Source organism: Dichotomopilus funicola (genome assembly GCF_033296635.1).
Source record: "Dichotomopilus funicola strain CBS 141.50 unplaced genomic scaffold C8A04scaffold_73, whole genome shotgun sequence".
In the NCBI taxonomy this organism is placed as follows: Eukaryota; Fungi; Ascomycota; class Sordariomycetes; order Sordariales; family Chaetomiaceae; genus Dichotomopilus; species Dichotomopilus funicola.
In genome coordinates, this window is record NW_026944094.1 from 7,164 (window position 1) to 142,260 (window position 135,097).

The 135,097-nt window shown below is 55.1% G+C and overlaps 32 protein-coding genes and 3 non-coding genes across 35 annotated transcripts in view; 17 read left to right on the forward strand and 18 right to left on the reverse strand.

The window, feature by feature from the left end:
* Positions 1 to 1,391: 1,391 nt before the first annotated feature.
* On the reverse strand, positions 1,392 to 5,207 carry C8A04DRAFT_14760 (uncharacterized protein; the record flags this gene model as incomplete). The annotated part of the gene is made up of 3 exons (XM_062778225.1): positions 1,392 to 1,444; positions 1,487 to 4,693; positions 4,775 to 5,207. 3 exons carry the CDS (start codon positions 5,205 to 5,207, stop codon positions 1,392 to 1,394), a joined length of 3,693 nt encoding a protein of 1,230 aa, XP_062633999.1.
* A 1,708-nt stretch (positions 5,208 to 6,915) lies between these two features.
* C8A04DRAFT_14759 (transcription initiation factor IID, 18kD subunit-domain-containing protein) lies at positions 6,916 to 7,891 on the forward strand (the record flags this gene model as incomplete). The annotated part of the gene is made up of 2 exons (XM_062778224.1): positions 6,916 to 7,005; positions 7,061 to 7,891. The coding sequence occupies 2 exons, from the start codon at positions 6,916 to 6,918 to the stop codon at positions 7,889 to 7,891; spliced, it is 921 nt and encodes a 306-aa protein (XP_062634000.1).
* Positions 7,892 to 14,175: 6,284 nt separating this feature from the next.
* On the forward strand, positions 14,176 to 15,406 carry C8A04DRAFT_39718 (uncharacterized protein; the record flags this gene model as incomplete). Its single annotated transcript, XM_062784689.1, has 3 exons — positions 14,176 to 14,357; positions 14,539 to 15,099; positions 15,166 to 15,406. 3 exons carry the CDS (start codon positions 14,176 to 14,178, stop codon positions 15,404 to 15,406), a joined length of 984 nt encoding a protein of 327 aa, XP_062634001.1.
* Positions 15,407 to 20,733: 5,327 nt separating this feature from the next.
* Positions 20,734 to 22,749, reverse strand: C8A04DRAFT_31804 (transcription-silencing protein Clr2-domain-containing protein; the record flags this gene model as incomplete). Its single annotated transcript, XM_062781884.1, has 2 exons — positions 20,734 to 22,496; positions 22,560 to 22,749. 2 exons carry the CDS (start codon positions 22,747 to 22,749, stop codon positions 20,734 to 20,736), a joined length of 1,953 nt encoding a protein of 650 aa, XP_062634002.1.
* Positions 22,750 to 23,727: 978 nt separating this feature from the next.
* Positions 23,728 to 23,837, forward strand: C8A04DRAFT_t125. Its single transcript has one exon. It is a non-coding gene; the product is annotated as a tRNA-Leu (tRNA).
* Positions 23,838 to 25,695: 1,858 nt separating this feature from the next.
* C8A04DRAFT_14756 (uncharacterized protein) lies at positions 25,696 to 27,357 on the forward strand (the record flags this gene model as incomplete). Its single annotated transcript, XM_062778221.1, has 3 exons — positions 25,696 to 26,112; positions 26,181 to 26,407; positions 26,526 to 27,357. 3 exons carry the CDS (start codon positions 25,696 to 25,698, stop codon positions 27,355 to 27,357), a joined length of 1,476 nt encoding a protein of 491 aa, XP_062634003.1.
* A 1,020-nt stretch (positions 27,358 to 28,377) lies between these two features.
* Positions 28,378 to 32,232, reverse strand: C8A04DRAFT_39721 (cop9 signalosome complex subunit 12; the record flags this gene model as incomplete). Its single annotated transcript, XM_062784690.1, has 7 exons — positions 28,378 to 28,442; positions 28,521 to 29,409; positions 29,471 to 29,786; positions 29,858 to 30,196; positions 30,834 to 31,021; positions 31,084 to 32,028; positions 32,086 to 32,232. 7 exons carry the CDS (start codon positions 32,230 to 32,232, stop codon positions 28,378 to 28,380), a joined length of 2,889 nt encoding a protein of 962 aa, XP_062634004.1.
* Positions 32,233 to 32,993: 761 nt separating this feature from the next.
* On the forward strand, positions 32,994 to 39,345 carry C8A04DRAFT_39723 (kinesin heavy chain; the record flags this gene model as incomplete). Its single annotated transcript, XM_062784691.1, has 8 exons — positions 32,994 to 33,035; positions 33,109 to 33,173; positions 33,279 to 33,503; positions 33,568 to 33,655; positions 34,813 to 34,816; positions 36,352 to 36,476; positions 36,568 to 39,005; positions 39,093 to 39,345. 8 exons carry the CDS (start codon positions 32,994 to 32,996, stop codon positions 39,343 to 39,345), a joined length of 3,240 nt encoding a protein of 1,079 aa, XP_062634005.1.
* C8A04DRAFT_t127 lies at positions 35,289 to 35,370 on the reverse strand. The gene has a single exon. It is a non-coding gene; the product is annotated as a tRNA-Met (tRNA).
* Positions 39,346 to 40,329: 984 nt separating the features above from the next.
* C8A04DRAFT_31810 (uncharacterized protein) lies at positions 40,330 to 41,442 on the reverse strand (the record flags this gene model as incomplete). Its single annotated transcript, XM_062781885.1, has 2 exons — positions 40,330 to 41,229; positions 41,305 to 41,442. 2 exons carry the CDS (start codon positions 41,440 to 41,442, stop codon positions 40,330 to 40,332), a joined length of 1,038 nt encoding a protein of 345 aa, XP_062634006.1.
* Positions 41,443 to 42,284: 842 nt separating this feature from the next.
* Positions 42,285 to 43,382, forward strand: C8A04DRAFT_39725 (S-adenosyl-L-methionine-dependent methyltransferase; the record flags this gene model as incomplete). The annotated part of the gene is made up of 1 exon (XM_062784692.1): positions 42,285 to 43,382. One exon carries the CDS (start codon positions 42,285 to 42,287, stop codon positions 43,380 to 43,382), a length of 1,098 nt encoding a protein of 365 aa, XP_062634007.1.
* Positions 43,383 to 43,964: 582 nt separating this feature from the next.
* C8A04DRAFT_39726 (regulator of Vps4 activity in the MVB pathway-domain-containing protein) lies at positions 43,965 to 45,110 on the forward strand (the record flags this gene model as incomplete). Its single annotated transcript, XM_062784693.1, has 2 exons — positions 43,965 to 43,988; positions 44,148 to 45,110. 2 exons carry the CDS (start codon positions 43,965 to 43,967, stop codon positions 45,108 to 45,110), a joined length of 987 nt encoding a protein of 328 aa, XP_062634008.1.
* Positions 45,111 to 46,602: 1,492 nt separating this feature from the next.
* C8A04DRAFT_31813 (uncharacterized protein) lies at positions 46,603 to 48,538 on the forward strand (the record flags this gene model as incomplete). The annotated part of the gene is made up of 2 exons (XM_062781886.1): positions 46,603 to 47,413; positions 47,472 to 48,538. 2 exons carry the CDS (start codon positions 46,603 to 46,605, stop codon positions 48,536 to 48,538), a joined length of 1,878 nt encoding a protein of 625 aa, XP_062634009.1.
* Positions 48,539 to 49,644: 1,106 nt separating this feature from the next.
* C8A04DRAFT_14773 (AP-2 complex subunit sigma) lies at positions 49,645 to 50,241 on the reverse strand (the record flags this gene model as incomplete). Its single annotated transcript, XM_062778230.1, has 3 exons — positions 49,645 to 49,974; positions 50,064 to 50,133; positions 50,210 to 50,241. 3 exons carry the CDS (start codon positions 50,239 to 50,241, stop codon positions 49,645 to 49,647), a joined length of 432 nt encoding a protein of 143 aa, XP_062634010.1.
* Positions 50,242 to 50,891: 650 nt separating this feature from the next.
* Positions 50,892 to 52,706, reverse strand: C8A04DRAFT_14758 (major facilitator superfamily domain-containing protein; the record flags this gene model as incomplete). The annotated part of the gene is made up of 3 exons (XM_062778223.1): positions 50,892 to 51,373; positions 51,435 to 51,568; positions 51,622 to 52,706. 3 exons carry the CDS (start codon positions 52,704 to 52,706, stop codon positions 50,892 to 50,894), a joined length of 1,701 nt encoding a protein of 566 aa, XP_062634011.1.
* A 1,090-nt stretch (positions 52,707 to 53,796) lies between these two features.
* On the forward strand, positions 53,797 to 55,394 carry C8A04DRAFT_14771 (serine incorporator/TMS membrane protein; the record flags this gene model as incomplete). The annotated part of the gene is made up of 3 exons (XM_062778229.1): positions 53,797 to 53,847; positions 53,901 to 53,980; positions 54,053 to 55,394. The coding sequence occupies 3 exons, from the start codon at positions 53,797 to 53,799 to the stop codon at positions 55,392 to 55,394; spliced, it is 1,473 nt and encodes a 490-aa protein (XP_062634012.1).
* Positions 55,395 to 61,166: 5,772 nt separating this feature from the next.
* On the reverse strand, positions 61,167 to 64,920 carry C8A04DRAFT_39730 (Cys/Met metabolism PLP-dependent enzyme-domain-containing protein; the record flags this gene model as incomplete). The annotated part of the gene is made up of 6 exons (XM_062784694.1): positions 61,167 to 61,238; positions 61,304 to 62,534; positions 63,608 to 63,657; positions 63,853 to 64,090; positions 64,147 to 64,721; positions 64,864 to 64,920. The coding sequence occupies 6 exons, from the start codon at positions 64,918 to 64,920 to the stop codon at positions 61,167 to 61,169; spliced, it is 2,223 nt and encodes a 740-aa protein (XP_062634013.1).
* A 512-nt stretch (positions 64,921 to 65,432) lies between these two features.
* On the forward strand, positions 65,433 to 67,058 carry C8A04DRAFT_14751 (chromosome segregation protein Csm1/Pcs1-domain-containing protein; the record flags this gene model as incomplete). Its single annotated transcript, XM_062778217.1, has 3 exons — positions 65,433 to 66,255; positions 66,313 to 66,759; positions 66,850 to 67,058. The coding sequence occupies 3 exons, from the start codon at positions 65,433 to 65,435 to the stop codon at positions 67,056 to 67,058; spliced, it is 1,479 nt and encodes a 492-aa protein (XP_062634014.1).
* Positions 67,059 to 68,482: 1,424 nt separating this feature from the next.
* On the reverse strand, positions 68,483 to 72,004 carry C8A04DRAFT_39732 (GPI inositol-deacylase; the record flags this gene model as incomplete). Its single annotated transcript, XM_062784695.1, has 2 exons — positions 68,483 to 71,323; positions 71,387 to 72,004. 2 exons carry the CDS (start codon positions 72,002 to 72,004, stop codon positions 68,483 to 68,485), a joined length of 3,459 nt encoding a protein of 1,152 aa, XP_062634015.1.
* A 2,076-nt stretch (positions 72,005 to 74,080) lies between these two features.
* Positions 74,081 to 77,487, forward strand: C8A04DRAFT_14746 (uncharacterized protein; the record flags this gene model as incomplete). The annotated part of the gene is made up of 4 exons (XM_062778216.1): positions 74,081 to 74,137; positions 74,183 to 74,279; positions 74,339 to 75,810; positions 75,862 to 77,487. 4 exons carry the CDS (start codon positions 74,081 to 74,083, stop codon positions 77,485 to 77,487), a joined length of 3,252 nt encoding a protein of 1,083 aa, XP_062634016.1.
* A 428-nt stretch (positions 77,488 to 77,915) lies between these two features.
* On the reverse strand, positions 77,916 to 80,019 carry C8A04DRAFT_39734 (uncharacterized protein; the record flags this gene model as incomplete). Its single annotated transcript, XM_062784696.1, has 3 exons — positions 77,916 to 79,517; positions 79,583 to 79,763; positions 79,856 to 80,019. 3 exons carry the CDS (start codon positions 80,017 to 80,019, stop codon positions 77,916 to 77,918), a joined length of 1,947 nt encoding a protein of 648 aa, XP_062634017.1.
* Positions 80,020 to 80,894: 875 nt separating this feature from the next.
* C8A04DRAFT_14738 (uncharacterized protein) lies at positions 80,895 to 82,689 on the forward strand (the record flags this gene model as incomplete). Its single annotated transcript, XM_062778215.1, has 3 exons — positions 80,895 to 81,215; positions 81,281 to 81,736; positions 81,796 to 82,689. The coding sequence occupies 3 exons, from the start codon at positions 80,895 to 80,897 to the stop codon at positions 82,687 to 82,689; spliced, it is 1,671 nt and encodes a 556-aa protein (XP_062634018.1).
* A 123-nt stretch (positions 82,690 to 82,812) lies between these two features.
* C8A04DRAFT_14752 (uncharacterized protein) lies at positions 82,813 to 83,862 on the reverse strand (the record flags this gene model as incomplete). The annotated part of the gene is made up of 1 exon (XM_062778218.1): positions 82,813 to 83,862. One exon carries the CDS (start codon positions 83,860 to 83,862, stop codon positions 82,813 to 82,815), a length of 1,050 nt encoding a protein of 349 aa, XP_062634019.1.
* Positions 83,863 to 84,479: 617 nt separating this feature from the next.
* On the forward strand, positions 84,480 to 86,677 carry C8A04DRAFT_14753 (SWI/SNF complex protein-like protein; the record flags this gene model as incomplete). The annotated part of the gene is made up of 3 exons (XM_062778219.1): positions 84,480 to 84,588; positions 84,662 to 85,182; positions 85,244 to 86,677. The coding sequence occupies 3 exons, from the start codon at positions 84,480 to 84,482 to the stop codon at positions 86,675 to 86,677; spliced, it is 2,064 nt and encodes a 687-aa protein (XP_062634020.1).
* Positions 86,678 to 87,318: 641 nt separating this feature from the next.
* On the reverse strand, positions 87,319 to 87,415 carry C8A04DRAFT_t126. The gene has a single exon. It is a non-coding gene; the product is annotated as a tRNA-Leu (tRNA).
* A 1,308-nt stretch (positions 87,416 to 88,723) lies between these two features.
* On the forward strand, positions 88,724 to 90,624 carry C8A04DRAFT_14762 (acyltransferase ChoActase/COT/CPT; the record flags this gene model as incomplete). Its single annotated transcript, XM_062778226.1, has 2 exons — positions 88,724 to 90,432; positions 90,498 to 90,624. The coding sequence occupies 2 exons, from the start codon at positions 88,724 to 88,726 to the stop codon at positions 90,622 to 90,624; spliced, it is 1,836 nt and encodes a 611-aa protein (XP_062634021.1).
* A 675-nt stretch (positions 90,625 to 91,299) lies between these two features.
* On the forward strand, positions 91,300 to 92,391 carry C8A04DRAFT_14757 (kinase-like domain-containing protein; the record flags this gene model as incomplete). Its single annotated transcript, XM_062778222.1, has 3 exons — positions 91,300 to 91,577; positions 91,764 to 92,017; positions 92,195 to 92,391. The coding sequence occupies 3 exons, from the start codon at positions 91,300 to 91,302 to the stop codon at positions 92,389 to 92,391; spliced, it is 729 nt and encodes a 242-aa protein (XP_062634022.1).
* Positions 92,392 to 92,726: 335 nt separating this feature from the next.
* C8A04DRAFT_39739 (adenylate cyclase associated N terminal-domain-containing protein) lies at positions 92,727 to 94,574 on the reverse strand (the record flags this gene model as incomplete). Its single annotated transcript, XM_062784697.1, has 4 exons — positions 92,727 to 93,176; positions 93,237 to 93,762; positions 93,819 to 94,436; positions 94,531 to 94,574. The coding sequence occupies 4 exons, from the start codon at positions 94,572 to 94,574 to the stop codon at positions 92,727 to 92,729; spliced, it is 1,638 nt and encodes a 545-aa protein (XP_062634023.1).
* Positions 94,575 to 95,771: 1,197 nt separating this feature from the next.
* On the forward strand, positions 95,772 to 97,337 carry C8A04DRAFT_31830 (uncharacterized protein; the record flags this gene model as incomplete). The annotated part of the gene is made up of 2 exons (XM_062781887.1): positions 95,772 to 95,880; positions 96,085 to 97,337. The coding sequence occupies 2 exons, from the start codon at positions 95,772 to 95,774 to the stop codon at positions 97,335 to 97,337; spliced, it is 1,362 nt and encodes a 453-aa protein (XP_062634024.1).
* A 515-nt stretch (positions 97,338 to 97,852) lies between these two features.
* On the reverse strand, positions 97,853 to 100,739 carry C8A04DRAFT_31831 (uncharacterized protein; the record flags this gene model as incomplete). Its single annotated transcript, XM_062781888.1, has 3 exons — positions 97,853 to 97,886; positions 97,972 to 100,582; positions 100,664 to 100,739. 3 exons carry the CDS (start codon positions 100,737 to 100,739, stop codon positions 97,853 to 97,855), a joined length of 2,721 nt encoding a protein of 906 aa, XP_062634025.1.
* A 4,946-nt stretch (positions 100,740 to 105,685) lies between these two features.
* On the forward strand, positions 105,686 to 109,655 carry C8A04DRAFT_39741 (exocyst complex protein exo70; the record flags this gene model as incomplete). The annotated part of the gene is made up of 6 exons (XM_062784698.1): positions 105,686 to 105,995; positions 106,058 to 106,404; positions 106,460 to 106,713; positions 106,782 to 107,202; positions 107,697 to 107,862; positions 107,938 to 109,655. 6 exons carry the CDS (start codon positions 105,686 to 105,688, stop codon positions 109,653 to 109,655), a joined length of 3,216 nt encoding a protein of 1,071 aa, XP_062634026.1.
* A 10,201-nt stretch (positions 109,656 to 119,856) lies between these two features.
* C8A04DRAFT_31835 (uncharacterized protein) lies at positions 119,857 to 121,037 on the reverse strand (the record flags this gene model as incomplete). Its single annotated transcript, XM_062781889.1, has 5 exons — positions 119,857 to 120,064; positions 120,152 to 120,505; positions 120,576 to 120,634; positions 120,710 to 120,948; positions 121,025 to 121,037. 5 exons carry the CDS (start codon positions 121,035 to 121,037, stop codon positions 119,857 to 119,859), a joined length of 873 nt encoding a protein of 290 aa, XP_062634027.1.
* A 1,216-nt stretch (positions 121,038 to 122,253) lies between these two features.
* Positions 122,254 to 125,401, reverse strand: C8A04DRAFT_31836 (BRO1-like domain-containing protein; the record flags this gene model as incomplete). The annotated part of the gene is made up of 3 exons (XM_062781890.1): positions 122,254 to 123,405; positions 123,462 to 125,037; positions 125,124 to 125,401. 3 exons carry the CDS (start codon positions 125,399 to 125,401, stop codon positions 122,254 to 122,256), a joined length of 3,006 nt encoding a protein of 1,001 aa, XP_062634028.1.
* A 2,546-nt stretch (positions 125,402 to 127,947) lies between these two features.
* On the reverse strand, positions 127,948 to 131,323 carry C8A04DRAFT_14767 (fungal-specific transcription factor domain-containing protein; the record flags this gene model as incomplete). Its single annotated transcript, XM_062778228.1, has 5 exons — positions 127,948 to 130,513; positions 130,615 to 130,745; positions 130,848 to 130,865; positions 131,054 to 131,078; positions 131,172 to 131,323. 5 exons carry the CDS (start codon positions 131,321 to 131,323, stop codon positions 127,948 to 127,950), a joined length of 2,892 nt encoding a protein of 963 aa, XP_062634029.1.
* Positions 131,324 to 134,017: 2,694 nt separating this feature from the next.
* C8A04DRAFT_14763 (Phosphatidylinositolglycan class N-domain-containing protein) overlaps positions 134,018 to 135,097 on the reverse strand; it is a gene marked incomplete at both ends in the record, with an annotated part of 3,224 nt that continues 2,144 nt past the window's right edge. The window contains 2 exons of the mRNA XM_062778227.1: positions 134,018 to 134,850; positions 134,906 to 135,097. The exon at positions 134,906 to 135,097 is cut by the window's right edge and continues 53 nt beyond it. Coding sequence (XP_062634030.1) covers positions 134,018 to 134,850; positions 134,906 to 135,097 — 1,025 coding nt within the window. The remainder of the gene's footprint in view (positions 134,851 to 134,905) is intronic.

Here is a 135,097-nt window from a genome sequence, read left to right on the forward strand (position 1 = left end):
TCTGGGTGACCTCTTATTTTGCTTTACTCTTTTTTGTTTCCTCTAGCGACGCAAAATGGAAACGACCGGCTTTGAATCAGAAGGGCGGATGGGTGGCTGTGCCGTTTTTTTTCCCCTCTTGTTTTGGTGTTTATGGAGGTGGCGTTGGATCTCTCGAGAAACATATTACGTCTTGGTGACGCATCGAGGGGGTGTGAGGGGATCTGGAGTTTTGAAGGATACCAACAGGGGGGGAAGGGAAGAGGCGAGTGGTGGTTGGTATTGTTTGTGACAATATGTTGTTGGGTGCGTGGAAGTGTTCCCCAAAGGGGGCGCTGGATGTACGGATAAAACAGATGAACATAGGTATAAATGGGCATTGTCCCAATCTGGGTGGGATGTAGTACAGGCAAATGAACAAATGGCTATCAGTCCAGCTTTCCTTTGGAAGTAATTGAATGATTGATTCTGGGGTTTATAAAGTTCACCCTCGCAGCATGACTTGATGGTATTCTGGTTCGCTCTCAGGGCTGCGCTAGCTAAGAGAGAGAGGGTGGAAGGGTGATATAGACTGGCAGTGTAACTGGCATAGAAGGTGAAATATCATCGGAAAATATGACGCGTCTGTCTACGTCCTGCAGTACCAGTAATGTTCAAACGAGAAAGTTCGCTGACTGAAGACGGGCGAGCCCACAGTCACATCAATACGGTAGATCAGTGCCGATTTGTTGATGGAACCTATAACTATCCGTTGTCTGTTAAATATGGGTGAAACCCCCTCTTTCTCCCTATGAACGGATGGGCAGAAAAATCCGCCGAAGCACTGAAGGACACAAGCAAAGTAGAAGGCGTTTGTTTCCTCAACTGCGGAAACGTCCAATATTTCTGATGCTCAAAGACCCCATTCCTTACGTGAGACTACATCCGTGCCCAGTAATATCAGAGTATGAATGGGCTCTTGTCCGAGTAAATTATCCGTCTAAGAATCCGCTGTATAGCCTCCAACGATCGAGACACGGTTGCGGTGGGGTTGTGGTATATCACAACCGTTCGACAGACCTACTACCATTAGGTTTAGCTTGATTAGCATAGAAATGATAACGTGATGAAGAAGAGGGTAAGCCAGGGTGCCTTGAAGATGAAATCACGTAATGACTAAGGCCCGGATCTGTCTTTGTGTATGTTCAAAAAGATTGCCTAGTTGCCTAAGCTAACTCGCGCCAAGTACAAGAATTACATCCACCCAAGTGCAGTCAAAAAAGGCTCAGGCCCATGGCAGATGGCAAAGCCATCCCTCCACAGGGCAAAATGAGCGAAGCGAAGCAAAGTACAAAAACGAGTGACAAACAGACAAGAGACCAAATGGAAAAACACATCGCGAAACTCTCCCTCGAACCATTCTCAACTTGGGCTTAAACCCACTTCCCTTTTCCCTTCCCCTTCCCCTCCAACGGCGGGTATTCCTCTCCAGCACCATTAGCAACTTCCCCTACATCCTGGTGGTCACGAAGATCACCATACCACCCCATATCCGCCCCCTGTCCATTCATCTTGCGCTGCCTGGCTTCTTCCTCCTGCATACTTAGCCGCAGCGCAAGCTCCAGGTCATCATCCGCATCGACTCCCACGTCTAGACCGGCGGGGTTGGAAGTAGCACCATAGCTGGTAGCCGATCCAGAGCCAGCAGCGCCAGAAGCAGTAGCAGCGGAAAAAATACCCGTGCTGGTGGCGGTACGAGGTGACGTAGTGTTGTTTACCGACTGGCCCTTCCCCTTGCTCTTGCCCTTACCTCTCCCCTTTCCGCTCTTGACCTGGAATTTGATCTCGTACTCACACGGGCTTGAATCGTCGGCTGTCCAAGACTGGGGTGGGGAAGGTGTCTGGGCCGGTGGTGAGGAGGACCGCTCCGAGCTTTCTAGCAGGGATAGCCGGATCGCGCGCTGGATTTGGGCCTCATAGTCATCTTCCTCACCACCAGTTCCACCATCATCATGGCCACCAGATACAATCCTGTCCGCTGCTTCCTCCGCCAACACAGGCAGGCCCGCCGTGCCGCTCGGTCCCGCCAGCCCGTTCAATCCTCCGTCTCTCCCCGACGAGGCCAAGCTGAACTCGCTCCCCGCCGAACTTGCCATGTCGGCTGCAGTGTCACTTGCGCTGGTGGTCCCCCGGCGCACCTCGTCCGCCGCAAAGCTCTCCTCCGAGATCATTTGGGCATACTGCAGCGCCTCCTCCTCCGTCAGCCCCGCTAGCCCGACGCCAAACCGCTTGCGTAACCGGGCGACCTCGCGAGACCGGTGCTCCTGCTCGTGTCGCAGCTCCGCCTCTTCGGCAGCAATGTAGCTGGAAACCGTGCTGTTGTTACGCCGGCTGGCCAGCCGTCCGTGTATGTCTGAGTGCTTCAGTCGGCGTTTGCGGCCGGGCCCCTGGGGCCTGGAGCTGTAGGACCATGAGCGGATGAACGTGCCGAACGCGAGTACGCCGCGGAGGATTGTGGCGTCCGGGTCGAGGGCGATGGCGCGGACGGCAAAGTAGTTAGAGTGTTGCAGGGCTGGGTTCGTTTGCAGAATGTGCCGCGGGATACGGCCGGACGATTTGGCATTGAGCGTGCGGATCGGCTCGAGCGATGATGCGAGAGGGTCCCAGGCTTGGACGAGGCTGTCACTGCCCCCGTGGAGGAGGTAGAGAGCCGATACGGCTAGCGCAGTGATTTCAGGCGAGTCGGTGTGGATAACCCGCACGGGGTTGACCGAGGTCGTAGCGTTGTCACGCAGGTTCCATACAACCACTGATCCGTTGTTAGTCCCGATCGCGAGTAAGCGCGCGCGCCGGCCGGGTATCTCGGTCGTGGCATGCTTGGAGGTGGGAGTAGCTGGTGGGTTTGACCCCGGGAGCCCAGACAGTAAAGGATCCTCAAAGACGGCCATCAGTGCGTTGTTTGACATGTCCAATGCGGTGGCGGTGATCTCTGTCGTCGGAGCGTGTTTGAACACAAGCTCGCTCACCCGCCATTCTTCCGTTTCCTCCTGAGCCGGGGCCGATCCCAGGCGAGGGGTGCTTTCTCCAGACAGCAACGGCGACGCGCCGTGGGCCATGACATCGGCACTCTGGCTGATTTCGGCCTCTACGATCGCGTTTTCCCCTCCGAAAATGGACGGTCGGGGCGCGGTCGACGGCGCGACTGGGGTGAGAACCCCAGACGGCGTTGACTTTGCCGCACTTTCGGTCCTGATATATCTGCGGACCGAGGAAGGCTGCCCCTCTTCGCTGCCCGAGGTGATCAGAACAATGATCGCTCCACCACCACCCTCTCCTCCGGCTGCAAAGTCAACTTCGAGCTTCCGCAGCATATCCCAGCCCTGACACACCCGCTTAAAATGTGCAGGTGTGTGGCGAAAATACTGCTCAATCTCCCTGGCCTCAGCAGTAACCTGCTCTCGGCTTAGGTTCATCGCATGGGATGAAGACCTCGGCGAGTATGTCCCCATCACTGCATTGTCGTTGAACTCGTCGGACTTTGCCGTGCGGCGCGTCATCTCAATCAACTCCCAGTGGGCAGTCCGGCCAGTGTGCCAAGCATCCGTGACGGCATCTTCGGCCTTGCCTTTACGGGTTGGAGGGCTAGGCGGTTCAGTGAGATAAAACACCTCACCGAGAGCATTGAGCGCAACAGCCCAAACGCGCCCAAGGGATTTACGCCGCAGAGAGTACTGCTCGTCAACCTTGAGGTCAATGATAGGCACTCCAGGACTGAGGGCCCAGCGAGCAGTCATATCACCATCGCTGAAACGAGGGCCAGTAGACTCGTGGCCGAGAGAATAGCTTGTCACTACGCCTAGCGTGGACCCGGCCATGATGCCCACCATAGACTGCGTCGTCGAGGTCACGCCCGACGATTTGGCAATCCACACACAACTAGTCGCGTCGACTAGTGCGAGGATTTTTGGTATCTCTGGCGGCGACGGGGCCGGGTTGAGGCCGTCTCCCGCATGATTCCCAATGTAGTGCCCGCGTAGCTGCCCAGTAGCCTTGTAGTACACACGGCCACCGGGGAAGCCCTCCCCGCCGACGACGCCAAATACCTGGCTCACGTCCATGACGTTCGGGACCGCGGCGGGGCCGTCGCCAGCCCCATAGAAGTCAAGGTTCGGAAAGACCTCGTCCAGCTGTTGGAAAAGGAACGGGTCGTCCAAGCCCCATTTCTCGATCTTGCCCGTGGTTGGGTCGCTCGCTGTGGCTACACCAAGATCGCGTGTCCCATGTATCACCCTCGGGCCCTTCTTCCCGCCGGTAAAGTCCGCGTGGACGTGGCTAATCATCCATGGAAGCTTGGAATTGAACGTCAATACGGCGGTAGCCTTCTTTCCGGATTGGCTGGGACGAGCCGCAGCCGATCCACGGCCACCCGGTTTCCCGCGCACAACGCTGCGCAACAAGCGTGTGCGGATCAGGTATTCGCTGCGCCACGAGGCTAGTGCGGTGAGACGGGTGAAGTAGCGGGCTTCGGAACGGATGGCGTCCGATGATTCAGCCTCCTTGGCCCGTTGGTCGTTCTTTGCGTGGCCCACAACGGAGTTCTCCCCCGTAAAGTAGCGCAGGAAAGCGGCCCGCCATGCGTACGGCGTGGTGACAAGGGCGTAGAAGCGTTTCGAGACGAGCGCTACGGCGCCGTGGGAGTCCGGATGGAGGTGGGACAAAATCTGAGTCAAGATTTCTGCATTGGTTTTTGAGTCAATAAATTATCCGCTGCGGGTTATGATGCGAGCAAAAATTAAGAATGCTCGGGCAAACAAACCATTCGGGAGATCGGTGAGGTAGACGCTGGAGAACTTCGGGTTGGGCGAGACTTTGAAGCCCGGGCCCGGGTGCGCATTGTTATTGCCGACAGGCGAGGAGATAGCGGCATTCTCGTAGTCAAAGATACGTTGTCCAGCGACCGTCGCTCGGGTCAGTGCCAAGAACTGGCCCTCGGTGACAACACTCAACCGGCCAAAGGAATGGTCGACCTGGCCAACATTGAAGTCATCATCGGGCGAGCCTGCTGCAGCAGAGATGGGGCTAAGACGCTGCTCATCCGCAGATGCTCCTGGAGCGGACAGCAAGGGACCAGCGCCTGGCGAGCCTGAGCGAAAGCGACCGGGGCCATGTTGAGCGGTAGTGGTTTGCGAAGACTGGTCGTCTGTTGTTGTTAAGTCGTGGGATGGAAGTTCGATCAGCCCTGATTGCATAAAGGTTCCTACGGAAACACCGGGTCGAGATTAATCGGCTGTGCAATTCGTTCTGCACAGTCGAGAAGAGCCGAGGCGAGTGGAGGGTAATCCGAGTCGAGATGCGATCGATCCGGATATCGGGGAGGAGGGGTCGACGACAAATGAGTCAGTCAAACAGAGATGTCGAGGAAGACTGGCGAGAGATTGTCGTCTGCGATGTTTTTTGGGGAAACAACGACTCCGTTAACTCGGTGCCAATTAACGTTCACGTGTGGCGGCAGTTTTCTTTCCAATCGTCCCTCGTGTGTGTGCGTGTCCCGGTTCTGAATTGCGCGCAGTGTTGGTGGAAGCGTTCCTCCTCTGGCAAAAGTGACGTGTTTCGGTCATGGTTTTTCGCGTCTCCCACAAATCGGCTGCTTCCTTGCACGTGGCCCAGGATTCAGTGGGCTTGGCGGGCTTCGAGCGCGAGTCAGTCGTCAGGCGCGCAACTCTTGGCAGGAGCCGTTCTCACATGGTCAAACCTTAAATCCATTCACTTTGATCAGCTCTTGATCCGCTTTCTCCTCCTCCCGCAAACGAGGCAACGACCGCCACCACCCCTCTATTGTCATTTTTAGTGTTATTTTCATCACTGCATCCACGGATTTACGAACGGCCTTCAACAGTATTATCGAATTCATTGTTATTACGATTCTTACACCCCGGTACTCAACTGTTCTACACACCAGAACTAAGAAACGTGAAAGAGCTGCGGCTCTCCCCGAGACGCCATGGCGGACAAGGACAAGGACAAGCAATACAAGTATCGCCAGGAGATACAACAGGTATGCCATATGATTCGTTTAGCTTATGAATGTAGCGTCACATTGTGAATTGCATTTTGTTCTCAATTCTGGTGTTTTTCAAGTTGGCAAGTGCTTGAGGCGGAGCGAACCTACTTAGTTGCCCCCTTCTAAATCTAATTCATGGCGGCGGGTCCACGATCCACGTCTTATGATTCACATTTTACGTGGGTATGCTTTCATACTACAAGCTTTTCTATTTCCACGACAAAATAGGTCTTTAAAAATGATGTTCTAGTGTCAACTTTCATAGAGAGCATCGTTGGACAAGACACGATGCCGAGTACCTGATCTTTCGCCCTGTTTAGTTAGATGGGGTGTTGGAACCACCCTATTACTAAAAGATGAACATACGGCTGCCACTCTCCGTGAAGATGACTTGTCAAGCCCGAAGTCTACTGAGGCCGGCCCCTCCTGGGTTGAATAGATCTCCGCCCCGTTCAGTGTTTTCTTGCCGCAACATCACAGATTTTGGCTTCCTTCAATGCCGACTCCCCTCTATTCGCTCCTTATTTGCTCCATTAAATTCACCCCAACATAGGGTAAGAGTTCGCGCTCAAACATTACTTCGGTCAAGTGACCGGTCTTTCTTTACAGCAATGTCTTCCCTCGGAGCCATCGACCCTGTGGCCGCCGCCATGTTTCAGGCGGCCTTCGACGAAGCCGTCAGTGTGGGCGATAGGGGAGAGACGGATGTTATTCAGAAGATGGTGTTACCCAAGTTGGGCTACCGTGGCCTCTCTTTCACTCACTTATGTTGGGCATTCGACGTCGCCCTTGCCATCGTGTACGCCCTCGTAGAAGCGAGGGCGGGGGTTGCTTTTGCCAAAGAGAGAGCTGTGAAAGAGCGCAGGCCTCGGGATGTCATTACTGACCATCTCAAGATGATGTATGTCTCTGGCGAATCGGGGGAACCATCGGTCGAAACCACAGGAATCATTGAGGACATTGTCCGCCAGCAAGTCATTGAGATTGTAAGTCCAAGGTCCGTAGCCGCTAGATGGAGCGTGGCTAACCCAGTCACCTCAGCTGAAGAACTGCACGGAACTCGCCGCGCGTCGCGGATCGCGTTCCATCACCATCAACGACCTCATTTTCCAGATCCGTGACGACGCTCCCAAGGTGTCTCGACTGCGCACCTTTCTCTCATGGAAAGACGTGCGGAAAAATGTCAAAGATTCAGACGACAAGGGCGGCGAAGCCGATCTGGGCGCTGGAGAGGACCCCGTCGGGGGTGTAGTAGCCGGCGGGCCGGTCGATGACACGGCCAAGAAGAACAAAAAGGCCAAGGTTGGTCTCCCCTGGGAACCTGCCTCTTTCTTCCCCGCCGAAGTCCCCGAGCGCGAAGACGAAGAAGACGAGGAGGAGGAGGAGATGAATCACATCACGTTGCAGCGGCTGCGCAAGGCCGACGAGCGCACCAAGGCCATGACCAAGGAGGAATACGTCACGTGGTCTGAATATCGCCAGGCGTCTTTCACCTACCGCAAGGGAAAACGCTTTCGCGAGTGGGCGGGTTTCGGCATCGTTACGGATAGCAAGCCATCTGACGACATCGTCGATATTCTCGGGTTTTTGACGTTCGAGATGGTGCAGACGCTGACGGAAGAGGCGCTCAAGATCAAAGAGAATGAGGATCAGCACCGTGAGCGTACGGGTGAGAATGCAGGCAAGAAGCGCAAGCTGCCCGGTGGGATCGGTGGGGGCGGTTTGTTTGATCCGCCGAGCGAAGGCCGCACGCCGGTTGAGCCCCGACATATTCAGGAAGCCTTCCGCCGACTGCAGCAGCGGCCGAAGAAGGCCAGAGCCATGCTCAACGGGACCAGGTTACAGCAGCGGACGACACTGAAGCTTATTTAGGACCCGTGGTACTGTATTTTCGTGGCTCGGAGGGTCTGGGGCTTTTGTTATTTGGGTCACCATAAGCGCCCTAAAATGTTCACCCTAAACGATAGGGGGGAATATGTTCCTCGCGGGTTTTGGTTCGGGGTCTCAAGCGGAATGGTTTCTTTTGGCGTTTTTAAGCGGTATCACACGACTCATGGCACGATTCATGGCGTTACCAAGATAGCCATGTTCAGGGTCCTGGGATGTACTGATTTAGAGTGCTTACTCCTGATATTCTCTGGTATGTACACTATTTGTGTTTTGCATGTTCGTGATATTGGTGCCTTTGGGAGCGGCGACGTCAGCGAGGGGCAATCCCCCCGGAAACATCCAAATCCTCCAAAACTATAACGTTAAACCTTATGATCTTGGTTTACGCATCAAACTCTTCAAACAAATATTGTCGATATTCCCATCGAATACTGCAGTTCTGTCGAGGCGTTGGACACAAGATTATCAAGTCGTGAATTTCCAGCGCCATAGGGCGCAACCTACACCTACCTCCCAACAAGCTGGCAGGTCCATCCTACCCTAGGGAACATTCCGACAAGCTTGGATGTTGTCTCCTAGTCATCCGGCCGAAAAGGCACTCTCGGCACGCAAACAAAGCGGCGAGCACAATACACGCAGTAGTGTGTACTCGGGGGTGAGACATAATACCTAGAAAATCACCAAACGGCAAGTTTTCCCTGTTGCCAACAAGATGGGGTCGCCTCGGACTACGAACCGAGCAGGGTAACGCATGGTGGATATTGTTTCGGGATATGCATTCGCCGCGCTAGCTCCTCCTGATGATGACTTCAAGAGCTTCCCTGTCCCTTGTCTCCCTGTCTCATCTTCCACATTCCTCTTTTTGTCTGACTGTTCAAGACGGTTGAGCGGACGGTTAGACAGGCCGCGCAGTGCGCTGGTCGTACATACCATGGACGAGAGGGGTGTTCCGGGATATGGATTTTGCCCGTGGTTACACAAGCAAAATGAAGTCGTGGCAGTTCTACATCGTACGAGGAGCGTGGTACTAGGGTGCCAAGTTCTCAACGCAGTGGTTGGTTACTCGACCACCACAGCAAGCCGTGGAACCGGAGCGCCGGATCGGTCGTACCTAGGTTGATTGATGCGCCTTGAGCAATCAGTGAGTTTGTTGAACGAAGAAGGGCCGTCGCCGTCGTTCCGCGATAGATTCCCGTTTGTACAATATTGTAAAAATCACAAGGGGGCTTATAGGTTGGCCGCCTATAGTCGTAATTTGATGATATTCGAAAAGACGACGAATACTGTGGGGGGAAAGAAAGCGAAACGGCCGGCCCAGCCGGAAGCTAAACAGCGGCCCGCTTCCTCCAACGATCCTTGCCCGTCGCTGACCCAACCCCGCTCACACTTCAAATTCTAGTGTGGGCGAGCAAAGACATTCTTCTAGAGGGACAAGAGTCAAACTGAAAAGCAATTCGTCTCAAGGGGTTTATAGCTATCGTTGGCGAAGATTGGGAGTGTGGACATACACTACCTTAGTTCATGGGGTTATCGAGAATGTAATAACAACTTGGTGGCAGAGATAGGTATCCGTAATATAACAATATTCCTCTTTTGTTCGCCGACATCATCCCAACCCCACTAACAGCATCTCTCATGGCTAGTAGAGGTAGTGCACCAACCCTAACATACCCTCTCCTGGATTCAAGGCTTCGGAGACGAGGAAGGAAGCGGGCACTGCCGAATACACCCTACACAAAGGAAAAGGATGTCGAACTTCTTGAGGACTCGCTTTACGAGAGTGGTTTGTGGCTGAACGCATGAAGCTAAAGCCAGTGGCGCAGGACTGTGACACAGGTGTGCAAGCCGGCAAGGCAAGCCACAACAATCAAGCACCCTTGGGCAAGGAACATGAGAAGGGACAAGACGACTTTGACCAGGCGACATGACACGCGCACTCAAACGCCATCGCTCAAGCTGGTCTTCGTGCCATTTACTAACCGCATTTGTCTGAAGGAAACGTGCAGGGGCCTCGGGGGAGAGTGATCCGGCGGCGTGCTGCGGGCAAGCCTCTCCGATTGGGTATCCATGGTCGCACCGTTTCACTGTTTGCAGGACTGCCGGTCGACACCTTAATGTCGTCCCGAGGCTCGAATATGCCGAGTCGGTGGCAGCATGATACAGGTTGAAATTGCAGAGCCATGAGGCAATTAAACCACACTCTTCTTCGTGGAAGTATCGCGGATGTTTTTAAGGTGGTGGCTTTCCGGCTGGCGGGACGGGAATGTGAAGGGGTCATCCATGTACACATGGACATTTCCCCGTTTGAAAAAGCAAAATCGGGCGCCTCCCGTTCAACGTTATCGGATGATGTGCGTTTTCGGATCAACGCATGGCCAGTGCGTCCCGCTGCTAGCGCCGGGTCGGAGTGGAGAAAAGAACCGACGAGAGCTCCCCCAAGGAACAAAAGCCCGACTTCAAAAATTGCTGCCCAGCCCGAGACCCAAGGGTGCTTCTGGCCATCGTTCTTGTCTTTCGAAGATTGCGAGGGGGTATTGCTGGTTCGGGGATGGACAGATGAGACCAGACCGGCTGTTTCTCTCAGCGTGGCGACCCGGCGACCCAGTCTCGTGCGTCCGAATATGCACGAAGGTCGCAGCAGAAGCCTTTTGCCCCAAAGCGCATGCATTGGCGGGGACCGGTCGGTGGGCATCCGGAAGGTCCCTTGGGGCATCAAATCAAGTTAATGGGTCCTGGCGGTCGGTAACATGCGTGATCTAAGGGGGTGAAATCCACCGCGTGCTCCCTGATGAGATATTGCCAGCGGGGCTCACTAGTTACTACGTAGTGGTTGTAGCAGCGCAGACATTCAGCGGTGATATCCATCGTCAAGGTGGCCAACCCGCCAATCCCATGCAGCGTCTAGCAGGAGACCGTCGATTCCTGTTAATGCCGGTTGATTTGAGTTTGTGATTTGAGAAAGGTTGAGCAGGGGCATGCGGGAGAGAAGGGGGGGGGGGCAGCCTCTTGTTAGATTGAATCAAAAGACACCCCCTCTTTACAGAGTACTGTGTTCGATGTGATTATTGTGCGGCGAGAGAGTTGGCTGAACAGAATTTTCACGTGGTCCCAACAGTCTGGGACCAAGGGCAGCCAGCCGGATGGCTTAACCGGCTGTTGAGACGTTGGCCGCAAGTTTGCTTGACCGTTGAGCGGTTTGGCCGTCTTGGGGACCTTACGGCCTTCTAATTTCCAGATGAGCTTCGACAGCAAGACAATGGCCCGCGTGAAGACAAGCATCTGCGCCAATGTTTACATTTTTTTTTAGTGGGCAGCGGCAGCTACTCCCGAGTATCCAGATCCGGGTTGCCGAGACCAGGTTGGACAAGACAGCACGGGGAGCTCATTCACTGAACTGAACCCTAGCAAGAGAGCCCTGTTATCATTTCTTTGGCCGAGAGCGGCGGAATCAACGATGGAGTCCCACCCAACACGCATTGCTGAGTTCCTTGGAATGAAATGAACCGTCAAGAGGGAGCAATCGGATCCTCCCCGGCAACGCAAGCGACATCCCCTTCCGCGGGTCGAGTGGAACCGAGGCGGACCGAACATGCATGACCCTCGAACCGTCTGGCAAGTTGTCGACGAGCACGTCACCATAACACGCGCGTTCCCGCGTGGCTGGTATCAGTGCGGGCGGGAGCGGCGCTGGAGAAGGGCCGGGGCCAACGGCCCTGTTGTGGAAGAAAAGACTCGAGATCCGGGGTTTCTTGCGCGGAGATGGCGCATCTCGCCCGATGGATAGGCTGTAACTTGCCGGTCACCAACAACTAGTTGCATTTTGCAACCTCCCCGCTGTCCGCAGCTTCGAGACCGGGCTTTTCGAGCGGCACCACCCCCCATAAATCGCGCAGAGAGAGGACAAACGCATACCACAGCCAAGATGATCACGGTTTACCCGGCGCAAGACCAAACAGGCTGGCGACGGGGCTTGATGGATGCAGCATCCTGCCGTTTCGTGCGGCCTTTCGATCGGCATTTTCCGACGTGACGGATTGTCCAGAGCGAGCGTGAAACTGGGTGGGAAAGTTCGCGTGCTTGGAAGGGCCGAGCTCCATCATGGGACGTCTGCTAGCTGCATTGTGGAAGTTACTCTGCAGCGCGGCCACTACCAAAGTACAGGATTCCTGCATCAACGGTTGCGTGGTCTGGCCGTGGGCGGGGCCTCCGCAACTTTCTGCAAGCCGGTGTATTGTTGTCGCAGAAAGAGCTCAACGTTCACTCTCGGGTTTGTTTGCCCCCCTTTCCCCGTTTTTGAATGCCATGCCGCCCGTCACGCTGTCGTCGCGCGCTCTGCTGACTCGTCATCGGCTGCGGCCAACCAGACAACTCTGCGAACAACCACGCGCTTGGCTGACTGGTAGGTGGGCAACACAGTCCCCGTCGATCGGTACGTGGTGTGCGTTGCGTGGTTCGATGCGGTCCACGGCCAAGGTAAACACCGTGCTCGCAGCACAACGGGCTTGCCAAAAGGAAAACGAAAGCAATCGCCGAAGTCTGTAAAAAGATCCCAGAATTGAGATATCAAAATCTCAAAGCGCGACAAAACGGGCAACTTTACTCATTGTTCATTAGTTCGTCGGGGAGGCACTACAACACTGGGTTGCCAAGCTTGGCTTGGTTAATCGACGGTGCGAAGACAACACCAAGACCTGTGTTCTTTTGCAAGGCTAGGATACTGGGAGCTTGCTTGTCATTGGTGGGACTCTTCTCCAGTAGCTTTTATTGGCCAGTCAAGATCAGATACCCCACTCCGAAAATTCTGGAGACCGTTCCTAGATGATTTTCCCTCTTTTGTCCTTTCATTGGGCAAGCGGCTGCTCCACCGGGACTTCCGTCCCAAGGGAAAGGCAAGCGAAGCGACCAGTTCCTTGGCTGCCAGTTCACAGAACCGGTGGAGTCGCACGCTCCCGTCGCTCCAAGCGGCCGGGATGAAGAAACGTGAAACTCAGCTTCCACCGTTTTCCCAGCACCCCGGCATGCGCTGGGTTTTCGCTTTTTCGGTAGTGGTGCCACGGCGCCGGGACCATGCTGGTTGCTCCGTGCTCTGCCCCGATGATCCGGTAACGTGGCAGGTTCATGCCGTTTCCGGTCTCCGTTTCAGGAGGAAAAGATCATTCCCATTTCACGAAGAGGAAGGTCAAAATTGTAGCCGATGCTCCCACTGGCCCCCCTCTCCGTCCCACGTCCCCAGCGACCCAGCGTTCCCGTCGTTCCCACCGCCCCGGGACCAGCAGTGGCAAAGTCGTTTTCAAGCTTCCATGCTGCAGAACTCGTCACCAGCGAGCCGGGTCACGAAGTCAGGTTCTTGTGTTCTTGTGTGTGTGTGCAAGCGTGCTTACACGGCATCGCCCTCAAACTCGACCCAATTCAGGGCCCGAAATACAACGACAAATCTCATGGTGCTCCCACGTCGTCGCTAGCGCTAACTATTGGAATGAAAAGCGGCGGCTCGCCTGGGCTCACGTTAACAAACGATCGTTTCCATACGGCGGCGTGACGCTTTGCTGGTGGCCCGCTTGACCGACCGAAGAGCGCCTTCAACGTGCTTGGCGAGGTGTCTGCTGCAACTTTGCTGGCGTCCCCCGTTCCCACACTTGGCGTGGACCATTCCACATCCTGTCGACACCACCGCTAGCGCGCTGCACCCACCCTCGTTTCCGCCCGTAGGCCCGCGAGAAGGCAGGAAAACCCCCCAACCCACCCTTGCTAGCCTCTTGTACCGCACCACACCGGATCTGTCGACCTTCTCCGCTCTCTTCTCCCCCCCCCTTCCCGCTCTCACAACGGCCGTTGCCTCTGAACCTGACGTCTCTTTTCTCTCTTCGCCCCCCGAACATTCCACGACCCCGAACCCGACGACAATTCACATCGCCATCAAAACGGCCTCGACCACCGCCATAGTCAACGCCAATCCGACAAGCTGCCTGGTCCTCTCAGGTCTGTCCGTAATTTACGGCAAAGCTCGACTGCTCAACAAGGGACAAAAAGCCGTCGTGTGCACGGCCGCGGGTCCGAATTGACGTTTGTGTGTGTTGGATAATCCGGGCCTGCTCCAACGAGACTGCGATATCACGACTGGTTGCCGGTCGGATTGGGGAGGATTGCTTTGTGGAACGATTGGGTCGCGCCCGACTACTAATCCCCCGACCGGTCCAATCCTACCACGGGCTTCAATGCTCCCTTGAGCTCATCCAACAGCACACACATACACTCGCACATTAGCCATGAGTTCACCAGCACAAGCAGGGCCATCGGCCTCGAAAGACAAGGAAAAGGAGAAGAAGGGGTTTGGGAAGGTCTTTTCGAGGATGAAGACTGTGATCAAAAGGGCCACTGATTCATCCCGTCGAATGTCCACCGGCCCCAAGGTCGGCCTAGTGAGCATTCCTCCTGTGGCTCCCGTAAGGTATGCGAATTGCGCCCTTCTCTTTTTTTCCTGCAATATATCTTGGACTGCTGTTGTGATGGCAACCTCTCCTGCATCTACCCTTTCCCTTTCCCCCGTCCCTGGCCTTGCTTTACCTCATATTCACTTGCACCCCATCTGCATTGCATCTGCGGACTTCTCATCTGACATCACCCTGCAGCCAACCTGTCACAACTACACCAGCTCCTGCCGCCATTGAGGCCACGAAGGTCCCAAGGTCGCAAATTTTCGCTGAGCGAGCGAAGAAGCTCGGTGAACTGTACGGCCTAGAGATTCAGCCCAGCGAATGGCACAAGACCGAGGGCCACGCGCTCCGCGTGGAGAAGCCCATCAGGATGCGTGTGCACAGGAAGTGCCACCTTTGCAGCGCCTCGTTCGGGGTCGGAAGAGAATGCCCGCAATGCAGGCATTTGCGCTGCAAGCTGTGCCCGCGTCTGCCGCCCAAGCGTACCGAGGCGGAACGGGAAGAGAGCCGCAAGAAACGGGCCGCTATGATCAAGGAACGGGCCGAGAATGCGCCCATCATCCCCGACTGGGACCCCACGCCGAAGAAGGTCGTCCTCAAACGACCGGCCAAAACAGGCGGCCAAGATCGGTACTACAGAAAGCCTCGTCAACGTATTAGGAGGACATGCTGCGAGTGTGAGAAGATTTTCGTCGGGACGACCAAGACCTGCGAAAGCTGTCAACATATCCGTTGCACGGATTGCCCTCGGGACCCGTAAGTTACATTTTTCAAGATTCCACTCCGGGTCCACCCCGTATATGTTTTAACACATTGATACAGGCCGAAGAAGGACAAATACCCATACGGTTATCCTGGTGATGCCCCAAGCGCTAGAATTGGGCACTATCAGTGCGCAAGCTGCACGCACATCTTCTCTATTCCCCCGATAAACGACCCCCCTTGCGCAAAATGCTCGCACGACAAATGCGAGAGGTTAACACCTAAGAAGGTGGAACCAGAACCGGATCCCAACGTCCTAAAGAGCGTGCAGGAAAAACTCGATAGCTTGAAGCTGAAGTGATGACGGTCAAAGGGCGGGGGCCGTACATCTCGAATGATAAAAAACCAGGCGGGCGAGCGAGTTGTTTTACCCGGCCGTATTCTCCAGGACGCCATCTCTTCTCAACCAGCATGGACCTCAATAGTCATAGACGCATTCACCTGGCGCTCGATTTCGTCTTCGCCAAGTAGTTTCAGGAGACGTTTCCCCCCAACGGCTTACCGCCTGACGAAACATTTACGTTGGCCGATCCGGTCTCAAACGATGCGCGCCCACTCACGATCCAAACGATAACATGAAACATTACTCACACATCCCGACGACAGAGAGTCCAGTTTCATACCTCTCTCTATAAAGGCGAATGGAACAGCCGCGACGATGATCCCGAATGCATCTAGGAGGGAGCGGCTTTTGCATGTCTCCTCGTCACGCCAACCGAGTTGAAGGCGAAACATGATCGCGTCTGTTCAGTCGCGATGGCAAGAAGTTCCAGAATGAAAGCGAAAGAAGTGCTGCCAGGAGACGCCCGGTCAAACTCTCCGACACCACCTCCAGGGAAGGTTTTTCTGGGCAAAAGAGAGGCAGCCCCGGCCATGGAGTAGTTAAAGCTTATAGGAAAGGGAATTGGGCGAGGGAAAATCACGGAGGAAGAAAACGAGGCTGGGCGTAGAGGAAGAAAGCGGGAGACCTTTGGTTTTGATGTTCATCCGAATTTCTTTCATATCATTCTATTCACTTTTCTCCTTATACTTGTTGGTTGGGTTGGTCATGACACCCCTTCTTGATTTTCATGAGACGTCGCAGGCTTTTTTTTAAACCCCATCCTCCCTTTAACTGTCGAGATTCCCCCAGCGTCGTACAAAAAGGCCGACCATTTCAATTCACATGAAGAGAGCGAGTAAAACACGGCAAATCGGAAATACAAGACTTGCTTTCCAAGCAGCCGGCGGGGACACGATGCGACAATGCTGTGTGCTGTGTGTGGTTGCTAACCTTCCAAGTTACCTAAAGTGGATGCCCCAATCTGCCGAACCGAACCGATACATTACGCCGAGTCTTGAGTATCCGGGATTATCCCTCTGCAATGGATGATGGTCTCCAAAAAGATCCGATGAACGGACTGGATGGGATCAAATGGGACGAACGACTTCGGGATGGGACGAGCCTGAACGGGACGGTGCCTACGAGATGGGACGAGCAGGGTCGAGACGAGTACGAGACGATATGGCCATGATGACAACAGCAATAACAATAGCAAGAATAATGGCAGCATAAAAGCAACCAGGACGAATCAAGGACCGAAGCAGTTGCAGCCTTGCCCTCCCAAAATCGAACCGAGGCCAAAAAAAAAGCCCAGAGTGCCTAGACAGAAGAGAACGGTCCTCACCGGTGAAGTTCGGGGTCTCCACATCCCGGACCCGCCGACGTGGGCGTGGATGTCGACGTGGGTATGGAGATGCTTTATTGTTTGTTTGTTCGTTCGACATGAACCCACTGGCTCGTCAAGTTTGTTGATTCGGTAACTGTTTGGGTACACCCCTGGGCTGGGCCCTGGAGAACTGGCGTCGTGGGGGTGGACCGCGAAGTTTACGTAGGAGCGTAGGTACAGATTAGTGATGGTGGTTGGCTGTTGGGAGCGGCTCTTGTTTTTTGAGGTCCGTGTGCCAGCGGAGAGAAAAACCGACAGGCTGGATGAGATGTGTGGGGGGCGAGGGCCAGGTGGATGGGGACCTGCAGGCTGTGTGTGGTGTTTGTTTTTGCTGAGAGCTACCTGACCCGCCGCGCTGGGTCCGGGTCTGGCTTTTTTCTTCCTACGATCCATGTACTACTGTCACTTTCCTTGGACTTTTATTAGCGTCTTTTTCTTTTCCCTCCCTGCCTTCGCTTCAGACCACGCAACCAACGAACATCGCCGGGGGAACCCTGTTGGTTCGTTTCGTTGAGCCGAACAGCTACGGCTCTTATGGAAAACGAATGGGTTGGGATGCACTGGCTCCACGCGAAGCAGGCCAACACACCCGCACACATCCACCGACACCCACACTCTTGAACCAGAGAGCCGGGACGGGGCAATCTGCCGGCCCAACCGCCAAAACCACTCCGCCGGAACTGCCCGTTTCACTTTTTTTGCCTTTTCCTCCTTCCTGGTCCCGGCTATCTGGTTGCACTGTACGGGAAGGTGTCATAACATAGAACGCGGGCAGCTCGGGCTGGCTAAAATCCGATGGTTCAACTCCTCCTTTGTGTCTCACTTGCATGCTGACCGAGAAATTTGTGGGAGAACTGAAGCCCCGTTGACGTGGTGATTTTTTGACATCTCCATCCGCAGCCTGATAAGCTTCCCCTCGATTTAGTGTATTTTCGCTTTGCCGCCCGGTCCCGGTAATCATGCACCGGGCGGGCTCTTTCCCTTGAGTCCGAACTGACGGACTGGCATCGTGGCCTTGGATCTCCATTTTCCCGTTCCCCACACTATTCAGCCGGACCCAACCGTGAGGAACCATGGGACACAACCCAGCGTTCAGCCAACCAGCTGGGCTCGCTGGGTTTAACGACTCGCATTTTCAACTTGGCGAAACTGCCTTGGAAGGTCGGACATGCAGATTCGGGCCTTCCTCTTTTCAGCCCGCACAGTGCCACTGAGTGCCTTGAGTGCATAGAAATGAAATTGCATGATACACTGCATAGCACATACAGATGCGACAGAGCGAACTCGGTCCTCGAGAGGAGCCAGCTCAACCTGCAGGTGCTCGGGGCCGTCCAACGGGGTTACACAGACCCGGGGATATGGAACGAACCCGGCAGGTGGTGGGAAAGGAAGACGGGACTGGGCCGTGCTTGGGCTCAGCAACCAAGGATCGGCCCGGAGCGTGTCGCCCGGTTCCAAGGTGACGGAGGGTGGCGTCGGGAGAGAAGAAAAAAAATTGTCTCTGGTGGCGTGGCTTGTCCATGTCGGGTGGGATGTCAGGTGGGATGTCAGCTGGGATTCTTCCGTGGCAAGCGTGGGTTCTTTCCATCTGGCTGGATCCAACCCGTGCACTTTGCCGTGGAAGCAATGGACACGCTCGCACGTTGGCAAGCCACGAAATACCTCACTGGTTTTGGCTGCTTCGAGTCGGCTGATGCATTGAGGGGCGTCCCTGCTGCGACATTTCTGTTTTCCTTCCGGCCACGGACCGGCAGACCGGTTAGGGTATGGTCCCAAGCGGTTGGGTTCTGGCTGTGTCTGCTCGTGACATCAATATCCATCTCTTCGATCACCCCATCTCAAACCGTAACTACATTCCGCTTTGAGCGAACTCCGATGTTCCGCGATTTAGTGTACACTACACTGCAATGTCTCTCCCGGCCAGACGAGTGAACCACTTCTTTCTCTTAGACAACCTTCGTCCCTGTGTTCACTGTGTTAGTAATTGGCATTGCATCGAGACCGTGCCCAATTGGTACATAACGGGATGGCACCCACTCCGGAAGAACAACTGAAGGAAGGGGTGGTCGTCCAACTTCCCGAAAAGCCACATCGCTTTTCCCAGAAGTACGATCTTGAGACGCAAGACAGAAGTCCCGCCCGATCCCACTCATCGTCATCGGGTCCTCCACTCTGTCTCTCAAATATACTGTAACTAGTGTGTAAATGCGGTAAAACATCTTCCGAGACCGACTCCAATCCTGGATCAACGAGGCTGTGATTTCTCACTCCTCTGCCAATCCTTTCTAAAAGGTGGGGACAAGATGACGATTTCCTTCCGTCTTCCGAGCGACCCTAACAAACTACCAGCAAGCCAGTCAAGAACACAGCGCAAACTAATAATTAAATTCGGAATTGCTCTATTTTCCCCCTAAGTGTTCCACCAAGCTGGGTCCGTGTGAGTTTCCGCCAGAGGCCGGGCGTGCAGCCCTGCACGGCCCACGCGGACTGAGTGAAAACTGGCTTGACTGGGTATCGCCGTGTCTGACCGAGCTTGTGCTAGGCCAGGGGAAATAACTAATTAATGTTCAACGTTGATTAACTATGGATTATGCTGGTGCTGTGGTGCTGCTCCAAGCATTGCGTTTCGCGTCTTGTTTTTCCTCCAGCCGACCTCGCTTCCTTGAAGAAGGCCCAAAAAGGAAATGCACACATCCTCTCGGTATCCACCCCGAAAACCAGCGGGGCGGGTCCTGTTGCCTTAATGGGGTTAGAAAACGGATGGTCAGCAAAGGAAACGGTGGCTAGCATGGCCAGGGACTTGGTGGGGGGGTATTTTTTACGTTGTTTTCCCCCCACTCGGGTGGAATGCCCAGCCTGATGGTCGCAACTCGGGTCTGGGACTTCAATTTCGAGGGCGAACATCTCTGTCACTCTAAGTGGAAGTTGAAAGCGCATCAACCATCGTGATAGTCAAAACCAGGTGCCGTCACATTCTTGATAAGGGCTGGATTTGACGCTAACTACGAGATGATATTCATAATGGCCAGCACGAGAGATGCCCAACAATTTCAAGGGTTGGATTAGTGGAGGTCGAATAAAGTAATGTGCAGGTTTGTTCGAAGTGTTCAAAGTTAAGCCAGAAATTGAGGATATTAACAACCTGGAATTGAAGTTACGTTGTGACAACAACACTTCGTCAAAGTCAACCCTACCATGCCAGAGGGCTAGATTCAAGGAACCCTCACATCCTAAATAATCTGTTATGATAAAACAAGATGTTCTTGCTAAGCAACTCTTGATATTGTTGTATCATCGGGACGATTAAGGTCATCCTTCGAGTTTGGAGGATACAACTAACTTCACGGTGTGCAAAATTAACGTTTGAACTTTAACGTGTTTCGTAAGTATACCAAAAATTGTGTTTTCGAGACGAGAGCTGTCAATTAGGAAAGTAATGTCCAGCAAATCAACGCATTAACCGAGCAATAACACCATTAAAGCTCACTGATATTGAAATGGCTGTGGTGATGTGAGGTTGAACAGTATGGGTCGAAGCATTTGACATTACTGATTTAACTCTGACTATCTTCACTTGTCTTGACGAGGGACATAAGATCACGGGAAAAGCCATGTCAACACATTACCGAGTCTGTATTTCCATTATCTTTGCGAAATCACAACGTTCATTGTTGAAATAAAAAAACGGGAGAGGTAACCCACCGACCTGCAGGCACGAGAAGGAAGATTTCAGGCCAGGTCCGTGAGCCTAACCGTCCACCCTCCGTCGTGCCTGCGCACGCACTCTCACCACCGTCAGGAGGAAACCCAAGGAACAAACAAAATAAACAAAGCATAGAGACCTTTCTGGCCGCCGCACGGCCACCTCCCAGTCCCCCTTTGTCCACACCTCCTTTTCTCCAGGTGTGTCCCCCCCCCTTTAGTTCTCCACCACCCCCTCTGGCGCGTGGAAGTCCACGGCCACGGCTTGGCCCAGAGTAGCTTTCCTAGAGGGCTTGCGGTTGCCAACCACCGTGGCCTGGTGTCCCGATGCACCACCCGCACTGCCAGCGGCACCCGAACCAGTCCCACCATCACCCACGGCACCGCTGTGCCCACGATTGTTGAGATAGGCAGGAGCCTCCTCCAACAGTCCCCGCTCCGTCCACGATTGCAGCAGCGCCGCGTTGATGGCTCCCATCAACCGCTCGGTGACGTAGAACCGGCCGTGAACGTCCGGTTCGGCCCGATGCACCATGGCTGATGGGCGCACATCTGGCGCGCCCGACGCTGCTGTCGTGTCCATTGCCTCCGCGGTCTTGGGCAGCAACTGCACCCAGCTCCAGCGCGCGGAACCATCCCGCTCGATGGCGTTGCGCGTGGCCATCTCCTCGACAAAGGCGGCTGGGAGACCACCAGCGGCCGGGTCTATGGCGTGTGCTGGGTGTGAGATGCCTGGCCCTGTCGGGTGTCGCACTGCATGGTAGAGCGTGCCCTGGAAGTACAGGGCCGCACGGGACGACGCCGCGGAACCTTCAACCGCGGCGGAACTGGCGGTCACGACCTGGATGTCGGCCACCACCATCACCACGTTGGCGTCAGCTTCACCTGTGTCGTTGGCGCCTGGACCGGAGGATGGAGTCGAAGCGACGCGAATCGGGTCACCGACGCGGACCAACTCGGCACCGAGGTAGATCCCCCCATAAGACTGGATCACCCGCGAGCCGTCGGGAGTGGCGCGTTGGCCCCGGAGGTCGAGCGTAGAGAAGGCGTCGTTGATGGCTCGGGCGCCCATCTTAGAGGCCTCGAGGCCTAGCTGCTGGCGGCGGCTCTCCCGGTTGGCGGCGTTGGGGGCGCGGGAGAGGTGGGCGGCGATCAGGGCCTGCCAGTTGACCTGGTCGAAGGTCTTGTCTTTGAAGTCGTCGCCGTTGACGCCGGGGACGGAGAAGGTGAGGAAAGGCCGCATTGACTGGCAGTTCTTGACCACGTTGGGCTGCTCTCCCAGCAGAGCGTGGCCGAGGGGGCCAAGCGTGAACTGGTACTCCGCGTCTGGCATCCCGGGGTGGGTGTCGGCCGTGGGGGTAATAGCGAGGACTACGCCCAGTCGCCAAGCGGTGTGGTTGTACCAGACGAGCTCGCCGACGCGGAACACATTTGTCCAGCCAGTAGTGCCCGCGGGGAAGAGCTGTGTCTGCTGCGGCTGCTGTGACTGGTATATCTGCTGCTGCTGCTGCTGCTGCTGTTGCTGCTGTTGTTGTTGCTGCTGTTGTTGTTGCTGCTGTTGTTGCTGTTGCTGCTGCTGCTTCTGCTGCTGCTGTTGATATTGAGAGGAGCGGGTTTGGGTAGGCGTCTGGGCTGGTGTTTGGGAGGGCGCAGGAGATTTCGACGCGGTGGGGGCTGGACGAGAGGTGGGCGCCGGGCCACGGGGTTGTGAATTTTGCTGCGGGGGAGCCAGCTGGACCTTTGACCTCTCCTGCTTGACCTTCTCCTTGTACTTGGGACAAAGCTCGCAGAAGCAGTCCGAGTTGTCCCGGGACGCGCTCATCAACCACAGGGCATGTGGAGCGAACTCGCCTGGGGTGCGGTAATGGGCCTTGGCCCCCGCTGGGTGACCGTAGAGGTAGTAGTCCCTCTGTGTGCTGTTTCTTGGAGCACACCGGAGCTCGTACCCGTGGGGGAATTCGGAGAGAATGAATTGTCTCTCTGGTCCGGTCAGCGCCCAAATCGAGTATCGAGGGGAAGGCTAATGCGGCGGGTATTACATACTGTCTTGTCTAGGTCCTATCTGGTGCTGGAGATGCCCAGCAACGATGACAAGCCAGCGCTCGGACTGCGCCGAGTCGGAGACGAGGTTGGGGTCGAGGGGGAAGTGGTCGAGGTTAGCATACCCCTGGCCGTCGCTCCGGGCTATGGTAAACGGCCAGTAATCATCGGGGTTGCCTTGCTGAAAGGCCATCTTGGACAGCAGACTATTTCCAGTTTCGTTAGCGATATTTGACTTGCTGTTGTCGACCTTCTAGTCGGCCGTTCTGTCGGCTTGGAAGTTGGCGACGTTGCTTACCAGGTGGTCGATCTCTTGGTCAGCTGGGAGTGTGATCTTGTGTTTGATCTTGTAGTTGGCCTTCTTGTCAATTCAAAAATCAGCGCTGTTACCGACCTGATTGTTAATCTATCTGTTAGCTAGCTTGGAAAGGTTCTCAATCTTGAATCTGATCTCACTTTTAACTTGGTGGTCTGGTTTTAAAATCGCAGGGCAGGCGGCCCGCAACGATGCACAGGCTTGTAGAATAATAGCTGCGACATTCGCATCGACGACTAAGCAGGCGGGTTCAGGCTCCGAACCTATTACACGCTCCGCGGGGTCCGTGGTACACACCCGCCACTAGTTAGAGGATCTGTTCCTCTCCGTTGGCTGCGGAGCTGATTCTCCCAGTGAGGGCGGTTGATTGTGTGCTAAAGTCGCAGCTCAAAAGACTAGTTCCCAAACCAAACACTGGGGGTGATGCTGGTGTTAAACGCTACGACAAGGCGTGATGTTGTGTTTAGGAGCAATGACACGAGTGACAAGCTGTCGGTCGATAGGACGGGACTGGCAAATGAGACAGTTCCTTTCAACTGCACACACACAGACTGAAACACAACAAGCGTGAGCCGTCACACAAGAGCAGTTAGGTTCAGCGCAACTCTCGCCAAAGGAGCCGGTGAGTGCCAGATGCCGAACGGGGACTCAATGGTATGAGATAGACGTTTAGATGTTGGTTGGACCGAGAATGGAAGTGTCGTTTCTCTGCAACCATGACAGTGGAGATTTAGTTAGCGACTGAGCTTTTCCCCACAAAACCTCCACGAAAACTTGCCCCACCACAACCTGTGATGCATCTGCTGCCCCACAGAAAAACTCTGCGTCTGACTCGAACATCAACAACCACCAAAAGGCAAGGTGGCCGAGCGGTCTAAGGCGCCACGTTAAGGTTTACCCTTAATCCTCTTCTCCCTGAGAATCCGTGGTCCGAAAGGGCGTGAGTTCGAATCTCACCCTTGTCATCATCTTTTGCATCTTTTACCAGTGGTTAAAGACGGCGTGGGAGGAATTTCTTTTGTGCCCAACCCTAACCGGGGTTATTCTGTTTTTTTTTTCCCTTTTGCCCGTTGTACCATAGATGGTCGCCGTTGGCTTAACTACAAGCCGTAGACAATGCTAAGCACCAAGTCCCTTGATTAAACTTTTCTGAGATCCCTTCTCTCGAACCCCAAACCCCCTATAACTGCCGTACTCGCTCGTTCCGCGCAGCGGCTTCCATTTTCCTTCGGATAACTAACTAACGGGCGGCGGTTGTCGTCTCAAACCGGACCCGGGGACGGAGGCATCGGAGGCAGTGAAGCGTGGCTGACGGTAAACTCATTACTTCATATCGGCACTCATGCGCTATAACACATCTCGGTATGGACCAGCAACACCGCCGAGCCGTCTGCCAAGCACCAAAGAAACCGGAAACGGGGGCGGCGCGATATTGATATCTCGCGGTTTCCGGTGATAGCATGACTTATTTTAGCCGGACAGAAAGCCTATTGCCTAGATGACTTCCTGATACCTAAAATAGGACAACTATGGCAGAGACCAAGGCAACAGCAGGACCCGACCATAAATCAACGTCATTGTATGGATAAAAGTTGGACACAGCGCATGATGGCGCCGTTCTACCCTGTTGAGACCAACATTGAGAAATACTAGGAGTCGTCGGGTGTCGAGGAAGGGTGGCAACATCGCTCCTGGAGGTGCCTCTCGAAGGGAACGGATTTCTTGGAGGTCGGACGACAAGAACAATTCCCATAGTGTAGGGCCGACCGGGACCTTGCGAGTGGTTGATGAGAGAAACAAGAGGCGCTTTTCCCAAGCTGAGGTTTCGAGACAAAGAAATCAGAAAGCCACACCCACCAGGGGGTCTCTTTGGCATGCGGGCACGTCATACATGGGATTGGGGTGGGCGCCTCAATTTCTTGCGTCGAAAAACATGGTTGGACATCCCAATCAACAGGCAAAAAGAAGAAATAATTCCTTCATCACCGAAATCGAACCACAAAGTACGAATGTTTTCCGATTGAGGCACGAAGAGCTAAAATCCCGCTTTCGGCCAAAATCACACCCAGAAGGCCCACTGGGGGCCTGGGCCCTGAAAGCCCCGGTCTTGGAGCTTCATTTCACCAGACCGTTAGCAGCGCAATCAAAAACTGCAGGTGCGATTGGCCCACGCCGGCCGTTCCTGGCAGGACCCTGCCGATGCGAGCCCACTGCCGAGATGAGATGCCAGGAAAAGGCTGCTGTATCGCCGCCGTGATTGGGTGGAACCCCTGAATGTCAATCGGGGCAGGTTCAGACGGTCCAGGGGACGGGAGAACATGGAAGTGGGACCAGTGCCACACAGGCTGTTTCTTCCCATGTTGTTGGCTCCGGCCGCCTTCCCCGGGGTTGTCCCCCAGAGACATCATGGGGCGCCAGCCCGCCAGGGCAGGGCTTTCACAAGCTGACTGGCCTCCTTTTGCACTCACTCCCTGAAATCATTGTTTTTCTCCTTCACCGTCGTTCTAGGATCTCAGAACGTTCTCTCTTTTCCCAACTCTTACCTGACCTCGCAATACTCTCGTTTTGACAACAGCAGCATCTGACGGCGGGGGACCGACGACTACGACACCCGTTTTTACGCCAACGACGCGGCAGTGTGCAATTTCGCACCCATCAACGCGCGATCGCTCGCTCTCCCCCTTGTTCTGGTCCTATGGTGGTCCTTTGAGAGGCAGTCGGAGAGTTTGTCAAGTGGTTCCCGTCGACGATCATCCAAGGAAGTGAAATTCAGGATCACCTCACGGAACGTTCAGCACACGATCACACCTCCCAAACGAAACAATGCGCATTTCCACGCTTCAGGCGGCCGTAGGCTCGGCCGGACTGCTCTTGGCCGCTCACCCAGCATCTGCCAATCCCAACCAACACCGTCACGCACATGTAGACTACGCCAGGCGGCATGGCCACAACCACGACCACATCCACGGGAGTCACAGTCATCAAGTAGAGGACCTCGTCGCGCCAGCAGTGGACGCGGTGAAGACGGATGATGTATCCAAGATTGTGGCCCGGAAACCGCGGTGTACGCTGCCCGACGACCCGGACTTGGTCTACGTGCCAGGCAAGGACAATAACGGATTCGCTATGAGCCCGGATCAACCGTGCGAGGACGGCTCGTGGTGCCCGCTAGCGTGCGTCCCGGGCAAGATGATGGCACAGTGGAAGCCGCACACGACGTACAATTATCCAGATTCGATGGTAGGTCGGCGATACGTTTGAGATGCGCCAACGGTGTGTGGGCTGGCCTGACTAACACTCGCTCAAAGTACGGCGGCATCTTCTGCAAAGGCGGAGAGATCGAGAAGTCGTTCGACGGGCCGTACTGTATGGACGGCACGGGTGCTGTCAACGCTGTCAACGAAGCGGGCAAGATCGTCTCGTTCTGCCAAACGGTTCTTCCCGGCAACGAGGCCATGCTCATCCCGACCGATGTGACCGATACTGCGACCCTGGCCGTCCCAGGACCGAGCTACTGGGCCAACACCTCTGCGCAGTGAGTCCTCTTCTCTTCTTCTTTACATTTCTCCCTCCACCCTGCAGTGTACCGTCAATGTCAAAAGTATGCAGATCGTGACGTGACAACGTGACCACGTGCTGATGACCCCTGCCAGTTATTACATCAACCCACCTGGGGTGGACTCGAAGTTGGGTTGCATATGGGGCGTGATCACTGAGGCGATCGGCAACTGGGCCGCATTTGTTGCGGGGGCTAACACCATGTCCACTGGTGAAACCTTTGTCAAGATTGCGTGGAACCCAGAATACCTCAAAACGCCGCTCACTAAGAAAGTGCCAACCTACGGCCTCCGAATCGAGTGCCCAGGAGGCGGCTGCAATGGCATGCCGTGTGTCATCGACCCGTCCAAGGGTGGGGTCAACGGTCTCGACAGCCCTTCTGAGGCCAGCGGCGTCGGCGACGCCAACTTTTGTGTTGTGACTGTTCCCAAGGGCGGTACAGCGAACATTGTCGTCTTCAACACTGACGGTTCCGGTGGTGACGACTCTGGCGACGACGACAACGACAATGACAATGAGCCCAAGCCAGACCCCTCGCCTTCCTCCGAGGCGCCCAAGCCGCCCAAACCCACCAAGACCCCCCCGAAACCCACCAGCCACCCACCAACTACCACCGCTTCGCCCACTTCTTCCGACGAAAACGATGACGAGGGCGGCATAACCATCTCCTTGGGCTTGCCGGGCGGTGTCTTCCAGGAGAAGAGCGCGCACGGGGACACGACATTTGCCACGTCTGGCACCGCCCACCCAACTGGCGCTCTGCGACCTGCGACCACGGCCGGGCCGGACAGCGCTGCCTCGACGATTGCGCCCGTGGCTGCACCTTCGACGTCAAGTAACGAGGGCGGGGCGGCAGTGAGCGCCGAGGGGGGTTCGGCGATTGCCGGGTTGGTTGTCGCGTTGGTTGCGGCTGCGGCGTTGTTTTAAAGGGGGCGAGGGTTTGCTTGGAAAGAAGAGAACAGCGATATCGACACCGACATTGATGATAACGATACGCCCCGTTTATTCGCCGCATGCCAACATACCACGCCGAACCACCCACCTTTCTTCTTCCGGGACAGGGTCAGCGATGGCCCTTGATTGTGTTTTTCTTCTACCCGATACCAGAACATCGGCCCAGATTTATAGACGAGACGCTTCCCCGTTTTCATCCGGTCACCAAGCTACAACACAACACAACACAACCTTCTTACCTGCCAGGAGGGATTTTACCCATCAACCGCCGTCTGGTACTATACTCCTTTTATTATTAGCTAATTTCTTCCGACGCCTTCCGGTGGCGGTCCCGCGCCCTCCATACCTTTCTGGTGGATTCGGAACCTTTTGGCTCCTGTTCTTCATTATTTTCATGGCGGTAATCCCACCCTTGCTGGAGGACGCCTTATTTGGTTTTATTCGGTTCAATCGGCTAGTTGCTACGGCTTCGCGACATATACCCCTTTTTGGATTTTTTATTTCTTGACATTTCTGCGCCGTCCCCTGTTCCATCAAGAATAGGGGTCATGGTGGCTTATTTTGGAAACTTGCTTCACTAGATTTCTATTTTGATGTCTGTTCTGAAGAGAGATGCATGGCTGGAATGAGGATGAAGGTGGTCGGATGGGGTTCTTGGTATTATTTTTTTTGGAAAAAGTTTTGGAAAATGCGAGACAAGGGAAATAAATACCTGTGTCCGGCTGGTCTTGGAGAAGAGCCGAGGTTGGAGGATGATCGCAGACAGAGTTAGTCAATGAAGCAAAACGATTGACGATTGCGATATTGCAGTTCACAATTGCTGCTACAACCCGGATGATGATTTGATCTACGCCACATAATCTGTATTCGTATCATGAAGCTATCCATAACCCGACGACAGATCCTCAGATGATACTATCTCACAACCCCACAATCCCGGAGCCGTCAACTACTACGTATTTATTCGGCGCTCTCTTCAGGTTAATCCACACCCTACGACTGATCCCTCACCCACCCTGGCACATCGTCCATCTCCCCCGGCGGCTCTGCTCCTTCCCCTGCGTCACACGCATCTAGTGCATCCTGATACGCCTCGTGCGCGCGCTCGACTAGACTCTCATACACCCCCGGCCAACCAGCGGCCACGGCATTACCGCCCATCCTTTTCGCGCCCTCTACGGCAAACCGCTTCTGCTGCCGCGCGATAAACCCGTTCAGGAGCCCCGCGTAGACCAGTCCGGCCACGACAGACTCGATGTTTTCGAGATCGGGTGGTTTGTTTCCGAAGAGGAGGCCGTCTGCGGGCATGAGGCGGCGCGGCCCACCGGGGGGTGGGATGAGGGTAGAGGAGGAGATGTTGGCGTTGTGGGTGACGGCTTGGAGGAAGAGCGGGTTGGTGCTGTTGCTGGATGAACGGGGTCGGTTGTTTGGCTGCTGCGCGGAGTGGGCGGGGACATAGCCCTCGAGGAGTTTCTGGACGTAACCAGCTGCAACGACTAAGTCGTCAAAGGCGAGCGAGGGTGCGCGGTTACCGCCCTCGGCCCCTTGCCAAGTGAAGAGAAAGACTTTGCGGGTGAAGGAGCGCCAGACTAGCGGCTTGAGGCGGTAGAGAAAGGTGAGGTAGAAACCCTTGGCCCAAAGCCAGTCGCGGTTTAGACGCAGGGCTTGGTGGAATGTGACGAAGTTGCCCGAGCGGATGGCGCTGCAGAGGGGTACAAAGATGTCAGCGAAGCCGGCGGCCTCGGGCCGTTGGAGGAGGGCCAACGAAGGGAAGCGGCCGAGAAGGAGGTTGGCGGCGATCCAATGGGTGAGGATCTGCCGGCGGTGGTTTTGGAATTGCGGGAGGCACTGGTGATAGGCTTCGGCCAGGCACATCTCGGCGCGCATATAGTGGCTGTGATCGAAGTGGAAACGGCCGAGGTAGTAGAGGAAGGTGACACGCTGGGAGGCTGGGTAGAGCGAGAGTGCTGGGCCGCTAGTCGATAAATTGGTAAACATTTGCACAGCCAGTCGAGATTTGTCACACTGGAACCCGTCAGTAAAAAAAAAGGCCGTAGGAAAAACACATTGCGGGGGTTCAGCTCACAGCAAAGAGCAGCCTCAGGGTGAGGTTTGCGAAAAGGTAGACGGCGACCTTCTTCCCCTTGGGCTCTGACCAACGCGTGCTCGAGCGGTCGGTTAGACATGATGTGAATATCTTTTGGATGATGTCGGCGGCCAGCTCAACGATAGATTTCTTCTCGCCCGCCTCCTCTCCGGTGGTGTCACCGTGGATCTGGGCAAGCAACTCGGGCTGCCGAGTCAGGTTCATAACCAGCTTGGACAACGCCTCGGAGAGCGCCATGCTTGTCTGCAGCAACATGGTGCCGTACGTGGGGTTCGCAAGGGCATTCGCGCAGGAGCTAAGTTGTACTCATGTCAGTAGAGTAAAGCAAGATAGGGGTGGAGATGATGCTACAGGATGAGCACATACTTGAGAAGATCGCTCAACCGAGAATGCAGCCTCACGACATCCCCAAAATTGACATCACGCCAATACTCCAAATACTCCCTGATGAACGAGTTGAAGCCGGGCCAGGGTGATCCTTTACCCTCGGGTACGGTGTCCTCCTGCGGCAAGCATTTGTCGACGGTGTTCTCGAGCGAGGTTGAGCTAGGCGGGAAGCTCCTCCGGAGCTCGGCGCTCATGTCAAAATAATTGCTGCCCACATCGTTCTCAACCAACAGCCAGTTTCGCAGCTCATCACCATTCTGATCGCGCACAAAACCCCGGATGCTGGTAAGAAATTGGATGACGAGGCTCATCGTGGCGCTGGTGTGGTGGTGAGGAAGGGAAGGAGTAGTTGGGTTGGGACTATCGTGAAATGGCTGATGATCGGTGTTGATATTATGTTGGTTAATGGACTCGAACGCGGCTTGGACCTCGCGACGACGGGAAGGGCTATGGCAGCATTGTGCTCTTTGGAGAGTAAGAAAATAACACAGGAAACTAGAAATAGTTGATAAATGAAGCGATGATTCACTGTGACGCGCGAAGCTAAAAATTGGTTGATAATGAACCGTGAATGTTGTAATTGCTGTGATTGATGAAAGTTGCAGTTGGAGAAAAAGAATGCTGAGGCATCCTAGTCAAGCTTAGACCAGCATTATCTCGCCTTGACCAAACGTTGAACCTTCCTCCAGCAATACCGTTTGTCCTTACTTTCCCAGCAGATCTTGCACCACCTTCAAGCCAGTGTGAATGATCGGCACCATGAAGGAAATTACTGTCGAATTGAGGGCGTGTGAAATGTGGGAGCAGAACGTCAAGAACGTGGACAACCCTAACCCTATCATTACACAGAGTTTTGGTGATTGCCTGAATCGCTGCGACCTCATCAAATCATCTATTTCACATCCCTGTAAACGAAACTAGATTCAATTTTCGCCGTCAAGCGTATCATACAGACTCAATCCTCTGCACCACCATCGCCGTCGCCGCGCCTCCGCCGTTGCAGATGGCCGCCACACCGTACTCGCCGGGCTTCAGCTGATGCAACAGCGTCACTAGGATGCGCGACCCCGAGCTGCCCAGCGCGTGGCCCAGCGAGATGGCGCCGCCCAGCGGGTTGACCCGCGCGCCCTCCAACCCGAGGATCTGTGTCTTGGTTAGCATTGCTGGGGGCTGAAAAACCATTCGGGGTACGCTGTGAATCGTACCTTCTCATTGGCCTTGATGACCGCGGCAAAGGCCTCGTTGAACTCCCACACGGCGACCTGGTCCTTGGTGATGCCCGCCCGCTCTAGCGCGATGGGCACCGCTTTGGCTGGGGCGACCGGGAAATCAATCGGGTCAACCGCTGCGTCTGCCGAACTGCAGATGCGCGCCAACACGCGGGAACCGGCGCCAAACTCCTGCGCGATCGCCTTGCTGCCAAGGACGAGGGCGCTGCCGCCGTCGTTGAGCGTCGACGAGTTAGCCGCCGTCACGGTGCCCGTCCCGTCACGCACAAACGCCGGCTTGAGCGTCGGAACCTTAGAGAGGTTAACATCGAGGTACCCCTCGTCCACGCTGACGACCGTGTCGCCCTTCTTGCCCTTGACCGTGACGGGCGCGATCTCGTCGGCGAAGGCGTTGGCCTTCCACGCGGCCTGCGCCCGCTCGTAGGACTGGATGGCATACTGGTCTTGCGCTTCGCGCGTAATGCTGTATTTCTTTGCTGTGCTCTCCGCGCAGTTGCCCATGTGGATTTGGTCGTACACGTCCGTCAGGCCATCCTTGATCAAGCCGTCCTCGACCTTGATGTGGCCGAACGCTGGTAACCCGCTCGCCCGCGGCAGGTAGTACGGTACCCGGGACATGTTCTCGAAGCCGCCTGCAATTTGTGCCTCTGCGAGGCCCAGCTGGATGTTTTGGGCCGCGAACGCTACTGCCTTTAGCCCCGAAGCGCACACCTTGTTGATAGTGATGGCCTCGACCGATGGTGGCAACCCCGCAAAGATGGACGCCTGCCGTGCTGGAGCCTGCCCAACAGAGCCTTGGAGCACGTTCCCCATGTAGACATCGGTAATCTTTGAGACGGGTACCTTGGACTTTTCGAGCGCTGACTTGATGGCGACGGCGCCCAGCTGCGGGCCGGGAACGCTAGTGAACGAAGCATTGAACTAGGACAGTTAGTGTATTGGAAATGGGAAGCCTAAAAAGGAGCCAAAATAACTCACCTTGGCCGTAGGCGTCCGGGATGCGCTCAAGATGTAGGCGTCCCGGACCTCTTGCCGAAGACTGGATTGTGTCGAGAACAGCCGAGCCGAGCCAGACTTCTGGAGTTGCGGCGCAAGGCGCAGCGCGTGCCTAAATTGCCCCGCCATGACGACTCAGAGACTACGAGAAACTGGATGGAATGCTAGAAGTGAGGGGCTATTCGGTTCACCATGAAAACAGTGGGAAATCTGAAAGATGGGGGAGGATTGACATTCGCCATGACAACGGGACAAGACCTGTCTGGCCGGGAGAGCTCGGCTTGTGACGGCGATCATGGGGGCCGGGGCACCGGGGGGAGCCGAGTGTGGAGGCGGGGCCTTCGCGCCTCGGCTGAAGGCACGCGGGAGCTTCGAGGGTTAGGTAAGCTTCCATTTGGGGAAATGGGACTCGCGTGTTGAGAAAGTCAAAATCGAAGTCGCAACAGAGGGAGAAGCAGTGCTATCGCCGAGTCCCCCCCAACCGGTCCCGTCATTTCCCACATCAGGGCCGTTTGGACAGTTGGGCCCAGCAAGCCGAAGGAGTCGTGATGTTCAGCTGCCGGCTCTTGGTCTTTCTCAGAGGGTTGGCCTGAAAAAACAGCCCCGCACGCCACACAGCACTTTGTCCAGCACTGTGTACTTCGTAAAGCTTGATTGGCCACCACCACCCCGCTAATTCAATAACACCCTGATTACAACGGGTTCGTCAAGCCGCGCTTGGGAATCACAATCACAACCTCCCAAGTTGCCCTTCCTCTCCGCATCACGCCCCGACCGTGATCTTGACACTCCCCTTTATTTCACCGCATCCGACGCCTACTGTTGGACCTATTTTGGAAAACGTACTTCTTTGTTGACTTCTCCAGCACATCACCTGCTTACCAACCAACATGTCAACCGACGCGCGCCGCCGCTTGATGCGAGACTTCAAGGTACGATGAGGAGCTGAAATATCATTTTCCGGGCGTATCGGGATGCTGATCATTTCCCTTCTGCTTCCTACAGCGCATGCAAACCGACCCTCCCGCTGGCGTCTCCGCATCTCCCGTCCCCGACAATGTCATGACTTGGTGAGTTCCTCGTCGCAGCTTGTTGTGGAATTTACTGTCCGAAACCAGGGCTTGTTTCTACGCCCAGGAATGATCGGCTAATATCGGGACCCTCGCCCTATGTAGGAACGCCGTCATCATCGGCCCTGCGGACACACCCTTCGAAGACGGTACCTTCCGGCTTGTGATGCACTTCGAGGAACAATACCCCAATAAACCACCATCCGTGAAGTTCATCAGCCAAATGTTCCACCCGAACGTCTACGCCACCGGCGAGCTCTGTCTCGATATCTTGCAGAACCGCTGGAGTCCGACGTACGATGTGGCCGCTGTGCTGACCAGCATCCAGAGGTGAGTAGACAGGCTATGATGTTATGCGACGTCTGAGACCTTATGCTCACACTGTTCTCCCCAGTTTGCTCAACGATCCCAACACTGGCTCTCCTGCGAACGTCGAAGCGTCCAATTTGTACAAGGATAACCGAAAGGAGTATACGAAGAGGGTGAGGGAAACAGTGGAGAAGAGCTGGGATGACTGAGACCGAGGATCTCGATTACCACGGGGCGAGGCTAGTTATTGATTCTGGTTGGGCTGCAGAGTGCGAGTGGCCGCATTCGGAGGCGTAGCTCGCACGGGTTGTTTATCCCCCAACCCAAGTCGTTTTACTTTGGAGTTCTGGCGTTTTTCGATCGGTTTCCCTCAGCATTTTGGAAGGCACCTCATTACATTATCAGCGTGTCTTGGAGGCGCCGGAGGCACTGGATTCACACAGACACAGACACACAACACCACGTGGGTTGTAGTTGGGCGCTGGTTGGGATAGCGGGAATGGGAGGCTGGAGAGGGATTGGAGTTCAGGCTTGTCTGATCTTGCGTTCATGAGAGTTGAAAGAAAGATTAGGTCCCGCGCTTACTCACCGCATTAAATAGCGATCTCCCATTACCTAGCCTACCGAAGCCCCAGTTCACTCTTCGTGTCAATGAGTACTGCTCTCGGCTGAAACTTGTCGTCGTGAGATGTGTGTTACTTCGGCGCTGAATGACAGGCTGCCCGCCGACTATTGACGGTTGGTTACCAAGCCCCCTCAGGAACTTTTAGCAACTTCTCAAGAACCGACATGCTACAAGGAGGCCACTGAACACTCTTATCAACCCCCCGCCTACATGAATAGGTAATTTACGTCTCTGTGAGTCTCCAGCCCTTGTAACAACCCTGCCGATCAACCTGCAGAACAACAACTCCGTGATCCAAATAATAACCCCGAGCGAGGACGACAAACTCAAAGGGTCTATGGGGTCGGACTGCCCCGAGGGGAAGGCGTGTTCTGTGAAAGGGGGGGGAAGGGGGGGTGTGTGTTTGCCATTATTGTTTGGATCGGAATGTTTCGAGAAGGCGTAGTTGGAAGAGGAGTATCGGACTGGTTAGGGTGGGTGGTAGGGGATAATAGCCTTCGGGACGTAAAATAATCAAAAAGATTGTTGTCCAGACGCAAAATACTTCAATTCTACGCTTCCGGCTTAGATATTTGATCAACATCCTCAAAACCAAGAGCCCCATTTCCCTTCACTCAAAATCTCTTCCACGCAAAGACCATGTGTCGAGGTTGAGGTTGCTGTTTTGCGTTGCCTTGTGGTCTCAAGGTTCAACAGTTCAACCAGGGCAGTAAGTACTGAGATGTTTGGACTTCCTGATTGATACCCCGATTTCATTGTTAGCAAATTCGGGGACTCAAAATTATATTGGCACAAAATGCGCTCTGATCGTGGTGAAACACGTCTTGAACATACAGTTCCAATTACTGACTGCCCTTGATGAAAGGCGTTATTGCCATGTAGGACGGGGCTTTCTTTAGGTACTTAGAGTCACTGCGCGCTTTCTTTTGTTTGGAACAGTTAGGTTATGAATCTTAGCTTGCAGTTGGGCGTAGAGTAGAGCCTTTGAAAGCATTCGCACCCCCTTCTTGGGTGATGAGGGACTTTACATCTTGGTAATTAATATCTGAATATGCTACGGCGTTGCCATGAGTTTATCTACCATGTTGTATTACAGCTTGCCTTGTACCACAATTAGATAGTTTGGTAATGTCATGTGTAGAGAAGATGGTTGATATAATCTGTAACCGAAAGTTAATAGTTGGACACGGCCGGAATCGAACCAGCTACTCCGGTTACCGGTTTCATGAGACTCCCGGATATGTACCATTACACCACGTGCCCAGTGAAAAGGGCGTGCTGAATAAAGCATATAAGCCCATGGACCAAAGGGCTGAGCACGAGCTCTCATTAGAGGATTGGGCACAGATATCATGATTATTTTTCACATTCACGCCGCTGGTACCGGCCTGTCTGTGACACAGTGCCCTGTACTGTCGTAATTCTCGACGCATCTGCATGTAACGTACATACATAGTAATAAAATCTGCCCAACCCCTGGTCCTGGCCGCTGGAGAGATGCTGCCCGCTGGCAACTGGCCGGCAGAGCGCTGGGCGTTGAAGTGGGCCCTAGGCATGAATGACATGGGCCCTCCATCAGCGCCCTGGGCCGATGAAACGCCTGGCTGCCCTGCCGGGACTCGCTTGACAAAATGACGGGACACCCAGTCTCTGGAACAAGAAAAACAATCCACAAATTTACACGACACACCTAATCACCCACGCTTGGACCGTTCCATCCCCAATCCCGTCCCCTGTCACCTGGCTCGCGGTACCCCTGACACCGCCTCGGAACCCCGCCGCGCACGGCATCCGCTCCCCCTCTACCGAACAGACCGACCGACCGACCTTCGAGAACCTTCAAGTTGGGCTGGCTTGAGAAGAGGCACATTTGGCGCGGCGCTTCACTACCACTCCGCAACAGAACAAGCACGACTCTCTCTCTCTCTGCTTGCCCGCCTCTCTTCGGCACCCTAGAGACTATTGTTTTACGTCAGAAGCATCACCGAGAGGTTCCCCGCCGTCTTTCGCCCTCCCGCTATTTTGTAACACCAAAAAAAACAGACAAACGAGGACTCCGGTTTCCGCGTTGACACCCGGCCCGCGATTCCCCGGCTGCGCCCTCCCCGGTTTTTTTAGGAACTGCCCCGCGTCGCCTCTTTTACTTTGGCCGATCTGCGTGTCGTCAACGAAAACAAAACAAGCACCCCTCTCCCACTTTCATGAGCGAGCGCTTCCTTGGGAGCGCGGGAAGCGGGAGCTAAGCCACCATGTCGAACGCAAATAGCATCAAGGTCGTCGCTCGGTTTCGCCCGCAGAATCGGGTCGAGATCGAGTCAGGCGGCCAACCCATCGTCAGTTTCGATGGCCAGGATACCTGTACTGTCGATGTGAGTGCTCGGCGCCAGTGCCATGAGGGGAGGAGGAGCGTCCGTGTTTGTTGTATTGTTTGCTGATTGCCTGCTTCACCACGATATCCAGTCTCGCGAGGCGCAAGGGAGCTTCACCTTTGACCGCGTGTTCGACATGTCCTGCAAGCAGTCCGACATCTTCGACTTCTCTATCAAGCCGACTGTCGACGACATCCTCAACGGTTACAATGGCACCGTGTTTGCCTATGGTCAGACGGGTGCAGGAAAATCGTACACGATGATGGGTACCAATATAGACGACGACAACGGAAAGGGTGTCATTCCGAGAATCGTGGAGCAAATCTTTGCCAACATCTTATCCAGCCCAGCCAACATCGAGTACACTGTCCGGGTCAGCTACATGGAAATCTACATGGAACGGATTCGCGATCTTCTAGACCCGCACAACGACAACCTACCCGTTCACGAGGAGAAGAATCGCGGTGTGTATGTCAAAGGCCTGCTGGAGATATACGTCTCGAGCGTACAGGAGGTATTTGAGGTGATGCGGAGGGGTGGAAACGCCAGGGCCGTCGCCGCGACGAATATGAACCAGGAGTCTTCCCGCTCGCACTCGATATTTGTCATTACCATCACGCAAAAGAATGTCGAGACAGGTTCGGCCAAGAGCGGCCAGCTGTTCTTGGTGGATTTGGCCGGTAGTGAGAAGGTCGGCAAGACGGGCGCTAGCGGCCAGACGCTTGAGGAGGCAAAGAAGATCAACAAGAGTCTGAGCGCGTTGGGCATGGTCATCAACGCCTTGACAGACGGGAAATCGTCTCATATTCCCTACCGAGACTCGAAACTTACACGTATCCTGCAGGAGTCCCTGGGCGGTAACAGTCGGACGACACTCATCATTAACTGTTCCCCCAGCAGCTACAATGATGCCGAAACCCTCAGTACGCTGCGCTTTGGTATGCGCGCCAAGTCGATCAAGAACAAGGCTAAGGTGAACGCCGAGTTGAGCCCAGCTGAGCTCAAGATGATGCTTGCCAAAGCCAAGACGCAGATGACCAGCTTCGAAAGTTACATCACCAACCTGGAAGGAGAAATCCAGTTGTGGCGTGCTGGAGAGGCGGTGCCTAAGGAAAAATGGGTATCACCACGTTCACCAGATGGCGTGACGGGGACAAAGGCCGAGGCACGACCAGCAACGGCACGGCCATCCACACCATCTCGGTTATTGCCCGAGAGGACGGGAGCGGAGACCCCCGGTATGTCCGAGCGATCGGGGACCCCGAGCCTGCCGTTGGAGAAGGATGAGCGGGAGGAGTTCCTACGACGAGAAAACGAGCTCCAGGATCAGCTAGCCGAGAGGGAGACGCAGGCGGCCACGATAGAAAGGCAGCTACGCGAGACGAAAGAAGAGATGGTTGTGCTCAAAGAGCACGATGCTAAGATCGGTAGGGAAAATGAGAGGCTGGTTGGCGAGACAAACGAGTTTAAGATGCAGCTAGAGAGGCTAGCGTTCGAGAACAAGGAGGCGCAAATCACCATGGACGGCCTGAAGGACGCGAACACGGAACTCACCGCGGAACTCGACGAGGTCAAGCAGCAGATGCTCGACATGAAGATGAGCGCCAAGGAGACCAGCGCGGTTCTGGACGAGAAGGAGAAGAAGAAGGCAGAGAAGATGGCTAAGATGATGGCTGGTTTCGACCTTAGTGGGGACGTCTTCAGCGACAACGAGCGGTCGGTGGCCGATGTTATCTCGCAAATAGACGCCCTGCACGAGATCAGCTCCGCTGGCGACGTGATTCCGCCCGAGGACCTTAAGACGGTCCGGGAGAAGCTCGTTGAGACGCAGGGCTTCGTGCGGCAGGCCGAGTTGTCGGCGTTCAGCGCAGCGTCTAACGAGGCGGAAGCACGCAAGCGGGCGGATCTCGAATCCCGGCTGGAGGCGCTGCAGCTGGAGCACGAGGACATTCTTTCACGGAATCTAGATGACGCCGATAAGGAGGAGATCAAGGCGATGTTGGCTAAGACGCTATCGGACAAGACAAGCACACAGGTCGAGTTGATCGAGGGCCTCAAGTCAGATCTGGCGGTGCGGGGTACGGAGAACGAGCGGCTCAAGGCGTTGGTGGACGATCTGCAGCGGCGGGTCAAGGCCAGCAGCAGTGGGGCGGTGCCGATGGCCAACGGCAAGACGGTGCAGCAGCAGCTGGCCGAGTTCGACGTCATGAAGAAAAGTCTGATGCGGGATCTACAGAACCGGTGCGAGCGTGTTGTTGAGCTGGAAATCTCGTTGGACGAGACGCGCGAGCAGTACAACAACGTGCTACGCAGCAGCAACAACCGTGCGCAGCAGAAGAAGATGGCTTTCCTCGAGCGCAATCTCGAGCAGCTGACCCAAGTCCAGCGCCAGCTTGTCGAGCAGAACTCGGCTCTCAAGAAAGAGGTGGCCATCGCCGAGCGCAAACTCATTGCCCGCAACGAACGGATCCAAAGCCTGGAGAGTCTCTTACAGGAGAGCCAGGAGAAAATGGCTCAGGCGAATCACAAGTATGCTCACTCCCTTACCCCCTCCGTTAACATTAACATCATACGCACCCCCCCTTATTCTCCTCCACAGAGACTAACACCTCCCAGATTCGAAGTCCAACTGGCTGCGGTCAAAGACCGGCTCGAGGCCGCCAAAGCCGGCAGCACTCGCGGGCTCGGCTCACCCACCGGCGCCTTCAGCATCGGCAGCCGCATCGCGAAGCCGCTTCGCGGTGGCGGCGACTCCGCGGCACCGGCCGGTGCAAGTTCTGGCTCCGCGCACCCGACTGTGGCGAGTCTGCAGCAGCAGCAGAATCCGCCGGAGAGTAAGCGATCGAGTTGGTTTTTCCAGAAGTCGTAATCATAGATGGAGTTATGGCGGAAGTCATGGATTTAGAGTAAGATTGGGATTTGAGAATAGGTTGGGAGAGTTTGCCCTAGATTATTCAAGCGGCAGTGGTTTTGGCAGGGGCTTGGAAGGAAGTAGTCGTTGTGGCGAGGCATGTCGGTGTCATTTTGGGTGTTGGATTGGAGGCTGGGTTTGTCAGGAGGTACAGTAGTCTGCTGGCATTGGTTTTGGGAGGGCGGAGGAAGAGTAAGAAATGAGGAAATGAGAAACCAGAAGGGGAGTGAGGGAAAGAGTGATGCGTGATGGATGTTTTGACTCAAAATATCTGGACGTTTTTCTTGTTGCTGGCATGATCGTCGTTGTTGTGGAGATATATACCCGTTTTCGGGGGTGGATTTGGAATGTGTTTGTTGGTTTGGGAATAGAGTCACTTGAATCGTCATTTACCTTGGTTTGCATACTCTTGTCGCACCAAGTGTCATGTATGACTATGATTGTGTTTTTGATGTCGCTAAACATGAGTGGGCGGGGTGTCGAGAAGTTGAGCCATTCAGGAGTACAAGCCAGTTGCCTGGATAGACAGAACGTTTCACGTAATAAAAAGTTAAGCTCCGGTCAGGCATTAGGGGTTGTTTTCATTCTTTTGAAATTTGATTCCATGAGTCGCTGGTAACAACAGAAACGTATGTTTTGGTGTTTGATAGTTTTGTTAAACGACTAAGCCAGAGTCTTGGTGCAAGGCCATACTGTAAAGCAAAATTGCGCGTAAAACAAGACAGTAAACGAGACTGTGGTGGAAGCCAATTTGCAAGAAACAATTTCCGTCGCTGCTCATTCTGTTTCCGCCGTTTGGGTACAATATTTCTGATCTCAATGTACAGCAAGTTGTTCAAATCACTGAAACATGCGACATCGAACATCTGTTCCGCCCCCATCCCACAGGGTTGGTCGGTATCTTTTCATAGACGTAGAAATGGACAATGTTTGTGTCAAATTTTAGTTCTTGTTGCCAGTGATCGCGGCCGCAATCAAGATCTCGGCGGCCAAGACAAGGCCGAAAACAGAGAAGGCCGCCATGGTGACGAAAAACACCTTGATGCGCAAGAGGTAAATGCGGATCCAGCTGGCGCGGGGAATGGTCTTGATGGCGGCGCCGAAAGTGGCAAAGCCCTTTCCGGTGATGATCTCAGGCTCGACGCGGCCAGCAAAGGACCGGTCAAAGGGAACAAGCGGGTCCTCGTCGGCGGGCAGGAGCGAAGCTTGCACGCGAGCCAACGCAGCGTGGGCGGGAATGACGAAGATTGCCTGAATGCCTAGGGAAAGGCCGGCGACGGCCAGGGCTTTACCGGCGTCAGAACCGCTGGGGGTTTCCCCGGTCTGGAGGTTCAAGCCGATAGCGTAGGCCAACAGGGTTGGCAGGATAACAGACGCCTGGATGGCGGCCCAGAAGAGGAAGGTCGGGAACCAAGTGGCGAGGTAGACCTTGTTGACGGGCGGGATGCGGCTGGAGAACGACTTAGTGGACGGGGCGGTGATGACGACGTGCGTCCAGGTGGTGGACAACGGGGCGGTGCCGAGGAGAGCGAGGAGGTGGCCAACGCTGGAGGGGACGAAAAAGGGGGTGGAGATGATGCCAGTCGCAATTATCACGGCGAGGTTGACCAAGAAGTAGTAGCCAAAGCCGCGAAAGTTGGCGAGCCAGCCGCCGAGCGAGCGGATCAGCCGGTTAGTGGCGCGCAGAGAGGCAGTGATGGGCTGGCCGGGCTGGGCGGTATGGGCGGGTTCGTCGTTGGGCTTGGGGGTTCCGTCATCGTCAATGGGGAGGGCCTCATAGGCGGGGAGGGGGTCCTCCACGGCCGCAAGCGTAGGGTACACATGCGTCAAGGTGTAGGCAGTCTGTGGGCAGGGGTTAGAGGGGTGAAAAGGGTGAGAGAGGATGAGAACGGGTTTCGCGGATTTGAGTCAACTCACGATGAGGAAGATGGGGAGAAAGACGATGAAGTCGGCGGCAAGAATCCATCCAAGGCCGCTGGGACCCTCGTAGTTGGGGGGGTCCTCAACGAGGCGTTTGGCCAACGGGGCACCGAGGGTGAGCGTCGATGAATACATCCTCGACAATGGGAGGCGGAAGCGAAGAGGAAGGCCGGAAACGAAGGGAGAAGTGGTGGTTTTCAAGAGAACGGGAATGAAACGGACAAATGAACGAAAAGAAAGATAAATCACCTCAAAAATGTGTGGAGTGCTCGATGAGAAGAAACAGCCTTCAACCAAACGAGCGCTAGGAGAACGGAGATGAAAGTGATGGATGGGAGTTGGGCGAATTATACGAAACGGGGTCATCTTGTTTGCTGCAGAAGGATGGGGCATTCTGCCTAGCACAAGGCCCTGACAGAGGAGGCACTGCCCCGGCCCCAGTTTTAATAGGTACGCGTGGCGCTACCTACCAATAAAGTTCCCGGACTAGCCGAGAACGTCTGGGTCTGGGCCATCTCGGCCATTCGGGTTGCTTCAGCGCATCTTAACCCTAACCCTTCACCTAGAGTCGGACACCCTTGGCACCGCACATCTCCAACCCAGGTTGGAAGGACGACTGAGTAGAGATTCCAGATCATTTTCCCTCTCTGCCTTGTCCGGCTGTTTGGGGATTATGTTTTTCTGTCGTCTCAGCTAATGTAGTTGCAGGCATCTATCTGCCTTCAAGGCTAGTCTGATGACCCGTGAAGGCACACTGTGGGGCATGTCTTATTCTCTCATTCTCTCATATTCTCACAGTGCGACTCAACTTTACTTCGTACATACCACTTCCTGTAAATTCAGTCGAAACACCCCCCAATTTGAACAATCAGACAATCGGCCGCCAAAAAAGAAAATTAAAGGAGGAATTGACGGACAGAAACCTCATATAGCCACGCAGTCTTCCCCGATTTAGATTCCTCACCAAAAACGCGCCCATGTCGGCGTCCAATATCCCCAACTTGCTCTCTCTGCGGGGAGGCAGAGGCCGGGGTCGTGGCCGGGGTGGGCCAGGCCGAGGTGGTGCCTCCGGGGCCGGGTCCAGTCTAACCCACGACGCCACCATCCAAGGCACCGATACCGATGCTGCTGTCTCCCGACTGAGCGCAGTCGACCTAGGCTATCTCTCGGACCCGTTTGCCCGGCTATTTGTCCAGGGCCCAGCGACACGCCGCTTACCTATCATCAACCGGGGGACTTACACGCGGACAACAGCCATCGACGCCCTTGTCGACCGCTTCCTCGCTAGCACGAACCCAGACGAACCGCGGCAGATTGTATCCCTTGGAGCGGGGACCGACACACGTTGTCCACGCCTCTTCACCTCGCCCCGCAACCACCGCAATATCACGTACCACGAAATTGACTTTCCAACCATCATCGCTCGGAAACAGGCCATCATCGGCGCTACCGGTGCTCTTCGTGCCATTCTTTCCACCCCAGAACAACTCTCACCAACAACCTGGAAAACCAACTCCCTCGTCTCCCTCAGCAGTGATACCAACACGCTGACCCTCCACGGCCTCGACTTGCGCACTCTCACTCCATCCTCTCCGCTGCTCCTCAACTTTCTCCCCACCGCCCCAACGCTCATCCTATCCGAGTGCTGTCTCTGCTACCTCCCTGTCGAGCACACCACGGCCCTCCTCGCGCACTTCACCACCAACCTCTCATCTACGCCACCCGCCACCCCGTCCTTAGCCATTGTCCTCTACGAGCCCATCCTCCCGCACGACCCGTTTGGCAAGACAATGGTATCCAACCTTGCCGCACGTGGTATCCGGATGCCAACACTTGAGGCATTCCCCACGCCCGCCGACCAGGAGGCACGGTTACGTGGGGCTGGGTTTACGGCGACGAGGAGTAGGACCGTTGATGGGATTTGGGATAGGTGGGTGGATGAGGCGGAAAAGGAGAGGGTGGATGGACTGGAGGGTGGACTGGATGAGGTGGAAGAGTGGAGATTGTTGGCGGGGCATTATATTGTTGCTTGGGGGTGGCGGGGTGAAAAGGCAGATCTGGAGGTTGGGGGGTGAGAGCTTGCTTGAAGGCCAGGGGAGAGAGACTGGCAAGGAAGATATTGGAGTCATCATTAAATGGGAAGGGAGCTCCAGGTTTCTCTCTGAGGCTCGCGGTGCGGGGGTAAAAGGCAAGATGGTTAGGGAAGGAACTAGAAGATCATGGACAATGGCGATATGGCCCGGCCACGTTTTTGAACGGGAATTTGTTACACTAGTAGCATTCATGGTAGGTATCCTGGGTTATCGAGCCAATAAAGACTCCGGATACTAATTCCATGGAAGTTGTCGAGGACAAGTGGTTCCGTGATACATACACGTAATTACACATTTGACACCGCAGCTGTATGTTACATAACCGTATAAATTACATGCTTGGCAGGACCCACTGCTCCCTCCACCTACTGCCCCTCCACTCACCCGCACAGCACATGAGCAAGGCGAGCTGACTGCCTGCCGCGTCCACCTACCCTCGCTTTTGCTGTAGACGGGAGCCTAGTCCATCGTCGGTTTGAAGCCCAGCTTAATATCTCCTCTCAGAGAAACATCAACATCCCATATCCCCAGGTGTAGAAACGATCGAATAACTTATTGCCCAACATGCCTCCTCCATCCACATTCGTGGTACGTCACGTCCTAGCTAGCTACCCACCTATCTCAACATCCACCATCCTCACTCACGCTATCCATCCATACCCCTTTTTCATAGCCCTCCTCCCCCCCAAAAATAAACGAAAGAAGCCCAACTCGGTTGTAAGAGCGTTATTGATAACCCTTTCCTAGCCCAAACTCAAAGTCCAACTCAAGCTCGCCATCGCCCGCCTACGCATGGTCCAAAAGCGTGATGAGGCCCTCGCCAAAACCCAACGCCGCGCTATGGCAACACTCCTCGAGCAGGGCAAAATCGACTCAGCTCGCATCCGTGTCGAGAACATCATCCGCTCTGACGTCACCACCGAGCTGCACGAGATCCTCGAGCTGTACTGCGAGCTGCTCCTAGCCAGGGCCGGGTTGTTGGATACCTCTTCCGCGGCTGCTGGGGGGCCTGGCGCGGGTGCGGGCGCGGTCGGGTGTGATCCTGGTCTGGAGGAAGCCGTCAAGAGCATCATCTATGCGGCCCCACGGACGGAGATTAAGGAGCTGACTACCGTGCGCACGTTGTTGGCGGAACGGTTCGGCAAGGAGTTTGTCCTACAGGCGATGGAGAATGAGGGCGGTGGGGTGAGTGAGAGGGTGGTGAAGAAGTTGAGTGTGACGCCGCCGCGTGAGGAATTGGTACAGGGGTACTTGGAGGAGATTGCGAAGGCGTATGGGGTTGATTGGCCACCGGGGAGGCGGGAGAAGGAGAAGCTAGGAGAGGCGCCTGAGTTTGTGGACGGGGAAGAGGGAGGAAATGGTGAGGAAAGTGATGGGGAAGGAGGGGGTCAGAGAGCGAAGCAGCAGTTGGAGGCGCCGTTGTCGGGGGAAGCGGAAGGGGATGGGGAGGCTGATGCGAGAGCACAGCTAAGCAAGGCCACGCCGCCGAAGGACTTTGGCCCTGCAAGCCCGCTGCATGTCAACCCGCCGAGCGCGACGACAGATAACATTCACCCGAAGGTGACGCTCAACAAGGTGGAATTGACACCTACGAAGAAGCCGGTTTCCGCTCCGGTTAACAGGAAACCGGCGGAGAAAAAGCCGAGTATTTCAGACGGCATTCCTGATGTTGATGAGTTGGCGAAGAGGTTTGCGGCGTTGAAGAGGTAGACAGTATGCCGGAAGGGGTATGGTTCCGGAGATTGAGAGTTTGCCTTGCGAGTACCAGTGTGGCATTTGTGGACGGGTTTTGGAATTGGAGTCTAGTGTTTTGGTACTAAGGTTTCTCGAAGTTGACTCCAACATCAATAAGCAAGAAACTTGAAAAATCGTTTTACCCGAGTTCGCACTGCTTGAAACGCCTCGCCGTGTATTCTGGTACGCCCCTTTTCATGCTCGGGATGCGTGATAGGGCTGGGGTAAAATTCTTACGGCAGGTGGGTATCGAATTCAAAAAAGGAGACTAACTATAGGAGGACAGGACTGACTTGCGTCCTAGGAAGTGTCAGAAGTGGTCCACGTCTCAACTACTCCATCACTGGGAAGCCTAGCATGGCGTTAAGATGTTGGAACCCTACATGTATATATGGGTTAAATGGGCGACCACTACGTCGCTCGCTCGTTATCCCATCTTATTGCACTTTTTGTCCCATTGTCTCTCTCACTATTCTTCTACCTATGCGCTGGCTCTATTCCTTCCAGCCCACACCAACGTCATTCACGGTGTGAATGAGGACTTGGGAGTGTCAGCTCCTAAAAATGCACATAGCCTCAGACAAGAACCAGTTTACCCCTTGTTCCAAACCAAATCGGCGTTGTACAGCTCCTGACACAATCTGATAAAATCAAATCGCTCTTATCTATCTGCCATCATATGCGTAGTCATAAAGGTGAACATTGCTACTGTGGAATCCATGGAAGTTCCCTAGCCGGCACACAGGTTAATAGAAAAGAAGGAAATATGGCCTATTGTAACTTGACAAAAGAAAAAGAACGCATGTTCGAAGAACACATACATAACTCCAGCGGTTTTGTTAAGATTCAAACAAAGGTGCCTTTCAACTACACCCTTTCTCTTCTCCTGGCATCTGAAGGGTTCACGAACACTGACATTTGTTCGTGTCTGACCACCATATCGGCATACATCGCTTGGATGCAACCTGAGACTCAACGATCGTAATTACGCCAGACGAAAGAGCACATTCTGGGATGCTATGCCGTGTATTCCCATACGGACCCGCCACAACACTGGTTGCGCCTTCCCGGAGAGACTCTGAACTATTGAATTTGCTTTGACCCGCGAGATTTCATTCCGATCAAGTTCCCGGAACCCCCCCACTGCCTTTCTTTCCACAATCCCTTCTCCTCCGCTCATACATCTGGCGGGTAGCCTTCCTTGCCGAACTTCTCTCAACCTCTTAACCCCCCCCCCCCGAAGCGTAACACCTTTCGGGGCCATCATTCCCCTTTTTTGGCGTCTACAGCGCGAGTGTGCTGGCGGTCTTTTTTGGGCCAACGGCTAGACCGATTTTATCGCGATTATCACTTCATTGCTTTCCCTCCTTCCAGTCCCACCCATTTCTCTACCCCTCGGGTATACAAGCATCTTATCTTCCCAATCGGATTCGTTCCGAGGAAGCTCGTGTCTTCCAGTGCGTTCATGATGGGACACGTAGACAAAATCGAGCAGGCCCTCAAGAGCCTGGGTGTCCCGGGCGTCAATGGTGTCTCGTTGGCACATCTTTCGGGGCATCTACGCAGGCTTAAGCCGTCCGACATGACCCAACGCCAACTCCTTGACGTGTATATTCTATGGCTACACCGACGCCTTTTGAATATCGATTCTTCGGCGGCCGGCGACTTGTCTCGGGAGGTCGCCGACTGGCATCGGTTTATGAGGACTTTGCCCGCCGAGGATGGACGTATCCTCGAAGCATTGCGCCACTGGAAGAGCGCTGATCAAGTTGAAACCGGATCCAATTCACCGAGGCTCGAGTTCGCTGAGATTGAGTTGACGAGGTTGTCGATGCCGTCACTCAAACACCAAACCCCGAAGTTAGAGAGCCGCTTCGGTCAGATGCACCCTGACAGAGCCATGATGTCGCCCAACGCTGCGGCTGGCATTGACGGTGGCCATGATGGCGACGATGATGATGGCAGCACCGCCTTAGCCCTTGGCAGCAAGTTGACGAGGCACGACAAAAACCCTCCCGGACAGGACTTGTCGTTTCTAACAGGATCCAACACGCTGCCTATGAGAAAAAAGGCCAAACCTGCTCGAAACAAAGCTTGCCATGGTCCGAAGTCAAACGGCGTTTCCAAGTTGAAGGAAAACAGCAAATCGAAGTTGTCGGGGCAGGACAAACTAGCGCTGGAATCCGGCTCCACGGCACCCGTTGCCTCGATGAACCAAGAATATACTGGTCCTGGCACTGTTCCGGAATCGTATGTGTGTCGGCGCTGCTCTCAAATGGGTAAGTTTAATGGCTGTTTGGTATATCACATCTAGGACGCAGTAACTGACGATGTAAGGTGATCACCACGTGCGAGACTGCACAAACAAGGGGGGTGCTCCCCCCGAGGACACGAAGCCTAACCGCCCCTGTGGCGGTTGTGGGAAGAAGAATGCGTCTCGCACGAAAAGATGTCCCATGAAGCCGAAACCCAAAGCCGAGCAAGGGAATAATACCTCTTCCCCTGACCAGGGTTCGATCAGCAAGACTTTCCTCGCCCGGGATAAGGGTAATCAGCAGAACCGCGATGAGCCCCTCGAGAAACTATCTCGACTCCGTATTTCACCGGCGCTAAGTGATACTCGCAAACGACGGGCATCTCCTCCATTATTCCCCGCGGATAAGGGCGTCTGGAAGAAGAAGTATCGCACCTCAAACCCACCGGGCGAGACGGCGGCCATGACTTGGCTAGGCGTACAGGATGATGGTACCATTATCCAGCCATCGAATCCTAACGAAGGGCGGCTTTCCTATGACGACGATATTGATCCCAATTGGCCGCAGTCATCGCCTGGTCGTGTGAAGGGGGACGCCTCCGTGTCGGCCAACATCGAGGTGGATCCTTCAAAGGTGTTGTCCACTCAGGATAACAAGAGCACCGCTGTTAACCCTCGTAAACTTTCCATACCCCGCTGGAAGATACTGAAGGAAAAGTTGCTTGCTCAACGCCATGAGCGGTTCAAGGCCGGCCTGTCAGTAATGATCCGGGAGGAAAGTCTCAAGAGGGATCTCATTCTGGTTGTCGACGGCGTGGAACACTACCCCCTCAAGGACCCTTTTCTAGACGAGTTCTTCCGTCGACAAGACACAATTTGGGTCAACAAAATTCTCCAGACGAAGCGGCTCCGTGCTACGGATTTCTACGAAGTCGATGATTGGGACTCAGACTTGGAATCGAGAGAGAGCGGGGAGATATCAGATGACCCGGTGGAAGACCAGTATTCTACTGCCTGTGCCGACGTTTACATGGGTGATGCTGAGTTCTCACCAGCTGCCGCCATGGGCGGTTTGACGGGTGGCCACCAGGCGACACAACGGAGTGACGATGATCTTGCCACTGGAAACACCGCTAGCGGGTTCTGCTAGTGGCCAATCAACCAACACTGTTGCGGCCATAGGCTAAGATACATGTCGGTTTCCCGGGGGCGTAGAATGATCCTCGGGCGATGCTCGACTCGAAGTTCACATTGGGTCCTTGTGGGCTTATCAGTGCACTTCTGTGTACTTTCCCACATCGTCCCTGAGAAGTATCTTGCTCATTTTGGGAGCACAAGATACCTACTTATGCCGCGGCGAGTTACGGCCCAGGAGCCCAGTTCACTGTTTTTGCGCCCCGGTACATATCTTGCCTGTTTCTTCTTCAGAAACGTGCGTTGTGTTCTGGCGCCTGGACGGGGTGGATGAACCCCACCTCTTGTCACTTTTCTTGGCTTCTTGCTTCAAACAGTAATCATACCTGCGGCGGCGGCCGGAGGGGGTGAACGGGAAGAAGCTTGGTTGTCCCACGGTGTCGGAGAGTTACTTTAGCGAGGGAATCCCCAGGGTATTCACACGTGGCATACCCGCTGGTTTACTGTTGATATTTGTAATTAGAAATTGTAGATACTGTTGCTGTTTGTAGATTGGCTAACTGACAAAGCCTGTTCTCAACATTTGGGACCGGGAGTTGGTGAGTGCTGAATTCCTAACTGCCACCCCCCCCGTGTTGTGTAGGTCCATCCTGCCTATTCAGAGTGGTTTGGGATTCTGGGAACATGCCCCACGGAATAGCTCGCAGCGGCTCCTCTCTCCTTTATACTCATGAGCGTGTTTAAGTCACGTTTGTGGACCTCGGTGTGCTAGCTGGCGTAGCGGTACTCCGGGTGTCACTCCCATGTATGCTGCTCAACTTATTGCCGAATCATATAGAGCGCATTGTCCCCCCGAGGTTCGGTCCCTCCCTTTCCAATGTTCGCTCGGCCGAACGCCCGTCAGTTCCCAGTTTCCTGTGCCCGGTGTTGTGTCATGCGCTCCTGGTGTATGGCTCCGCGACACGCGTATGCGTTCATCGACCGATGGGAAACACAACTTCTCGTACTCAGCCCCGAGGGGCCTTAAGCGGCCAGGCGATCTATCCTGATCCCCGAGCAGCATGAAGCAACATCCCAACGCCATACTCCTTTGACCATCCACATATTCTTCCCCCACCCCATTCACTCCAACTTATCCAAATGTTCCAACCTGGTTAACACCACCTGCTTACTCGTCTCCTCAATCTCCCCAGCCAGAAAAACCTCATCCAGAATGGCATATACCTTGTAAAAGTTGAACACCAGGTCCAGCTCGCACACGTTGCCGAAGAAGGCGTCGAGCACCTCAACGAAGAAGTGGATCGCCTCGAGATAGGCGAGCTCGTTGTCGTTGGTGTCGACACACGCGCAGAAGAAGAGACCCGCGTACCGCCGGTAGACGACCTTGTTGTTGCGGAACTCGACGAAGTTGGACTGGTACTTTTGGTCGCGCGGGGCGACGAGGCGGTGGACCTGGATAGAAGGGGGCACGGTTAGTATTGGGATTGGATCTGGGTTGGGAGGAGATGGACAGCGGGGTTCCCGGGAATGTTTCGTCGTACCTCGCCTTTGACCTTGATCTTTTCGTCGTCGCTGTAGGGGACGTACCACTTGGCTAGGCGGGTTTTGCCTCTGTGCAAGCGAGAGTTCCAGGTGTTAGCAAGCTGTCATTGGTTCCTGGTCGGATTTAGTGGAGGGGAAAACATACTGCCGATTCTGAATAAGGATAAACGACAACATGGCGACTTCCTAACGGTGCGGAATTGCCCGCGGCGTTGTTGTCGTTCTCGTCCTGTTTTGGTCGCGATGCGCTCGGCTGCCGCGGTACGTTACGTGAGATGGATGTTGAAGTCGCGATTGTCTTGGTCGTCCACGGGCAGGGGTTCAAATGGGTGATTGGGATGCGTTTGATGAAAAAATGAGGGTTAGGGTTAATAGTGAAATATGTCTCGGTGCCATCAAGGTGCACACAGGCGCCAAGTCTGAGGGTTGTAGCTCAGTTTCGGTGCGGGATGTTTTTTTTCCCCCCTCGGAACGTAACCAATACTAGTTGGATCGCAAAATAGTTGTGGGAAAATCCTGGTATCCAATATGTACGAGCCACCGCATGACAACCCTCAGCCTTGAACGAATTCAAGCTGCTCCCCGAGTTCAGTCTAAATCTGCTCCAAACGCCAAATGCAGTTGCAACCCCATGCCCAACGCCACGTTTCTTCTCTCAGTCCTTCCTATAATACTGTCCGGCAACGTATTGCAGTCTAGTCCATGCTCTGCCTCGATATTCCTATTAGATTCCTCTCGCGTCCATCTCTACAACCCCCGCCGCTTCCCATATCAACCTAAGCAATCTCGGAACGGATGTTTCTAGTGGATGCTTCCGCCGGGTGTCCCTAATCCTCAGCGGCCCCTTTCCCTTCATCCTTCAACCGCTCCTGATACTGCCGCCGGATGGTCGACAGCGTGACCAAAATTCCAACCCCGCACGCCCCCAGCGTGACGAAGTAGGCATCCCGGTAGCAGCTCAGTCCATCGGGGCAGAACCACTCCCCATTCGGACCCGAGATGCTGTGACTGTCGTAGATGACGCCGTAGAGCAGGTTGAAGATGTTGCCCGAAATGACAGGGCTGAGGGTCATGAAGCCCCAGTTCTGGCTCAGGCCGTTGATGCCAAAAGATTCGGCCACGATAGAGGGGAAGACGCCAAATAGGAAACCATAGCCGAGGCCGGAGAGGCCAGAGACGAAGCCGAGGAAGTTGGGGTTGGTGATATTGATGGCGCAAACCTGGGCGATACAGAAGACGAAACAGGCGACGACGAGGCACCAGGCGCGGTTAGCGTGCAAGGATTTGACCAGGAAGTCAGACCCGACACCTGAAGTTGTTTAGTTCGGTTACCATGATTGAGGAGGGGAAAGAGGGTGAATGTGGCTCACCACTCAATAATCTACCAGCGAAACTGGCAACAGACAAAATGGAGACATGCATCTGCTGGCGATGGACGAGGAAGGATTCGTCGACGGAGCTGTCGTAACGTTCCCAAAGGGCGATGACGTCGTGACCAATGTTGCTGTATTTTGATTAGCACTAGGAATCATTGCAGAATCGATGAAGAACACTCACTTGATAGTCATAAGCCCAATACCCGCAAGAATACCCATAATCGAAAACAGCTGCCAAAAGTCGAGGCTGCGGAGCAGACGCCAGCCGCGGATATCTACACGACGGGAGCGATCCAAATCAACACTGTTCTGGACAAAGACCTCACCAGCCACGGACGAAGACGAGGACTTGGACACCAGGGACGACGTCTCGTCGGCCTCGTTATCACCCTCCGCGACCGTGACTTCGTGGGAACCGCTGCCCTTGGGGGCGGGTTGGGTGAGGGCCGCCTCGACGTCGGTCTGCTCATGCCGGTGTGCGAAGGAGTTTTGAGAGGAGGAGGATTCGGCCTCGGCGGGGGCGGGGGCGGGCGTCGTGTAGGTTGTGGGCGACGTACCGGGTTCTGCATCAATAGACCGTCGGCCACCCGGGCGACGAGCAGCTTTGGCCTCCTCGGAAATTGTGCGCTGCAGTAATTGCGAATCGGCCAAGCCAGCACTAGTGGGTAGGCTCTGGTATGAGCTATGTGGATAGACTTTGAGGAAGAAGAAGCCAACAAAGGTCATGATGAAGGTTCCAGCGGCCAGAAGCGTGAGAAACGCTCCGGTATCACCGGGGAAGAAGACACCGCCGCATAGTGAAAAGAAGAAGGCGCTGAGTCCGAAGGCGGCGAGGGGAAAGGCAGTAGCGGTGCCTCGGTGGTGAGGCCAGTTCAGAGCAGAGGTTTTAACGGAGGCAGCAAAGGCCATGCAGCCTCCGAGACCAGTGAGGAAACCAAAGATGCACAAAACAGCGACAGAACCCGAGCCGGTTTCGAAGGCGGTTCGGAAGGGGAGATAGCCGAGGCCGAGGAGGATGGAACCAGCGATGACGGCCGGGCGGGGGCCGCGGTGGTCGACAAACAACCCGACGGGAACACCCAACGAGTACATGCCCATGTTGCCGGCTAGACCTATCAAGTTGGCCTCGGTGGTGGTGAGATGGAGCTTATCGGCGAACTGCGGCGCCCAGGCAGAGTAGACATAGTTGGTGCCGCAGGCAAGTGAGATGACGACGGCGGCCACGCTCGACACCAGACGGGCACGGTGAAGGGCGACGTCCCTCATGGTGGCGGTGTCTGATTTCGATAGGAATGGATAATTGGTGATGAAAGTTGGAAATGGGGGCGGCGAGCGATGCGGTCGGCTTATCAGAGAAAACCAAGGGGCAGCTTCAGCGGTGATTGCGGCATCCCGGCTCAGGGGTTCCTAACAGAAATCGTGCGGTGGGAAGGCACGGTTATGAGAATCACGTTATGTTCTATTGCGAGGGCGCAACTTCATCGCGATATAAAATGGGATTTGAGGATGGGAAGGACGGTGAGAGAGTAGAAGACAGTGTGTGTGATGGATGGATGTCAAGTGCAGAGCTTCGGGTGAGCTGCGAGTTGATGGGTTTCAGAGGCCTTGGCACAGGTCCGGGGCCGGCCTGAACCCCGGCTCTCAGCAAGCTCCGAGTCTTGGCCCTCAGGCCCAGGCTGACAGTTTGCTGCTGAAAGCGGGTCTCGGTTGGTGCCGCGCTCTTGGCTCTGCGTTATCGATGATTCGTGGATCGGGGGCTGGGCATCGCCCGTGGCATGGGGAGGTGGGAGCGCAGGATGCAGGGGTCAGGCGACAGCGGGATCTGACTGCTTTCACGAGAACCAGCCTGATAAGATGGTTGGGGGATGACCTTTTGTCTCGATATGAAGCGTTGAGGGAAATCGTGATATTGGAGGAACTATGGAGACGTTCGAATGAATGACACACGAATTGGAAATAAACGGTGCAGCCAAGCAAAGAGGACCATGCGATTACCTAACCTCCAAGCCCATCCGGCCCTTTGTCGCTCGGCGCAAAACAGACCCTCCAACCCACGTGACTGGGCCGACGGGCTTTGAGTGTCTTGGCACTGCGCGGATCTGGGCCACTTCCAGCCGCCCTCCATCGTCATCCTGTTGGCGCAGCCTTGATTCGCCTCAAGACGTCGTCCAAACGTCCAACTCCAAACTCCAAACACCGACGACCAAGCTATCAAGTACCACCGCCCATTACTTCGCCCGGGCCGTAGGTACTAGTGTCTATACGACATCATTTCGGGCGTGTTTATATCGTATTCCACAACCCCAGTCGAACCTACTCGTCCTGGAAATCGGCCGCGGCCTCGACAACCGTCGCGATGGGCGCTCTCCTCTCGATCCCGCTGATGGCGGTCCCGAGCATGGGCACCGTATGTTGTTTCTCGGCTTGTCCCGAAAGTGAATGTCTGCTTACAGTCTCTAGCTGCTATCGTTCGCCGCTAGCTGTTGCGGCGCTGCGACATGCTCCATGGTTTGCAGCGCATGTGGGAAATGCGGCAACAGGTACATACAAGGGCCCCCTCATGGCCGTGACAATGTCATCGTCGCAGGCACCCACTAACACCGTTTCCGCAGTGTCGCGACCCGTATCGGCTACGCCCTCATTCTCCTCATCAACTCCATTCTCTCGTGGATAATGCTCACAAAATGGGCGATCGAAAAGCTGCAACACCTCATGCTCGACTACGTCAAGATAAAATGTGGCGACGGCAACTGCTACGGCTGGCTCGCCGTCCACCGCATCAACTTCGCTCTCGGAATCTTCCACCTTGTGCTCGCTGCCCTCATGCTAGGCGTGCAATCCTCCAAGAACCCACGCGCCGCCATCCAGAATGGATACTGGGGTCCCAAAATTATTGCGTGGCTGGGTCTGATCGTCGTTACCTTCTTCATTCCAGACCCGTTCTTCCAGTTCTGGGGCAACTATGTCTCCTTGGTGTGCGCCATGCTGTTCTTGATCCTGGGCCTTATCCTGCTCGTCGACTTGGCCCATAACTGGGCCGAATATTGCCTCACGCAGATCGAAGATTCGGAGTCCAAGACATGGCGCGTCATCCTGATCGGCTCGACTCTCGGCATGTTCCTCGGCTCCATTGCCATGACCATCATCCAGTACATCTTCTTTGCCTCGGGCGGCTGCTCTATGAACCAGGCCGTTATCACCGTCAACCTGCTCCTCTGGATCGCCATCTCCGTCATCTCAGTCCACCCCACCGTCCAGGAACACAACCCCAAAGCCGGCCTCGCCCAGGCCGCCATGGTTGCCGTCTACTGCACCTACCTGACCATGTCCGCCGTCTCCATGGAGCCCGACGAGACCGAAGACCACCGCTGCAACCCGCTCATCCACGGCCAGGGGACCCGCACCACTACCATCGTCGTCGGCGCCATTGTCACCATGCTCACCGTCGCTTACACCACCACCCGCGCAGCCACCCAAAGCCTCGGCATGGGCGCCAACCGCTCGGGTCAGATCCGTCTCTCCGATGCCGAAGGCGACTACGAGCACGACCTTGTCACGCAGCAACCCTCGGCCCGTAAGCAGATGCGCGCCGAAGCCCTCCGCCGTGCCGTCGAAGAAGGCAGCTTGCCCGCCGATGCTCTCCTCTCCGACGACTCCGACGACGACTCCGTCCACGGCGGCGGCTCAGGTTCCCGTGAGGACGACGAGCGCTCCAGCACGCAGTACAGCTACGCCATGTTCCACATCATCTTTTTCTTGGCCACCGCCTGGGTGGCCACGCTGCTGACGATGGACTGGGACGATGACCGCCGGCGGGACGATGATTTCGCCACGGTTGGACGCACGCTGTGGGCTAGCTGGGTCAAGATTGTTAGTTCGTGGGTGTGCTATGCCATGTACACTTGGACTTTGATCGCGCCGGTACTGTTGCCGGAGAGGTTTGAGTTCGAGTAATGTAATGAGGAACGTGTGGGAATAAGGGTGGGTAGGTTGGATGGTGAGATGAGATGATACCCGATGTCCGTAAGCATGGGGGGCCGTGGAGTAGGAGAGTGAGAGGGGCATGGAGCAAGGTTCCGGGTGTTTTCTTCCGGGTATAGGGCGGATTAGCGGTTTGGTTTGTTGGGTTCATCATCGGCTGGCGTTTGTTTCCCTGTCTCTCTCTTTCTTGGCGTAGTTACCTACCTAGGCGCAAACCTTTGGATTACAAATTCCCACTTGTCTCGCGTCAGTTGTTCTCGCCCTGCAATCTCCCGATATGCGAACCTGAATAAAAAAGCTCACCGGGCATCATGTGGCCGGTGACGAAAAGATTCACCGACGGAGATCTTGCTCCCACGGGTTGCCTGTCATCCTGCCCTTGTTGTTTCGGTCCCAGTATTGGGTCTTTGGTGCTGGTCATCCCTGCGGGCTCCCGGGCCGGTAAGAGAGATATAGATTAAAGAATTGGGCCAGTAAGCTTTGCGGCATTTGGGTCTCGAGTGAGGATGTCACAAGGGACGGGGAGGGGGGGCGGAGATGGAAGTCTGGCTACTGTAGCCGAGCTGAAGAGATTGTTTGCTTCGTTGCATGAGGCTGTGCATGGTGCGTGGCTGGGTAAATGAGATTTGTGGTGGTCGGTCGGTCAACTGAGCTAACACAAGAAGGTAACATTCGTTTTAGGAGGTCTCTTGCCGTCACAGAGTAGGTCTCCGGTCCTATGAGAAGGAAAGGTCTCATGAAATGCACGAATGACCTCGATGTTCCATCTACGCCGTGACTAAACAGCCGTTTCCCCCTTGGCGAGCCCGATTTGTCAGTCGATAAGCGGGCTGTTCTACCTAGTAAGATGACGGCGGGAGGATACATCGACCCCAGAATAGATGATTACTCGCTCTAGGTTTCGTCCCCATCTCTCACACGGGAGGCTGCTGCCCCCGGGCCGTAAACCCTGATGATGTGACACGTTGCTCGGGTACGGTACGCGAGATGGGATCTGTCAAGCCCCGTGGGTAGCGGTTGGCGTTTTGGGGGCCGAGAGAATACGGGAGTGAGGTGGAGGTTAGTTCGTGGGGGGTTAAGACATGAGCGGGACGTGATTGTCCCGTTGAAGGCGGTGTAAAGGTTCTAACTAGTAGTCTTGTGGAAGTGAGAGGTCTCGTGATTTATTGACGTCACCTTACTTGTAGTTGAGTTTTCTTTGTGATGGACAATGAAAAGAGGGACTAGATGGGCAGATAGGTGTGGGGGTCGAGTCCTGAACGCGAGTTGATTCTCCTGATCACCATGCTGCGACCTTTGCTACTCCCTCCACCATCGCCGCAGTAGCGGCTGAGTACCCAATAGTGCATCCCATATGCCCCTCTCGCTTTTCCGAGCTTGCCGTCGTTCTCCCCTCGAACTCTCTTTTTCTTCTTCCCCAGCCCTTCAACCGGACCCCTAACCCCATGTCCCGTTTATCGGGTCTTTCCTGCGTTGTTCCTTCATGTCCACTTGCAGCTGACTTCTCCCACGCCCCTTTCCCGAGTCGAGTCGAGCCAAGTCAGTCAGTTGTCTACCGCTCTAATTACGCCCACGGTCCCTCTCCTACCGCGTGACCCTCACGATGTCGCTTTGTCGCCCGTCGCTGTCGTTAATGAGACGTTACATTGCTGCTTGCATGGCGTAGTGCAACTCGAGAGAGCCAATTCCTGACCTGCTGAGTGTGTAGCGGTCAGGGAATTTCCGTGGGCACCATCCAGTCGACCGCCATCGTGGGTGGGAAAAGCGACAACACCAAAAAAAGGTTGTTTGATATACATACCGCGTGGCTGAAACCCCGTCTTTCCCGGTCGGCCGACCGATCGGGCCTTGCCGATAAAGCAGGCGCCCTTCCGGGCCGAGGAGTAAGAAACCCACTATTCCCCGGGTACTGATCCCTTTCTACGCCCACGGCTGCCCATGGGCAACGAGGGCTCGGGTGGTGTTTGATCTCGTCACACAGACGAGGGGGTCTAGGCTGGGATATCCCTCCTCCGCTTTGCTGTTGTGCTTGTGGTTTCTGGTGTAACCATATAGCATAGAGCTCCCCGTGCCGACCCGTAGCGATCCTTCACTCCGAGGGGCTTCGCGGCCTACCATTTCTCTCTCGATGTTGCCGATGTCCCCCGATGCGCGTGGGTGTTGTCGATGCCGTACAGGCGATGGGGGCTCGTGCTACTTGTGGGACTCGTGGTACCCGTGGGACTCGTGGGATTCGTCGACGCTGTGTAAGTAAGCCCAGACTTTTTGCAAGCCTCAAAAGGCTCTTGTTGGTCGAATCCCCGGCAGACGTCAATGCATGGTTTCTTTCTCTCTCTCGGACGCCCCGAGACCGAGACAAGAAAGACACTGAGACATTGACATGAAGCAAGTCAGGAAGAGGGAAACGTTGGTGTAACCACGCTTTTGGTATGTATTGCCTACGCTTCAAGTTCCTTGGACGGACGGAGGGAAACTAGCTGGCCCATTCTGGGGTCGCCTTAGGCTCTGTCTTGTACGACCGCCAAACGAAACTATTCGGCACCTAAAGGGAAGTCTTTCCCTCTGCGGGCTTTTTTTCCCTGTGCGTGGACGTGGCGCTACGGTGATGAGACAATGCCGGAATGATATGAGCAAGTCTACATACAACTTGATCAACGTCGGCGCTGAACGCCCACCCTGCAATGCTAAAGAAGTCAGTCAACCTAAGACGATTCTATGCGAAATAAGGAAAAAAAAAAGGGGTAAAAAAGGGGGTTTGTCGAGAGATTCTCCAACAACAAAAAAGGGAAAGTTTCATTTTCCTCTCATCCTTCCCTTCGTTGACAACACAACTCTAAGCGACCCAACTGATCGACTGACTGACTGACCGAATCAGGGGGCATAAACTCATCGGGAACCTGCAGCAGCACTGGCCGCGCCAAGTGCAAGTCGGAACGGAAGCCAGCGCATCGCATCTCCCACACCTTTTCTCTAGCTTCCTCTCGAGCCGACTCTCCTCTCTCTCGCTGCCTTGGAATACCATCACTCACCCCCACTCCACACTTTTGTCGACTCTTTCCTTTCTAACGGCGGAGTCCCCACGGCTCGGTCACACTGTCTTATGTCAACCTCCTGTGTAACAGAATAACGCGCGGAACGTTGATAGAATAGACGCGCGGATCCCGTCCCGGTATCCGGAGAGGCGATGGTCGAGTGGCATTCGGGTTAGGTGGTGAACAGGGGGGGTTGTGGGAGGGCTGAGTGGTAGTCCTGAAGAGCGGAATGACGGAGAAGCAAACAGGCATGACAAACGGCTGGCCGCCCGCCCACCCACGGGAAATCAACCGTCGCTATCTTGCAGCCGCAGAACCTGGGGAAATCGGATGATGGGTAGGGTGTGTGGTGGACCAGGGGGTTGGTTGGAGGTCGAGTTAGCGTGTTTGTGTGTGTGTGTGTATGTGGTGTGTGAGCTAACGTGGCCGGCACAACGGGCCTCGGAGGAATTCGGGCCACCCGTATGGTTGGCTGCTTGGTACGAAGTACCTAAATTGGTTGATTTCTGTGCCCAGGGCTGCTGCTGTCGGGATATCTCGCTGCGGGACGGGGGGTCTTGGGGGCCAGCCCATCGCGTGCGCTGAGCAAGGGGGAAGAAAGGGGGGACCGGACAAAATACCTCTTCCCCCATCCCCCCTGGCTACGTCTGCATCATGCAAGCGCAAACGGAGAAATTACCACAGAAAGCATCCCACTCGCTAACCTGCGGACTCACAAGCCGCGGCATTATCGTCCAACCGGTGAAGAAGAGCAGACAGAGTTGCGTAAACCGTGAAGGGAAGATCAATGGCATATTACACGGCGCAATGCAGCCCTTTCCCAGCCGCAGCTAGGAGGAGAGGTAGCTTAGTTGGTTTTCTGGTTATTGATGGTGATGCGATGCTGATCATGTCGCGCACGCATGCGTGTGCGTGTGTGTGTCTGTGAGTGGACGGTTGAAAGCAAACAAACAGAAGCATGGGGCGGCGCAACGGCCGGAGACAATTACTCAGGGAAGGGGGCAGGTGGGGGAGGGTAATAAGTGGTAGGGCGAGAGGCGGTAACGGCGGTAAGGGGGCGGCGGCCAGGGGATTGTAGAAGATCAGGGGGCTCGGGGGGTCCAGGGGCAGGGTGAAGGGGAGTGGGAGGGCGCTTCGGCCGGAGCAATCGTGGGATCAACTGCGGATGGTGACGAGGTGTGGTTGTACTGCACCGTCGTGGGAGGCGGGTTCTTGCTCGATAGATGGGGATATTGATGAGCGTTAGAGATGGCCGGTCTTACTGGCGGTGGCCGCTTGCCCACTACGCTGGACGTTGGCCGTGATCTCCTTGACCAGTACGCCGGCGTCGAACTGTTCTGGGAAATACGATGGACGAGGCATGTCTGATCTTGACAGGAGTGAGTTGTAAGGTGTGTACTACCGGCACTGGAGTTCCGGGATAGTATGACTGTATGTAGCCAATATGTAGGTAGAGTCGAGACGATGCAGCAGGCGCGCGGACGGATGGACAAGGGAGCGCGGAATGGTGTAAGCCAAGCAAGGTTGGCTAGATACGCGAAGAAAACCGAGCACGAGGCCGGGACGGGCCACCCACCACGGTTTCTTCGGCCATCAGACCCAGACCGCCTTCATCCTACGGGGTGATTTCCTGAGCGCCACGATATGTACAGTACCTACACCCTGCAGGGGTGAGCTACGTACCTATCTTCATAACCCTGCCACAATAAGTAAGTAACTGGCTCGGCATCTGACCTGCGGGGGGTCGGCGAGGATAGGCCCTATGGAGCGCTGACATTGTGCAGCGCAGCAAGCATGGGACGGGCCGGAGCGTGAGAGACAGGGTGCCCCTTCTATTTCTCGTTTGACCACCAGAAACAGGATGAGTTGGTCGTGGCCCATCCTTGGTAGCGGGATATCATCCAGCGAGTCGACCAGGGTAAGAGACCAGCACAAGAAAGAGATATATAAACTGCGTGACCCCATTGCTACCACCACACCAAGTGAACGCACTCTCTTCGACCCAGCTATCATCCTCCACGGTATTCTTCCCTCCATGTGCTAGCCCACCGCGACCACCGCGATACCTTCAACGCCCCGACCAAGTATGCCCCACAGCGTGAGAGACATTGAGACTGGGAGCAAGGGTATCCATCAAGCAGTGTTAGTTACACCCTTTCTTTTGTGCCCGGATATCATATGGCCTGATGCTAGTGACAAGTGCTGACCCTTCGCTGCAGAGACCATTCCGGCCCAACTTCCTCTCCGGCCAAGTCCGGGGATGGCGCTTCTTCGCAGCAACCACCGATGCTGAAAGCGTGGACCGACGAACTCAATCCTCATGAATTGACGATCACCGAGTCCTTCTTTGTTAGTGGCCTAGTCAGGTAAGCACCGGCCGTGAGCAAAGTGAGGCCGAGAAGCCGAAAAGCCGAGAAGCTGACTCTCAAGGCAGCCGTGCTGGGGCTAGAGCCACCGAGGCTGGTCAGGGCGGTCGTGCTGGGCGAGCATAGTGATGGTGTGCCGCGATACACGGGCAGGTGGTGTTGAACGGTCATGTTCTTTTTTCCCGTCTTTCGACGACTCAGAAACCAGTTCCCCATTGTTTTTTGGCGCCTTTAATTTTATGCAGAATTCCATGCCTTTTGATTCTAAGAGAGAATTTTGGAGTTTGTGTTTAGACAAGTGAACCGTCTGGTCGGTCTGTGACGTCCTAACAGAAGCTGTCGACGCTCTAGGCCGAGGTGGTGGCGTCGCCCACATGGAAACCGTCCAGTGTGACGGTCACGGCACCTGCTTGGACAAGCTATGGCGAAGGCAAGGTTAGTATTTGAGTTAGAAATGAGAGTTCAAGGCGATCGATTAACATACAGCACGAGAGAGGTCTTCAATCAGGTCGTCTGCATCCTCAATGCCCACGCAAAGTCGAATAATATCCTCGGGCATCTGCCTCTCTTCCCGGGTTTTGGCGTCGATGCTAGCATGGCTCATACGGCAGGGCATACTGATGAGACTATTGACACAGCCAAAGCTGACGCTGATACCCCATAGGCGGGCAGCCTCGACGATCCGTTCTGAGAGGCCAATGTTTCCGGTTTCAAAAGAGAGCACAGCGCCAGCGCCCCGTGCCATGGACCAATGGAGATCGTACTGCGGGTGGGATTTCAGGCCGGGGTACCGGACGCGGAACCCGTGGGACTCGAGGAACTCGGCAATTCGCTGTGCGTTGGCTTGCTGTTTCTCCATGCGAATGGCCAGTGTCTTGACACCCCTCATGAGCAGAAAGGAGTCGTTTGGCGACAGGCCGCAACCGGTCGAGTTGATTGTGAAGTACATCTTGTCACCCAGGGCGGGGTCGTTGCACGCGATCACGCCAGCCATGATATCGTGGTGTCCAGACAGGTACTTGGTCCCAGATTCGTAGACAATATCGGCGCCAATGTCGAGCGGGTTGAGGAGCATGGGAGAGAGCATGGTGTTGTCCACCACAACCACTGCCTTGCTGCTGGCCTGGTGCGTGGCCCGGGCGATCGTTGGAATGTCCACAATCTTGATCAACGGGTTTGTCGGCGTCTCGAGAAGCACCATGGCGGTTTTGTCCGAAATGACCTCCGTGACGGTGTCGGCATTGGTGGTGTCAACATGGTGCACAATTACCCCTTGGTTGTTCTTCAGGTACGTGAGAAGCCGGTTGGTGCCACCGTACAGATCGTCACCAGTGATAACCTCGTCGCCGGGCTTGAGGAGGCGTGTGATCACATCGAGGGCACCCATACCAGAACTCACGGCCAGGGCGCGGCTGGCGTTCATGATCTTGGCCATGTGGCGCTCGAGGTGCGTTCGGGTGGGGTTTCCCGACCGGGTATAGTCGTACTCGCTCCCGCCGCTGGACGACGTCTGCTTGAAGGTGGCAGACTGATAAATGGGAATGCTGGAGGCGCCGTATTGGTCTTTGGAGTCGGTATACACCAATTCCGTGGCTAGAGCGTACCGCTTCCTCCCGGAGAGCGGGCTAGATGGCGCTGGAGAAGGGGGGAGGGCATGGCCGTCGAGGTCAACATGGGTGAAGACCTTGTTGGCGGCCTGGGACGCAGGGCTGGATCTGTCTGGCGCAGCCATTGTGAGGGGTTATGAAACCGTCGAAGATCGGTTCGAGCGTTAATAGGGTCACTACGGGAGGTGGTTGGACCGAGGGGAGGAAAGGGTGTGTCCCGGCAAAGCTCTGGGGGACGTCACGAAGAGACGTCGGGTGAGTGGGAGGTTCAGGAGAGCTCAAGCAAGTAATTGGGATTGGAAATTGGATCCAGGTGGCTCGCCGGCTGGGATTCTTGAGAGAAAGCAGAGACGAGAGTAGGGAAAAAAAGTATTGGAAGACAGGAAGTCTGAGATGAATTGGGAGAATGGTGAATGAGTCGACAAATCTAAGGAGCATTCACTGGAAGTCTTAAAAGCCACCATTGGTTGTTGCGACCGCTTTTTACCCACTGCATCCGACCCCGGAGCACAGCAGTCAGCAGGCTGGCAGGCCCTGTAACTTCCAGTGCTGTGGGAGGGAGGGTCAAGAATATGGGGTACATCGGCGCGGGAGCCGGCACAGCACACCGGCGAAGTACCCCGACATCCGAACAAACAAACCCCACAGTGGGGCCGCTAGGATGACGTGCTTTGCTCACGATTCGGAGACGGCAGGGACGACTCCTTTGCAGAACTCGCCATTTCCACGTCCGCTTGGGCAATGTAAATCTTGGTTTTGGAAGTCAACGTGGCCCGAGTCGAGGATTCGGATTTTTGATCGAACCGCCCCCGAGGTTGATTCCGCAGGCATCTATTCGATTTCCCACCGACAGTCTAGCGCCGACCTAGGCTTGTTTGGCCCCTGAGTCTTCGTCCTACAGTTTCGTTGGCTACTATCTAGGAACAGCAGACGTCGGGTCAGACGAAGGAGCAAATGATCTGCCGGGTAAACGTAAGCGTCAAACAAGGGAGGAAAAACTATCTCGTACGAGTTAGTAATTCGCCTTGTTTCTCGCTGTATTTGAAGACGGGTATTATCCAATGGTTGGTGTATTTACATAACTCTTACAAGACCCAGGGCCGCCTCCCCGTCCGCTTCCCAGCTGCAGCTACGCGGACCGTACAACTTGATCTTCAGGAATCTCTTCCACATCCTCGTACTCGTCACCCGATATCTTGGAATTTGCACCAGTGCTGCTCGGCTGACTGGGCTGCGATTCAGCCAGTTTCTGTCCGCCATGGTGGCCGAAAAAATCCTCAGTCCTGATGCCTCGGACGTGGTCAGGGTTCACCTGCGACATTCCCGCACCAGTCGCCCGATGTTTCCGGATGTACTCCCTCACGGGAACCATGGCGGCGTCACGACAGACTTCCTTGATGTCGCTGCCAGACATGCCGGCAGTCACCTTGGCGATGTAATCAAGGTCTAGATTCTCAGCGTCACGCTTGGTGTCACCGAGGACAAGTTGTAGGATGCGCAGCCTTTGCTCGAATTTAGGGAGCGAAACGGGGAACTTTTTGGGCATTCTCCTGAGGATCGCTGGGTCAATATCGTTGATCCTGTTCGTGGCGCCTAGCACAACGATCCTGTTGGGAGTGCCCGAGGCGTTCGTTGATGTGAGGCCATCCCAGAGAGTCATGAATCTGGACAATTTGAATTAGCAAGCAGCCGCGACGCACGGAAGCCCTGGAGAACCTACTCAGCCTTGACCATGCCGCTGGCCTCGTGCTCCCCACTCATCCGAGTCCCTAAGACAGCGTCCATCTCATCAATGAAGATGATGGCTGGTTGAAGCTTCTGGGCCAGGGAGAACACCGCGCGAACCAGCTTGTTCGAATCACCGTACCACTTCTCCGTCAGAGTTGAAATGTGAAGGTTGATGAAGGAGGCGCCGCTCTCACGAGCCACTGCCTTGGCTAACATTGTTTTGCCGCAACCTGGCGGGCCGTACAACAACACCCCTGAGGGCGCTGCCAAGAGCGCGCCGCCGTGCCGATATAAATGTGGCATCGTTAATGGGTAGATGATGGATTCCTTGAGTTCATCGATAATGTCGTCGTGCCCTCCGATGGCATCAAACCCGACGGGTATGTCTCCTGGAGCAACCACTTCGAGCGCTACTTGGTTCTCATACTCGTTGAGGACGAGGCCTTCCTCTACCGCATCCGCATATTCCGATGTATCGTTGCCATCTTGGTCTACCGCGGCGCCGGTCCGGTGCCGTCGTATCCTCCTTAAATTCGCTTGCGCCTTGGCACGAGCCGCCTCATTCTTCTCTCGGTCGGGGTCAAAGAGACTGGAAATATACGGGGCAACGATGCCGGTTGCAAAGAGGTATGCTGTGAAGACCTGCGACACAAAGCACATGTTAGAATGCAACACCACGACCGAATGGGGCCAACTTGTTGTTACGTACACCCGCAGCGAGTGCAAGACCCGTCGACAGATCCTTCATTCGTTTCTGGTCGCCCATATTGTGTCGCGGCGAAATGAATTGCGCTGCGCTTCTGCAGTCCACTTTGACGCAAGTGTCGAAGCAGAGTGCAGTTGAACAAACGGGGCCTGAGGCTGGTGAACGGGTTGGAGGGCCCGACGCCGGGAGTTGCCGTTGCGCGCCGAGGATCGCTGGAAACGACGCTGGGGCGAGGCCGTCCGACCTTGTGCTTGGCACTGAAACGCATGTGTTAGCGCCACTCCAGTGGCTGGACGCAACGGGCTTCAGGGATCAGAATGTTAATACGGTATCGTAACGTTACCGTATTGCAGGTCATACAGGAACTGTGACGTTTGTTTACATGGTTGTTTTGAGAGCACCAGAGCAACCAGGCTGCGGCTGCCCCTCGCGTGTCCAATCCCGCAAATTGCAGCGTCCACCGCCCACCGCTTTCATCTCATTTGTGGCGTCTCTCCACCGACGCGCCACGATAGCCTCAGTACAGGCCCCGGGAATTACCAATTAATACGAGTTTCGACTGCACCTTGCCGATGTCCAAGACCAAGGCCCGCTCCCACTTGTTGCAGTTGGTGGATTCGGACTCAGACGACGGAATTGGAGGTAGCTCACTTGGGGCCACGCGACAATCGAAAGGAGTGACTACATTGACACGAACAGCACCAATCTCTCAACGCGCGATGCCTCCAAAGAAAGGAAAGGCCGGTCGCCCAGCCGCGAACCGCGTTGCTAAGCCGACGCCAGCGACAACAGCAGCAACGCGCAACGCGACAAAAGCAGCACCAGCGAGGAGCACGACACGCGGGCGCAAGAGAGCCGCACCAACCGACGAGGAGGAAGACGATACGGAAATGGCGGACGCGCGTGACCCCCCCGCAGCCGAGCCACCAGCAAAGAAAGCCCGCGGCCGCCCAAAGAAAATGACCGCCGAGGCCGAGGAGCCAAAAACAACCGCCGGCGCGCGGCGAGGACGGAAACCGACGGGGAAGAAACCCGACCCTGATACAACGGCTGAGGAGGTGTCCGAAATTCCCGAGACACAGCAACCGGATGAGGAGGAGAGCGACCTACAAGAAGAGGAAGACGACGGGCCTGGGAATTCGCCTGTTGCGCAAACTCCAGAGCGCGCAAAACCGGGGCGCGGGAAAATCGGCGCCCCAAGCAGCGCATTGAGGAAGACTTCACAAATACCGTCTCCAGAAAAAGGCGATCCAGCACTACGCCGTCGTCTTGGGGAAGTGACGCAAAAGTTTGAGAACCTGGAACATAGGTACAGGGATCTTAAAGAGGTCGCGGTGCGTGATGCAGAGCGCAATTTTGACAAGCTCAAAAAGCAGTCTGAAGAAAAGTCGAAGGGTAGCTCACCACCCTCACCCCCGTTTCTAGACTGCGAACTTTGCTAATCATATGCAGCGGCCGACCAACTCATCGCCAGCCTTAAAGCCGAACTCGCCGCACAAAGAGAAGCCTCAAAGGAAGCTAACAACCTCAGAAAGCAGCTTGACACAAGCAAATCCAAGGCCGAGACCCTTCAAACTGAACTCACAGCCCTCGCCACCTCCCTCAATGACTCTAAATCGGAGATCAAATCCCTCAACCTCAAACTATCTGTGGCGCGCAACGCCGAAGCCGCGGCCGCAGCGGCCGCAGTAACCGCCTCAAATAAGGTCCCGGGGAGCGCGATGAAGGGCTCGACAGTGGCTTCTCGACTGGCGGCGACCAACGCCTCGGAAGCGACACAGGCTGCGCAGAAGAAGGAAGACTTGTACGGCGATCTGACGGGTTTGATCGTGCGAAGTGTCAAGCGAGGTGATGACGGCTTGGACATGTTTGATTGTATTCAAACTGGGAGGACCGGGAGTGTGTTAACCCCCTTCAAACTTTCAACCTCCCGCTTGCCTTTAACTTCCCCCATTCTTGCGTACTATGTGTCTGACCCCTCACCTCTAGCCCTACATTTCAAGCTATCCGTCGGTGTACGGTCCGAAGACGGGGAAGCCTACTGCAACTACACCCCGCAACTGGACTCCAACCGCGACCATGCGCTGATCGCTGTGTTGCCTGACTATCTTGTCGATCACATTTCGTTTCCGCAGGCGCAGGTCGGCAAATTTTATACACGCGTCCTTAACGCATTGAATGGGACTGGCGAGGTGTGATCTGGAAGGCGTGGGCCCTTGCCCATCGCATATGGTATGGAAAGTAAATGAGGGCACGGTGATTGGTGTATATACCTGGCGTCGGAGTGTTGTTGCTTTGGGATCTTTCTTGGTTTCTCGCTCAGCGTGTTTTCATTTTTGTTTGTTGACTGCCGGGGCGTTCTATGTACGGATACTTGAGTAGTATTGGTGCATGAGACCAGGTTAAATGGAAGTGCGTCCTTGCTTCACTATCCAGCCATCTTCAAATCTCGTAAGAAGTTCAAACAACGGAAACACAGTGCTTAATTGCAAGGAGAGAGTGAGTTCATATATACATAGGAGCTATTTCATTGAACTCGTCTTTCGGGGACCTTCATTTCATACAAGATGTAAAATACACCTTCACCTTCCATTACACTTTATACAACAGCTCTTGTGTACCGTTTTGTAACGTCTGGCAAGGACCATTGCCCCAAACATTAAACCCCTTTCGTCTCATCTCATGCGGCCGTCCGCTGCGTCAGCCGCCTAACAACGCGCCACAAACAGCTTCAAGCAGCTAAACCGCCCGTTCCCACGTTGCTTGTTCTTCTCTACCCTGCCATAGCGCCGTTATTCCTTCCTGCGTCTGCGATCTAACTGGCGACAAAAAAAGAAGAGTGGCATGAAAAGAATAACATAAAACATTACTGGCGCACCAGGGCATGAGCTCGTCTCAATCCATCAATCACAAACCCGTGTCAATTCGTCCCATCCAAACCCGGCCAAACCCGGCCAGAGCCCCTGTGACGCCTCATGAGAAGATCAGACCCCCTCTCATAACATCCACCCGCCTTCTAAGGTAGCCACAAGGTAAGAAGCCCGAAGGCGGGAAGAAGTCAAAAAAAGGATACGCCTCGCCTACTCCAACACAATGACCTGAACCGACAGGTATCCAAAAGTTTAGCAACCAACTCAACGGGCAGTGCCGAGAGGTAGAAAGGGAAAAGAGATTAAAAAGACAAAGGCCCGCTTCATGCACAACACCGCAAAGAACCAACTCAAAGTGCGGAGAACCCACTGATGAAAATGCTGCGCTGTGGAGTCCATGGGACCAGGAAGAAGAGAAAAAGGTGTTGCTGAGCATGGAATGAACCGCCAAGACGCCGCCCGTGCTTGTGAAATATATAGATAAAAAAGGCGGGAGACTGCGCTCCCAGCGAAATGAAGATGCTGGTTTCTCGCCCATCCTTGGCGTAATGACGCAAGGACCTAGAAGGAATAGATGTAGCAGTGAGGGCGTCGGCGGGGGTGGAAAGTATAGGTTTCGCAAAGGATAGGTAGATCGGGATGGTTGTAAGCTAGGCGAATTTGGTGGAATGGGTATCAAAACGTGATTGGTGTCTCGTTGTTGTCTCGTTGCCAAACTGGGATACGTAAGCCCCGTCGCCAAAAGAGGATGGTCATGGCTCCTTCCCCCTTTTCCGGTCCTTGGTATCCCATGTGTAAAGATCGTTGAAGCCCAATACAGACCACGAGTCTGAAGTTGAGTGAACAACAGCCAACCAGAACGCCAGGATATTAGCCAGATAATGCAACGTGTAGGCATACGTAACGCCATACACTGCTGCATAAGTGGCGATACAAAACAGCAGAATGCTGGTCACATACTTGAGCCGGCTGCCCATGCGCGGGACCATCTTGCCCGTGGTAAGGGCCTCGACAAGGACGATGAAGGGCATGACGGAGAGGACGTTGTGGTGTGAGGTGAACGGAGTAAGCCAATGGACGGTGAGGTTGTGTATCCATACGACGAAGGTCGGTAGATTGATGGGGAGAACCCAGAGCATGAGGACAAAGATGGAGTGGGCGTAGTTGTAGAAGTTGGAGTTGGCCGTCGACCGCAGCTCAGAGGCAATGCGCTGCGCCCGGACGGTCGTCATTAGTTGCGCAAGGCAAGCCACAAGGTAGGCGAATTGATAAGGCACCACCGTCGTGACAAGCAGCAGCAAGACGGCGGCCGTGATCATGCGGCGTCTAGGGGACGGAACCAAGAAGGCACCGGGTGCCGCCTTGCCCCTGTCCTCATTCCGAGTCCATCCGGGTCGAAATGTGATCAAGTTCGCAATGACTCCCAGCAACCGTGTCAAAGCGAGTGCCATGTAATTGATGATGGAACAGACCCCGACGCAGACGATTGCGATCAAGGGGATCAGGAAGAGAAACAGAGGGTCCTCAGTACCGATCAAAAGATCGTTCTGGTGAAAGTCCATGATGGACAATGTGCCATTTCTCCAATGCCAGAAGTTGGTACTGCTGGCCGGGGTCGAGTCTCGTGTCGCAAGCGTAAGGAAGATGAGTGAAACCAACATCAAGGGAATAGACTGTCTTAGGCACAGATCCAGCCCCTCAAAGAAGGGGATAAAGACCCCTGTGTTGTCGTATACTCGAAATTGTTTCCTTAGGACTAGGGCCACGATGAAGAGGGGAAATGCCGCAAAGACAGTGCGGTAGCGCATGTATAGCTTGCCGAGGCTGCCCATATAATCAGCAGTGAGCTCAACGTGGATGGCGGAATTGCAGGTCGGGTCGGTCCAGAATTGGAAGCTCAGGCCGTCTTCCTCCAACTTCCCCGTGAGCGGCGGCGGAACGTAGGGAGCAACACCATGAAGGCTGACCGTCGCTTCGTGTGCATTGACAAAGTACTTGGATTCGTAAGGCTCGGCCAGGTATTGCCGCAGTAAGGGGGCGAACAGCTCTTGTTTCCCATCGCAGTTTTGGTGGCTGATTCGGAGATTGTAAGCAAGCAGGCTCGACTGGAGCGACGGAACCTTAATCTCAGAGACCATTGGTCGGTCGGCAGGGAGGCGGAGCTTCATCCCAAAGGCAAGCAGGCTTCGAAGAGAGATGTGGCGTGTTCGGCGTGACTGAGTTTGATCACTGAACTCGGCAACCACAAAGTTGGCCGTTGGCGTGGTTGCTTTCTCCAACACCGCCACAAACTGATGCTCGGCGATGTCATCTACGCCGTATTCCAGATAAGAAAACGGTACGATCTCCTTCTCCCCATCTGTATAAAAGGGGAAACGCGTCGCACGAGTCGACGCTGGGAGTGAGATGACATCCGGCCCAGTTGTCCTGCAAGCCAACCGCGTGGACCCAGCAATTCCTTTGGATAGATCGATTTGGCTAGCGAGGCCGGCCCCGGATTGACTCGGCTGCGACGGAACCACGCTGCAAAACATGACCTCTAACTTCTCATGGTCCCCTGATTTGTCAAGCTTCGCGTCGGTTAGAAGAGTGAAGCGCTTCACGCCCGGCGATTCCGAGGGGGGGATCGGCATGAGGTGTGCGCGGATAACTCCGGTAGTGCCTAGATTGCGCAAGACTAGGCGTTCCCCTTCCGCAATGATGGAGTCGGAGTTATCGTCGACCGTGAGAAGAGTTGTGGGCTCGGACCGAGGTGCAGTCTTCTCTGCCACTGCTTCCATGCCGGTGAGAAACCATTTTTTAAACACTTGCATCCGCTCGGCGCGAGGCTTAGTTTGTGCAGCCCGATGTACGTCCACCACGTCGTATATCGCCTGCGCAATCACCTTCCGGAATTGATCACACCAAAGGATAGCTTGATGGTCCATGCTCGTCCACACGCTCGGGATTGTCGAAGTAAACACAGTGAACCCATGCGTGTCCGGAACTAGTGACTCGACGCTCGCGTAATCGGACGGGACCACGGTATCGAGACCGCCACCTGCAATAGATACAAGAGTGACGTGCCACAAGGGATTGTTGTTAGCCCATTGTTGCGAATAGGCCCGCCTCCAATAGTCGTTGATGTCTTTGTATGTTTGCACGCTCTGGCTATCAAACGATACCGGCGGACGAGCATGTGGAGCCGACATGGTGATGATGGTGTTGATCGAGTTCGACTGATAGTTTGGCATGACTAGCATAGTGCGTGCAACAATACCTCCCATGGAATGTCCCAAAACTATCACCGAAGTGGGGTCTGGCAGATCGGGGTCCCTGTCAGAAATGTGCGGATCTAGGTAAAGGGAAAGGATGTATCGAATCGCCTCGTTGAGATATTCGGCTTGGTCGAGCAGCGTCTGGCCGTGGAACGCGCTGATATCCTCGTTGAAGTCGACGGTGAAGAAATCTAGGTTGCGCGCGCCCGCCTGGATCGCGGACTCGTCGTGCTGCAAAACATCATGAAAGTAGTTGGCCGCTTCCGCTGCGATGGGCCGGACCTGCTTGTAACTTCCGGCGTTGCCGGGGATGAAAAGGATAGGGACGCCGCGGACCTGATCAAGAGCAAATTAGCCGATTGGAGTGATGATAGCAGGGCTGTAGATTGCCGCGCAAACCTTGGTATCGCGGTCGATTCCTTGCTCGCGATAGAGGTACAAGGAGTATTTGCTTGCAAGGCGCGTGTGTTCTGTATCAAATTCGTCGAGCTTGGCGTAGGATGGGCGCATATAAGACATGCGACAACCTTTTGGATCGATCTGTCGAGTCGCCGAAGAATGAAGCACGGCGAACAAAAATCCTAGGCCGATCATCGATGCAACGAGCGCGAGGAACGTGATTGCCCATGGGCTCTTCCATGGTGGTCGCCGCGCTGCTGGCGAGCCGGTCTCTGGCACCTTTTCCACCGCGACCACCTCCCGTGTCCGTAGATTTCGGTTCGCCGTTGTCATGATGAAGCCCAGAGGTGACGGTGGCGCGGTGCGATCGGGCGATGGCCGCTTTTCTCCTACGCCATTTCCGCTTCGCGATTCAGGTAGGCGCCAATTGACGCCGCTAGGACGTCGGGTGGTCGAAAGCGAGGGTCGGCGGTCGGCGCTGCGACGGCGGTCGAGCTTGTTCGGTGGGTGTGCGGAGGATCTGGATTCTTTCGTGCTGAAACGAGAGGAATTGACTTGAGGTGCCTCAACGGGAGAAGCATCGTCGTCGTCTGACGATCCCGACGAGTGCGTCCTCATCCCAGCAGGACCGTTGGCGGAGGATTCCTGCCTGAGGGCGGCGGCACGAAGGGATCGTGTTTTTTTGCGTATGGGGGAAGGGCCAAGCGAGAGACTCGTGCGGCGGTGAAAAGAGGGTTCATGGGCCGCTTTGAGTTGATATTTGGAGACTAAATCGCAAGGCCGAGCGGCGCGAGCATCCAGCCTGATCCCGTCACCAAAAGCCGAGGCCCAGCACTCCTCAAAGCCTTTTCTTTCCCGCGCGCAAAGAGGGCACAACAAAAAAAAAAGGACGGCGATTCGGGAGTTGGTCAGCTTCGAGGATGGAGGCACGATGGCCGCGGCTTTCCCACTCAAAGGTTGGCAAGCAGTGCGCCAGCTGCAGGCGCTGCAGCCACTATTGGCCAGGCACTCGGCTCTAGGGAGAGGCCCAGACCCATCTCGAAACGGGCAGACTGATTCGATGCTAGTGGCAGGGTTTCCAGCGGGTGGAGACGCTGTGTTGCAGTGCCACTGAGTTTTGAGGTTTCGTGCTAGGATTCGCACTTTCCCGTTCGATAAGGTGATCATCCTGCTAGGCAAAGGGATTTGATGTTGACCCCCGTTTCTCCCGGTCATTTCAAAACGGCCCGGATTCCAACAGCCGGCGGGAAACGCCTCCTACACTACACCACATCGTACACGAGCGAGAAATCACCTCTTTGGCAGGGGCTCGGTGTTCGTAGGTCGAACCCTCAATGCCGTCGTTGCATGATTAACGATATCAGTCTACGATCCATTTTTAGAGGTCTCGAGTTGCGAGATTAGCGAACGAAACTTGGCGTTTTGAGTTAGACTCCATCAACAGCCTCCTCGAAGTGGTCGCTGGAAGCACCGAATGCAAGTCTTGTTGATCACAAGGGCGCGACAGTGAGATTACGAGAGTGGGAAGGCGTGAACGAGGAAATCCGAGACCACACACACGCCAGAGGCCCGACAACTTCCCGTATTTTGGGGGGCGGCTAGGCGATCGCGTGCTTACCAGCCACCGGCGACTTTTCTCCTTCTCAATCTTCCTTCCCATCAGGGTTTGCAGTGGAGACCCTGAATTGGATTTCTCAATTAGTTCATTATACAACGTTTTCCACGATCAATCGCTCTGGCTGAAGTGGGTGAAAGCTTGGTTTGAAAAGACACGCGCTGCTGCATCTGAGCTTGTTTCGTGTTACCCCCATCTACCGATGGACCGCAGTAGCTTGCCAAGCATAACGTCATAACAGGGGCGTGACGCGGCCCGCGAACTTGGCGTCTTGTGAAGCTGTGATGCCAACGGAATCAGTCCTCCACTGGGGTTCGTTGGTTGGTTGAGAGACGGCCAAGCAGGGAGCTCTCGTATGCCGAGAACCGCCCGTCGTGCTCCGGTGTGGAAATACCTCAACACTAACACTCTGTGATATTAGTGGAGATATATTGCAGTTAATTGGAACAATTTGAGAGATAAGGTAGAGAACGGGCAAGGGACGGGAGAAGGTGGAGGTATCATGGACGGTAACTATCAAGCTAGACAAGTAGGTGCCTTGTAAAATTTCTTCTCGACGGCCCTATACATTGGTGGGAAACGTCGTGGGCGGAGTTGAACTGTCTCGCTGTGGCCAGAAAAAGCGGCAGACGAAGTCCCTGGATAACTTAGTTACTTTTTCGACGGACACAAAGTGAAAAAAAAACCAAAAAGAATAATTTTCCAAAAAAAAAAAAAAAGTGGAAAAAAAGGACGAAAAAGAATATATCAATTAAAATCTGTAAAGATTCGATCGGATGTTAATGGATTGGGCTTGGACTTAAGCTTTCGTCTTCGGCTTTTTTTTGGCCACAGCGAGACTCTCCGACGGCGGGGTCGGCTTTAGGTCTGGGCGCACAGACCATATCGAACGCGCTCTCGCGTGCCATGTCGCGTCAAGGTGCATTCGATTAATCGGCCATCTCGGCCCTTAACACCTGCCCTGGTCCCTTATCATCATCATCATCATAATTGGTGAATTGGCATTTCAAGTGTGATATGATCAGCAGCGATTAGATTTGGTGTTTTCGCGTTGCGGCGGAACATGAGTACGCCAGAGAATGGCATCCAGCGCCACGATCAAGGCCATTGAGTCTAGCACAGTTCGCCTAGAACCCGTTCCTGAATGCAACTCCGAGCGCAGGGGTTAACGTTTATAACAGATCCATCAAATTCAATCTGGCCAAGTCATCGTCGACCTTTGCTCTGTGGCAAAAGAGCTGGTAGAAAATAGCATCGATGCGGGAGCTACCACCATTGGTAGGCAGGCAACGTGTCGCCCGTCCAAAGTAACTTATTTAGCTAATTGTTGCTTCTAGATGTTCGGTTCAAGAACCAAGGTTTAGACTCAATCGAAGTCCAGGACAACGGCTCCGGTATTTCATCACACAATTACGAGTCTATCGCGCTAAAACACTACACCTCCAAGCTCGCAAGCTACGATGACCTCTCGGAGCTGCAAACCTTTGGCTTCCGGGGTGAGGCCCTATCCTCGCTCTGCGCCTTGTCCCGCTTCGCCGTCGTGACGTGTACCCAGGAAGACGCCCCGCGCGCCACCAAACTCGACTTTGAAACTTCTGGCAAACTCAAGAGCACCGGCGTTGTCTCGGGCCAGCGGGGAACCACGGTTATCATCGAGGATCTCTTCCGAAACCTGCCTGTCCGCCGCCGGGAGCTGGAACGGAACATCAAGAGGGAATGGGGAAAAGTGATCAACTTGCTAAACCAGTACGCGTGTGTGCAGACCGGCGTCAAGTTTACCGTTTCGCAACAACCCACTAAGGGCAAGCGCATGATCCTGTTTTCAACCAAGGGGAATCCTACCACCCGCGAGAACATCATCAACGTATTTGGAGTAAAAACCATGAACGCCCTGATCGGGATGGACCTCAAAGTCGAACTAGTACCGACGGCAGGACCCTTAAACAAAGGCAAGGCGCGCGCTGATGGAAGTGCCACCGAAGTCCGGGTCCTTGGCCATGTGTCTCGTCCAACGCACGGCGAAGGCCGGCAGACACCCGACAGGCAGATGTTTTACGTCAACGGCCGTCCCTGTGGCTTGCCCCAGTTTGCGAAGGTGTTCAACGAGGTCTATCGGTCCTACAACGCGTCTCAGTCGCCTTTTATCTTTGCAGATATCCAATTGGATACGCATCTTTACGACGTGAATGTCAGCCCGGACAAGCGAACTATTTTGTTGCACGATCAGGGGCAGATGCTTGATAATCTGCGGGAATCACTTGTTGAACTCTTTGAGACGCAGGACGTCACGGTTCCTGTGTCCCAGGTAGCGGCGTTGAAACAGACGCCCTTCAAAACGGCGAGCGGCCGGGCGTGGTCAGTAGCTTCTGTTAAGGGCAGCAGCGCGGCTAAGAGCAGGGCTGCCCCCGAGAGTGAAGACGAGGATAACATTGGCGATGTGGCGGAGGAGGAAGGTGCAAGTGAAGAGGAACATGACGAGCTACCGGCCAAAAAGAAAACGTCATCTAAACCCGCAACTTCGTCAAGAACGGTCACGCTGTTGTCTCGCTGGATTGCGAATAGTCCCGACAGTAACAAACGCTCAGCATCGACTCGCAAGGACGAACCCGAGAGCGAGGAGGAGGAGGAGGAGGAGGAGGAGGATGAAGAGCCAAGCAGCCGAGGAGCAGGTCCAGCAGCTGAATCCAACGCGAATGATGAGTCTGAGGGCAAGGATGTAGCGCGGCAGCGGACATTGGGACAGGGAGAGGCGGAAGGTTCGGACGACCAGCCACCTCATAGTCCACGACTTGGTAGCGGCCCGACCCAGGTTATAGAACCTGAAAAGGGAGACCTAGAACAACACGATGAGGAGGTTGAGTCCTCGGTTCTTGCGATTGCTCCGCCATCCCAACCACCAGAGCCAAGAGCAATCAACACAACTGCCACCCGGCTGTCTAAACGGACTACCTCAGAGGTAGCCACCATCACTATCGGGGACCGCACTGTAACGAGCGTAATCGGAAATCCGGCGAAGCGGCTCAAGGTGGACGAGCCTACACGATCATCGAAAGTGGCTACCACGAAGGGGAAGAAAAAGGCGCCGCTGCCGTCGTTCGGTGGACGTCTTTCCCAAATGTTCTCTGCCTCGGCGAATCCTAATTATGATGCTGAAGAGAATATTGAGGACCTGTCAGACCCGGACGAAGACATGGAGGAGGATGCGGAAGATTCCTCTGAGGCGCTGAGCGAGGATGGCCAAGACGAAGAGGAAGCTCTCTTCGTTTCCCAAGATGAAAACGAGGCACGGGATGGTGGGGATGCTAAAGAAGCAGAAGAGGGCTCTGGGGAAACCCAAGATACAGAGCAAACGGGGGATACCGAGTGTTCCAGCAGGCCGGTCACTCCAGATGAGCCTTTGGCTCATTCACCATCCTGCCGCCATGACAACCCTGAGGATGATGGAGATGATGTCGAGGATGACGTAAAGACGGCCAATGAGGACCAAGGGGCGCAAACTATGATTGATGCCGCAGCGTCTGCCGCAGCCGGGCCGAGCGAGGAGGGTGAGAAGCGATCGGAGGTGTTTGTCAAGGGACGGCCAAAACGCAAAGACATGACCCTGAACCTGGCGCAACAAGTCAAGATCAACACACAGGAGATCCAGCGCCGCATCACCAGCCTAGCAGATCACTTACCAGCCGCCGCGAGCAGCCATACACCGGACGTGAAGCCGGACGGTCTTGACGCCGACGATGCGGAGGAGAGACTATCACTAAAAATTTCGAAATCCGACTTTGCCCAGATGCGCATCGTGGGGCAATTCAATCTTGGGTTCGTCCTTGCCGTCCGCGAAGCGCCTTGCCCTACTACCGGGCGCGAAGACACTGGCGAATCTCCAAACGATGACGATGAGCTTTTCATCATCGACCAGCACGCCTCAGACGAGAAATACAACTTCGAACGCCTCCAAGCTACCACCACGGTCCAATCCCAACGTCTCGTTCAGCCCAAAACCCTCGACCTGACCGCACTCGAAGAAGAAATCATCCTCGAACACCTTCCAGACCTCGAGCGCAACGGTTTCACCGTGCACGTCGACACATCCGGCGCCCAACCCGTCGGATCGCGCGTGCAGCTTCTCAGCCTCCCGCTCAGCCGCGAAACCACATTCTCCGTCGCCGACCTCGAAGAGCTTATCTTTCTGCTGGCCGACAACCCCACCTCCAGCGCCAGTACGGTCCCTCGGCCGAGCAAGGTGCGCAAGATGTTTGCGATGCGGGCGTGTCGGAGTAGCATCATGATCGGGCGGGCGTTGTCGCGGCGGCAGATGGAAAAGGTGGTGCGGCACATGGGGGAGATGGAGCAGCCGTGGAATTGTCCTCATGGACGGCCGACGATGAGGCACCTGTGTGGGCTGGGAGGGGCGTGGGATGGGAAGGGGTGGATGGAGGGTGAAGGAGAGAGGACGGATTGGGGTGCTTGGGCGAGAGAGAGGAAGGAGTGATTGAGTGAGGGCAATGATAATGATAGAGGTCCCTGTCATCTTTTAAGAGGAGTGCTCAATGTCTGGTTGGCGCATGGTTTCCGGGATTAAACTGCTTGCTTTCTGCGTGTTTCCTTGCTACGAATACCCGCATGAACGCGAATTTTTTGGACAGAAATTGAAACAATGAGCATTTGCAGACACTACGACTGACATGTATCCGTACATCCATACATCCATCCAACATCCCCGTATCCTTGCCATCATCACTATCATAAATCATACCATTAACTCCAAACAAACGAGACAAGATGAGATCCCCCAACATGCGAATCTGATCCACCCTCCGACTTGATGTGTCTTTCACATCCTAACACCTCTTCCAACCCCCCCCCCCCCCGGTTCCATCACTTCTCCTTCACCTCGCAATAAACTCACCCTCTCGGTATTCACTCATTCAGGACCGAATAACGGGACCACCTCTCCCCAGCCCCAGCCCCGGCTCTACCCTCCTCGGCAGCACGACCACTCACATTCCTCCTTCCCATGCTCACGCCCAAATCGTACCCGTAATCATTCCCGGACGACACCACCCTGCTGCCCATCGCTGGCCCACCCTTAACACCCTCCTCATCATCAGAAGAGGGCTCCTTCCCACCCACAAGAATCGGCGGCGTCGCGGCCTTGAGCTCGCCGTACGGCTTGGAAAAGAAAGCGCTGTCCGCCTGGATCGAGGAATCTCTATTTCGCTGCTGCAATCGCTGTTGGTGGACGTTCGGTTTCTTCTGGAGCGTGCGGGACTGGATCTGCTGCTGGGTTTGGTCGGTGATGTCCTGGCTTCCTGAGACGCGGCGGTCGTTGAGGGAGATGGTGGAAAGCACGGAGTTACGGAGGCGGGAGAAAGGGGTGCGGGGACGACGGGCTGCGCTGGCTTCCGCGGAAGCGGGTGTTGAGGAGGGAGGGGTGTTGTTCATGTTAGTGGGTGTGGTGTCGGTGGGGTGGGAGCGGAGAGGGTTAGGATGGTAGGTGTTGTCGTCGTTGTTGTTGTCGTGGTCGATACCACGCTGGGCGGGGGTGTAGAAGGTGTTGGCGGCCGCGGTGATGTCGTTGTCCGAGTCGTCATCGGGATCAGACGCATCGAGGGACGCATATGCCGCAGCACGATGGTAGGCCGCGTTTTGAGCATCCTCACTCGCGCTCTGGCAATGGCCCTGGTTTTGGGCTTGGGCGCTGGTGCGGTTCCGCTTCTGGGTCCGGCTGATCAGGCTCTCGGATGTGTACCAGGTCTCGGTAAACCTAGCGGGGCGCGGCTGGGCAGTTTGCGACGGCGAGACGGGGTCAGAGCCGGTTTCGCCAAGGGGAATCTCCATGTACGAGGCGCGTTGCTTCGACGGCGAGGGGGGTGCCGACATGCGTTTTCTGTCGATATCCTGGGACGACACCGAGCTGCGGTGGCTGGCGGGAACCTGGTATTGGCGGCTGGGGAGGTTGATGCGTGAATCGCGGGTGGAAGACTCCAATGACGAAAGATCAGAACCCTGGCGAGTGTGCATGAACGGGATCGAACGTGGGCGCACACTGTGCTTCTCGTCGTCGTCGTCATAAAGCCGGCTACCACGTTCGCTCTTCTCGTCATAGTAAGTCGACGTCGTAGCCACAGACGACTTGTTCCGCTTGTGTGCCACGCGCGAGGTCAGGTTCGCTTCCAGCGGGTTCATGTCAGGTGGCATGTTGGCAATGCGCCTAAACATCAAGCCGAGCCACAGGGAAATGGCCAGCGACAGGAGATGCAAGCCACCCGCACCGATCAGGCCGTAGTACACTGACGGGACCATGTACTGCACCACGTTCGGGTCGGATGGAGGCTTGGTCTTCCACTCTTCGTTCTTGTTCCGTGCTAGAATCGCGCCATACGCGTACAGAGGGAGAACACAGATGTCCGAAAAGCCGGAAAATAGTTGGTAAGCAGCGGATGAACCCGGGGTGCGCGCGCCGGCCGGGCGGAAGTGGTGGAAAATGCTATAGCCACAGTGTACGAGGACGACACCCAGCTGAAAGGGAGAATTAGTACAAAAGTCTGAATCAACCATACACGCCAACACGATAGTGTACTTACGGTCACGCCCATAACCCAACCCATCAGGCCCGCCACGCTCATAACTGTGATCAAGCCAACGGCGGCCGTGATCTGAATGACCCGGAGTCCGATCTGCACCACACGCATGCCCTTGATCCAGCCCTTGGTGCGGCGGCCCATCGGTCGAAAGCGCGAGCGGCCATTTGGGACCATGTGTGCACTTCAATTCAATGTCAGTTCGGCCGTTCATTGATCATACGCAGCTGTCGGAGGGGTGATTAGGTGATGATGTGCTGAGAAAGTATAACATACTCGGGATGGCGATTGATCGATACTAGCGGTCCATCAGGTTTCGCCTTTTGTTTCTTGGGCTCGTAGCTCGCTCGCGTCACAGCCTTGGGATCAAAGTTGACCGCGGGAAACCGCTCATCATCTTTGATGGCTTGGTACATGAAGGGCGGCTGAGAGCCCCCCATGATGCTGGCGATGTCGGTGTGGTGGGGGCCGTGTTGAGGTCAATGGAAGAATTGAGAATTCGGAAGCGTAGTTTGCGAAAAAGGAAAATCAAAGAAACTGAAGAAACCGCATGAATTTTACAGTTTCCCGTCTGCATGCATGTGAAATGTGGTTGAGTCTAGACTTGAAGTCGGGCTGCGGCTAGGTGGGTGGTGTGGTGGGATGAATGCGATCCTGTTTGGTGTCGCGGTTGACTGGGCAACGGTATTGTCAACGGCGGCTATGCACAGCTTTGGTCAGGAACAGGAAGGCACATCGACACGTCACACGCAGGACCAAAAGCACGCTAGTTAATCCAAAAGGATACCTATCGGAAATTCCCACAGTATGGACAATCTTCGCATCCTGTATTCGAATTAGGTACGAAGTATTATTTAACTACCTACCTTATATGCCACCTTTCTCCCATTACCGGAACAAAAGTGGTTGTAATTATGTACCATACCTACTAACTACATGTACGGATTGACGTTTCCGCTTAGAAACGAGAATTTGTTCCAAGCTGCCCTAACTACTTCTGCGTACACTAGTTTTGGGAAAGATGCACCTCCAATGCGCACCTGAGCTGGAGCACGTCGTTTCCACCCATCAGGTCCTTGATTTGCTCGGCTCGGATGACCGCCGGCGATGCCCTAATTGCTCCGAGCTGTAACGGCCGTCCTCGGTGCTCAGACCCGCCGACAACACCTGTAACAGAGTGGATCCCGGGTCACACCAACACTCGATGGACATCACTTTGTATTTTACTCTCCCATGTCATATTTTTGGATTTTATTGAAAAATTTTCTTCCTGGACACACATGATAGACTCATTGTTTGAGACTTACACATAATCATGCTCCCGATCCGCTGCGCCAGGCTACGGCAGCATGTAGCCCGGCAGTGGCCATTGAGAACGGCTGTTATTAACCCCTCCACTGTAAACGTCACCACCGTCAATGTCGCATCAACAAGGGGCATCTCAACGACACCAGTCGCCAACCGTTCTGGGCAGCCGTTTCGTATGGCCATCATTGGCTCGGGGCCGGCCGGGTTTTACACCGCGTACCGGGCCATGGCCAGGATCCAAGATGCCAAAGTTGACATGTACGAAGCCTTGCCTGTGCCTTTTGGTCTCGTGAGGTTCGGCGTGGCTCCTGATCATCCGGAAGTTAAGGTAGAACAAGATTATTCTATACATAATTCGTCTCGTATTGTTCATGTGTTGACCCGTTGGTGCAGAACTGCCAAGAGAAATTTGAAGAGGTGGCCTCCTCTCCCAACTTCACCTTCATCGGCAATGTCTCTATCGGTAACAAAAGCGACCACTCGGACGGCTGCACTATCCCTCTTGCCAGTATTCTAAGGCACTATCACGCCATCGTGTTCTCTTACGGCGCCGCCAAAGACCGGATCCTCGACATCCCCGGTGAGAATCTCAAGGGCGTGTACTCGGCCCGGGAGTTTGTGGGCTGGTACAATGGCCTTCCCGAGCACGCCAATCTCAACCCGGATCTCACGAAGGGAGAAGAAGCTGTCATTATTGGGCAGGGCAACGTAGCGCTTGATGTGGCGAGAATGCTGCTGGAGGATGTGGATGTGCTGCGCAAGTCAGACATCGCAGAACATGCCATCGAAACGCTGTCCCAAAGCAAAGTCAAGCGGGTGCACATTGTTGGCCGCCGAGGTCCGATGCAGGTATGCTTTCTCCTAGCCGGATTTCATACCTTAACACCAATAATACTAATACGGACTAGGCCGCATTTGCCTCCAAAGAAATCCGTGAACTCAAGCGTCTTCCTAGAGTTGCCTACCTCCCTATCGAACGCTCCTTGATACCACCAGATCTCAAAGCAATCCCACGCGCCCCTCGCCGACTCATGGGGATCCTCAGCGAACACTCCAGCGATCGTCTCACCGACGCCGAAAACCCTGCGCTAAAGTCCTGGTCCCTCGACTTCCTCCTCTCCCCAACTGCCTTTCTCCCCTCAGAATCCTCCCCTGACCAACTCGCCGCCACTCAGTTCGCCCGCAACACACTTTCCCCCTCTCTCTTTGACCCACAAGCCTACGCCCTCCCAGCCATAAATGAAGACGATGGACAACCGACCACGACAACGCTCAAATCCCCTCTCGCCTTCCGTTCCATAGGCTACCGCGCCCAGCCGCTCCCAGAGTTCGCCGCGCTCGAGATCCCTTTCGACGACCGCCGCGGTGTGATCAGCAACGACGGGCCTAGCGGGCGTGTCCGGCATGAAGTGCGCGGCCGAGACGCAGCCATGACACTGGGGAATTTCCCGGGACTATACTGTGCCGGTTGGGTCAAACGTGGGCCGACGGGGGTGATTGCCTCTACGATGGAGGACGCATTCGCAACAGCGGAGGCGGTCGCAGAGGATTGGCATAGTGGGAATGTGAAGTTTCTGCATGATGGAGATGGTAGCGCGAGTGGGGGTGAGAGTGGGACGGTAACAGGATGGGAGGGGGTGAAGGCTGAGGTTTCGAGGAGTTCAGGACTGGATAAAGCGAGGGTGGTGGATTGGGAGGGGTGGAAGAAGATTGATGCGGCAGAGAGGGAAAGGGGCGAGGGGGTGGGTAAGGAGAGGGAGAAGTTTACAAGCACGGCGCAAATGCTTGGGGTGCTAAGGTGAAGAAAAACACCAAGAAGTCCAGGCGTCATTTGTGGTGTGTGGCGTGTGAACATTTTGTACATTTACTGTAAAATCATAGAGCAAGCCTTCCCTGTACACGGGGGAGCATACACTACTTCCTATCTACGCCTTCAACTTCTCTGTCAGCTCCGGCACTTTCTCAAACAAATCCCCCACCAACCCAACATCCGCCACCTGGAAGATCGGCGCATCCGCATCTTTGTTGATCGCCGCGATCACTTTGCTGTCCTTCATACCCGCCAGATGCTGGATCGCGCCCGAGATGCCCACGGCCAGGTACAGTTGCGGCGCTACCACCTTGCCGGTCTGGCCCACCTGCAGACTGTTGTCCGCGTACCCGCTGTCGACTGCCGCGCGTGACGCACCCACCGCGGCTCCCAGCGAGTCCGCCAGGGGGTTCATGATCTTGTCGAACTCCTCCTTCGACTTCAAACCCCGCCCACCTGACACCACTTTACCCGCCGTCGCCAAATCCGGCCGGTCTGACGTCGCCAAGTCCTCCGACACCCATTCCGTCTGACTCTCCACCTTGGGGTCAACACCGTCTTCCACCGCCGCCGAGCCACCGCCGATGGCCGCGGCCGGGAAGGCCGTGCCCCGCACGGTAATCACCTTGACCGCATCCGACGACTCGACCGTGGCAATCGCGTTGCCCGCATAAATCGGCCGCACAAACGTCTTGTCGTCCTCGATAGCCGTGATATCTGAGATTTGCTGCGAATCCAGCAGCGCGGCCACCCGCGGCAACACGTTCTTGCCAAACGCCGTATTGCCCGCAACCACGTGCGTGTACCCGCCCTTCTTGATGTTTTCTACCAGCAGTGGCGCATAGTTCTCCGGCAGGCCCTTGTCATACGCCGCACTGTCCACCACGATGACCTTTTCGAGCCCCTCAACCTTGGCGGCCTCGTCGGCGACGGATTTGATGCTGCTACCGGCGACAAAGCCGTGCACAGAGCCTCCGAGTTTTTGAGCGGCGGTTACGGCGCTAAGTGAGCCAGTGTTGAGCTTGCCTTCGCGCTGTTCTAGGATGGCGAGGGCGGAGAGGAGACGGCGGAGTGCGGCCGGGGACTGGAAGAGGGTCGAAGTCGTCGCATTGCGCAGTGTCGGGCGGGAGAGCGCCGAGAATGCCCGGCGGCCGGCCCCCAGCATGATTTTGGAGTGGATTGGTGGTTTGGTGGTGTGTTTGGTGCAGCAATTGGAGGTCGAGGTCGCTGATCAGCTCGCGGTGGTCGTCACAAAACAAGGCCGGCGAGACACTCCGATTTCAAGACGCAAGCGACGGATTGAAGCGGCCCGAGGTTAGCTCGGAGGGGTCCACCAGAGCCGTAACGAGCCGGCACCAGGGGTCTGTGTCAAAAGTCATATTGTTGCTGGAGCTGTGGCTTATTCTATAGACAGTGGCACTGTCACGTGAGTGAACAATCTCAGAGGAGCGCAGAACGCGTCCGTGCACTCGAGCTGGCGCTTGCTTCGCCTGTTCGACGTGCTGCAGTCCGTCGCGAACAATTTCTCCAACGCGATCCATCACGAACCGCCCCTCCTTGCAACCATCGCCAAAATAGCGTTTGCGCCGGCTCACATCAAGAGTCGATTCGGCATTTGGTTGTAACACTTGCAACTTCATTTTTTTCATTGCCGGACCCGCGCTTTTTCACCACCCGCATTCGATTGGCCACCCAGTTTTATTGTGGCTGGTGCATCGACCCGCGCTCGCCTGGATTCGACGTTGCTCTCTTTTCTAGTTTTACGACTTCATCGCCGCCACAATGGATGAGAGCTCGGTTAGCTACGGCACCCCGACAAATGGTGCATCGCCGGGCGCCAACCCGATTCTCGCGCAACCACCTCTCCCTGATGCCAACGATCAGAACGCAGGTATGTTGGATGCAGCCAGGGATGGATAGGTGGATTACACAAACGGGTGTCACTAACATTACCCTTTTTCAAGATGTCCAAATGAGCGATGGACCGGCAATCAAGCAGGATAGTACCACGCCCGCCCCCGGCGCCACATCCGACAACCCGCTCGATGCGCCCGAAGGGCCCCCCGCCGAGGTGACGGGTCAGGATGAAGAGATGGGCGATGTGTCGAAGGGCGAATCAGCGCAGGGTGACGGGCAAGACGGTGCAAGTGAAGCCAAGACAAAAGAGTTCATCGAGAACGCCGCCCGAGAACACCTGATTTCCCAGACCCATGCCATTGTTCTCCCCAGCTACAGCACCTGGTTCGACATGAACGCCATCCATGCCATCGAACGGAAGGCTCTCCCTGAGTTCTTCAACAACAGGAACCGCAGCAAGACATCTGTGGTCTATAAAGATTACCGTGATTTCATGATCAATGCGTACCGATTGAACCCTATCGAGTACCTCACGGTCACGGCGTGCAGGCGCAACTTGGCGGGTGACGTGTGCGCCATCATGCGCGTGCATGCGTTCTTAGAGCAGTGGGGCCTTATTAACTACCAGGTACGATGCTTCTACGGCTGTTTACAAGAATAAATTGAATTGTTGCTAACGTCTCTGCTAGGTTGATACCGATCAACGGCCCTCCCATGTCGGGCCCCCTTTCACCGGCCACTTCAAGATTATTTGTGACACGCCCCGTGGTCTTCAGCCCTGGCAACCGGCTGCCGACCCCGTCGTCACGGAAGGCAAACAGAACAAGGACACCGAGGCTAAAGCTGCCGCAACCCCGGCGCCTAAGAGCGAGCTCAACCTAGAAGTCGGCCGCAACATCTACGAGGCCAATGCAAAGAGCAACAAGCTGAACAAAGGCGACAACAAGTCCAACGGCGAAGCGCCCACCACTAATGGTGTGTCGGGTACCGATGAGCTGACTAAGGCTCCCGTTGTCAAGGTCAACTGCTTCAACTGCGGGACCGACTGCACCCGCATCTACTACCACAGCTCGCAGACCGACCCCAACAACAAGGCCAAGTACGATTTGTGCCCAAGCTGTTACCTCGAAGGACGCCTCCCTGGAAATCAGACGAGTGCTCACTACACCCGCCTGGAAAATCCCACCTACTCGTCGATTCTTGATCGGGATGCGCCGTGGAGCGATGCTGAGATCTTGCGGCTACTGGAAGCGCTGGAACGATATGACGAGGACTGGAGCGAGATTTCCGAATACGTGGGTACCCGGACACGCGAGGAGTGTGTGCTTCAGTTCCTGCAGCTCGACATTGAGGATAAGTACCTCGACTCGGAGCGTCTTGATGCCCCGATCGGGCTTCAGATGCTCGGCAGCCACGGCGGGCAATTGCCCTTCAGCCAGACCGACAACCCGGTTATGTCGGTCGTTGGCTTCCTTGCCAGCCTCGCAGACCCCGCAAGCACGGCCGCCGCCGCCAACAAATCTGCCGAGGTTCTTAAGCAAAACCTGCGCAACAAGCTCGAGGGTGGTGCATCATCCGATACGCAGCAGACCAACGGAAAGGGGAAGGAGAAAGCGGGCGCTAGCGGTGATGACACGATGGACGTTGACCTCCGCCACGAGACGACGACTACTACGACCACTACGACAACCACTACAACCACCTCATCCTCCGCGCTTGCCAGCATCCCCCTCGCCGCGGTCGGCGCCCGCGCTGGCGGCCTCGCTTCGCACGAAGAGCGCGAGATGACGCGCCTCGTCTCATCAGCCGTCAATATCACCCTCGAGAAACTCCAACTCAAGCTCCAGTACTTCAACGAGATGGAATCGATTCTCCAGGCGGAGCGGCGCGAGCTCGAGCGCGCGCGTCAACAGCTCTTCCTGGACCGCCTCGCCTTCAAGCGCCGTGTCCGGGAGGTGCAGGAAGGGTTCAAGCAGGCCGCGGCGGTGGGCGGCGAACAGGGCGCACGGTTGGCGCAGGAGGTGAACACAGATGGCGGGAAGGTCGTGTTCCACGCGCCGCCGGCGGTGGCGGCCGTGCAGCCGCTCAGTGCGGAGGGGCCGGTGAAGACTTTTGAAGCTTAGACATGGAATGTCTTACTTTGGGTGGTGTCCGGGAACGGGAACGGGTGTGTTTCGGATGGGAGGAGGTGTATTCGGTTGTCTGTTTTCGTGTGCCCCCGCCTTTTCTCGTTTCTGTTACCCCACTAACCGTACCCTATCCTGTCTTCTATTTTTCTCTTAACCTCTCGTTCCCTTGGGGTTTTCTGTTTGGCTGTAGCTTCTTCTCGGCGTCTAGGGTCGGCAGGGCGGTCGATGGGTAACGTTATTTATGTATTGGGGCTCGTGTGGGAGTAGTGATATGCAAATGTAGTACGGTACGCCGAACCAGATGAATGGCATGAAGTAAAGGAGGGCGACCGACGAATTTAGTAGTGTGATAAAGAGATGGCCTCTACATGTGTCTTGTCCTGTGTTCACCCGCCTGTCTATCAATTGCCGGGAATGGCAGGGCAACTCTGCTAACTGACTGCCTGGTAAATATTATTGGGTGGTTAGGAGGCAAGAGGTTTTGACACCACGATGTATTTGTCATATGATATGATATATGTTGCACCCCTCTCTGATTATGCTGAAGCGATTTGCTTGCCAGGCCTAATAGAGTGGTACTTATAGGTAATAGTGGAAGTGGAAGTCATCGCAAAATAAAAAAGTGACAATAGAGTTGACGGAAGTGGGGTTCGAACCCACGCTCTCTCTCGAGAAGAGGAGATTTAAGAAAATACTTAAATCCTCCGCCTTAGACCACTCGGCCATTCCGCCCTTATCTTAAGATATTTCCCGACGGTAATCCTATCTGAAGCAGCTGTTGTGGGCAAGAGGGATCGAGGAAGTCGGAGGGTCGGGTGTGGTGGAACGCTGTGCAGCCCCCTGTCACTAGCGGCCAGTGCCCGATTATCGCTCACATTGAGCGGTTTGGTTGACAAGGAAACAAGACACTTCAAGGTGCCTATACCGGGTGATAGATGAGACATCTTTCAGCGAGACGACGGTACCGATGAGAGGCACCGACGGCCGAGCCGGTTATCCATGTTTGCTTTGCATCTGACCCAATTGGTGGGTGTGCATGCAGAAATTGAATGGGGGAACAGCGAGCTTAGTCGTGTGCTAATATCACTTGCTCATGTCGCTGGCTCGCTAGGTTAAGTGATATTTTTGGGGGTTTCTGGACGGTTGAGAAGGATTGCAGAGAATACAACGCGAGCGGTCGAACGGGAGCAAAGTCGGCTTTTTGGCATGTGAAGAAAGGCTGCTGGCGACTGTCTGTCCACCTACAACGTGCAGGGTGTTACTCCGGTGGTCCGCAAACCAGAAACGACGTCAGCCTGTGGCGTGTGGCACCAGACCTCGAGGTGTGCGGCTGACTGGCCGGGGCAAAGTGAGCCCCATGGTAGCCGCGGCCGTTTGGAGAAAGATGGGGAAGCCGAAAGGCTAAGAGCGGCAATTAGCCTCGGTTCGGGCCAAATGCGGGCGCTGCACATTCGCTTCTCACACACAGTGGACAAATCGTCCCATGCTCGAAACACCGCGGCAAACCCCAAGTTGATTGACGGACTAAAAAGTATTGCGCGAAATTTCCCTGTATTGGCCTCAAATCAGACACCCGAAGTCGCTGGACTCTAAAAAACGCCGAACTTCTCGTGTTATTTCTTGCTATCCGTCAACTCCCGCGGCTCTTGCTAGAACCTCAAATCACACCCCGGCCCCCCGCTGCCAACCCCCAGGCCTCCCAGAACATCCTGGTCACTCTTACACACGTTGTCGAGGCGAACTCCTTGTTCCAGACTCGAGGCTCGGCTCTTCGGGTTCATTTCTATTTTTCCATTTTATTTTCTTCTCCGTTTCCTTTTCTCCCTTTTTTTCTCCAGCTCTTTCTTGGAACGGAAGTTGTGATGTTGGCCGCGATTGCGAGAAAAGAGGTCCGGTCTCCCGCTCTTCGAACCCTCCTATCCCGTCAGACAGCCTCCCCACTGGTCAGTGCTCTTGTGCCTTTTTTATTCCGTGTTGGGTTGATCTCCTAGAACGTCTTTGTTGACACGCGCCGAACCCGAAAAGCAGAGGATCACCGCCATGGCGCCCGCAAGCAGACGGAATAACAGCTCCCTCCCGGCGGGGTATGTCGAGGACAAGTCCAAGGGCGCGATGTTGCGATTCCAGGACTCTCTCCCACGGCTGCCCGTGCCAACCCTGGAGGAGACCGCCGCCCGCTATCTCAAGTCGCTCAAGCCGCTCCTCACAACTGCCGAACTCGAGACCAGCACCAAGGCCGTGCAGGACTTCATTGCCCCTAACGGCCCTGGTCGCAAGCTGCAGGAGAAGCTGGTCGCGCGCCGCGAGGACCCCAAGCACAAGAATTGGATCTACGAGTGGTGGAACGACGCGGCCTACCTCAGCTACCGCGACCCTGTCGTGCCCTACGTCAGCTACTTTTACTCGCACCGCGACGACCGCAGGCGCCGCGACCCGGCTAAGCGCGCCGCTGCCATCACCACTGCCGCTCTCGAGTTCAAGAAGCAGGTCGACACTGGCAGCCTCGAGCCCGAGTACATGAAGAAATTGCCCATCTGCATGGACAGCTACAAATGGATGTTCAATGCCAGCCGCGTGCCCGCCAAGCCCGCCGACTACCCGGTCAAATTCGACCACGCCCAAAACAAGCACATTCTTGTGATCCGCAAGAACCAGTTCTTCAAGATTGTCCACGAGGCCGGCGGCCAGCAGCTCAACACCTCAGAGCTCGAGCAGGCTTTCCGTCGCGTCTACGAGCTCGCTGGTGAGCGCGCCCCGGCCGTGGGTGCGCTGACTTCAGAGAACCGCGACGTGTGGACCGATGCTCGCGCCGTCCTGCTCTCCGCCGACCCGTCCAACGCCAAGGCGCTCGAGGCGATCGAATCAGCTTCCTTCGTTGTCTGCCTGGACGACGCCCGGCCTGTGACGCTCGAGGAGCGCGCGCACGCGTACTGGCACGGCGACGGTCAGAACCGCTGGTACGACAAGCCGCTGCAGTTCATCGTCAACGACAACGGCACTTCGGGATTCATGGGTGAGCACAGCATGATGGACGGCACGCCAACGCACCGCCTTAACGACTATGTCAACGAGGTTATCGTCAACAACAAGCTCGACTTCTCTAACCCGACTGTTCGCTCCCACCTGCCGGACCCGCAGCCGGTCAAGTTCACTGTCACCAAGGAGGTCCAAGCGGAGATTGACCGCGCCATCCACGACTTTGGTGCCGTTATCGGCCAGCACCAGCTCGCCGTGCAAGCCTACCAGGGCTACGGCAAGGGTCTGATCAAGAAGTTCAAGTGCTCGCCCGACGCGTACGTACAAATGATCATCCAACTGGCCTACTTCAAGTTGTACGGCAAGAACCGCCCGACCTACGAGTCCGCCGCCACCCGGCGCTTCCAGCAAGGCCGTACCGAGACGTGCCGATCCGTGTCCGAAGATAGCGCGGCGTGGTGCCGCGCCATGGGCGACGAGTCGGCCGACAACGAGACTCGCATCGCACTCTTCCGCAAGGCTGTCGCCTCACACATTGAGTACATCAGCGCGGCCTCGGACGGCAAGGGTGTCGACCGCCACCTGTTTGGCCTCAAGCGCCTGCTTGAGCCGGGACAGGAAGTCCCCGCCATCTACGCTGACCCGGCGTTCGGCTACTCCTCCTCGTGGTATCTGTCCACCAGCCAGCTGAGCTCCGAGTACTTCAATGGGTACGGTTGGAGCCAGGTCATCGACGATGGGTTTGGCATTGCGTACATGATCAACGAGAACAGGTAAGGACAGCAAATCGCCAAGTTCTGAGATTATTGAGTTCCCCGTTTCTAACTTGTGGCCGTAGCATCAACTTCAACATCGTTTCTAAGGGCCTCGGCAGCGACAAGATGAGCTTCTACCTCAACGAGGCGGCTGGCGACATGCGCGACTTGCTGGTGCCCACGCTAGAGACTCCCAAGGCCAAGATCTAAAACAAGCGAAAAAAAAAATGAAAACAAAGGGAAGTGTACCTCCCGGACTGAAGCCTTTTTCTCTTCCTCTTTGGATACTCGGGGAGAGCGGGCTAGCAGCGGCATGTGGTAGACTTGTATTGGCGTCGTCGTGCTCGTTATTGTTTACTTTTAGCGAACTGTTCAATATTCATTTATACCTCAGTGGGGGAGCATTTTGATGCATGATTTTCCCTTTTCCTCTCACACAGTCTTCATCTTAGAGTTAGACTTGCTGTGTTGATTGTCATAGACAGATGCCAAAAGTGGACATTTTTTATTGTTGTGTGCCTAATTCCCGGTCTGGTGTTCCTGTTTCATCCGTAACTGAGCGTAGATACGGGAGGTCACAAGGTCACGCCCGGGGAGATGCGGAGGATGCCCGAAATTCCTAGAAAGGATCTCGGCATTGCTTTTACAGCCCCTAGCGCGATTGGTCGTTCGAAGGCGGCGTCGGTTGCCTTCAACGGACGCCTTGGCGGGTAGTTTTTGATATTGACTCTTGAAGGATGATTCCCGAGCAGCCCTCCCTTCCCCGCCTAAATCTGTTTCAATTCCCCCTCAGTACGCGCAGTCGTCTTCTCCCTCACCTTCCCTAAGCACTCAGTCCCCCAGACTTATTGCGCCGTCATGTCAACGGAGATGGAAACCAAATACATGGCCCCCTCTACAACCACCCCAACAGCCTCCTTGATAACCACTTCACCCTCCAAACCAAGACTCCCTGCGCCTCTCTCCGAGTCCACTTGCATCGCAACAACGAAAGAACGGAAATACTACCGTGCCCCGGCCGTCTTTCTCAAGCGCAGTCTACGGCCGGATGAGTATCAGACAGGGCCGGATGGTGCAACCGTTCATGTCCCTCACTTGGCGAGGGAGAGGCTGATGAATGAGGCGGCTGCGCTGGATTTTGTGATGCGGAATACGGATTTGCCGTGGGTAGCTATTTTCCTTATTATTCCTACCATGCATTTGCCCTTTTGTTGATCCTCCCTTTTTTACTGTATCGATTTTGAGCCCCCTTTCTCCGCCTAGGAATAAGGGGCTAGTTGGCCAAACTTTTGATTAGCGATGCATACATAAATCTAAAGTGCTCTGCAACTGACACCGAACTCTCACAGCGTCCCCCGGGTCTGGGCATACTTCGAATCGGACGGCGCTTACTGTCTAATGACCGAAGCAATGCCGGGCGTTGAACTGTCGTGTCTTTGGGAAGATCAGAAGCCGACCGTGTTGGCCGAGTTAGCCAAACACGTAGCTACACTCAAGACGCTGCGGTCGGACCGGCTCGGGGGTCCGACCGGGTTGGTGGTGCCCCCTGTGAGGCTTCGGTCGGGAGGGAACGGGGAAGAACTTTCGGGGGAGAGCGAGACCCGTGGTTGGGGAGGGGATGAAGAACTCCATGTGGAACAACAAGGTGGGCTGCATCAACCACAGCCAGGGCCACAAGAAGGACAAGATGAACTACATCTCCCGCCGTTATCGGAGAAGTTCAGTCAAACATTCGACTCTCCCACGGGCTCTCCACAGCTCCCGAATTCACCAAGCCCAGCCACTACCCTGCCTAGCAAACCCTACGTCTTCTGCCATAACGATTTGCACCAGAACAACATTCTCGTCGACCCATCCACACTCAAGATCACCGCCATCCTCGACTGGGAATATGCCGGATTCTATCCTGCTTGGGTTGAGTGCCCTGCTGCGTGCTACACCCGGCTTGGGGATTGTGTTGGCCTAGAATTCCAATAGTGCACAGTGGGATGACTCAGGATGAAGGAAGATAGGTGTTTGGGTAGTGGCTGGTATGGAGCTAGATTAGATGGCGATACTGGAGTATGGCCTTGCAAAGATCGCTTTGGTTCCTGATAGTTAGCTGCCGATTTATGACACAGGAACAGAAATAACATATATGATGCACCGAACCGCTGTCTTATACAATGCCTTTTACAACTATCCAATACGGATAACCGCCGCCAGCCTTGGACATCAGTTGGGCTATATATTTGACCGCAACCTCCCAACTCCTATAAATCCAACTAGCCGGTACCCGCTTCACCTTCGCCGTGGCTCCCTATTACTCCCTCTTACGACGCGTGCGAGACAATTTCATTCACAGCATCGCCCTTCTCCGGATCGAACCAGGAGCAAATCTGGCTCGGCAGTGGTATCTCCTTGTAGTCCTCGTCCTCCCCATCACCCGCAAGGACATTCAGGTTGATGCTCGAGGATTTGCTTGAGTACAGTCGCGTGGCCGAACTCTCTTTGCTGAGGTAAATCTGCGCGCCGTCGACCTGATCCAACAACACAGTCGGGATGGTCCCCATGACCTGCAGTGCAAAGTTGCCCGACTTGACAATATCAACGGTAGAGATGAGCGAGTCAACGACGAGTGAGAGCCGATTGGTGTTCTCGATGGTGACCTGGTTGGCCTTGCCCTTGAGGATGATGGTACTGCTGTTGACTTTAGAAATGAGCACGGACTCAGCGATGGAGACTTCGATCTCGATGGGGGCGGGCTCCTTGTCGTAGTTTTCCTACGTGATTGTTAGTGCAATCCTATCATGGGCCAGCATACGAGAGACCCGGAAACTCACAATCGTCCACTTCTTCCCGTCAAGCTCCTTCTTGGGCGGTTTCTTGACGCGCATGCTCTCCGGCTTCGGCTTCGTCCCTGGCGGCGCGGGGCTCTTACCCCTTCCAGCAGCCGCGCCGCGTTCAGGAACCGTCGATCCGGCGCGCAAGGATGGGTTCTTGTGCGTCATCTCGGACTTGTCCACCTTCCGCAGGCCCTTAGTGACGTCCTCGCCCTTGTTGAGTTCCGAGAACACTGCGCCGAGCCCGCTGGGCGCGCCAGTTTCGGCCTTTTGCTCGTTGATCTTGAGAACCGGGGGAGGACCTGGCGGGGGCGGAGGAGGAGGAGGAGGAGGGCCACCACCAGCGGCAGTAGGGGGCGCCGGTGCGGCCGGGGCAGAAGGCGCGCTGACAGCCTTAGCTGCCTCGGTCGCCGGCACACCCTTCGGATTCCAGGGAACGCCACTCGGGAAGTAGTTCTTCACGTACTCGGTGAAGTCGCGGAAGAATTGGGTAAATGCCTTGACCCACTCGACCTGCTGCTCGTCTCTGTGACAGCGAAAAGTCAGCGTTGAGCATTCTCCGTGCTGTTTGGTTGCACTCACTTGTTCTTATTAGCCGTCAAAATCTTGTTACTCCAGAATTGGGCAGCCGCAAAGCTGGATTCGATGTGCTTGAACGGCTTGGCGTCAACCGTGACCCACCCCAGCGCCACAATGCTCTCGGACACAGTGCTGAGGTTGTTGTAGTGCTTGTCGCTGCGATTGTCCTCCTTGATCTTCACAATAGCCTCCATCAGACTACCCATGGGCTTCACAAGTTCTTGAAACACGGAAGCGCCGGCCCCTGCAATGTCCGGCTTCTTCGCCTTGGTGCTGATCAAAAGAAACTTGCGCTGCTCCTCGAAGGCCTTGACGACCTTGGCGGCCTGCTCGGCAACCAGGCCTCCGATGTCATTGCTGATTTTGATCCACTTGGAAAGCGACTGGCTGGTCAGGGTATCAAATTCTTCAATGAACTCTGGGACGGGCTCCTGGGCGGCCGGAACGGGGGTCGGCCCCTTCGCTATCTGGGGGGGCGCGGAGGATGCGGGCGCCGGAGGGGGGAGAGCGGGAGCAGCGGGCTTCGGGGCAGCGGCAGATTGTTGAGACCCCGCGGCGGGATGCGGAGTGTCGAAGGAGGACTGGGCAATGTCTTCAAGGCGAGACGTGGCGGCCTCGAGCCTGGCATGTGTCAGTGTCGAGTCGTAGGTTATATGCGCCGTTGGGGGTAGCTCGACTACCGACGACGGCGGAACAACGAGAACGAAATGCCCACCTCTTAATCAAGGTCGTCAGGTTATGCATCGAATTCGCCGCCATGGTGGAGATCTGAGAGCGTGTTGAGAGTAGGAGAGGTCGTTCGGGGGTTGTGGTCGTCGGGCCGCGCGGGGGGAAGTCGAGAGCAACAAAGTATATACTTGTGGAGAATATAAGTACTCGGCGCCCGTTCTGGAAAAAAACCTTGTTGCCTATGTAGTGGCTAGCAGCGCTTGCGCGGCCTCGTTAGTAAGGCTAAGTTGAACCAGGCAACGGCATATAAAAGTTGTTGAGATGGAATGGTGGAAGCCTTGAACTTGACGCAGCCGTCGCGCCAAAAGGGGATGTCGATGGTTGAGACACCCCTGGCGCCCAGCAGCTTCAGAGCTCCGACAAGGGGGGTGTCAGACCCCACCAGATTGCAGGCCAATCACTTGCAGCGGCCCTTGTTCGGGCTGCAATGATCCTGGGCGCTGTCGGTGCCAGGCACCTGCTGGAGTGGGGCCTGGCAGTGACGACGCCCCGCGATTGAAGATTCCATTCCATCTTCCCAAAGTTCATTTTGACTACGGAGTATCACATCTCTTTTCACTTGTCATATTCACAGCTTGGAGCGGGTGTTGCCCGTGTCTTAATGGTGCCTCGTCTTTCGAACCATCTTCCTCGGGCATGGTGAATTTTTCGATTTGTTTCAACATGAAATTCAGCTTTTGATTCGCATTGCGAAATGCCCCACTTCCACGCGAACCTGGGCTGAGAGTTTGAAAAGTCCCATTAGTAACGTTAAACATAATACTGAGTCGACCACTCGCTGTTGGCCTTGAAGCGGATGTCCACTTTACACATGCTGCCGTGGCCCTGTTGGAAATCTAGACAGGGCGGTCACTGCCTTATCTAACTTTATGCAGAGTTCCGGATCGAGACTCTCACGCCCAAGGCTGTTAGCCAGTGACGGTCCGGCTTCTCTGTTTCAGCTCAGTGAGGGCGAAGGACCGCATCTCTGCTTTCTGTCGTGCTTCTTCTTCTACGTTGTCTTCCTCCTTTTCTTTTCCTCGATTATTTTTATTTCCCCTCTTCTTCTGTTAGTGAGCAGCCTCGCTGTATATCTAGGCCGAAGACCGAAGGTTCAATCACCGCTTCTTTTGGCTTCCTTGGCGCTCGACTCCCCTCAAAACACACCATCTTTCTCTTGCCCTCCCTGCCAAGGCAGTCTGCAGCCGAACGGTTATCGTGGTCCCCTACCCGGTGATGGGCGCAGATATGTCGTCCGAAGACCGAGCCTTGGAGAAGGTGGAACCGGGACAGACTGATGGAGACATTCCCGATTCCCAGGAGATTGACTTCGTGACCTTAGGCATGTTCATTATTGGTATGATTAACCAATCCCCCTTACTTATTACTACCTACACTGTTGTGTTGTCGTAGCACATGAATTATGGCGGTGCACAAAAACGTCGGTTCTGTGTGGTCATGTCGGACCCAAGCACTCTTGTTTCGATATTGATGTCCCATCACTTTTTTCACTTGACCAACCGCAATATCGGAAGACAAAGGGCTAATACCGTCCGTCTAGATGAAATCGAATTTCCGCCTCCTAAACCACCAGTCTACAACATCCTCGGCGGCGCGGGCTCCTATTCCGCTCTAGGCGCCCGTCTCTTTTCCCCACCACCGTCCTCCAAAACCGTGGGTTGGATCGTTGACCAAGGCTCTGACTTCCCGCCCTCCATCACCACCCAGATCAACAGCTGGGAGACCTCGGCTGTCTTCCGCCATGACCCTTCGCGCCTCACTACCCGCGGGTGGAACGGCTATACCGACGAAAACTCCGACCACCGTGCCTTCCGGTACACCACTCCCAAACTACGCCTCACCGCTACCGACCTGACCACCCCACTCCTCCAAGCGAAAGCCATCCACCTCATCTGCAGTCCTTTACGCTGCCAGGAGCTCGTCAGCGACATGCTGGCTCGGCGCAAAGACGCCTACTTCGCCAACCCACCATCGCATGACCCGACAGGGGACGGGTACACCCGGCCACTGATCATCTGGGAGCCGGTTCCAGACCTCTGTGTGCCCACCGAGCTGCTCAACTGCACCAACACGCTGCCGATGGTGGACGTGTGCTCGCCCAACCACGCCGAGCTGGCCGGCTTCATGGGCGGGGACGGGCGGGATCCCGAGACGGGCGCGGCCGTGGACACGGCGGCTGTCGAGCGTGGATGCGAGCAATTGCTGGCGAGTATGCCCCTGCAGAGTTACACGTTGGTGGTAAGGGCGGGCGAGAAGGGGTGTTTTGTGGCGCGGAACGGGGGGCGAAAGAAGAAGGTTGTTGGAGGGGAACAGTCTGGAAGGAAGATTGATGGAGAGGGGGCAGCAGAGGAACCTCCGCGACCAAAAAAGAAGAAAAAAGAGTACATCCGTGGGGGTTTGCGTCCCGACACCGACATGGAAGCTCTCTTCGCGGGGTTGATGCAAGACGATGAAGGCCGGGTTGCGCGCGAGGAGATCGAGATCGACCCGGGCATCGAGAAATGGGTGCCAGCGTACTATGGCGAAGGGTTTACGGCCACCGAAGACGACGTAGACTCGAGTACAAGGGTAGTCGACCCGACAGGCGGTGGCAACACATTTCTCGGCGGCCTGTCGGTGGCACTCGCCCGCGGCAAGTCGATTGAGGAGGCATGTGCGTGGGGCCACGTAGCGGCGAGTTTTGCGATTGAGCAGGTCGGGTTTCCAGTGTTGAGTGTGGATGAGGAAGGGAGAGAGACGTGGAATGGGGTGAGAGTGGAGGAAAGGTTGCACGAATTCGAGGGAAGGCTGTAGGGGATACGAGCTGGGTAATATAATGAAAGTGGGAGCGAGAGGGAGGGGAGAAGACATATTGTTTGTTTAGATGCTTGGCATAGAGCTTATGATCGGTGTTTAGATAGAGGAACTAGCCGTCCTGTTTTTCTGTTTCATCGCCCCTGAATGAGTACTTACCTACCTAGGTAATCCTACCATACTCACGTCAATACTGGGGTCAATCTTAGATCGCAACGTTGGGGCCAGCTACACTAGTAGGGGGACAAGAAGTGAACAGGATTCCCTCGATGCGCCGTTCTGGCGAGTTACATTGAGTGGTAAATGAAAAGAGTGTGTCGTGTAAACAGCCGTAGCTACCAAACCTGGGACCCGCCTACATCCACTATACTCGGAGTACCCTCATGCGATGCACATAAATCATAACGCCTCATCCTACGTTCCATACCCTTCCGTACCCTGTCATGCCCCGCAACAGCAACACCCACACATCATTGAATCTCACCCTCAATCTCACCCTCACTTGGAACCCCAGCTTAGATCTTGTACACCAGTTCACCATCCGTATACCTATAATCACAGCCGGTTAGTACCAAAACTCCAAAAAAAGGGGGGAAATGGCAGGGGGAGACTCAAAAGGACAACCAAAACTCACATAATCTGATTCCTTGCATCCATCTCCTGCAAGGCTTTGACTGTCTCTGGCCGCGCAAACCTCGCGGGGCTCCTCGCGCCACCGGCCCCGATCTTGTTGTTTACTGCCTCAATCACCTCGGCCACGCCCGCCGGATCGTCGTCGGCAAACAGGTCCGTGTTAAGCAGTTGGCCCAACGCACGGCGGAAGACTTCGAGACGTGCTTCGCTGATTGGTTGGTCTTCTTCTTCTTCCCCTTCATCGTCGTTGGTGGGAGCAGAAACGGAGAGGTTGGCGGTCCCGGAGGCCAAGGTGAACTCGTCGTCGCCGTTGGTGCTGCCACGGAGCTGGGAAGCAGGGACAGAGGAAGCGAAGGACGGTTGTTGGGAGGTAGAGGCTGTTGGGCGGGTGGTGCGGGTGGTTCGGCGCGGGGTAGCGTTGTAGATGTCTTCCTCCTCCTCTTCTTCGTCTGCCCCATTTTCCCCTTCTTGCTCTCCGTCGCGGTTACCCCTGCTGGCACCAGCCCTCTGGGAGGTTCGCGTGGTCCGGGCGGTGCTGGTGCGCGCAGTGCTGCCTCGGGCAGTGCCGTTCGCCTCATCCCCATCTGAGTCCGAGTCCCCATCGGACGAGCTAGCGTCACCGTCGTCGTCATTTAGCGGCCGGGTAGTCTTGCGGCGCTTCTTGCGTGATTCATCTTCAACGACTTCCTTGAAGAGGGCGAAGCGGAGAATAGACTCGGCAGCGGCGGCATCGCGCTCCTCGACGCGGTTCGACAGCCGTGATTTGGCGTGGGCCGTGGCCAGACGGATAAGGGTCTCGAGCGTACGCACCGTCATGGGACTGGTTTTGCGCTGGTTGCTCTCCATGTCGTCGTTGCGCAGGCCGACATAGATATCGGCGACACGATCGGCCGCCTCCTGCGTCAGGACGGGCTTAATACGGGTCTTGGCGTACTGGATGTACTTCTTCATGAACGGGATGCTGAGCACCTCCGGCTTTTTGTTGGAGCCCCGTCCTGTGCCCTTGACGCCCGCATGCAGCATCACATCGTACTTCTCGTACACTTCCGTTGGCCGTTGGGACTCCGTCTGGTTGTTGAGCGCCACGTTGAGCGCCTGACCGGCGTTCTCCCGCACCGGCGCGCCATCTTCGGTGCCAGCCTGTCGGTACCTGTGCATACGGAGAACGTGCTCGGATACCTGCCTGTCTCGGGTGTCTTCAATGTCATCGGTCACAACAAAGAGAAGATCGAAACGTGACAGCAGCGAGTCGGGGAGGGCAATGTTCTTGTGCGGGTCCTTGTGGGTGTCATACTGGCCAAATATGGGGTTGGCGGCCGCGACGACACTGCAGCGGGCGTTGAGAGATGTGTGAATGCCTGCCTTGGCGATCGTGACGGTCTGCTGCTCCATGACTTCGTGGATGGCCACTCGGTCGATATCCGACATCTTGTCGAACTCATCAATGCACACCACACCGCGGTCGGCCATGACCATGGCACCGGCCTCCAGTCGCCTCTCACCCGTCTCTTTGTCGGAGGTGACGGCAGCTGTCAAACCGACACCCGAAGACCCACGACCGGTGGTGGCGATCGCCAAAGGGGCCGTGTTGAGCACGAAACGGAGCAGCTGGGACTTGGCCGTCGAGGGATCACCAACCATCAGGATGTTGATATCACCTCTCAGATGCGTGCCGTTCTCCAAGTTCTTCTCCATACCACCGAGCAGCATGAGTAGGATCGCTTTCTTGATATAGTCGTGCCCGTAGATACTCGGTGCTAGCGATTGCGATAGCAGGTCAAACAGCTTCTGCTTTTTGGCGATTTTGTTGATATTGCGAATATCAGTGTCAGTAATGGTTGCAGTGGCCACTCCGCCGCCCGACTTGGTCGAAAGCAGCACGATGTTGTTGGCCAGCAAAACTGTCTTGAAAAGCGCGCTGTTGTGGTTCGTGTTCCGGTTACCCAGCGTGCGATAGATGCCCACGAGCTGAACGCGATCTCCCGGCTTGACCTTGTCGACTAGGTCGTCATCCAGGATCACGTCCACACCTCGGGGTAACTGGCCAGCCGGAGCCCGCTCCGGCATCTCCTGGATCGAGATGGTTTGGTGGTCCCGGTATGTGCACAGGCCGTACTCGGTCATCAGCGGGTTGCCCTCCTGGTCTTCGGTCGGGTAGACGCTCGTCGTGGTAACGCCTTTGGTCATGGTCTGGTCGCGGTACTCCTTGAAATGCCATTTCTCTGTTGCCTCGGTGTAGTGTACGCTCTTCACGATCTTGGGCCGGATCAGGGAGCACCGTGTGACGATCCCCTCGATCGAGACCATGCTGTTGAGGTGCTGCGACGACAGCGTCCGCGGGTTGCATGCGTTCAGGCCGAAGCTCCCGGCCCAGGCACAGTAGTACAGCACATCGTCGTCGAGCTGGTCGGGTCGCGCTCGGGGTATCGTCTTGACAATCTCCTTGAGGGCGTGGTCGAAGGCCAGGATGTAGTCGAACGGGTCATTCAAAAGGCCCTCGGCGATCTCGGGATTGTGGTCGCGGACATGGTCGATATTAACGACAAGCCTACGCTGGTTCCTCTGGAGCATCAAAATAATGTCGGATTTGTAACTCCGTGCATGTTGGTCACCTGCAATCCCGATTCTCGTCAGCATATCACGCCGCAGCCATCAAGAAAAGAAAGCCCCCAGCACCAAAAAGTCGGACGTACGCGGATCAAGGAACTCTAAGGCCTGGCGCACGCGATCGCGCGTGGCCTCATCTCTTTGGAGCAGAAGTGCGTCCATGATGCTGCCCTAGTTAAAATTATGGTAGAATTGGGGGGGTAGAGGGGTGATTTTCGGCGGGATCAAGTTGTGAGAGGGATAGACGGTCAGGCTGGGCATGCGAATGTGGGGGTTGCTAAAACGCGACCACCGCGCGGGGCGGCGCGTCCAAGGCGCGCTACCCTGGTCTGATTTTAATTGATTGCAGCCCAAGCACAGACGGCAGAATAGTTTTGGGATGAACCGGGGTTCACACCGCTTTTGCTCTGGCAACTGGCGCTATCCTGGTCAAGGAGCTTGGCAGCTGGCACGCCACTTACACCACTAACACCCATATCACAAACCAACCTCGCTTGCTAGAACTTTGTCTTCGTCGCCTCAATTTTGATGTTGTGTTTCTAGTTCTATGTATTGTTTACACGCATGCTCACGGAGCGCACACAGTCACACCCACCCGATCACGTTCACGTACCCGTTGACGTCCTCTCATCTGGAGGTGTGCTGTCCAACATAAGGGGACACTAACTGTACCGATCTTCTTGTTGTACGAGACGAAGAAGCTCGATGAAATTGAGGAAACTGGAAAAGGAGGGGGGGGGGTTGGGGTTTATAGTTTCCTGTTCTTGCCTCCTCTTTCCCAACATTTCCCCCTCGTACTTTCCTTCTGTCTATTGAGTCCGTGACCTGCATGTGCACCCGCTGATATCGGCGGAGAGGAGAGACAGGAAGATGGGGGGACCACCAGTACCAAGGGAGGAGTGTTGGGCTCTTTCCTATTCACAAGCTAAGCTGGCTTCCAGGACCAGAGGTTCACCTTGGCCGAAGTGAAGTAGACAGAGAGGGTGTCGGCGGTTTCTCGGCCATTTCGTCACACCACGGGTCCCTCATCCCATGGTCCCGGCCCCCGACCTCGAATAACCTAACCTGGAACTGTCGACGCTCTCCCGCCACGACTTGGTCTGTGTCCACAACTGAGTCTATGGCACCTGGCGTTCCCGATGTCGTGTACTTGGCTAACTTCGTCGCGGATGCCTCACCACCTTCCCCAATTTCATTTTCCAGGGCGGCGTTACCTGCCAGCTTTGAGCTGAGGTTAAATCGAGGAACCTCCATGAGAGACAACGCCCAAACACGGGAACCGGCGTGACGAGGTTGTCTGCCGACGCTGGTTCTGCTCCCGCGCCCCGCGGAACGGTAGACCGTTGCACCTGGCTTATGGGCGAACAGAAGACAGCTTATGTAACTGGCTCCTCGAGTTACGGATTGACAAAACCTGGCATCATGAATTCTCGACTCTCGGTATCGGAGCAGCTTTCACAACATAACAGCAAACGGGCAGGCATACTTCCCCTCCCATTGTCTTTTTAAACAGACAAGTTTAAAAACTTGGACGTGATATCAGCACGGCAGCGCGTTGTTTACCTGCCAGATATTCTTCAAAATGCTTCGATGGCGCAGTTTCTGTGTTGCTCTTGCTGAAGGTAACACGAACGAATCGGAGTGTCTCGAACGCCGCAATGAGGTAAACAGAGCCAAGGGTGTGACCAGACGACGGTAGATGACGGGAAAAAACCCCTCCTTAGCGGAGTGGGACATGCATTAAAGCGTGCGTGAACTAGCTGTTCCCGAACCGTTCGTCTGTCAACTACCGCATGTTTCGTTGTCGCACATGGGGGATGAGCCCAACATTGGGCAGCGACATAATACCGCGGCATAATCAGTGTGGTTTAATGCTGCGAATGTGGTCTGAGAGTAGTTGGAAAGAGCACATTCGGTGCCGCTCGGCCGTTGAATAGCTTCGCTTCCGCTCTTATTCTTGGTTTCCGTCACCCTGGCGAAACACAACATGCCCGTGTTTGACTGTCAGCATCCTGTCCCGTGTTTCTTCCCGACCTTCCGTTACAGGATGGTTGGTTTATTGTTGTCGTCCCATAGCCGGACGCATCTGGCCGCGCTCGACCCGTTCTTGGCCGGCAAACACCAGCACGATGTCGCAAAATGTACAGGGCTTCCATGTAATTATATCAAGAAACAGACTTTTCAGTTGTTTTGAGGAACCTCCACATACTTGTTCTCAACTAACACAAGTTCGCCCCATATGCCCTCTTTGTTAAAGTTGTTTGATATTGGGGGCTCTTCATAATTGAACTACCCAATGTTGCGTAACTTGCACGTACAATCCCCTAGCTCTGTTGTCCGAGTCCAGCAGGTAGCGGACCTAAACTCATAACGGCCAGTCCTGGGCGAGTTCATCTTGCACGGAACTTCTGGAAGCCTGGCTCCGAAGCTCTCCGTGCTTCTCATCGCCAACCCGACCAATAGAGTGTGACTGTTGGTTCGTTCAATGTAACACATCTTGCGCGCTTCACAACCAACACTACCAACGGAACACCAGTGCCACCATCAAACGTGGTTGTGGGCCGTTCTCCGGGCTGATCATAAAATTCAATTGGTTACCGAACTGCTGGATGCTGAACAAATCGTCGAGCTAGCTTTTTAGGGGCGGTCCGACAGGTCTTAAGGTGTGTCACGAAATGCCCAGAAAAGCGACATCAAGAGACAGCGGGTATAATCCGAAGGAAATCACGACTTCCTCGTCCTACATCGGTTAGCCACGGGGGGACTCAATCTCATTGAGCGCCAGCATAGACCCGAGATACGGATGATGGCTTCCCGCCTGATACAGACGGCACCGTCGGGCATTCGTGCAGCTTATCATCCGTTCGAGGTGTAACCCAAGATTTTGATGCGAGGTCCGAGCCAAACTGGAGTTCCTGTCACTCGTGCATTTGGGTGGCTGCGGTGGACATGGTTTTCTGTCAACGACACCCCCTTTCTGGATGTCCTCTGTGGAGAGAAAAGGGATATTACAGGCTTGCAGCGGGGCCGAAGACGTGCATCATCTCCCCTGTCTTTTTACGCATGTCTAGAAAAGGAGAGCGAGAGCCCGAAACCGTACCGGATTCTCACTTCGCGTAACCCAGTTCGAATCCAACGGCGAAAATCGTCCAATGAAATAGGGGAGGAGAAAAACAGCCCGCAGAATCAGAGGTCGGGGGACGCTGCATGTCAACTGACAGCAACATCACACCCGAACCATGCAGGTGCAGCAATGCCCATGGCACCCTCTGGCTGACCCAAGTACGAACCGAGAAGAAGTGGTTGACAGAGAACGCCACGATCCGGCAGAACCCTTTTGACAGCCCCGCATGATCCTCCTGATTTGTCGAATGTGGTGAATTTATGCGGTGTCTTCCTCCTGCTGAGTACTATATATGTACCACTGGAGTCTCATGGGCAAGGGGGTGGGATAAATTGCTGACCGGTATCCGAAGAGTGACGTTGACAGGGGGAGGTTGCATCAGCGCGACTGTGTAAGTCCATGTGATGAAAATGAGGCTGGCGGACAAGTTCGGTCCCTCACCCATAGCATCGCGCCCCAGATAACACTGCCTCTTCGAACGGCATCAGGGCGTTGGTGTGGGAAGATGGATGGCCGTGCCATGGGTGTCATCCTGAGTACCATACTGAAAGCAGGGCTATCGACGCTGGTCCCTGGAACTGGTCTCCATTGCGAAGCTGCGTGCTCCCGGGCCCGTCATCGCTTCCAGCACTAAATAACCCAGAAAGGATTGTCTGCCATACACTACAACAGCAAATTCAGCAAACGGATGGTCAGGACTTTGCCAGCTTTGCCGAACGGAAAAGGAGGGAAAAAAAAAAAACTCCACCGTCGGCTGATGGAAGCGAGACCCGGGTCACAGCTTCACATTGACGGCGGGGCACCGCCGACTGAGCTGTATCGGGCCGCGAAGCTCCGTCTGCCCCGGCCCGAGGGTCGAAGTCAAGCTACCCGAAACTAAGCCATCCTTGCAAACGGACACGAGTTCCTACTCAAAGCGGGGATGATAAACGAATAAACACCACAGGGGGTATCCTGGTACTGGCCCTTGACGGTCAAGACAGCAAAAAGGGTGGCCGAACGATGGAACCGAGGTCGGGATGCCGAGTCCAATCCTTCGCCCTTCCCACTTTACCCCTCACCCGCAGAGCGTGCCGAGACAAAAAAACGTTTCAGCAGGGCGGAGGTTGCACAACAGCGGTGACAACTCGTGGCGTTCGCTGGAAAGTGGCTACCCGCAGGTGCTTTGTTGCACGTGGTACATGTTATACTTCCTTTCCCCTTTCCATCTATCCCACCCAAAACAACCCCCTATTCGGGACGCCTTGCTGTATGTTTCTTGCTTCCCGGTGCGAAACGAACAAGGGTGTCCCCCAGATTCCGCCCTACCGACCCCTCTCTTATCCGGAGAGTTTTGGAATCGGGACCCAGAGCGCCGATTTCGTCGTTACGAGGGGGAGGAAGGGGGGTTGCCGACCGGCTAGTGAAAATTGCAGTATTGGCCGTCCGAACGAGCGAATCATGCTGGCAACCGAAGATCCACTCTCTCATGGTACGGGACGCGTGGTTTGTGGTTCGAGAAAGAGAACTCCCGGCCCGGAGGTAACCAGTACCTGGTGTGGGCAGACCAAGGACCTTCTTGATGGGATGACAGGCACTACGAGGCACCGGCTGGCTCTCCAAGGGCCGCTAACATTGGTGGAGACAGTCAGTAGATTTGCAACAAAGAGGATTTCCATCCTGACTGGTACTCCATTCGCGTGACCGCGGCCGGGGTTCCGGCGTGGGTAGTTAGTAGATTTGTAACAAAGAGGATTGCCGTCTTGACCGGTTCTCCATTCCCGTGACCACGGCCGGGGTTCCGGCTAGGTGACTCGGGACGATCTGTGGTTCCTTCTACAAATAGAAGTATCTGGCACGCCCCAATGTAAGGCCCCCCCGTCCCCATTCTCTATGATATTCATTTTCTCGATTGAAGCCTTCTGAGACCACGTCAACGGACATCATGGTCTTAAAACAAATCGACGCTCCCCAAGGGGTTCAAAACCCAAACGGCCATGTTGACATGCGAGAGCAAACGAAATCAGCGGTGCTGCACAGGGACCTTGGCTATGAGTTTCTACATTTGGCAAAGGGGGAGGGAAAATACCTGGTGCTTGAGGATGGGAGGAGGGTTTTTGACGCTTCCGGAGGTGCTAGCGTCGGGTGTATTGGCTGGGGAAACGAGCGGGTAGTGGGCGCTGTCACGAAGCAGATGATGGCAATCCCATATTGTTCAACTGTCTTCTACACGACAAAGGTCCAGGAGGAGCTCTGCCGTTTTCTAGTGGACTCGACCCACGGTAATATGGGGCGCGCCTACATCGTCAACTCAGGTTAGTCAGGAGAGGGCAGGACCCCAAAATGGAGTGCACAGCTCTCACTAACATGCCTCAAGGTTCCGAAGCAATGGAAGCGGCGGTCAAGCTGGCTAGGCAGTACTTTCTCGAACTTAGTCCACCACAACCCCAGAGGAACCGCTTTATTTCTCGAAAACAGTCATACCACGGCATCACCCTCGGTGCATTAGCAGTTGGGGGCCATGAACATAGGCGAGAAAAGTTCGAGCCTCTTTTGATGAAGAACGTCTCCAGGGTGTCACCTTGCAACAGTTTCCGTGGAAAGAAACATGGCGAGACTGATAATGAGTACGTGGCGCGGCTGGCACAAGAGTTGGACGACGAGTTTGAAGCGGTCGGGCCCGATACGGTGTGCGCATTCGTTGCCGAGCCTGTTGTGGGCGCTGTAGGTGCAGCCTTGCCATGCTTTTCCTGTTGACGTCGCTGACCACACGATATAGGCGCTTGGGTGTGTTCCCGCGGTCGCTGGGTACTTTCGGGCCATGCAGGCTGTCTGCCAGAAATATGGCGCCCTCCTTATCCTCGACGAAGTGATGTGCGGCATGGGCAGGTCTGGTACACTCCACGCATGGGAGCAAGAAGGGGTGGTCCCTGACCTTCAAACAATCGGCAAAGCGCTAGGTGGCGGTTACCAACCGGTAGCGGGAGTACTCGCACACCGGAAGGTCGTGAATGTGCTCGAAAAGGGGAGCTCGTGAGTAACACATTGGCACCAAGAAAGCGGATTCTAGCTTGCTGGGCTTCTAACACTTTTATGACCAGAGTGTTTGTCCACGGGCACACTTATCAAGGCCATCCGGCTGGGTGCGCGGCCGCTTTCGAAGTCCAGAAGATAATTCAAGACGAGAGTCTCCTAGCGAATGTCCGGAAAATGGGCGAGCGTCTTTCCATTCGGTTGCAAGAAAGAATCGGGGCACATCCTAACGTGGGCAACATCCGGGGCCGCGGCCTTTTCTGGGGCGTCGAGTTTGTCGCCGACAAGAAGACCATGGAGCCTTTTCCGGCCGAGGATCGTATCGCGTTGGCCATCTCCGAGCGCGGCTTGGATGACAAGTACCGTATCGGCGTGTATCCCGGCGCTGGATCGGCCGATGGCATCCGTGGCGACCACGTTATCATCTCGCCCGCCTTCAACATAAATTCTGACGAGGTCGAGTGGGTTGTTGAATCTTTCGGGTGGCTTGTTGAAGATTTCTTCCGGGACATGAAAACTTCTGGCTGTCTCATTTGAAGTCTACCGAGTCCGCGATGAGATTGAACGTCCTCCTGGTCGGGGTGCGGTGGAATCGAGACGGAGAAAGTAGAAATAGCATACGAGGCCAGATTAGTAGTGAACAAAACTTCGATGGCTTCACTTTAATTCCTTGATATTTTGCTCAACGCGTGTATGATCTTTTGGGTTTGTCTACCACAACGCGAATACCTAGTTAATAATGTAATGACAAGTAATCCCGGCAATGGAAAGACGTCACATCCCTGCACTCTGCCCCACTTACCTGGGAAGTGGGCCCTCGTGAGCGGCTTGGCGGCTGCTTGCACCTGTGACGACTAGGGAGTTCCCATTCGCAATGACTACCTTACCAAACTATCTAACAACATCATCACCACTTGTCGCACCCGCGGGCCGCAAACATGGCCGTCGGCGTAACTAATGGCCGACACGCCGCCGACGAAGAGGCCAGAGCCGAAGTCGATGTCCTCAACTCGCGTCTAGAAAAGACAACGCAATTGACCAAGAAGATCCAGGCATGTCTCGGCAGGCTCGAGGCAACGGGGAAAAGCGTCCGCGATGTGGCGGGGCCATTGAACGGGGAAACAAAGAAGTTGCAGATTCTTGGGAACAGTGGGTGGCCGCATGGTTTCATGTCGACGAGTTGGAGGGTTGAATGCGACTAACTTTGACAACCCCCTTCGACAGACATCGAATCGGTTCTCGCCGCTATCGAACGCCTACGCCAGCCAGCCGACAGCAAAAATGATGAGGAGCAGATTATCCGAATGGGCCCTGACAAAGCCGGCTTGCCCAACTACTTGGCATCTATCAAACGTCTAAACAAAGCCCTCAACGATATGAAGGCCTCGAACCTCCGCTCGACTCAGCAGACAGTCACCGAACTCCAACGGCTCGTGAAACTAGGAAACACCCAGCTCGAGAACTCGTTCGACAAACTTTTACGGAACGAGACACCAAGGTCGATTGAGCCCCTCCACTTTATTACAAAGAACAAGCCCTTCCCTGTGCTGTCGCAAGACAAGTTCGCGAGGCTGGGCTTGATCAACTCCTTTGTTGCGGGGGTATACCGCCAAGGCGGCGGCGGAGCGCCCCAAGACTCACCAATAGCGAAGATATACATTGAAATTCGGTCGCAATATCTGTCCTCAGGCCTGGTAAATCTGGCCGCCGCAAGCACCAGCACAGCCAAAAAGAAGAACCCAGACGCCATCTACCGGGCGGGGATGAACGGGATAGGAACATATGCGCAGGCGATGGAGGGCTTATTTGTAGCAGAGTACGAGAACGTCTGCAACATTTTCACCCGGGAAGATTGGGGGCCTGTGTTCGAAGCGACATGTCAGCCGTCGCTGGTCGAATTGGGGAGGACCTTGCGGGAGTTGAACGGGCATATTAAGGCGCATATGTCAACTGACTGCTACATGGCATATGAGATTGTCGAGATCATCTCCGAGCTGTCGAACGACCTGGAACGAAGGACGGGCGAACTCAAGAATCCGCTGGCGGCCTCACTGAAACCTATTCGAGAAACCGCTAAATCTTCCTTGTTCGAACTTCTTGAGGACACCAAGAGGAGAATCAACAGCTTACAGACACTGTCTTTGGATGGGTCCCCGGTCTCGATCGTTTCGGAGGCCATGCAGCGGCTCCAAACCATGGTGGAGTTTCTCCGGCCGATATCGAGCATCATGGTCTCCCTTGGGGACGGCGGATGGAAGTCGGCCTCTGCTTCCAGAAGTGGCGATGCCGCTCCCAGTCTGGCATCCTTTGATATTGGAGCTGATGGCAAAGAGATCTTTGCGCACTACTGTATAGACACGATTGAGGCGCTCATGTCGTGTCTCGACGCTCGCGGACGGCTACTCCTACAGAAAAAGCCTGTCATGGGCGTATTTCTCGCCAACAACGTGTCCATCATCGAACGCATGATCCAGTCCTCAGAACTCGCTTCACTACTTGAATCCCGTCTCGGGCCCCTCGATTCGTGGCGCAAGAAGGCGGCTAGTCTATACACTGACACGTGCAAAGATGTTAGCATCCACCTCTTCGACGTCATCCATACTAGCCGTACGGGCGCCGGCGGCCGCCCGACTTCTGGTCAGGGCGGTGCCATAGTGGTTGATTCGGCGTCAATCCTCAAGAGCCTGTCGTCGAAGGATAAGGAGAGCATCAAGGGCAAGTTTGCTAGCTTTAACGCCTCGTTCGACGACATGGTGCTCCGTCACAAGGGCTATTACATGGAGCGAGATGTCCGCCAAATGTTTGCCAAGGACATGCAGACCATGATTGAGCCGTTGTATAACCGCTTCTGGGACCGTTACCATGAGGTGGACAAGGGCAAGGGCAAATACGTCAAGTACGACAAGTCGTCAATCGCCGCTGTGTTCTTGACGTTGTATTGAGCTAGCTTACTGAACTCGCGTCTCACCCTTTGATCTCCCTTCCCCCCCTTCCCCCCTCTCCGGCCCCAAAAGCGCATTCCTTTCGGTTTCAAACAAACCGGTTCGCCTCTTTGCGCCCAAATTTTCGCGCGCGCTACACTAGGTCATGATAGATGTCAGCATGCGCAGGCGTCGTCGATCCCAACTGGGGGCGGAGAAGGGGCGACCGCCCGCATGAAAACAGTAAGGCAAGGTCGCAAGTGCTCACAAGGCCGCGTCATGCCTGTTTCCCTTCAACCACCCCCCGCCAGCGTCAGCCCTGCAATCCCCAATATCCGGGCTGCCGAGTCTCGCTTAGACGGGAAGGATGCGTCTTCCTGCGTGTGTGAATCATAGCAGGGACCAGCACGCCCACGCATTGCCCATCGTGGTGCCTGCCGGGACTTGGGGCGGAAGGGAGGGGGGTGGGGGTGATTCTCGACGCTGCGAACAGGGGGCGGGCGTCGTGCCTGAACGTTGGGCCTGTGTTGGAGTCTGGGCTGGGGTTGTTGAGAACTGGGTTCGGAGCCGAAGCTGAGCACTGGTGCCGGGGACGAGACGGATGTGAGGGTGATGGCGTGAGAAGCCAAGGACTTCCTGGTTCCATCGGTGGGGGAACGAACCAGCCGTTGATCCTCTTACCGCACAGTTCTGATTCGGGGCGCGGCCGGGTTCCCCTTTTTGATACGTCCCGCGATAAACGACGATAGCAGTCTAGGAGTGTACCGTCATATTTGCTTTGGTCCCCAACGCACATACTTTGTGTACTAGCCGTTTACACGCCGAGACGGACCACTGTCTACCTGTGAGCGCGTGGCGTGCTGACACATACCCATCAGAGTCAAGCAAGGGAATTTATCCATGGTCTTGGGCGCTCGTTTGGGGGACTTGCAGCAATGATGACCGCATGCCATGGCCTCCTTTCGTGTTTGGGATGACAGATAGCACCAGCGAGAATGATGGGAAGACAAAACATGGGGGAAGACAAGACATGGAAGCCTCAATATGAGACATTTGGCAAGGCGCTGATTGTCGAGCTTAGCCAAGCACCCAAGTACCATGTTTATGGAAGCCGATCGTCAGCCACGAGGCGTCTGGGCGTTTGCTATCGAAGCCTCGTTTCTTCTCACTTTGAGACGCCCTGAGACACCCGAAAAGTCACGGTGGCGATCGTCTTTGTTCCGAATTGCAGAACCATCATCACGAATTTTCGAGGCTGGATCCGTCCTCATACACTAGGATTCAACCTAACTACACTAATGAAAACGCTGGGCAGAACAAAGACCCTTCCTTCGTACACTCGAAGAAGTTGACAGGGGGCACGACCCGGCTTCGCGTCACCTCGCTCGCTTGGCGAGTTCAACTCCCACATTTTGGACACCAACCCACGTTGTTTCCCGTGTTCTTCCCAATGGAGTGGTTGGGACTGGCCTTTCTCTTTCATCCAGCTGGGATGACAATCCTCTCAAGACGCATGTCATGTTCCGTGCGCGCCGGCGGCCGTCCAAACTCGCTGATGCCTCCGCATATGTATATCTCACGCAATCACAACACGAGCTGCTGGAGTCATGACTGCTAGTTCTGCCTTCTGTGCGTTTGTCAGCGACGGGGGATGGGAAGATGGCGTGAGTTCGGCGTCTGTGTGTGCAGATCCTCCGCCTCGCCTGTGTTGATATTCTCCGGGATGGCCTTTATCTCCGGGCCATCCGGGCCATGCCGCTAAGGGGCCGGGGAGGCTTTTGGGGGGGGGGGTGGAATGAAAAGGGACGGGATGTTTCTTGGCGTGTTTGGAGCGGCAATCCGTGTTGGGTTTGACGGGTCTGGGGTATGAATGTTTGTCCATCCACGGCACGGGCGGAAGAACATGCAGAGCTCCTCTTGCTGGAGACCGTCTGTTGCGGTTCGTCAACCTCCCCGTTGCGTTGACGTGCATGCATAACGCAGGACACGCTTTCCATGCAATGCAGCGGCGGTGGTCGTTTTGGTTTCTTAACATGGTTGTTATCGGCTGGTCAGCAAGAAAAGGAGGCAGTAGCAGGATAGATCGCACGGCCCATCAGCCACTCAAGACGGGCCCGTCTGCAGTTCGCTGAATGCGGCCTTCAATGACTCGATCGTGAACGCCAAAGACGAGGCGGGCGAGGCAGGGAATCCAAAAAGCGGGCGGAATGCACGGGACTCGCGGCCAGGATCTCGCTCCTTTGGGGCTACGCGCCTGAGGATGCGTTGTTGTTTCGTTTCCCCTCTTTCTGTCATGAAATCGATGGTCCTTGCTCTCAAGAAAGCGATTGTGTGGTTTGCCTGAGGGTTTGCTGGAGCACTAAATGGATAGGGCAAGGCGGCAGGGTCGGGGCCGTTGCCCTGGACGAAGACCGGACGGGAAAGGCTCGGCTCGGCGGGCGGACGGGCACCAGGGGGAAGTTGCGAAACGGCCCGGGGTCTGGATTAGAGCAGCCTTCCCCAGGGCGCGTCAGGCACTTTGTGTCGGCCTCTCCACATCTCGTCGACGACCATCTTCCCGGTCATCAGCCTCGCGGTTTCGGCATTTTCGAGCTTTCGGAGGTTTCACTGGGGAGCACACTGCGGACGTATGGGTTGGATGCTCATGATCGCCGTGGCAAAACAAACGTTCGGGGACTATGTTTAGTTATCGTAATGGGATCCATCGCTTTGCATTCATGGGACGAGGCTCGGAGAGTGATATGCTGCACAGGACTTCTCATCAACCGCCCGACAAAAACACAGCTTCCATGTTATTCTCAACCTTCGCTCCTAATGGCTCATGGCCCCTTCAACCACCTTCAACTTAACAAAGCCCTGGGGATGTTTTCACCTCTCAGTGCTCACCCCGGCCGCCCAGGGCCCCTGTCAGCGGCAGCAGGCGACTGGAACGGGACGCGCCCGTCCATCCCTAGGACCCCGAGCTGGTCACAAGTCACCATCGGCCGCTGTGCCGAATGTAGACCGCAGCCAGCGTACCATGCTGCTGGGCGATGGACGATACACTCCACAGCATGAGACGATGGGGCGATGGGGCGTTGGATGGATGAACGATGAATGATGGGGGTCATTGTCACCGTGGGGTTCTCACCCGTCCAATCCCCCCAACCCCCCCGACACTGACCCCCTTCCCCCCAGCCCTGGGGTTCCCCCATCGTCAAGTCCCCCCATTGTCCTCCGTGACCCCCAAGGCCGAGTGAGAAACAAAACACCGCCAAATCAGGCCTAACTCGTCAGCTCAGACATCGTGAACAATCTTGGGCATTCCTATCCTCAAATCAAAACACCACGTTTTCCCGGGGGCGAGGAAAAAGGTGCTATCACTGACCAACAGCCCCTTCCCACTCCCCAGGTCCCTCCGAATGCGCCAATGCCAGGAACTGCGCCCCTCTCCATGTACATACAATCCATCATCCCTTTGCATCATGTTCCCCCGTTTCCATTCCCGGACGCCCGCAGGGACCATCAGCGACCAGGCTGGCGAACCGCCGATTCAAAGCGCCGTGGCGGGGGGAGGGACAGGGGAGAAAGCGCTTGGAGCCTTGGGAGACCGGCTTGGGGAGAAAAGCGGACTGGACGAAGTTGGGAAGAGAGGTGCATCAAAAGCTCACGAGAAAAGCGACCTGCATGTTCACCCCCCTCCCCAGCCGCATGGTACATATTCAGGTAGTTCTTGTTGCTGTGAGCGGCTCGAGACTGTGGCTGGGCGTAACTCGTGGAGTATGCGGGCGACGCTCAGCGGCTGCGGAGCTATGGAATGGACATGGGTATAACTAAATCCACACATCTGTCAGTGAGTGAGTCAACCTGGGGCACATGGTGGTTTGTGAGTTGGCAAAGCATGCTGGGGGATGAATGGCAGACGGAAGACATGGTATGTTCCAGGGCCTTCCGCAAGGGTAATGATGTTCTGTTTGGCGGGGTTGAGGGCCTTTTTTTTTCTCTCGCTCGCTTCTTGGCTTCTAGGAGATATAACCGTTGTGCGGAAAATGACAAATTAGCGAGACGTAACGTGAGATCGGTACCACATCATAGGATGGTCGTTAAGACTGAGGTGGTGTCAATGGACGATATTGAGGTAGCCGGGCGGCTAGCAGAGCACTTCGGTCGCAAAACGATGGGATCATCGGGGACGGAATACTGTGTACTGTGTGAATTCAAGACTACCTGCCAGTTCCCACGCCTCCTTGCGCCATGCCACGTTGCCCATGCGCCAGTGCCCCGTTAATGCCCTTCCCAAAGATGTGACTCGCCTGAAGACCAGTGTAAAAAACGGAAGGCATGAAGGTCGGTATCAGGAAATCCATTGCCCCCCAACCCAAAGCGCCAAGTACCCTGAGAGGATGTGACGATGCCATGCCTCGACCCCTGCAAAGACCAACAAAAAAAAAAAACAGACCCTTCCGCGTCCAATCCCAAAAAGATATCCTAAAGCCCTTCAAGTGCATAACCCCTCAAGCAAGTGACCAGCCAAACGACAGAATTGGGAAACCTGGGCTAGCCAAGGAAATAATGAAACCTCAACGGCGAGCAACCCGGCCGGTTTGAAAAGGAAGGCGTCGTGTGCGTGACGAGATCGGAGCTCGCTGCCCAGCAACAGGCGAACATGGGAAGACCGGGGGGTAACATGTGCCGTTGGCTGCACTTGGCCGAATCCAGAACGTCAAAGCTTCAAGTTGTTGAGTCCATCCATCCATCCATCCCTCCCCAGGCCCGATCCGATGGCTTCTCCTTTCCCTCACTCCCCGCGTCTCGCTTCCCGGCCGCGCTTCCCCACTCAACGGAGACATCGTGTGTTCGGTCTGCAAGTGGGTATGTGCAATGAAACAACAGCGGAGGCAAGCATGCCGTCGTCAGCCTTGCATGCGGGTTCGGTATGTCTGGGTGATATGGGGTTATTGTGGTCTGGCGGCAAGGTGGTAATGCGGACACACATGTGGCGCCTAGTGTCCGATGTCCGATGTCCGGTGTTGCCTGTCGTTGCGGCTGCGGCGTTGTCGTTTATGCAACCCGCCCAATTGAGCAATACCGACGCTCATTCATGCTGCTGGGCTGGGCGGTTGATATTGCTGCAGGCGCATGGACGGCTATTTTCCCAGTCACCGCGTCCTTTAATATGGGCAGGAGGCGCAGTGAGAGTCCTCAGGGCAGTAGTCGTGAGTACCGAAGTCGATAGCCTTGCAGCAGAACGAGCAGCACTCGTTGACGAGTTCCTGGTACTCCTTGACGGCCATTGCGGAGGTTGATGAGGTGTTGCTGGTAGTTGATAGTGACTACTTGTAATTGGTGATTGAGAGTGTACGTGTGTGTAGGTGTGTAAACGCGAGGGCGTAGAATAACCGGTGATGAAGAGCAAGGTTGGGAGAATAGACAGAAGCTATCAAGTTGGATAGAACTAGGAGTTGGAGGTGAGGTAGCTCAATGAACTGTGAAGATTGAGATGAGAAGTGGTGATGTCGAGGTATCAGGAGAATCCGAGGTCAGAAATCCACGGGTCGAGAGGGGGTTTATATGCACTACACTTGACACTTGGTGCGGCGGTGCCAACAAGAGACGGGGAGTGCAGCTTGGGCGCGAGCCGCCCTTCTCTGAGTGTGAAGGTCAACTCCCAAAATAGGAAGCCACGCTGAGATGAAGGAAGAAGATGGACGGTGGGGGGTTTCGCCGCGAGACGGGACTTGCAAAGTACTTCTCCACGCGTCGATATCCCTTGTGTGTGCTCTCCCATCCGGGATATCCTGCGGGTACCTCCCTTGTCGCGCAATCCCTGCGATGTACCAACCCTTGGGCACAAATCGAGGGGTTGCTCCAACCACGCCACGGGGACGAAAAAAAGGGATGGCCCGAGAAAAAAAAAAGTTCTCAAGCCCCAATTCGGTCTGTCGTCACCATCACCCATTGGCAACTGCCCACACACCCGCTTTGTGGGAAACCCGGTTCCCTGTCAAGGTCCCAGGACCCGGCCAGGGACGCCAGCTTGGCGCCCGAGACTGGGTGCAACAGCTCGGGAAAGGGAGCGAGCTTTTGACTCGACAGGGGGGAGGGGTGGTCGACGAACCAAACTCTCGACGAACAGAGGCGCCGCGTTGCACTATCACCGAGCGTCTTGGGCTTGCTGGGAGAGCCGCTGGGCAAACGGAGATGCAGCGGTGTGGCACCTCCTTTCAGGGGAGGGTCACGAGGCCCGACAGAAGGTCGCTTCGATTTGTCGGCGACAAGGCAACCGGAAAGGGTGAGCGCCCAAACGAGGTCTTTGTTCCTGTAACACCCGAGAATGGGCCTTCGCAAAACAAACGGCCGCGAGGACATCAGACGCTGGGCAAAAAGTAAGTTGTCGTGCAATCAACGCCGGCAAACCCGAGATACCTCTACTTCTGCAACCGCTCAGTGGTTAATCTAAACAAGCTGACCACACGTGTTTGGCGCAAGCCGACTAGCCGGTGAATGCTCGCAGTAGCAGGGATATTACCTGTCACTGGGAATAAGGAGTTGTCTTCTCCTTATTTTCTCCTTTCTCGAGGCTCCATGTTCCATGTTTCCTAGGGATCGACTCATCGAGCGAGAGGGGATTGAAAGCTCAGGGTCCGACCAACGGTCGGAGACGATTCAAGCGGGGTTGACGTGACCTCAGGTTCCCCCAGATTAGCGTTTCCTGGTAACCGACCGTGTATGTACACTACATAGGACACTCGCGCGAAGCAAAAACATGTCACATTGCATGAGCTCGACCGCCTGCATCCACCGACAAGAGAGCAGGCAAACCCCTCAGTACCGTCAACCCGAACAAGCACCTTGGGCGAGTTGAGGCTGATAATACTGCGTACGCGCCCCCCCCCCCGCCGCTGTGCAGGTGGCTCGCAGCCCAGCAGTCGTCCCTGGGCGCTTTTGTTGAGTTTGCGGCAGGTGTGTTAAAATTAGGCTTTCTGCGTCCCGCGCGGGCGTCGCCTAGCAAACGCAGCACGCCGAATCCGGGGACAGAAAGCTCTCTCACACGGAGGGGGGCCGGCCTCGGGTTGTCTCCCATATCGAACGTCCATTGATCACTCTCGAGGCTCGTCGTGTGTCCGTTGCGCCCGTCTCACCGCGTGGCCCTGCGCCCACTGCTGACGCACCTAGTGCAGCCAAGTAAGTGCAGGCGGCGCTGGCCCAGCCGCCTCGCCCCCTAAAGAAAATCCCACCCAGTACGACGAGCAAAGAAAAAGAGGCTTCATTCAGGCTCACCGGGTCTGTCGGCACCCGCTCAGATTGCTGCGATCACCCGAGGGAGGATGTCGTGATTGCGACTGGCTCCGTCCATCCGCTGCCTTGCTGCACACCGCCCTTGTTTCCAGGCCAAGGCAATCCGGAGCCGGGAGTGAGGGGGCTTGGGGGGCAAGTCAATCTCCAAGGAAACCCGAAACATCAACCTCGCGCGTGTTTTCCCGTGGGTCGTTGATGACAGGCTCCCGTCCCAACCGCGGGGGTGGTTGCTTGAAAAATGAGGGGTATTTGGGTGCTGGGGGTCGCTGGGCCGCTGTTCATCAGCGCGCAAAGGCCATGCCCAACGCCCGGAGTTGCTCGGCTTCTTGGACTCGTTAGGTGACTGGTCAGCAGCTGAGGCTCTGCCCGGCATCCCTTTTCCAGTTCCACCTACTTAGGTACCTAGGGACAATGTTTGGTGCACTCTCATGTTTTCCTGCGAAATGGTCATGTCCCGCTCAGATACACCACCTCCATGATCCATCAGCGAAATTTACCTGTGGAAAAGTCTTTCCGTCCGACAGGCTTAGGAATATGTTTCCATCTTCCTTTCCTAGCACCAGGGTGCAAAAGATAAAGTTAACCACTAACTAACTAGTGTAAAAAAACATGACCTGCCAACAAAAGTTTAAGAAAGGTGTAAAACTGCGACTCTGGGCAGAGCGGAAGAGTGTGTCGAGATTGTCGTGGGTATCTCCCACGAGTATCAGCTCTCCTCTTTCCACTCATCTCACGCCTGGTCTGATCGACATTCCGCCAGGCCGACTGATCCTCTGATGTGGACGTCTCTCATCATGAGATGCACAGGTTTCCGACCGCTAATTCATCGGTCACTCAGATGATCAGGAGCCCCGCGGCGTCGCTCATTTCCAATAAGCCCAGTGTTTCGTAGTCTCCACATCCCCCGACTTTGGGAGATTCTAGCGCCGGTACGAATAACTACTCATGCCAGTCATCGCCAGCAAACATGTGGTCGCAAATCATCAGGATCTGCAGGAGCCCAATGTATCATCAGGCCTGTTTTCGTTAGACCCTAACCTCTCAGTCCACAATCCGCTCGCCATTGTGGCCAACCAATCCATGGATGAAGTTGCAGCACACAGCGACGGGTCCTATCAGGTTGAGCGCGTGGCAATCGGTCTGCGAAAATCACCCATCGTGAGTCCAGGGAAAGAAAGTTTCTGGAAGAAACCTTGGGTTTTGGTCGACCCAATCAGAGAGGCCAGCACCAGACAAGCGAAGCCGTTGGTTCCCTGATGGGATGCTTGATGTGCCGAAGGAGATCGTCCGTGTCCTTTGCGGTTTCACGGCCCGTTGAACAGAACGACGTCAGCATGCCTCTTTCCAGTTCCCACCACCGAGGGGCCGCGCGAGGCGCGGTTGAGCAATCGTCTCTCACGTATCATCAGCAAGTGCGATAGGGTATCAACTCACCGGCGAAGGCCGAGCAGATGCTCCCTCGCACGTCATCTCAGCCCCAAGTGAGAGCCCAGTCAAATGCGAGCCCGAGATCAGACCGAACATGCTATCTACTGGCCCTATAGAGTGTTTCGGAGGTGGGAAATGAGGCTGAACTCGCTGTCAGTGAGGGCATCAAGTCACAGAAATAAGTCACTATCTTGCTGGCCGAAGACTCCTCTGCCGGAGCCGCATATTTACTTTCGCGTGGGGGGTCAAACACGGGATCCATGGAAGTTCACTCTCTTCCCAACTTGTTGACCGCAAGCCGAGCTCGTCAGCCGACATTACCCGTCTCAAGCCCTCCGCAAAAAAGCAACATCAGCTGCTCTGTGATATCTCTCGACATCCCGAATCCCGCTTGATCCGATGTCGCAGGCGGGGCATCGTTTTTTTCCCTCCCCACTTCACCACGTGCTCGTGTAGACGTTTTCCATTAGCATTGGGCAAACGTCATGCGCAGCAACGAACTCAACCCAAAACCCAATCGCCAACCGTCCATGCGATCAAGCGATCGAGCGGTGAGCTCGGTTGCCAATTGCGATGCGAGCACGCGGGCGGGGAGCTCCGACCCAAGGGAATGGATGCGACATGCAAGTCGCCTGGTCCTTGCAACGAGGTGTGAGTGGGTTATCAAGGTGTTTTTATTTTCTTAAAAAAAAATCAACAAGCACTGAAGTGGAGCAATTGAATATTCGTCTTTCTGGAGGTTGTGGGACTGTAGGTATGAGTGCGGAGGCAACAAGAAGCAAGTCAAACTTCACGACCTTATATTAACAGCCCATATTCATTTGTTAGGTGTGGCTCTAACCGTATAGTTGTAGCTCCGTATGAACATTACTATGATTATGAATGCTATGAAATTGTCTGTCTAAGTCCCCTCCAGGTACCTATTTAACCAGGACTGGGAACGATAGCCGAGTCGTAGCAAACCTCATTTCATGCTTAACGGCTATTAGACGGTACGACAGCTCTTGCCGCTATTCCTATTCTCATTATAATTGTTTCCTTTTTAACCATTCGTCCACGCCTTCACCCTAAGAGGATGTGCACCGAATCCACTCAGCAATTCAAAATGTATTTGAACTTTGAGAACCACTGCCTAACCTCCCCGGCCCCATTTCAGTCACCAGGTCAAGCCAGTCCTCCCGTACAATGGCCGGATTAAATAGACCAGAACGTGTGCTTGGAACGACGTGGTTGAAATCTTAGACATCAGATTATTTCGAAAGATTTGTCACGGATTCTATTTTCATTCCATGTTTGTTCTCCCTGCCCTGATTGTTTTAATTAATTATTGATCGGGGTTGTCGCCATGGACTTTGCGCTTCTTTAGTATGTCGAAGATCGTTTACGGGCGGAGCAACAGATTGTGGGTGTGTATAGAACGTACAATAACACGAACGATGATGGCTCGAGCTGTTGCAATGATTCTGCCTTGAATTGGCCCCGACTGTAACCCGTTGGAAACAACTCCGGCACCTGATTACTTCTCGTTCTGTAGGACGTTGTACAGACTCCCAATATGCGGCTGAATCTCCACCACGAACTCGTCCCCGTCGTGCAATAGTTCCTGTGGTTTGTGTGCAAAACCAACACCAGCCGGCGTACCCGTGATGATGACTGTGCCTTTAGGCAGCGTTGTGCCCTGCGAGAGGAAGCTGACAATTTTTTCGACAGAGAAAATAAGATCCCTAGATTCTTGGTTAATTATTGCTCCATTGCGTGCATGGTACGTTCAAAGGGGCCGAGAACGAAACGACACGAAAAGAAAAACGTACGTCAGCCCACTATCCTGCACCACCTTGCCGTTTTTAATCCCGCGAAGCTTCAGCTTACCGACGTCCGGGACTAGCTTCTTGCTCACAAGCACCGGACCGATGGGGCATGCGCCGTCAAATCCCTTGGAGTAGCACCATTGGGTCTGGGCAAACTGCGATGCACGGCTAGAGATGTCGTTGCTAGCCGTGTAGCCTAACACATAATCGAGGGCGTCGGCCTCCGATACGTTCTTGGCGTCCTTCCCCAATACGATTGCCAGCTCGGACTCATAGTCAGCCGAGTCGCTAGCGATGGTGTGCTTCGGGATGATGGTTGGGGCAGGGTATGGGTCGGCGAGGGAGGTTTGGGGCTTGCTGTATGAGGGGCACAAATATTAGCATCACCAAAAAGGAGACATCGACGTAACCGGAAAAGGGAACCCACAGGAAGACGGTCGGAATCTCGGGGATGCTCATCCCTGCCTCTTCAGCGTGCTTCTTGTACTGAGTTTCCAAACCCTTCATCAGCATCTATCCTCTAGGCTCCTTCCTTATGTGTAGACCTGGCGAGTAGCTTACGTTTAGCCCAATACACCGGATGGTCCCGACCTCCTGCTGGGTCAGGGGCGACAGGATGCGTCCGATGACGGCGGTCTCGCCAGTCGGTGACCCGGTGTCTAGTACAGAGGTTCCACTGTACACCTTCACCTCAACATCTTCACCTTTGCGCACCGCAGCGCCGACGTCGATAGAGACGTCAGCGGGCTCGCCGAGAAGAACCTTGCTGTCGTCACCTTTGGGCGCAAACCGAACGAGGCCTGTGTTGGAGTTAGTGGTGAACCTTCGGAGTTCCGGGGCGTTCGTGGGGAGCGGGTAGGAACCGCGGAAACTCACGGTCGAACGACATTCTGGCAGATATGAGACCAGCAATTCCGTGGTATTATGGTTGAATAAGGTAAATAGTGTCGGGCCCCTGTGAGCGGCAGTCTGTGTTGTTTTCTCAATGACTTGTTGATGTAATGAACGGCAAGTGTAAAGTGGAAGCAGAGTAAAAGTGTCTGCGGGGTGTTGGATGAGTGTCCCTGCGGATCTTAAATATAGTTCCGGAGGTCCGTGACTTCCTTGTCTTAGACGATTAGGTACATGTACGTATGTACTGTTGAGACGCCAAGTCGGGCCACAGCGCATCGGCCGGGGAAACCAATTAGCCTCAAGGAAGTACTTATTTGCTCGTGATAAAAGGCTCTGCCGGGTGTTACTTTACATCTTGCCGTCGAACTGCAGCAAATGCCGAATGACGAGCGCATACCCAACCCACAGCTCCCGTTCATCTTCCTCATTACACCCCACTTTCCCCGCAGACTGGAAAGAGAGGATGAGGGGTTAGGAAGCTCCCCAAAACGGAGTTTTGGTTGCTCTTACGAGTCGGCTAATCCGGTGCTTCGTGATAATAAGTGCCTAGGTTGCTAGGTACCTGAGTTGGTTATTTAGAGGGCCTTGTGGCCGGCGGCACCCCCGCGTTCAGGATATTGATGGTTGACTTGTTACCCGTTCGGGTGGGTGCCGACCTCCTTATAATTACATGTACTTCATTATGTGGGAACTTCGTCCTAACTAAGTCCTAGAGGATCCCCACCACCGCCTAGTCAGATGCGAGTGACATAAAAACGACATTAGTGGTGCACAAACAGTTTCCCTAATTCAATTACCAACCATTAAAAGGTTGACTTTCCTAGCAACAACACAACTCCAACATTAACAGTCGGGTACTTTGCCAGATGTTTGATTTTCCCAAACACTGCATCCCCTATGCCCCTCTCTTCTTTTTATATCACCCCCTAGAAGCCCACTAGAAGCAACAGACACCGCCCAAAAGACGCAGAGGGGCTCATATCAAAATCACGGACCGGATTAGAACCAAGGACTGTATAATGTTGTCATAAATTTCTTACTCTTCGCTGGCAACACTCAACCGCATCATCACCGGTTTCCGAAGTCTACTTGTCGTGAATCCAACCCCCCATCGATTACTCCCGCCAGCACTCCCATCCGCGCAACGCGGCCGATACTCGTGAGTTTCATCCCACATTGCCCCCCTTTCTTCAACGCAAATCAACAGCATCCTACTTCCACGCACTTAAACCCGCCCACGGGTCCTGCCCTTGTGCCCCCTGTCCTCCCTGCCCCGGGGGCCCATATCCCTGCTGCTGCGCTGAGCCCGGTCGCCCAACGTTTGGATCACTCGAATAATGCCCCGAGCCGTAATGGATCGTCTGTTGCGGGCCGAGTGGCGGGGGCCCCGGTGGTGGCGGTGGCGGGACAAAGTTGGGTGGAATGTAACTCGCGTGCTGCTGCTGCTGTTGTGTCGGCGGTTGGTGTTGCTGTTGGTGTTGCTGTTGGTGTTGCTGTGGCTGCTGTGGTTGTTGAGGCTGCAGAGCGGATGGGTTACCGTAGGTGCTGAACCTTGAGGGTTGGGAGAAAGATACTTGAGTAGGAGGCGGGGATGCGGGACCGCCGTGTATGGGGCCGATGTTGAAGGTGGATTGGGTTGGAGGTGGTGATGCCGGGCCGGGAATGCGGCCGTGGGAGCTTGGGTTGTACGGCTGTTGCATGTAGGACTGTGGAGCCGTCGTTTGGTTCGGTGGAGGGGAGCTGGGGAGTTGATATTGGCCGGAGAAGTTGGTCTTGGGGTACGACGGCCCAGTGCTAAATGTGAGGGGGGCAGGTGTCGGCCGCGACGAGGTTGGCTGAGGCGATGTTGGCGGCGGCTCCATCGACATCCTTTCCATTAAACCCCGTATCCGTTCCTGCTCCAGGGCGGCCTGCGCGCCCTTGTTTGCCGCTCTGTCCTGTTCGATCTGGTTAAGGAGCTGGGCGCCTTCGGCCCGGCGATTATTGACAAAGGTGTCAACATTCTTTTCCAAGCTTTCAACCGTTTCCTTCATCTCCTTGTACCACGTCTTTGCGCTCTGTAGGCCGGCTTCAAGATCCAGAAATTCTTGGTACGCCCGTTTGTATCTCCCGATAACGGCTCCCCTTTGCCGCTGGAATGACTCGTATTTGCTTTGTTCGGCACGGACACGCTTGTCTTGCAGTAACCCATTGAATGCGACGGTTAGCTCCCGCATCAAGGCCGCTTGCTTGTGTGTTGCTTGGACCAGGCGGTTCTGGTACGGCCGATACTTTTCTAACTCTTGTTGGAATAGCTGCTGCTCGTAGTTGGCGATCGACTTCTTGTTCAGGATCAGAATTTGCGAAATATCGTCGTTGTGTGCCTATTCGCTGTTAGTTGGGACTTTTAACTGGGAAAATATCGCAAACCCCTGCGTACCTTCTCTTTGAGATCCTTCAGCACTTGGATGCGCTCCCTTTTGATCAAGTTCAACCTCTTCAAAATATCCTCCACCTTCGCGATCTGGTCCACGACACTCGGGCCTCCGTCATCGAAGTCGGCGTCAAGAAGATTGGGCTCCGAGGACGGGCTGTTGACATTGCTCGATTTGCGTACTCTCTTCACGGCTCGTTGGAATAACGAATCAACCTCTCCATTTTGCGCAGCCGACCTCATCTCGTGGAATTCGTTCTCGTTCTGCCGCAGTTTGGTAGCCAGCTGACCGTCGCTCCTCCCAGCTTCGTCTAGCGCTTCCCGGTAGTTTCGAATATCCCCCCTTAGCGTCGTTGTGAGTCGTGAGCTGGGCTGTTGAGTCCACTCTGATTCGTATTTTGACCTCATCTTCTCGCACACGCTTTCCTCCATGTCGAGCTGTTTGCTACTCCTTTCTAGAGATGTGAGGATCGACTGCTTCTGTGCATGCAACCCGTCAAAAATCCCGGAAGGGTCTTCGTGGTCGGCAACATCGACACACCACGTCCGGAAATCTTCGTCAGGCACAATTTCCTGATCAAACCCACCCTTCAACACCTGAAGGGCACCTGGTAATCTCAAGTAGTCCAAGCTCGCAGCCATTTCGCTGTTGGCAGTGTCCACCCGCTCCGTCTCCGCTCTCACTAACTTGGCCTTTTCCTCATCGTACAAACTGGCTGATTCAGTAACGGCGAGGGGAACAATCTTCGCAAAAAGGTCGGGGCCGGTGATCCGCTGGATATCCTGGCCGGCGTAGAGTTCGCTGACCGGGATCGGTTTCGCGGCGGGCAGTTTCGCAACGGCCGGCACTCCAGCCGCATCGGGCACATTCTCATGGTAGATGAAGTCATTGTCCTTCGACAGCTCCCTGAGTTTCTGCTGAACCGCGGCTAGATGCCTTTTGGTGATTTCAGCTAGTGTAACTCCCGTGTCTGCGGCCAGATTGGAACTCGGGGGTACGGTGCTGGGGAAATTGCTAGCTATTTTGTTGGCTTCTCGGGCATGAGTCTCGGCCACCTGGAGGCGGGCAACGGCCATGCCGTGGGAGTTGGCGTCGTCGTCGGCAAGTGCCTGGTAGTATTGGGCAATGGAACTCGTCAAGCTGAACTTGGACTGCACCATAAGCAGCCAGACCTTTTCAAATATCGCCTTATTCACGTTCTCCTGCACGCCCTCAAGCGCCTGACCGTAGAGCGTGGCCGCCTGACTCGAGAGTTTTGCGAGGAGCCCGATTTTCTTTTGGTCGGCAATCTGCTTTTCGAGGAAGACTTCCTGAGCTTGTGCCAGCATGACGTTTATAAGCGCCTTGACTGTGTCGCGGCTCAGATCAGAGGACGGCGCGTGGAGGAAGTTTTCGTTGATGTAGGTGAACATGCCGGCTGAGGCCTGGAAGGAGTGGTATGCCTGTTTGAGGCCCGATTCTTCGGTTCGTGTTTGGTTGGCAGCATGGCAAGACAGAACGGCGGAGATGTTGAAAATGATCGAGGCCTTCTCGAAGGCCAGCGAGTACTGCGCCGTAGCTTTATGGGTGAAGGCATCGAACCTGAACCGGGATATGTCAGAGCTGGTGACCAAGCAAAGGGCCACGAGGCGGCGTGGTTTTGGATAAGAGATAGGGGTGTTTGTTACCATGTGAAGGATACCCTGATATGTTGCTCGTCAACTGGAAACCGCAAGTCCAACAATTCAAGCTGGCCATAGTATCGGTATAGCAGGTCCCTCCCAGCTGTGCTGTCCTTCCCAGCCCCCCGCATATCTTGCCGAAGCCGGTTGAGGGTGGCGCATTCCTCCGCATATCGCTCGGGATCGTCGCCGTAGGTATTTTGGATGTATGATTTCAGCGGTGTAATCCAATCTATCTCGTTTGTGGCCTTGAGAGGCACCGAAATCATCGGTGCTTGCGTCATGGTGTCGAGCTCAAGCTTTGGGATGGCGCAGGGGTAAGATGTCGCTTGGGAGAAGCTCGAGTGTGTGTGTCGGTATTTCGCCCAGCCTTCCTCACGTAAGAGAAGTGGCGCTTTGTTGAAGTTGTGGCCAAGATCTGCCGGGCGTGTGAGCCTTGGGCGAAGGCTTTTGGGTCTAGAAACTGGAGGTTGTCTTGTGAATGCGGCTCGATGGCGGGGTTGGAACCGCTGGCTGCCTGGGTTACGTCGAGGTGGGTTACGAGGGTCCCTATCGCCGAGCAAGGATGTATATTGTCCACAAGGACATTGACCTCATCTCAGCACCTAGAACATCCGCAAAGAAGAAAGGAAGCACGGGGCTGAGGTGAAGTTAATTGTCGGGGCCAACGACAACTCCAGTGGCTCAGCTCTAAGGATGGAAAGGCACGGCGGCAACAGATGCTCTGGAGCTACGGACGGCACCTCTGGAAGCAGCGACATGCAGTGGGGCATTCCGCGAACGCTTGGCTCGCCCCTAGTGAGACCCCAACCTCAAGGTTCCAGGCTGCCCCTCACCCTCACCATGGAGGGAAGATCCCTGTCGATTGTTTCCGTCGGTTGTTAGCCGCAGCAAAGACAAAATGAACCAACACCCGCGAACACTCGTTTCGAGGCCGCGCGTTTGTGAGGCGGGCATTGCGCGTTTATCGAGCTGCCGCCCTTCTGGCAGAACGGGCAGCGGTCGGCGCTGCACCGAGCCCGGCCGTTTGGGCACCCAAAGCGATCCTACCTGACCAGTTGGGTAATGACCCCGCCTCAAGTCAGCAGCGGCCCCTCTCGACTCTGCGACGACGGAATATTTCTCAAGCGAGGACAAGAGGAGAAGCGCGGAGCCCGCTTTGTGTGACCTCGCCGTAACCGCTGCCAGTTCCTATATCAAACCAAAAAGACCATGTCCCTACTGCAATCATACGACAAGGTGAAGAGGGGTTCTGGGTTTTGGCTGGGTGAGCATGAAAATGTCTGATCGCCTTCCAGTCAATCATGATTAAGAAACGCCCTCCGAGCAGCATCTGCGCTTATTTAGCGTCTGCATATGGCACGTCTGTTCACACCGCCGGCTAGAATCTGTGGGAAAGCAAGCAAAGAGAGAAAAAAGAATCGTAAAAACCCGAGGATGGTTACTTTGCGGTTGCCAAGACCCCGTCAATCAGCCATTGATTGGCTTCAAGGCACTCGAATGGAAGCGCCGGATGATGAGGGGTGGGAAGGGCAGGAGGGTGACGATGTTGGTACTGCCAGTCCTGTTCCCGCATCGATTGATAAACGTTTCTCGAACGCTCGCTGCCCGCCTGCCCGGTCCACAGGACTGGTTGCGCACGCAGCGGCCCGTTCTCCCCAATCGCGCGAGCGGGGTGGACCTGGGGAGGCAGGTGGGGGTTGGCGCTTGCATCGGGCCATCGAAGTCCAACGTGGGCCGGGTACGAAGTACCGGGGAAGCTGATAGGCGATTCCCAAACAACCTCCCTACCCACTGAGTACATTCCTGGTATAGGTCGTGACGGAAGCTTGCTTTTGGGATCGACCTCCTGAATTTTGGCAATTGGGTACCGACTGTCTCGTATACTTAGGGGAAAACATCAGTCTACCTCGCCTGGCGAAGGGAACTGGAAAGTCCACCTTTGAGAACTCAGCACTCGATCCGTAGTCGAGACGACCAGGAAGTTACGCCGGCGGTTCTGCAAAGGCCGTCACCCTGTGCGGCCCCCTCGGCGGTTGTGCGGCCCAATATGCGGCCAAACCTTGAAAACATGCTGTGCAGCCGAGGTGCCGGTTCCCGGGCGGCCAATTCAATTTCTATGTGAGAGAGCAAGAACGTCTAAAAGCAGGAAAATAACAAGGAAAAAATGGAACCAATGATGATTGAAATTACGATGATTAGTCTGTCAGGGAGCGCGGTATCAACATCGAGTCTTGCCTTCCCAGGTAAGGTATGTACACATGTTAGCCACATGTGGCAAGTCCACTCCATACATGGTTCGGCCATGGCCAACAGAGATACTTCATTGACGCTGCCAACATTCGCTTGGTGTTGAATCCGCTATAATACATAGTTGGGACATCTTACGCCAGTATTCGTATTTTCATCATAACTCGTTCTGGCCGGCCAACCGATACTAGGACAACAACTGCACATGTGCCGCCATAATACCATAGGGAAGAGCAAAACGCTGCAGCTTTTCCATCTGCCCACATACCCCACGACTTTTGATGATATGTCCCATATTCAACTCAATATGTCGGCTTCGTAACACACACACCGCACCGCCATATATCCCTTGGCACCTGTTCAAAATGGCATCGGGTATATGAGAAAGGCACGCATTACTAGGAATGGCCACTCTGCTCGACTATCATGGAAACATACGCCAATGAAAAGAGAAACAAAAACCTGGAATACCGCCCGAGAGTTGGGGGCATAGGCTAAAATGGCAGGTTATCGAGATTCATCGGGTTTCCTGGGTCGTTCTGGATGCCGAAGAATTGGAACCTAACACGCAACACAAAAGTTAGCTGGGGTTCCTTGGAAATGATTGAGGGGGTAAAGTAAGGACGCACCAGTCCTCCACATTCAAAGTCGCGGGAACAGGCGGTTGCCCGTGCACAGAACTTGTACTCCAGCTATCGCTTGGGCTTTGCCCGTCCATTATCGGCGCATCAAACCCATGCCACATGCCCCCCGCCACGTTACCCTGTTGCTGGCCGGTTGAAAAGGGTCCTCCCATGCCGGGCTGCAACAAACCACCCCCGTTCGGTTGCATCGGGCTGCTGGCCAGTCCCCGCTTGTTGTTGAGATTGTTGTTGTTCGGGGTGATAGGTTGACCAAATGCGCTGGTGCTATCGGGGCCTGGTTGTTGGGGCTGGATGTTCTGCTGCTGCTGCTGCTGCTGCTGTTGTTGTTGTTGTTGCTGCTGTTGCTGTTGCTGCTGCTGCATTTGCGCCATCATATGGTGGTCTAGCGTAGCTTGAGCTTGTGGTGGCGAAAGTTGCTGATACAACGGAGCGTTGGCGCTCTCGGGGAAGAGTTGATCGGGTTGGAAATTCTCCCAGATGGCCTGCGACAAGTTCGGCGAGTTTCTTGTGACGAGGTAGAGGTCGGGTGGTGTCGCCGGAACGGAGAAGGACGGGTTGAACGGAGTAGCGGGCCGAGTATGGGGCCGTGAAGCGGTGCCGCCCATGAAGGTGTCACCATTGTTGCGGGCGTGCGGAGATGTGGCCGTGTTGTTCACAGCGGCAGTGGTTGTGGGTGGCGGCATTGCGCCGAGGGCCGGGTCGGGCTTGGCCGCCATGCTTGGAGTCTGCGGTCTTGAGCGTTCATACGATTCTTGCGGCTGGGGCGTGCTCACGCTGAAGTCGATGGCCATCTCATCATATTTGCGTTTCTGCTCCTGCGCATACCGATGCTGTTCTAGCTGTGACACGCTATGCTGCGCTTTGCGGTGTCGCTTGCCAGCCGCCTTTTGCAACCGTTCTTCGAGCACCTTATTCCCAAGGATCGACTGGAACAATGTGTGCACCATCTTGCCGACAAGCCAAACCTTGGAGACATCCTTGAGGGCGACCATACAGGTCCGTATCCGGTCTTGCGTGACTTGCTGAATCGATGGCACCGGTGACCTCATCTGATAAACATGCATGATCAAGGCTGAGAACAAACTGTAGACCACAAACGCCGGGCAATACCGGAGCTCCCCGCGGGCCGAGAGATTTTCAATGATAGAGGTTATCATGGCGGCCGCTTGGAAGGCAATGTTCCGGGAGGGATACACCGAGTCATCCCCAAACCTGTGGGAACCACTCGGCGGCATGTGGGCGCGATGGAGGAGGCAAAGGGTGGTGTAGTAGTTGGAGTGGAGTAAGGCTGACCAGAAATGGTGGTTTGGCACCTCCCAATACACGATCTTGGGGCAATTTTGCAACCAGTCTGCAAGCGCCATGTCACTGTGCGTGAGGTCGATCGGATTGCTCTTCCGCCCCTTGGCGGCCACCGAGTACTGTTGTGAGAGCACGAGACCCATAATCTCGCACAGCTTGACGTATTGCAAGAAGAAGTGGATGTGGATCGGATCAGGAGGGCATTCGCTCGGCTGGTCGGGCTCGTCCTCGTTGAAATCGTCCTCGGTGAGCATTTCTACGTCGGAGTCGTCGAGGTTGATGTGACACGGCCGGCCCAGGGCGACGGCCACTGATCTGTCACGGGTGAAAAGAGTCCACCATATCCGCTTCCATAGCCGCTTATCCGACTTGCTGAGTTGTGACCCTTCGACACTGCGATGCATGCCCGAGCCCTGGGCGACGATGGTTGCGACCCGAGTCCAGTAGAAGACGTTCTTTGTGACGTCCTCCGGGCCTTCCCAGTACCAGCCCATCAGCAAAAGGGACTGAACGATAGTAACGCGATCATCCTCGTAGCTGGCATCGTATAAAGCCTTTGCTCTTTTATAAAATGTTAAAGCCGCAGGTGTGGAAGAGCCGTTCGCGTCCATCAACTGTGGGTTGGTACAAACGCGAGAGCCCGCAAGCAGCATAGCTTGTAGTAGGAGGAGCGAAGGAGGGTTTTTCGAGTCCCGGTAACGACGGAGAAACTTTGTTTTGTTGATGATGGGGACGATTGGGTGTATCCATTTGAAGTAAGAGTCGATCAACTCGTCGCAGAGAGCTCGTGGTGGGAGGAGGAAAGCACCCCGTTGGTGGAGAATCTCGATTTCCACATTGTCCAGCTCGGTCAACCGGGCTCTCGATCCCCTGATGTTTTCCGGCAGCGGATAATGCACGACATCGCCGTCATTCTGGCGGTCGTGGACTAACAGCGTAAGGTTAGACGATTCGCCTAGGTATGCCACCCTGCCGGCTTCGGTGATGGGTGCCCTCGTAAACTTGGGTTTCATGACAAGGTCCATATAACTAGCAAGCGTGGCATTGTCGAATTCATCCTTCTTTTGCTGTTCTGCCTCGGTGGTGGCAGTGGAGGGGGTACCCTCGTGGGTGTGGTAGACGGCGGGGGGTCGGGTGTTCCCGGCTGGGAATGCGTTGGTGCCGGGCGGAAGCGGCGACCGGTCTTCTTCTCCTCGTTCACTGCTTTTCAGTTAGTGTTGTTGGTGGTAGGAACAATGGTAGCCGGCGATATGTGGCCCCCAGATCATAATGGCTGGCCGCCAGGGCCCTGGTGTAAGTACCTATCTGAATCCCTGGATTGCGCAGTGGTGCTTTGAGCCTTCTTTCGTTTTGGCTGTGGGATGCGACACTCTATCTGGAAAGCGACGCAATTGGTACAAGGGACACCGAGGCTTGCGGCATCACAGCGAACCTGTCAAAAGCGGCGGAAGTAAGTAACATGGCCGTCGGTAGAGATTAGAAGAGTGGAAGGATCTGCAGCGGTAGCGGCCGTAGTGCATTCAGGTTTCCGTACTTTTCGGGCGTGACATGTCTAGTGGTGGGCAAATTGTTAGTTTCGATGTGTCCCAAAACTGCCGGATGTGTGGATGAGCCGAGGCACGATACGCGAGGCTGCCCGCAATTGCGCAACGAGCCTCGGGACAAAGCACCACATCTAATCCACCACGAAACACGGCTTTCCATCACATATAAAAGGAGTATTGCCTAGCTGGTACTCACCTCGCAAGCTCTAGAGGCTCTTTGCCTGTTGTTCACCGAAAAAAACTCAAGTCAGCCAAAACCCGAAACCTCGTCCTTTCGGCCCCTCAGGGCGCGGGCATAGTCGGACCCAACCAACCTTCGAAAGCTCATTTGTCCCGCGGTTGTCGTCGTTGTCGTCGTCCCGCCCGATGCGGTAGGTGTTGTAGACGAATGCTGTGACGGCGACGTTGACGGCTGTCCCGTGGACATAGTATCGGTGGGCGTCCGGGCACCCGTATCGATATCCATCTCGGCGACGACGAAGCGAGCGGGGCCGGAGCGGCTGGGTGGATAGGGAGGAGATAGGCGAGCGCAAAGTCCAGTGCTATTGCTGAGCGCGCGATAGAGTCCTCTTTCGGGATGGGCGACGGCGATGAGGGAATGGTTGTTGCAAAGCGACAACTGTGTTGCGTGGCCGGTGTCCTCAACAGACCGAGCCGTGTGGTCCTCTCGTGTTCCGCCACCGCGCTCCTCTGATCGTCCTGCGCTGGGGACGGGCCCGGGGGGTCCGCAGCGACGGGCAGTTAAGAATTCCCCGTTTCCCCCAAAGTTGCGCGACCTCTCTCCACCTACCTACCCGGGTGTCCCAAGTGCAGGTTTGGCCACGGTGTGCAGGCAAGGTACGAAGGGCGGCACAGAGAATCGTCGGTTTTTATATATCCCCTCAACTGGATAACTTATAAATCTGGTTTCTTTTTAGAGCTGTTTGTCTCTAAGCAATGAGAGAAAAGTTCTACCAGGCTTCACCGGTCGCAAGGCGAGGGGCACGGCGGGCTTTCAAGTGATGGAAGCTTCCACTACGGGCAAGGATGCCAGGGGGGAGGGCATGAGGTGAGGGGTTGCCTTGTCGCCCCCCTGCCTGTTGTCGTGCGCGCAGAAGCGCAATGCAGGTATGGGGCAGAAAACCCCCCCAAATTTTACAACAACCAGGAGGTTCTTGGCTCGTGGCTCGACATGGGAGCACGGTCAAGGGCGCTGTGACGCATGGAGCTCAGTCTCCCCAACCTTCCCCACCATCTCAGGGGTTCCCGATGTCTATTGAGCGAATGATCGGTTGCCTGTTTCGAGTTTGCATTTTCGCGCTTTCGGCCACGCGCGTTTCGCACAGTCCTTTATTTTCCACCTGAGCATCGCAGATGATACGGCTTGGAGGCCCGCCTCGATTTTTCAACAACGCACAAGGGGGGAAGTGTATTATATCTCACGATGCTGTAATTTGCATGACCGCCACATCTAGTCGTCGTCATTGGGCCGGAGGGCAGGAAGGCAGTCAAAAAGCCGAGTCGAGCAACAAGCAACTCTGACATCGACGTCTGTGCCAAGTACCGAGACAGCTGGAGGACTCCCACTTCCCAATGTTTTTTATTCATGTGTACCGCAAAGTCAGCCCGATCGGGAAAGAGCGGCCGATCGACGGGCTGTGAATCTGGGGAACTCTTGGCATACGAGTTCGATCCCGAGTTCACCTCGTCTCACACCCTGTCTGATGCAGTCCCAAATCGATACTACACCAGAAAGAGAATAAATCAGGGCCAAAAAGGCTCGCCCCCGCCTTCTGTCATCCGCACTGTTGGTGAAAATGTGAGAAGACAGAGTGGGCGGCTATGAAATCCCAATACACAGGATTTGCTCGAATACCTCGGGTATCAAACCGTCGGGGCTGGCTTGCTTGCTGCTGTTATGTAGTAGGCGCTCCCAATTGCGCCCTCCACAGGTCGAACATTCTCGGACCGAAGGGTAAGGGAGGAAGCTCCGCGAAGATGGGATTACACAGAGCACCAGGTGTGTTAAGAAAGAAACGGAGCCACCAAGAGTCTAGCAACCTAATTCAACTGCGCCATATGCTGTCCGGCAGGTTTCGGCCGAGACCTCGAACTCCGCCAGCTCTTGAAATTTATCGATACCCCATCTGTGCACGCCCAACCGCTTGAAAAATGCACAAGCTCAGTTCTTGAGAGACTTCCCTTCGCTTCGCTATGGTATAGCGCTGGAGGATGCTTTCTGAATCTGTCACCACGTCATGTTTTCGTTTTTCCGCAGTAAATTTCATGTTCTGTTGCGATGATCGAGAGAGATGGGATATTTCTGTACTATGTAGTGTACTTTGTACATCTTCTAGTTGAGGCTTGCAAGGTTTCGCCCAGTCCAGGCTTTCGTAAGGTGGGCAGATCGTTCGGCGTTCCACGGAACCGTTTGAACCGGGCATCCCAGTCAGACAGCTTCTCCCGGGCCGAGCTTTTGCCCATGGCCCGGATGAAATTCAAAAAGCTCACTGCCCACTTCCTCCGGTGAGGTTGTGAACAGCTACAAAAAACTAGATGGGTTTTGCTGTGATGCCCCCTCCATGAGTCGAACTCACGAAGCGGAGAAGCGGAAACTCGCATCTAGTCCTGTTCACTTCCTCTTAGAGTCTGTCGGCTGCTTTAGGGCTCTTTTGCATGAGGGCGAAGTGCCGCCCGCACGTGCACACCTTGAACTACCCTCGCTATGGCCAAAAAAAGCGGCAGACCAAGTCCCTGGATAACTTACTTTGCTACAAAAGTGAAAAAAGACAAAAAGAAGAAACCAAAAAAAGTGAAAGAAGATAAAAAAGAATAAACTAGAGAGTGACAAAAGACAAAAAAGAGTAAATCAATCAAAATTTACCAAAATTTGATCGAATGTTAATGGATTGGACTTGAGCTTGTCGGTGACATGCTGAACGGCCGACAATTAGTTAATAACCAGGTCCATGGCAATGTGTGGAGGAGAATTCCAGGCCAGTCAACTAGCCCAACTTACCATTAAACGGGTTTATAATGATGCTGAGAATTCACTTTTGCTTGGGAAGGAAGAGCGTCGAGTTTCGTCGTGGAATCTCGGTTCTGAATTTTCATATATATTGGGACCGCGATGACTTGCCGATACATATTACCAATTATACAGCAGGTCACTCGCAAACCCCTATTTCCCCTCGCCCGTTTTCTCCAACAACACGTCTGCCACCTGCCCTTCCCCCACCGCTTTCACCACATCCTCAGTGACTTCTACTCCAGCGATAAACGCCGCGCTCACCCCTTCCAACGCTGCTACGAACCCACATAGAAGGCTCGCAATCACAAAGTGACTAATGGTCGACCCAATCTCTAACCATGACCCTTCATCCTTCACGACCCAGAAAAAGTATAGCGTTAGGATATCGCTAATCGCCATGACCACCATAAACAGCGCCGACGGCGCCACGCCCAACCGCTTGTTTAGAATACCCAGGTTCGCTGACAGCAGCGCAAAGGGGACCAGTAACTTTAGGATCAACATCGCGCCCTGCGAGAAGGGGTCGAACACGGGGATTAAGCGGGATACGCTCTCGAGGCTGAAGGCAGAGACGGAAGCAACGTTGCCGGTGCTGAAAAAGGCGGATTGGAAGAGGACGAAGAAGAAGAGAGCGACGCGAGCATCGCGGAGGGTTAGCGGGCGGAAGGGGGCGGGGAGGCGTGTCTGCTCGTTCACGGTGGTCGTGATAGCATCCGTCGAGGTGGCGGGGGTAGGGGCCGAGCCGTTCTTGTTGTTGGCGGTGGTTGAAGCCGGGCGATGAGGAGGAGAAAAAAGGTAGACGGCGTGCTCAAGCCGGACCCAGCTCACCAGGGTTGTGGAGAAGGCGACGTAAAAGAGACCCTCGTAGGAGATGGTGAGGAGGACAAAGGTAGGGGCGCAGGTAAGGAAGATGACAAGGATCCGGTGTATGTAGTGGTTGTTCGGCTGAGCCCTGTACGCGAGTGGCATCAGGAGGGATGAAACTGGCTCAGGTTAGCAGAGCGATCCTAATAACCTGATGGGCTGCTCTTGACCTACCGAGGATGATCCAGCCCACAATCTGGTTGCCGCGAGGAAGACCTTGGTTCGCTTGTAAAGACAGGGCGCTGGACCGCGTGACTAGAATAGCAAGTAGGGTCATGCCGATCTGGACGCCCACAAGAGTCCTCGAGACATGGTTGGGTGACGAGGGTTTCCCAGAGCGGCCAAAGTCGGAGAGAACAAAGTCCT